This window comes from Triturus cristatus, chromosome 4_2, assembly GCF_964204655.1.
Source record: "Triturus cristatus chromosome 4_2, aTriCri1.1, whole genome shotgun sequence".
Classification (NCBI taxonomy): Eukaryota; Metazoa; Chordata; class Amphibia; order Caudata; family Salamandridae; genus Triturus; species Triturus cristatus.
In genome coordinates this window covers 509,139,789-509,283,967 of record NC_140586.1, presented here as the reverse complement: position 1 = coordinate 509,283,967, position 144,179 = coordinate 509,139,789, and the positions used below count along the sequence as shown (strand labels likewise).

Below are 144,179 nucleotides of genomic sequence, written 5' to 3'. Positions count from 1 at the left end.
GCGGGAGCTAGGAATACAGGAGGTAATAGAAATGATACATAGCATACCCCAGACCACCCAGCCGGCAGACGGTAATAACCTTTATTTCCACATACAAAGTACGTATTATGGGAGGCTAAAAAGGTACTATTGTTCAACCCATCGATATTCAGAACAGTAATACAATCACTAACACCAACAGGGATAAAACCCACACTCTGGACACACAGGTCCGCTTGAGCTTGTGCTACTTGAATCACAAATTTGTCCTTTCCCACAGTGTCTCTTGTGTTCGTGAAGATGTAGGGAATGGATTCATTGTCTGGTCGGTATTCTTCCCACTCCCAAATTGTCCCATTCGCTTGTGGATACCCATTTTTGTCTTGATGGCATTCTTTATTGAGTCTGAAGAGCAATCGTCCCACTGTCGGTTTCCGCGTAGCAAAAAGCAAAGTATACCATGCTCTACAAGAGCCATTATGAGAGAAAGGAAGTGGTATAAATGGCGTTCCTCCTTTCTTCTGATGAGCTGGCATCATCCCACATATCCAACAGTTCGTAGCATTCGTAGCAACGTGGGTATGATGCAGCATCTGGATGAAAGTGTTGTTCAAGTAAGACTGTCGATGCTTCAACTCTTGATACGGTAATGTATAAAAGTAGTGCTCCTCAGGCACCGGAGTTGTTAACACAAGAATCTTCCGAGCGGGTGTTACATCCTCCACGAACCATGTGGTTATCCCAACAATGGCTACTGTCAACATGAACCCTAATGCACAAAGGATTTTCTTTTTCTCCATGTCAAGGTAAAAATAAAATCCAATATCTTCCTGAAACTAAAAGTCTGTCAGAACTCTTCCCCTTGGGCAGCGGTTGATTTCTTCACCAGCGGGCCAAGACGGGTGTCGCTACACTAATGCAGGGCTGATTCCCCCCCCCTTGCCTCATCGGCTCTCCGTTTCACTAACCCAAGGGCCGTTCTGACAGTATGTCCCGGTACTGAAAAAACTCACTTCCTTGGTCGAAGATGATATCGCCTTCCTCCAGGAGTCGCGTGGTCCGGAAAGAGCTCCTCAGTGGCGTTTGGCTCCGCAGCACGGCCTGTCTCTGCAGCCAAGATTTCTCGTTGATCGGTCAGCACGGCAGGTTCCACCAATCCGGACGGCACCTTCCTACAGTGCAGGGAATGGATCCAATTCTTTCTGTTGGAGACTCGCACAGCCGTCCTCGTTGCGAGGAGGACCTGCTCAGGACCCACCCATCTCGGTTCCAAGCTGTTTGTTCTGTCAAATATTTTCACCATCACGTGGTCACCAGGTCGGAGACCATGTCCTTCACCGGTAGACCGATCAGGGAGAGCCTCTCGGACCTGTTGATGAATAGAAACCAAGTTATCCGTTAACTGTGCCAGATAATCGTTCATCATTACACAAGGTACATCATACACAGCCTTAGGTTTTGGTGGACCCCAAATATTCATTGGGCGTCCGAAGACAATTTCATACGGTGTAAGGCCAGTTCGAGAGTGCGGTACCGATCTAATTGACAATAACGCCAGTGGCAGAGCGTCTGGCCAAGTCAAGGACGTCGAAGCTTGAATCTTAGCGATCTTGAGCTTCAGTGTACCATTATACTTCTCGACTAGTCCTGCAGACTGAGGGTGGAATACCGCGTGAAACTTCTGGGTGATGCCCAGGCCCTTCAAGACATACTTTATAACATCCGCTACAAAGTGAGGCCCATTATCACTCCACAGAAGTCTGCAGACGCCATATCGAGGGAAGAACTCTTTCAGCAGCAGCTTCGCAGTAGTCATTGCAGTATTGTCTTTCGTAGGGTACGCTTCAACCCATTTGCTGAAAGCGCAGACCACTACTAGAACATACTTCAGATTGTTACAGCGCTCAAGCTGGATGTAATCCATCTGCAAAACCTCGAAAGGTGCAGTAGGTGTCACAAATCCTCCTGCCGGAGTTCGAGTACCCTTTCCTGGGTTATACCTCAGGCAGATCATACAGGTCTGCACCACCCTCTTCGCTGTGCTAGCAATCTCTGGATGCTCCCAGACTTGGGTAAGCAATTTCACAATTGCGGAAGCTCCAACATGTGCTAGCCCATGTGCCATCTGAACCATAGGCTGTACAAAAGCCGTGGGTAATTTCCATCTATCCATCTGCTTATTTCTCCAGCAGCCCTCGTCATCCAGTTCTCCCTCACTAGCCCATTGTTCCCGCTCTTTGTCAGAAGCGGTCCTTTGCATTTCTCGCACTTCCTCCTTCGCATCATGCCATCTTTCCACCTGTGACTTTACTACATACACGGCAGTAGCACCGGGCTGCATCGCAGTCTCCCGTGCTACTCGATCTGCCAACGCATTCCCTTCTCCAACTTTATCAACTACTTTCCTATGGGCGCTACACTTAACGATGGCAATTTTCTTTGGGTATGTCAATGCGGTTAAAAGATTATGAACTAACTCTCCATGCATTATCTGTACTCCATGTGACGTCAAAAACCCTCTCTCCTTCCAGAGTAGGCCGAAGTCATGCGCTACTCCGAAGGCATAGCGGCTATCTGTATAAACATTCACACATAGTCCTGTACTGAGCTCACATGCTCGTGTTAATGCTATCAGTTCCGCTGCTTGAGCTGATTTCTGTGGTATGCGTGCTGTCTCCACTATCGTTTGCAATGTGGTAATCGCATACGCTGCTGAAGTCGTACCATCTGGTAGCTTCAGACATGATCCGTCCACCCACAGTTCTCCATCTACATCTGGAAAGGGCGTATCCTGGAGATCAATACGACCCTTTGTTTGTTCATCAGTCACGAGAATACAATCATGCGCTTTCCGCGCCTCAGGCTGGGTTTTGGGGTATGGCAACAATGTTGCCGGGTTTAACGTTACGCACCTTTTTAACGTAATATGAGGAGCCAAAAGCGTCAACTCATATCCCGTTAAACGGGCGCTGGTCAAATGCTGCGTCTTCGTTTGATTGAGCAGGGCATCGACAGCATGGGGGACTAATACCAACAACTTATGAGATAACACAATTCCCTCACTTTGGCGTATTGACACAGCTGTCGCCGCAACCGAGCGAAAACACCCCGGTAATGCTCGGGCGACAGGATCAAGTACAGCCGAAAAATATGCACAAGGGCGCTGCTTATCGCCGTGCATCTGCACTAAAACTGACAATGCACATCCATCTTTCTCATGCACATACAACGAAAAGGGTTTTGCATAATCAGGGGTCCCTAACACTGGTGCTGAACAAAGGGCCTGTCGTAGTTGCTGAAAAGCAGTATCACACTCATCTGACCAAGGGATTGGGATAGGCGTGTCCTTTGTCAAGAGGGCTAATAATGGCTTAGCTATGTGCGAAAACCCCAATATCCACTGTCTACAAAAAGAAACAAGACCCAGAAATGCACGCACATCCTTCTGTGTGGACGGTCTCGGTGTATCCAGAATTACTTGGATACGATCCGGTGTGAGTGCACGTCCCTCCTTAGACAAAAGGTGACCCAAATAAGTCACCTTTGGTCTACAGAATTGCAATTTCTTCCTAGATACCTTATGATTGTGGGATGCTAAAAAGGAAAGTAAGGATAACGTACTTTTTTCACACAACTCCAGGGTGTCAGCCGCCAGCAAGATGTCATCGACATATTGAATGAGGGCGACACCCTCGAGCAGAGCAAAGGAATCCAATTGTCGTTTCAAAGCCTGACTGTAAATGCTAGGGCTTTCTGTGTAGCCCTGGGGGATCCTACAAAAACGATAAGATCTATTATTTAATGTAAACCCAAAAAGATATCGGCTATCAGGGTGAATGGGAATGGAAAAGAAGGCATTCTTCAAATCGATCACGGAGAACATAGTCGCCGTAGGTGGTACCAAAGTAAGCAACGTCGTGATATCGGAAACCACTGGGTACTGAGGTATCACGATCTTGTTCACTTCTCTCAAATCAATTATAAACCGATAAACTCTGGCATCCGTATCCTTTTTCAGTATGGGAAGAATCGGACTGTTACAAATATTGTAGGGGACTTCCTCCACTACCCCTACCGCCATCAAATCCTGCACTATCTGTATGAGAGCCTCCTCACCTTCCTGGGAAATACGGTATTGAGGAAGGCGTGGTAACACCGCCCCCTCCTGGACGCTAATGTGGACCGGTGGAATCACCATTTGTCCCACATCAGTATCCGAAGTTGCCCACAAAGCACGAGGGAGGGTAGCTAACAGCGCATCCTCTGACATCGTACACATCCGTTCTGATCGGGGGTAATTGTCATTCAATATTACCCGTACACCAGCAGGGGAGCAGCGGATCGTAGCCCTAAAATGCTTTAACATATCTATGCCCATAATGTTGTCCGGTGTGTACGGGGCAAGCAGAAACGGACAGGGTGCAGAAAAAGAGTCAACTTTAAACATGAGGGGCTGCGAAAGAGGGCTTCGGGAGAGTGTACCGTCAAACCCTACCGATGTGACCATTAAGCCGGATGGGGGAGCCCCCGGAACCAATTGCTTAGACAGTGCACTACGTGTCGCTCCTGTATCCACTAGGAACTGATCAGTAGAGCCCAAAACCTCAGCCGATACATAAGGACCCTTCTGATCGACCGGCACCTCAACTGATTCTAACCCCCATCCAACGCATCCCTATGCATGCTGAGAGTCATGGTACCCCGACCGGTCAATCCCCGACACTTGATACTGATGCTGACGATCGAAAACATTTGATCTGTCTCGGTGCTGCCCAGCAGAGTCAAAACGAGCCTGTTCGTTAGAATTCCCTCGAAAGTTCGAGAAACCCCCTCTACCTCGCGGGCCACCATGGGTATGCCCCTGACGCGATGCATGCAACACCGGGCAGTCCCTAGCCCAATGACCCGATTGCTTACAATACGCACATTGGTTCTTATTTAAATCAGATCGGCCCGAGGGAGGACCATAAGATCCTCCCCTACCTCTATTACTACCCCGCCGGGGCGGGCCATAGACTTGTGCCAACATCACCTTTGTTTTCAAATCTTTCGATTTCTTTTCCTCCTGGCCCTTTGCTTCTTGCTCCTGACGCTCATAATACTGGGCGATAGTCAGGAGGGCTGTCGGTGTAGCGGAAGACCAAGAACTTTCACTCGCTTTTAAACGGGCCGCAACTGCCGGCAGCAGATTAGCCACATATTTATCCGCAAAAAGGTGGCGGCCCGTATCGTCAGTAAGCGACTGGCCACTAAAATCATGAAACGTCTCCTCAAAGCGCGTAAAGAAGTCCGCAACTGACTCGTCAGCTTTCTGTTTACATGCAGCTAACATATTCCAGTCAATCTTTTTAGGGGGGATAATTGTCTTCAACTTAGCCACAATAGCAGCAGGGAGATCTAAAATACTCTGGGGCGGTTTCTGCGCGGGCTTCCGTTCCCTATCCTCATCCTCAAGGTCAGACCACCGGGCCTTAAAGGCAACTGTATCATCTACCTTTCGGACAGATCGCCACATATCCGGTGGTAGAATAAGGCCAAAGAACAGGTCTATATCTGCTAAAGTCATAACGCAAGAATTCAAGGCCCCCTCGACTTCTTCGTAGAAGGCCGCTGGATTCTTGCGGGGGTCAGGCAGCGCATTCTTTAATGCCATGACATCAGCTCTATGCCACGGAGTATAAACCCAATTATACACAAAATATCCCTTAGCATCGGCGGAGGTAATGTCCGAGCTAGTCCCCGCTCCTTTAGGAGGAACATACAAAGGCGCCGCCTCGCGCATTGGCTTAGCATGCACTAGATCGCTCTTATCTGATTGAGAGGTGGATGAGTGGCCTTCTGTAGTACACGAATCCGACTGCGTCTCCTCCCCTGCTCGTTGGCGCGCTTTTTCTTTATGGGCCAGCACCGCGTCCCGCAAGGCGAATAGCCGCCGAGCCGTATCAGGAGCCTTAGAGGGAGAAAAAACACCATCATGCAATGCTTTAGCATCCGATGTCACTTCTTCAGGCTCAAAGACACTAGAATATTTCCGAAAAGCAGCAATCACTTCCTCAGCGAAATGACTCAAAAAATACAATCTCTCTCTATCCTGCCACGACCCCCAAGTATGGAACAATTCATCCACGGACACCTTGCCTTTAAGTGCACGGAAAGAAATTTGTCGAAGCTCAGCCATATGTTCAGCCGATAACATGGACCGCGTATCTACCTTACCCGTACCCGGGACAGAATCTTGTGGCCTCGGAGCAGATGCGCCAACATAAGGGGGCGGAGAGCGATCTAGTAAATAAAAATCATCATCAAGATTATTAAGGACAGGATAAAGTGGCTGCCGAACAGCATATTGACCCGAGACTTGCAGCCTACGCTCTTTCTCTTGTCTCTCCGTTTGTTCTTTGTCCTCCCGACGCCTCGCTTCCTGTGCTCGCACATGATCATTCTTCCGTTGTTCTTTATCAAACAGCGCTTTCTCACGCTTCTCTCGCTCACGCACCTCCTTCACCCACAACCGCACACACTCAAACATATCCTGACGAGCACGCCGCTTGCACATACACTGTTCCACATACTCAATCTTACGTATATCAAACGATCCATACAAAGGCCATCGTAACTCAGGATCTTTTTTAGTATATTTCCTCCATACTGTGCTGTGCATTATGGAAGAAAGACCATGCTTCACATACATATCCCTATTAGGAGTCCCCTCTGGGGGAGCTGGAGCAGATTCCTCGAGGTTCAACCGGTTTCCAAAACAGCAACACCACTTACGGAGTGCGCTAAAAGCAGGCATGCTCAGGAATAATGCAAAATATGCAATATTATAGAGAAAATGGCACTTAATCGTTGCGCCGTTCAAAGTTACACAGCTCCGGAGAAATCTCTCCACATTACCTGCCTATATGTGTTGCAACGCATATATTTTCACAAAGACAAATACAAAATATGACTAGTCATCACAAATCAAACTCAAATAGCCGGACCAGGCTTCAAAAACTCGGAGCAAGTACCGTACACCGGTTCTTACCAATCAAGAGTCCAGATTCCAACTGCCAAGCTCCACAATCGCCCAAACGGCTTTCACGGCAGGACCCACAGAAGAGGTCTCAGTCGAGGACCGGCGCCACCCAGACGGTCAGCTCGGAAGGGAAGGAAGAAAAACCTCGGGATGCCAGGGCTAAGACGCCGCTGGCAGTGATCACGTCCCCGGCCAAGTTCCTCACCTTCGTCGCGACCAGTCCTTCGAGCATCCGAGTCGCCGATGAGCCCCACGTGACGGGCGCCAATTGATGAATACAGGCCCCAGCTAGGCCCGCAGGACACAAGGGTTCGCTCTCCTGTAATGGAATCTATAAGGAAGTTGGCACGGAAACTGCAAAGTACAAAGACAGCATTTATTAACCCTTAAGGGTGGTCCTACAATCCACACAACACTCTTCAGTATTGCATAGAGTAGCACAAAGAACTTGCGTACACGGTCCCCTTTTATACACAATAGAGGGGCTCATAAGTGGGTGGATACAACATGAGGCCGAAGAACATTACCATTTTGGTCATTTTCGATACTGAATCAATATGTGGGCGGAGCTAACACACTCCTTGAGCCCGCGAAAACATGGTCAAGCAGGGCTAACTGATAACAGATGTGGTCAAGCCTGGGCATGTGCCAGATGGACAAAAGGAGCTATTTATAGACTGTTACTAGGCAGATTACAGGAGCAACTAACACAGAGGTTGGACTCTTCTCGTGGGGAACACGTGGAAGCATGACAGTACAAAATGGAGTCCGAACTTCGGTCAACATAACGGAGAAAACATGATCTAGAGAAGGGAATTAATGTCTTTAGTAAATGCTTAATCACGTCGTTGTTTCAATTTACAACACTTTGGCCAGAAAGAAGCAAGAAAAAAGAGCAGATAATAAACCATCCCTGCATAAATGCATCGGTGCAGTGCAGCTGACCATAGTTATATTCTAACTTCCCTTCAATGTAAGCAGAAATTCTTTTGCCTGTACTTCGGATGTAAAGAATTTAGCGGCACCATTAACGACCACCTTAAGCTTTGCTGGGTTTAATAAAAACACTTGAGCCCCTTTCTCTTGAAAGCATGGAATTAATTGGCAGAGCTGCCATCTCTTCTCTACTGTTCCTTGACAGTAATCATGTCTTACAAAGAATTCGCACCCTTTTCCCTTCCGTTTCCTATCTGCCCATGCAAGATCATATAGGGCTTCTCGAACCAAGAAATTATTGAGGCAGATCAAAATGGCTCGTGGTTTTTCTACTGCTTGGCTGTTCTTCTTTTGCTGATTGAAAGGGAAACGGTGGGTTCTCTGGAGCTCGATTTTCCAATCCCATTGTTTCAAATCCGGGAATGCTTCGTTGAACAATTCCACGACGAACTGATAAGTGTCTTTACCTTTCTTGCCTTCCGGAATACTCAATATTTGTAAGTTATTTCTTCTTGCCCGGTTCTCTAAATCCATCAGTTTCCAAGTTGTGTCTGCCCTTTGTGCTTCCAGAGACTGAGTGCGAGCCTTTTGTACTACTAGTTCATCCTCTACTACAGAAATTCTCGTTTCTGCTTCTCCCATTCTTGTACATTCTGAACATGTCTTGGCCACCCTTCGAATTGCGTTCTGCACTTTTCGATAGTCTCCCTGGATACGTGCACTCTTGGCCCGAGTTTCCTCCCTATGAGCTAAAATACTTTGATAAATAGTGGCAAGAGTTACTTCTTCAGACGTGTTTTGATTTTGAGTTTGGGTTTGGTTTAGATCTCCTACTACTGCCATTCTGCTTTTGCTCAGATTCGGAGTGAAGGAGTAGTCCCAGACCATTGACCCACCTTGGTCAGAGATTTTATCCTGGGCATAAGAGTCAAATTTTTTCTTTTGAACTGTTCCCCCCATTTGGTAGGTATGCTCCCCCTCCTCAAAATCCGCTAAGATCACTTTCATCTTCCCCCCATCCCCCCAGGACTCTCATCCCCTGAGGAAATAGATGGATCAGACATTGAAAAAAAAAATCCCCGGAATCTCCATCTATTCTGGCACAAGAAGCACCCATCTCTAAACCCCGTTGGTCAGGAGTAGGCTGGATGTGATGCTGTATAACCTTTGTGTTTGAATTTAATTCTAATGTTCCGGGCAAGTCATTCTGTGCGGTATTAACACAAACTACATTACCCATATGGCATTGTTCCTGAAGCCCCATGGCCTCACTGACTCCACCGGACTCCCCCTCGACAAAAGTCACAGAAGCATCATAATTAACATCAGAGCAAGCAGGCATTATACCATCAACCGGTAAACATTGTATCAGACAATTGCCATCCTTACTAGAATCTACCGCTGCAGATACGATACTTTGTATTTCCATCTCCGGAGCTTTATGCCTCTCGCTCGTTATGACCAATGTTGTGGGTGCAGTAGTTTTTTCCAGGGAATTGGCCAGCAGTTTATCCTCTTTACCATCCTCGTTATTCTTAGATTTCTGGCGCTGAGCTTTAAACATGGAGGAGACTGTTTGCCTGGCGCGAGCAGGTAGTTCCCCTCTGCTCGCTGTATCTACAGTTCCGCCGTTTCCCAGCCGGGTATCGGCTTTACAAGGCGGTACTCTAGATTTTTCCAGGCCCCCTGTTAATTTCGCAGGGCTGCCTGCGGCGGCCTGCGGCCCGTGAGTTTTAGCTCCTTTCCCGCTTGCTTTCGGTGCCAGTGGAGTAACCTGACGGAGCCGGGAGACCTGCACGACTGCCCGGAACACAAAATTTCGCGGAACCAGACGAGAAGGTGCCAGTAGCTCTACGTGCCACAACAGCCAGCGCCAAATCATGCCCGCAAAGTCCGTAGGATGCCAGGTATTTGTTTCTTTCACCACCTCATATCACAACAGAACATTGGATGAGAAGAGAGTGCTACTCGGGGAGAGTGCTGGAGCTTGCTCAACCAGCCGACTTGTCGACCGCCATCTTGCCTCCACAGTCTATATGTTTCCTAAGAGTAGGTTGGGGTTTGCCCCTATTCTACTCCATGGGAGAGTAGGGAGCCTATAGGCACCAGAGAACTTAGGCCCCATTTTTCAAAAGGATGGGGGCAGTCCACCTTGTTAGCAACATACCCTCCACTCCTGAGAATGTTTCTGTGGACAGATAGGAGGTGTGCCTAATTAGGGTTCTGACCATAATCTGTGTTCTGGGGGGGGGGGGGACAACCCCCACTAGACAAGAGATTTTTCATTTGGGCACAAGAGTGGTGTGAAATACTGCACTGACAATGGGCATTTTTCCTCTGAATGGTCTTTCTTCATCCGTGAGGGCAGAGATAGAGTTTTCCCCAATTTGCATCATGGGGCACAAAGACCATTGAATGCCAGGCATAGTTTTTAATGGACTAATGGGGTGGCCTCTTGCCCATGCTGACCTCTAAAGCCACAATAGCCTTTCTCATCCTCTGGGGACTAAAGCATCCCCATCCCTATTACTAGGAAGTGGACATTTCAATTCTTGTGGGTATCGTTTTATATGTAGGCAAGCAGAGTGGGGGTGGATCCCAGTTTTGTCATCTTGCCATAAGGAATGCTTGCACTAATTTGGGTCAGATCGGTGTTGGCCCCTGGATGTTTAGCTTTCAGAAATGTCTGCGTTTGTTAGGTTTTCCTGGGTGGCAGTGGAGTCAGGGCCCCAAGCCTCAGTTACCCACAAGGTCAAATCAGGTAATTTTTCCCAAAAATATTTTATGTCTCCATTTTGTGTTTTGAAGTGTCACAAGCTCTTGGTCCAGCCACACAAGTGGGCTACCATTTTTATCCGGAGAAATATGAGTAAGTTGCGTGGTAGGAATGTTGTGGATCCCCACAGCTTCCTGAACTTTCTCTCATACAAATGGGAGGAACATGGATGATTTTAGACAAAAATGTAGGTCATGGGATCCACATGAGTCACACTATCATGGACTTCTGTAGCAGTTTTGTTTTCAGAAAGGTCTAGGTTTAATAGGTTTCCCAGGATGACGATAGAGCTAGGACACATATTCACCAGCTACTCGCATTGTGTAAAAATGTGATGTCTCCAGGAAGCCTTTGGCAGTGTTTTGTGCAGAGACATTTTAAATCATGGGTAAAGTAAGCAATTAGGCCCCCAACCTTCAAGGAGCCCCCTGGTAAGTGAGGAGGACAGTTGAAATGTCTGCCATAATAACATTATTCTTAAAAAAAAGCTTTGTTTTCTAATTTAAAAGCCAAGCTTGCTTAACAGAAATTGGGGGCAAGATTTACAAAGGGTCTATGTGAGGCAAAGTCAAGCAAAGCAGTGCAAATGCGTGCAAGGGTACTAACGTTCCATTGCAAAATACTTTATGTGCTGGAAAATGACTTTTTCTCAAGGAAAAACCAAAGGAAATGATGGACGGAGTGTTGAACATTGCAAGCACTCACCCCCAGTCAACTGATCTGGGTTTAATCCATCACCGTTCTTTAGCCCACTCAGCCACCCCAGTTCAGACATGGCCATATGCAAATCAGTCTGACCCTGTGCCTCATGGGAACTGCCAAGCCATGTCTTCCCTGGACCGGAAACAAGCTTCCTAGGACCGGTTTCTGGCATTTCAGCCGTCTTCAGCCAGGTTTGCCTGAATCCAGTGGCAGAGTGAGCAAGGGACTCACGTCTGAGCATACCCTGCCAACTTATGGCGAACAAAGCAAAAACCAAAGGAAATGATGGACGGAGTGTTGAACATTGCAAGCACTCACCCCCAGTCAACTGATCTGGGTTTAATCCATCACCGTTCTTTAGCCCACTCAGCCACCCCAGTTCAGACATGGCCATATGCAAATCAGTCAGACCCTGTGCCTCATGGGAACTGCCAAGCCATGTCTTCCCTGGGCCGGAAACAAGCTTCCTAGGACCGGTTTCTGGCATTTCAGCCGTCTTCAGCCAGGTTTGCCTGAATCCAGTGGCAGAGTGAGCAAGGGACTCACGTCTGAGCATACCCTGCCAACTTATGGCGAACAAAGCAAAAACCAAAGGAAATGATGGACGGAGTGTTGAACATTGCAAGCACTCACCCCCAGTCAACTGATCTGGGTTTAATCCATCACCGTTCTTTAGTCCACTCAGCCACCCCAGTTCAGACATGGCCATATGCAAATCAGTCTGACCCTGTGCCTCATGGGAACTGCCAAGCCATGTCTTCCCTGGACCGGAAACAAGCTTCCTAGGACCGGTTTCTGGCATTTCAGCCGTCTTCAGCCAGGTTTGCCTGAATCCAGTGGCAGAGTGAGCAAGGGACTCACGTCTGAGCATACCCTGCCAACTTATGGCGAACAAAGCAAAAACCAAAGGAAATGATGGACGGAGTGATGAACATTGCAAGCACTCACCCCCAGTCAACTGATCTGGGTTTAATCCATCACCGTTCTTTAGCCCACTCAGCCACCCCAGTTCAGACATGGCCATATGCAAATCAGTCTGACCCTGTGCCTCATGGGAACTGCCAAGCCATGTCTTCCCTGGACCGGAAACAAGCTTCCTAGGACCGGTTTCTGGCATTTCAGCCGTCTTCAGCCAGGTTTGCCTGAATCCAGTGGCAGAGTGAGCAAGGGACTCACGTCTGAGCATACCCTGCCAACTTATGGCGAACAAAGCAAAAACCAAAGGAAATGATGGACGGAGTGTTGAACATTGCAAGCACTCACCCCCAGTCAACTGATGTGGGTTTAATCCATCACCGTTCTTTAGCCCACTCAGCCACCCCAGTTCAGACATGGCCATATGCAAATCAGTCTGACCCTGTGCCTCATGGGAACTGCCAAGCCATGTCTTCCCTGGACCGGAAACAAGCTTCCTAGGACCGGTTTCTGGTATTTCAGCCGTCTTCAGCCAGGTTTGCCTGAATCCAGTGGCAGAGTGAGCAAGGGACTCACGTCTGAGCATACCCTGCCAACTTATGGCGAACAAAGCAAAAACCAAAGGAAATGGTTTTTCTCAAGGAGGCAATACTTGGGTGTAATTTAGACAAATTATCTACAAACTGCGATAAAAATTGCAAAACACACATAGCGCGTTTTTCAGTATCGCCCTCTATCGCTGAATTACCTCGCCGTGTTAGCGGCGTATTAGCAACGCTTTGCTAACAGGCAAAGTACAATCCAGCAATAGACTGCGATAACCCTCATTAGCATGTGAAATCCAGCGATGATTTCACAGCGCTAATAAAAAGTTTGGTAATAGGGGAGTGTGTACTTAACCCTACAATCCACCTCCCATAGGCAATAATGCTAAGTCAGGTTTTAATCATGCATTAGGTTCATGCGATAATGGGGGCTTAGCGTGCCTTTTCTCATCACTACGCCGGTCCGTGCAGTGTTGATAATACACTGAAGCTGTGTTTGCGACGTTTTTCAATGAAGTTATTGTAAGGAACGGCTACTTTGCATCTCATTAGCGATGTATATCGATAAGATGCGTAGCGTTAGAAAATCGGCTGCTAACATGCGCTGATGCATGTTAGCGCTGCCTTGTTAATAGGGCGATAAGAATATCGCCGCTTTAGCAGCAAAAAGTGGCTAAAGCGGCATACTGCCCTTGATAACATGCCCCATCCGTTTTAAGGACACGGGCATGCGCTTTGTTTCAGCACGGCGCCCGCTTTCAAGCTAGAAAAACATGAGGCATGTTTTATTTAAAAACATCACCGAGCAGGGGCTCCCGGCCGCAGACCTCAGAAACAGACAATACTTTAGCTGCACTTTATTTTGAACTTTTGGTTAGCACGGCATGGCTCAACCACCTCCATTTTATAGCAATCCAACTGAAATGCGAGTAATGGGCTCGCAGCAATTTTGCACAGTGATATTTCGACACCTGGTGGGATTGCTTTATGGGAGAATGTCAGAGTCTATTCCTAAAGCATGCTTTGGGTACCCATGCGTCAAGCGTTGTCAACACCTCAAGCGCTGCCCTTTGCTTTGCTAATACGTCGTGAAAACTTGTGAACGCCTGTAAACTACAGATGACTTGTGCCTCCTTATTCCATCTGCCTGTCTGCCATTTTTTGTTGTTTTCAGTTTACTTCTGAAGTGCCTTGAGACTGTTCAACACAATAACCGACAGCAACATAATGCTCCCTCCCACGCATATCCGCCTAGCCCTCTGCTGACCCCAGTGCCTTGACCCACGGGCCCTGTGCAAAAGTGAATTTTTTAGCTGGCCTAGGGCCATATTATCAAGCAGCAGTGATAATTATCGCTGCCCGCTCTTAGCGCGCATTTTCCTATCACGGCTATCGCTGGAATTTATCGCCATGTTAGCGCTGTATTAACAACGTTCAGCGCCATGGCGATAAATATTCCAGCAATAGCGGAGATATCGTCGTTTTCCATGGAACAACACTGGTTTTCCAGCGATATTCCATGGAAAACGGCGATATCCTTGATGATAGGGCCTGTGGTCTTAGCCACACAATCCACCCCTCATGTTAGGCATGCCTCAGTCTGGAATTTAACAAACGTTAAATTCCAGCGTTAAGGTCCAGTTAGCGCGAAAAACATCAGCGCTAAACCGGACGGGGCTTTGTTGTAAATACAGTGCAAAACCGTAAGCGATGTTCTATAATGTATTTGTAAGGGGCATGCCTACCTTGCATCTCATTAGAGATGCAAGGCGAGGCGATAGGAAACCGGGCGCTAAGGCAAGGAAACACGCGCTAGCCTGTCCTTGTTAATAAAGCGATAACATTATCGCTGCTTTCCGCCCGAAAACGGACGCTAAAGCGGCAAAAATGTTATCGCCTGCCCTTGATAATATGGCCCCTAGTTTTTATCGTGCCCAATTACAGATGTGAAACCTTCCTAAATTACCATTATAAATAAACATTGCTTTCGGCCTTACGCAGTGACAGAAACCGACTTAGGGCAAATCACACTTGGTGAAAGTGCACAGTTGTGCAGAGTGTTGTGTTCCCACGTAGGATTTTTCAAAGCATATCTGTTTTTTTTCCCACTGTGCAGGTGTGCCCTCATAGCAGTTATGTCCACAATTATTAGATGAAAACAGATTTATTTCACCGTTCTGTCGGCGCTGCATGTATTAAAAAAACCTTATCCCAATATGGTAAACTAAGGGAAAGATCGAGAAACAAACTAACCTCTACCTTCTTTGTGAAACAAACAGCTCAGCTGACATGTCTACTGAGACTGATACCTCCTCCCATAACACTGTTTGTATCCAGTTCTTTCTAAAACTCAGGTAGCGTTTTCTTCTTTGTTATTTCTCTGTGTACGGGGTTAAAACTGCTTTGATGTGTGTGTGCTCTGAAAACGGAGCTTATTCTTGTACCTGAAGAGACGATGGTGGCTCTGCTTTAGTAAACAGGAAGTTGTGCACAAGCACCAGGAAGGAGGGACCGGCGTACGCCATGCACATCATGGGCCAACTTTGGGCCTTATTTATGAGGCCTTGCGACAGTTTTGCACTTTTCGTGACGCATCGGTGGCGTAAAACATGCCTCCTGTTGTGCCCTATTTACAAAGTGACGCATCTAAGCAGATGCGTTACTTTGCAAACCCCTGCGCTACATTATAGCTGCATCAGGTATAATGTATGCAGGGTGGGCGTTCCCATGTAAGTAAGCCTCGTAGAAGTGACGAAGTGAAATCCACAAGATTTCACTGCGCCACTTCTCGGTTCCAAATGCGTCAATATCTTACGCCTGCCTCACAGCAGGCATAAGACTGACGCAGGCCCCTACACATGGGGCTTGCCCCATGTGAAAGGACACATTGCTGGAGTTGCATCACTTTTGTGACACACTCCAGCAATGCGTCACTTTTGCGCCTACAGATACGTCAGAAATACTGACGTATCTGTAACTCCTTGCGACATGATGCGTCATGCAGTAAATATGACGCATCCATTATGTCGCAAGGAGGCCGCACTTAGAAGTGACGCATCGCTGCTTTCATGCAGCGATGCGTCACTTCTCATAAATGATGCCCCTTAACTTTACTGCTTCAGGTCAGGGCCGGCGCTAGGCATGGGCAGCGTGGGCAGCTGCCCAGGGCCCCACGCCTGCTTGCAGCCATGGGGCCTTGCACCTTTAAAGACATCAGAAGTTCCGAGGCCCAGGGGGGCCCCCTGAGAGTTTATATTTTTCTTTTTTTATGTTAATCTCCCCTGCTAGCCCATCTCTGTGGGCCTAATGGCTGCATGTTGATGACAGCAATCAGACAGGTAATTTGAGTGCCCTTGCCTGTGAAGTGGCCCTGCCCCTGTATGAATAAAAGACAGAATATCCTGCAGGGGCACAGCAAAGGAGAGAGTGGCTATGGAGGCGCATCTCAATGGAAACTGCTCACCAAGGACAAGTGGAAAGGGAGCAGAGAGGCGAATAAAAGGGGCAAGACAAACGGAATACAGTGGGTGGGGAGCAGATATGTGTGTGCGAGGCATTGAGACAAGAGGTGCACACAGAGGAGCAGAATCCGCATGCAAAAGTGGATGGAGCAAAGTTTAAAGTCTGCTGGATCACTCAAGTCTTAGACCTGGTAGTAAATTAAAACGGACATTGAAAAGGGGGCCTATATTCATGTTCTTAACCTTGCCTGCAAAAACATTGATCTAGTGTCTGCACAATGAATGAAAGTTCTGAAAAACAGGTAATGAGACGGGCCCACTCTCCATTTTTGCCCTCACACTCAGAGGGCAAACTTCGCTACATTTAATGCAACTTCAGTGAGACTCGTTATATTTCTTTCACAGTCTCATCATGTCAGAGCTGGAGCATTTTCAATAATATATACAAGGAAGCTGTAGATGCTGCTTATTCATCTTATGCAACTAATAACCACTAACAAAGTCAATAGAACTGGCTTGTTCTAGGTGTAATTTTACTTGTTGTAATATTTATCTGGAGGCAATGACAGGTTTTTCAACGCACTTAAAGCCCTGCTCTCAGGTCAGTATGTAGGCCGTTTTTTTGGCTAGTTGTTGACCTGCTTTATGGTCAAGTGAGCCGGATTTTACTGTTGATTTTTATGATAATAAATAAAACATTGCCTGCAGCAAACTCAAATCAGCGCAGTCCTTCCATACCTTACAAAAAACGTATACAGAAAACTGTGCTAGTTTGCAAACATGGGACACTTTTCTAGCTAACTCCCTAATGGGGGCCCCTTTTATTTTGGTACAGAGGCCTATTTTCTGTCCCAGTCTGATGCTGCATGTTGGGCAGGGCCACTGGAATTATGCAATTGTGCGGTGGCGGCGATTTCTGCATAATTATGCATTTGACACATTTGCCACATAATCCATCAGCTGCTGAATAATCTACAGATTTTAACAACAAAATTGCTTTCTATCTCAAACAGTTAATAAGTTACTAAAAATGCAGCGACACGCCTTGCCGCATGTGGGAAGGCCCTTTGATAAGCTGGAATAGTCAACTTTCTGTTTCCCACTACTAAATTTGGGTTTTAAATTTTACTAATGGGGTGCAACCAGTGCCCAAACAGTGTTACCAAGTTTAAAAATGGCAAAAAAATGAAGTAATACTATTTCAAAATGTGCCGGGTTATGCCGCATAATTTGCCTTTTCTTGCCACATAATTTACTCACCCTATCATATAATTTAACCCTCTCCTGCCACATAATTCCAGTGGTCCTGCTGTTAGGGTAATACATGGCAGTAATTTTGTTCCTGTTTATATTTCTCATGCTTTACTGAATCTTTCATTCCCGAAGAGTGCTACCTATTTCCAGCATGTGTGTTTGTGTATTTTATTTCACATCATATTACTCTTGGATGATGCACCCTTTGTGTACTGAGTCGCCTCCAGGTGTTTATAACAGGCTACAGTTCAGCACTTTGGAGTTGAGGCTGCAGGCAGCACAACTTTCACACTGTGCCTGTCTGTGGGTCAAAAAGGTGTTCAGATTACATGACAATTCAGAATATGTCTCTCTGCAGAGCACAAAGAGCAATGGTCCTGTATTGCAGTTGTGATTCTATGCAAGTGTGTGTGAAGGAGCTACTTATTAGTCAAAACAACAAGGTGAAAGTAAAATCATTTATTGTAGTTACTCATTTAGCTTAGACTGCTAACAACCATTGACAAAACCAAGTCGCGGCCGGCATGAGTCGGCCACAGTTGCGTTTTGTCAATGGTTGCTAGCTGTTAACTGTGGGGGGTTATTTTAATTTAAAGGAAAAAAAAACTTTCTTAGCTGGCCCGATCCGATCCCGCGTCGTATCTGCTTAGGGGCCTCACATGTTCCTATTCTGCCCGGATTCCCGCTTCAGGTGCGGTATTATCAACTGGTCTGTGTCCATTTTATTTCACTTTTAGTCTGCAATTTTTGCATCCTTTTGGGTTTAACATCTCTTTTCAGCCTATAGATTGAGGGGTAGCTATCCACAGAATCGCAGTGTTTGTCAAGTCCACTTTAAAAATGCTGCCTGAACCCCCTTTCCACCTTCTATCTCAGTGTCAGTATTGCTGCTACTATTCTTTCTTTCTTCCTGCTGGTGCTGCTTTTTATATTTTTCCTTCTTTCCGCTCACCCTCCCATTGTCTGTGTTAATTCTTCACCTCACCTCTCACTCTGCGATTGTTTCTGTTACCCCCAACCATAAATAAAACAAGCATTTGCAATGCATTAGGTCTTGCATTTGCAAGATATTGTGATATTTGCATTGTAAATGACAATGCCTTTAATTATGTGTTTAAAAAACTTGTAATAATAAAAGGCATTGTCATTTACAATACCAATAGGTCAAACTTTTGAAACTGCAAGACCTATTGAATTGCAAATGCTTGTTAACTAATATTGCCATGTGCTGCTTTCTTTCCCTGCACTGCATTGCAGTACAAAATAATAAATCTGACTCTTGGTATTCATGCCTGGACTGCCCAGCTTTAGACTCACACTCTCAGAGGGTAATGGGCAATTCAATTGAAAAATAATATTTGTATGTCATTCTTTCTCCTTCACCTCACATTTTCCTCTCTCTTAATCTCTCTCTCTCTCTCTATTGCTACTTCTCTATGTCCTTTCATCCTGTCTCTCTATCAACCTCACCTTTGTCTACCTCACCTCTCACTCATAATAAACAAAAAATGAACTTCGTCTTTTTACCTCTGCCCTCTCTTTATGTCTCTCTGTGCCTACACTTATGTATCTCACTGTCTATATGTCTATCTGTGCCTACACCACTCGGTCTCAATTCTCTCTCTACCTACATTCTTCCTCACTACCTCAACACTATGTACATCTGTGCTCTCTCTCACTGCCTCACCTCTCAAATTACCTCAGCATTAGGTCACTACCATACCTCTCCATCTCCCTTTTCTCTCATTATACCCCTGCTTACTTTTCTTCACCTCTCTGTTGGAATTGGCCTATTCTGCATTATTATCCCTAAAGATTTTGCCTACATTCTCCTGTTTTCTAATCTCATTGTTTTTGGCTTTTAGGCTTCTGCACACCTTGCCACTGTTAACCAGTACTAAAGTGCTTGTGGTGTATCCTTTAAATATTGTGAAATTTGCTTACACCTAATTGCCATATTTAATTTACTTGTAAGAGCCTAGTAAAGTGGTGATACATGTGCCCAGGGCATGTTAATTAAATGCTACCAGTAGGTCAGCAGCACTCATTGTGCCATACACTCAAGTAGCCTTTTTAAGCCTGTCTGAGGCCTCCCATTGCAGCCTGCATGTGCAGTTTAAAGTGCAATTTCAGCCTAGCAAATTAGCCCTTTTGCCAGGCCTAAAGCTTTCTTTTTTTTACTCTTTTTGATACATATAACTCACCCCTAAGGTAGGCCCTACACATCACAGAGGGTAGGGTGCAGTGTTTTTAAAAGGTTGGACATGTACTTTTAACGTCTACATCTCCTGGTGGTAAAAACTCCGGAATAGTTTTTCACCACTACAAGGCCTACCTCTCCCATGGGATAACATTGGGTTACCTTATTACATTTAATAAGTGATAACTTTAAATTGAGAGCAGATGGGTATAGCATGGTTGGGGTCTGAAGAATTGTAATTTAAAACCCTCTTCAATGGTAAAGTCAGACTTTAAGTCAAAATTAAAATGGCACTTTTAGGAGGTTAGCATTTTCTTGTTGTAACTATTTAATGCATGCATCCTGTATCCTGGGTTACATGACTAGGTGTAGCTGGCATATGGTCTTTCTGTATTGCCATCAGACAGTGGGATAAAAGGTAATAGGTGTTTGCAGGAAGAGCCATCTCTGGCTTAATGAGTGGGAGGGGCTGTCACCTATCACACTTGAACATCACAAAGGCTCTGCCTGAGCAAACAAACAAATGGTTTGACATTAGCCTGTTGCGACACCAGACAAACTGAGACCAGGGCAGGGAGAAGGGAAATTCCAAACACCTCCGAGGGTGGAAACCTCCAGGACATTCTCCTACTTAAAAATGAGCACCAGGTATAAACACTGGACCCTCAGACCCAACACTTCAGTACACCTCTTGACCTGTGGAAGACTTAAAAGGTCTACTGTGGTACTCTGCAACAAGGACTGCTACTCTGTTGCCCTGCTGCATGTGACACATCCCCGACCAGGATCTGGCATTGCAGCCTGCAGCATCTTCAGAACCACTGCTGCGATATGCATATTTGAAGCAGGGCTTTGCATCGCAATCCACTATTCGATTGAATCCTCGACAATGATAGAGGACGTCACATTACAGCACCAGAGCTTCCTTGGAAGCGCAGCTGCTCAGCACATCCCCAACGCGGGATCTCACAGTGCTCTGCAATGAGGATTTAAGGTACCTTGGTCAGTGGGCCTAACTTTGTCCCTGTATCTGACCCGTGCTACATCATGGTCAGCCTCAACTCGTGACTTTGTCCTAGTCCAGTGCAACCAGAAAACCACAGTTGACGCTATGTGCTTGTAGGCACTATTTTCACTTAAATCGTTAACATTCCATATCTTCTGTTATACTGATTGGATTTTGTTGTTTTGTTCACAAATACTTTATTACATTTTACCCTATTTTTCTAAATTGGTGTGAGATTTTTCTTGTGTTTTGTTTTCACTTTATTTCTGTTTGAAGTGCTGCATAAATACTTTATACAATGTCTCTAAGTTAAGCCTAACTGTTTTTGTGCCAAGCTACAAGAGGGTTAAGCACAGGTTAATTTGGGGTGGCTTGTGTTTTATCCTGACAGAGATTGTTGTTGCTGCATGAGTAGGGTTTCACCTTCCTTCAACCGGTAACCCAATTTCCAACACTCTTTAAATATCTTACTTCTTTTTGGCAACTTTTATTTCTCTACATCTATCCAGTTGTCTTTATCACCAACTTCTCTCTCTCTCTCAGTCTCTCCTCTCCCACAAAAACTCATATTTCCCACTGGATACTCTTCTCCATTGCACCTCACCCCCTCCATTTCAACTATGTCTCTCAACATCTTTCATAACTGACCTCCACCTCACCATGTTTTCCTTTCACAACTCTCTACCTCTGTATAAAAATCACCTAGTTTTCTATATTTCATGTACATCTCTCAACTTTCTCTTTTGACCCTACACCACAATTCTCTTTCTACTCTTAACCCCTCTCTCTTCCTTTCTCTCTTCCCCACTACTCTCTTTACCTGACCTGTTTTTCTGTCCATCTTCTCATTTTCATCTCTCCCTGTCTATTTTACATCTCTGTTTTACATCAAGTCCTTCTATCTAAGCTACCATTTGTTGGACTTACCTCTGTCTGATTCACCTTATTTTTACATTATCTCCCTCTCTACCTCACCCTTTGGAGTATTGTATGTCACGGGTTCCTTTCCCTATCTGTAGCTCTCTCCTACTCTAAAAAATGTATCTATTTTCTATCTCTTTTACTCTAACCACATCTTTAACATTCTACCTCTCTTTAAATTTCCTTCTGCTACCCCATCTTTCTGTAGTTACACGCTCCTACTTCACATATCTTTCTACATCAGTTCTGTTTCTACCCCTTCTCCCTGTTCCTAACTATTGTAGCTATACTGTTCTCTTTATGTTTCTGTTTAGGTCCCGCAGTCTGCCCCATCCCATTACTCTTACTCAGCAGGGCCATAGGCAACTTTTTAGCCAGCGAAGTTCACACATATGAAGAGGAGAAGAAGGTCAAGGCAGTGGAAAAGAAAAATAGAAAAACGTTATTTGACTTTATCCAATGGAATGGTGATAATTGTCTTTGCAGTGCTTCGATTTTCATTGTTGTAGGAAAAAGACCAGTAGTGACAGGGATCTATTTGTGAGCACAAATATCTAGCAACAATAGCTACAATTTCAAGTGCTTTTTACATATGTCTTATTTTAATATTAGACACTAATCCACAAAAAATCTATCAAGTCCTCCTCAGCATGTTTTTCCTACAATGGGAATAGCAAACTGATTAGACAATGAATTCGACATAAAATGTAGTTGTTGCAAGCAAAGAATTTGATCCAAATTGAAAAAGAAATGTGGTTTATCAATGCTTGCTGAAGCTTCCTTTTGTTTCTATTTGGCTGGCAGACACCAAGCAGCTTGACTTTTTGGCTGTTTTTGTGCTCCCCCTTTTCTGAAGGTTTAAGAAATAATGTTGGCCATCACAAGGGCTTGAGTGAGCAGCAAAGAGGAGCTATAGTCAAAGTTGTTCCAAACAGAGGCCCTAAATATATGTCAAACACAAGGAGATGATGGACGGAGCCCTGACACTTTTGAGACACAGCCCCAGTCACAGATCTGGGTTGAATCCATCATCGTTCTTTAGCTCACTTTGCCACCCCAGTTCACACACAGCTATATACAAATCAGTCTTGACCCTGTGCCTCATGGGAACAGTTCAGCCCAAAATGCCAAGCCATGTCTTTCCACGGACCATAAATGAGCATCCTGGAACCGGTTTCGGGCTAACAGCCCTCATCAGCCAGGCTAGCTTGAATTCAGTGGCAAAGTGAGCAAGGGACCCACGTCTTGGCATACCATGCCAACTTAGGGCAAACAGAGCAAACACAAGGAGATGATGGACGGGCCACTGAAACTTTTCAGACACTCACCCCAGTCACAGATCTGGATTCAATCCATCATCGTTCTTTAGCTCACTTTGCCACCCCAGTTCAGACACAGCTATATGCAAATCAGTCTGGACCCTGTGCCACATGGGAACATTCCAGCTCGAACTGCCAAACCATGTCGTCCCTTGGACCTCAAACAAGCATCCTGGGACTGGTTTCTGGGTAACACACTTCATCTTGCGCTCCACGATAGACTTCATCTTTACCTCTCAATCAGTGAAGCTCAAGCAAAACTCAATGGTGACAGTGCATTTCTATGACCACAGAGCTATCCCCTTCCAAGGGGAACTGGCGGGCAAGTTCCTGACAGGTCCAGGCACTTGGAAACTGAATAGCTCTGTGCTGGAGAAAGAGGTGGTGGCGGAGGAGCTGAGGGAGACATACACCGAGTGGCAAGCCATGAAAGACACCTTCCAGTCCACAGGGGAATGGGTCAAAGGCAGGATCCAGGATTTCTTCAAGAATGTGGGCAGGCAGGTTGCAAGGGGGAGAAAGAGGTAGTTAAGTAGACTACATCAAGAGCTGCAAGAACTGCACAACCTCCAACTCCGGTAACGGGACATCATGAGCCCTCTGGAGGAAGTCAAGAAAGAGCTGAGCGAGCACTTTCATGACGAATCCAGGAGGATCATTTTCCGTTCCAAGGTGGAGAACTTGGAGAAGGGGGAGAAATGCAACTCCTTCTTCTTTAAGAAAAGCCACTCTGCGCACACTACTCTGGTTCAACTGCGCAATAAGGAGGGAACACTCTGTGACACAATGGAGGACATTAGAAAGGTTGTGACAGACTTCTATGGGGACCTCTACTCGGAGAAGAGGTCAGAGGGAGATCAAGCAAAAACGTTTCTGTCTGGTATCCCAAGAACTGTTTGCCCAACTGTGAGAGAAGCCCTTAATGCCCCCCTCACTTTGGAGAGCTGCACCTTACAGTTAAATCCTTAAAGTCAGGAAAGACACCAGGTAGTGACGGTCTCCCAGTCGAATTATATGCCTCACTGTCAGACCTAGTGGGACCAGATCTCCTGCAGGTGTATGAGGAGATGGAGAGGAAGGGAATCATTCCCAACACTCTAAGGGAAGGAATGATTGCACTCTTGTATAAAGATAAGGGGGAGAGATGTGACCTAAAGAACTGGTACCCCATCTCTCTCCTGAATGTAGACTACAAGATCCTGGCAAAGACACTAGTAAATAGACTGAAGGGTGCCATGGGAGAGTTAGTTCACCCAGACGAAACCTGCAGGGTCCCAGGGCGCAGGGTTGCAGGTAGCCTGGCACTGATAAGGGACACGATCCAGTACATCACGGACCGCAAGATCCGGACTGACCTGGTCTGTCTAGTTCAGGAGAAGGCATTCAACCGCGTCTCCCATGAGTTCCTGGAGAGAGTACTGCACGGTTTTGGGCTGGGGGAGCGCTTCTGTGGTTAGGTTAAAGTAATGTATAAAGACATCTTCAGTTCAGTCATTGTAAATGGTTGTAAAACAGACCCATTTCCTATCAGGTCTGGGGTAAGAGAAGGCTGCCCGCTCTCGCCACCTCTGTTTGCTTTAGTTATAGAGCTAGTCGCTGAGTACATCAGGAAGAACCCAAACATCAGAGGGATCCCGACACCTGGCGACGCGAAGAAGGAGGTCAAGTGTTCACTGTACATGGACGACGTCGCCCTCTTCTGTGCAGATGGGAAATCAGTCCAATCCCTGCTGGAGGCGTGCACAGACTTTGGCAAGGGTTCAGGGGCGAAAATCAACATGGACAAGTCACAGGCAAAACTCTTCGGGCAATAGGACCTCTGTAACAAATCTCTCCCCTTCCCCATCAAGACAGGACTGATGAAGATCTTCGGCGTCTGGTTTGGAGGACCAGGGGCAGCTGCAAAGAGCTGGAATGAAAGCCTGACTAAGGTGAAGCAAAAACTGGGCCTCTGGAGCCTGGGAAACCTGAGCATTGAAGGGAAGGCTCTGGTGCTCAGGAACGACACACTGCTCATGCTCCAGTATGTGACACAGGCCTGGCCACTCCTGGCCAATGTACCACGGGCCATCAACAGGATAGTGTTCCATTTTGTCTGGCACTCAAAGAAGGACAGGGTGAAAAGGTCAGTCATACACAAGGAGCACCGCAAAGGGGGGAAGGCAGTCCCAGACATCTCAACGATGCTCAGGGCCTTCTTTGTGTGTGGCTGCGTCCGAATAACCCTGTCAAATGTGAACAAGGACTACTCTGCCTACAAGGTGTTCTGCTTTTTTCTCCTCCCGGTGTGGAGATGGCTGGTATGGGATAAGTGGGAGAACGCTGTGACATTCAACTGGGTCCTCCCATGGTACTGCAGGGAGGTAGAAACGTTGGTGGAGGAATTTGGGCTGAACTGTGTTACTCCTAGCCTTTGGAAGCCCAAGACAATCCACAAACTGATCAGGACCAGGGACACCACTGAATCAGTGAGTGACCTGCCACCAGCAACGGCAAAGCAAGTGTGGGGAAATGTATCTTCCCCAACTCTGACCAACAGACACTAGGACATTGCATGGATGACCGTGAAGGGGGCCCTGCCAGTGAGGTCATTCACGCACAGCAGAGGCCTGTGCCCACACAGAAAATACCCAAGGGGATGCCCTGCAGAGGAATCTGCACACCATCTTTTCTGGGCCTGCCCTGTTGCCCAAAGACTACGGGCTGCCTTACGACAAGAACTGGTAGCCCTCATCCCCTACAAGAACATTACGGACCAGTCCATGCTGTATGGATTGTTTACAGGGACACACAAAGAGGAAGCTATCCAGGGGTGCTGGAGACTCCTCTGTTGTATGAAGGACATCCTGCTGTACACCAGGACCCGCCTGGTGACCAATGGAGAGATGGTAAACAGAGAAGGGTGCCGCAGGATGGTGCTCAGCCTGCTAAGAGACTATGAAGCCATGGACAAGAAGGAAAGTGAGGAAGAGGAAGAACTGTAACAAACCCTCCTTCCCCACTGTACTCTTTAAAGTGACGGCTGCATTAAAACCGTAAATGCTATTTGCAAATATTTCTGAATCCCAAACTGATGGAATGTAAATGTTAAAATGCATTGATTCAAAAGTTGTGGACTGTCCTCCCTAAGGGGTGAGGTACCACTTCCTTCCAGATGTCCCCAAATGCGGGATACTCGACTGCATAATTTCTGGTAGTGGGGGACTGTGTTCGCGCTTTCCCCTGATCTCTGGTTTCAAGAAAGACAAAAAGGAAAAAAATAAAAAGGGGACTGTCCCACGATGCTTGTTTCCTGTTCAGGGAAGACCTGGCTTGGCAGTTCGGGCTGGACTGTTCCCATGAGGCACAGCGCCAAGACTGATTTGCATATAGCTGGGTCTGAACTGAGGTGGTGAAGTGAGCTAAAGAATGATGATGGATTCAACCCAGATCTGTGACTGGGGTTGAGTGTCTGAAAAGTTTCAGCGCTCCGTCCATCATCTCCTTGTGTTTGCTTTCTTCGCCCTAAGCTGGCAGGGTATGCCCATAAGGGGGTCCCTTGCTCACTTTGCCACTTGATTCAAGCTAGCCTGGCTGATGAAGAGTGTTACCCAGAAATAGTTCCCAGGATGCTTGCTTCCGGTCCAGGGAAGACCTGGCTTGGCAGTTCGGGCTTGACTGTTCCCATGAGGCACAGGGCCAAGACTGATTTGCATTTAGCTGGGTCTGAACTGAGGTGGCGAAGTGAGCTACAGAATGATGATGGATTCAAACCAGATCTGTGACCGGGGGTGAGTGTCTGAAAAGATTCAGCGCTCTGTCCATCATCTCCTTGTGCTTGCTTTGTTCGCCCTAAGTTGGCAGGGTATGCCCAGAAGTGTGTCCCTTGCTCACTTTGCCACTGGAATCAAGCTAGTCTGGCTGATGAAGGATGTTACCCAGAAACCGGTCCCAGGATGTTTGTTTCCGTTTCAGGGAAGACCTTGCTTGGCAGTTTGGGCTGGACTGTTCACATGAGCCACAGGGCCAATACTGATTTGCATATAGCTGTGTCTGAACTGAGGTGGCTAAGTGAGCTAAAGAATGATGATGGTTTCAACCCACATCTGTGACTGGGGGTGAGTGTCTGAAAAGTTTCAGCGGTCCGTCCATCATCTCCTTTTGTTTGCTTTGTTTGCCCTAAGTCGGCAGGGTATGCCCAGACGTGGGTCCCTTGCTCACTTTGCCACTGGATTCAAGCTAGCCTGGCTGATGAAGAGTGTTACCCAGAAACCGGTCCCAGGATGCTTGGTTCCGGTCCAGGGAAGACCTGACTTGGCAGTTCAGGTTTGACTGTTCCCATGAGGCACAGGGCTAAGACTGATGTGCATATAGCTGGGTCTGAACTGAGATGGCGAAGTGAGCTAAACAATGATGATGGATTCAAACCAGAGCTGTGACCGGTGATGAGTGTCTGAAAAGTTTCAGCGCTCCGTCCATAATCTCCTTGTGTTTGCTCTGTTCGCCCTATGTTGGCAGGGTATGCCCAGAAGTGTGTCCCTTGCTCACTTTGCCACTGGATTCAAGCTAGCCTGTCCGATGAACGGTGTTACCCAGAAACTGGTCCAAGGATGCTTGTTTCCTGTTCAGGGAAGATCGGGCTTGGCAGTTCGGGCTGGATTGTTCCCATGAGGCACAGTGCCAAGACTGATTTGCATATAGCTGGGTCTGAACTGAGGTGGCAAAGTGAGCTAAAGAATGATGATGGATTCCATCCAGATCTGTGACTGTGGGTGAGTGTCTGAAAAGTTTCAGTGCTCCGTCCATCATCTCCTTGTGTTTGCTTTGTTCGCCCTAAGTTGGCAGGGTGTGCCCATATTTGGGTCCCTTGCTCACTTTGCCACTGGATTCAAGCTAGCCTGTCTGATGAACGGTGTTACCCGGAAACTGGTCCTAGGATGCTTGTTTTCGGTTCATTGAAGACCTGACTTGGCAGTTTGGGCTGGACTGTTCCCATGAGGCACAGGGCCAATACTGATTTGCAAATAGCTGGGTCTGAACTTAGGTGGCTATGGAGCTAAAGAATGATGATTCAACCCAGATCTGTGACTGCGGGTGAGTGTCTGAAAAGTTTCAGCGGTCCGTCCATCATCTCCTTGTGTTTGCTTTGTTCGCCGTAAGTTGTCAGGGTATGCCCAGACGTGTCTCCCTTCCTCACTTTTCCACTGGATTCAAGCTAGCCTGGCTGATGAAGGATATTACCCAGAACTCCCAGGATGCTTGTTTCCGTTTCACGGAAGACCTGGCTTGGCACTGGCAGTTCGGGCTGGAGTGTTCCCATGAGACACAGGGCCAAGACTGATTTGCATATAGCTGGGTCTGAACTGAGGTGGCGAAGTGAGCTAAAGAATGATGATGGATTCAACCCAGAACTGTGACTGGGGGTGAGTGTCTGAAAAGTTTCAGGGCTCCGTCCATCATCTCCTTCCATTTGCTTTGTTCGCCCTAAGTTGGCAGGGTATGCCCAGGCATGGGTCTCTTGCTCACTTTGCCACTGGATTCAAGCTAAACTGCCTGATGAAGGGTGTTACCCAAAAATCGGTCCCAGGATGCTTGTTTCCGGCTCAGGGAAGACCTGGCTTGGCAGTTCAGGCTTTACTGTTCCCATGAGGCACAGGGTCAAGACTGATTTGGATATGGCTGGGTCTAAACTGAGGTGGCGAAGTGAGCTAAAGAATGATGATGGATTCATTCCAGATCTGTGACTGGGGGTGAGTGTCTGAAAAGTTTCAGCGCTCCGTCCATCATCTCCTTGTGTTTGCTTTGTTCGCCCTAAGTTGGCAGGGTGTGCCCAGATGTGGGTCCCTTGCTCACTTTGCCCCTGTATTCAAGCTAGCCTGGCTGAGGAAGGGTGTTACCCAGAAACCTGTCCTAGGATGCTTGTTTCATGTTCAGGGAAGACCTGGCATGGCAGTTCCGGTTGAATTGTTCCCATGAGGCACAGCGCCAAGACTGATTTGCATATAGCTGGGTCTGAACTGAGGTGGCAAAGTGAGCTAAAGAATGATGATGGATTCAACCCATGTCTGTGACTGGGGTTGAGTGTCTGAAAAGTTTCAGCGCTCCGTCCATCATCTCCTTGTGTTTGCTTTCTTCGCCCTAAGTTGGCAGGGTATGCCTAGACGTGGGTCCCTTGCTCACTTTGCCACTGGATTCAAGCCAGCCTGGCTTATGAAGGGTATTACCCAGAAACCAGTCCCAGGATGCTTGTTTCCTGTTCAGGCTGGCAGTTTGGGCTGGATTGTTCCCATGAGGCACAGCACCAAGACTGATTTGCATATAGCTGGGTCTGAACTGAGGTGGCGAAGTGAGCTAAAGAATGATGATGGATTCAACCCAGATATGTGACCGGGTGTGAGTGTCTGAAAAGTTTCAGTGGTCCGTCCATCATCTCCTTGTGTTTGCTTTGTTCGCCCTAAGTTGGCAGGGTATGCCCAGAAGGGGGTCCCTTGCTCACTTTGCCACTGGATTCAAGCTAGCCTGGCTGATGAAGGGTGTTACCCTGTAACTGGTCCCAGGATGCTTTTTTCCAGTTCAGGGAAGACCTGGTTTTGCAGTTCGGGCTGCACTGTTCCCATGAGGCACAGGGCCAAGGCTGATTTGCATATGGCTGGTTCTGAACTGAGGTGGCGTAGTGATGTAAAGAATGATGATGAGTTCAATCCAGATCTGTGACTGGGGGTGAGTCTCTGAAAAGTTTCAGCGCTCCCTCCATCATCTCCTTGTGTTTGGATTGTTCTCCCTAAGTTTGTAGGGTATGCCCAGGTGTGGGTCCCTTGCTCACTTTGCCACTGGATTCAAGCTAGCCTGACTAATGAAGGGTGTTTCCCAGAAACAGGTCCCAGGATGCTTGTATCCGGTTCGGGGAAGACCTGGCTTGGCAGTTCGGGCTGGACTGTTCCCATGAGGTACAGGGCAACACTGATTTGCATATAGCTGGGTCTGAACTGAGGTGGCGAATAAGGTAAAGAATGATGATGGATTCAACCCAGATCTCTGACTGGGGGTGAGTGTCTGAGAGGTTTCAGTGCTCCGTCTATCATCTCCTTGTGTTTGCTTTGTTCGCCCTAATTTGGCAGGGTATGCCCAGACGTGGGTCCCTTGCTCACTTTTCCACTGGATTCAAGCTAGCCTGGCTGATGAAGGATATTACCCAGAAGTGGTCCCAGGATGCTTGTTTCCGTTTCACGGAAGACCTGGCTTGGCACTGGCAGTTCGGGCTGGAGTGTTCCCATGAGACACAGGGCCAAGACTGATTTGCATATAGCTGGGTCTGAACTGAGGTGGCGAAGTGAGCTAAAGAATGATGATGGATTCAACCCAGAACTGTGACTGGTGGTGAGTGTCTGAAAAGTTTCAGGGCTCCGTCCATCATCTCCTTCCATTTGCTTTGTTCGCCCTAAGTTGGCAGGGTATGCCCAGGCATGGGTCTCTTGCTCACTTTGCCACTGGATTCAAGCTAAACTGCCTGATGAAGGGTGTTACCCAGAAATCGGTCCCAGGATGCTTTTTTCCGGCTCAGGGAAGACCTGGCTTGGCAGTTCAGGCTTTACTGCTCCCATGAGGCACAGGGTCAAGAGTGATTTGGATATGGCTGTGTCTAAACTGAGGTGGCGGAGTGAGCTAAAGAATGATGATGGATTCATTCCAGATCTGTGACTGGGGGTGAGTGTCTGAAAAGTTTCAGCGCTCCGTCCATCATCTCCTTGTGTTTGCTTTGTTCGTCCTAAGTTGGCAGGGTATGCCCAGACGTGGGTCCCTTGCTCACTTTGCCACTGGATTCAAGCTAGCCTGACTAATGAAGGATGTTTCCCAGAAACAGGTCCCAGGATGCTTGTATCCGGTTCGGGGAAGACCTGGCTTGGCAGTTCGGGCTGGACTGTTCCCATGAGGCACAGGGCAAGACTGATTTGCATATAGCTGGGTCTGAACTGAGGTGGCGAATAAGGTAAAGAATGATGATGGATTCAACCCAGATCTCTGACTGGGGGTGAGTGTCTGAGAGGTTTCAGTGCTCCGTCTATCATCTCCTTGTGTTTGCTTTGTTCGCCCTAATTTGGCAGGGTATGCCCAGACGTGGGTCCCTTGCTCATTTTGACACTGGATTCAAGGTAGCTTGGCTGATGAAGGGTGTTACCAAGAACCGGTCTCAGGATGCTTGTTTCTGGTTCAGGGAAGACCTGTCTTGGCAAGTCGGGCTGGAGTGTTCCCATGAGGCACAGGGCCAAGACTGATTTGCATATAGCTCTGTCTGAACTGAGATGGCGAAGTAAGCTAAAGAATGATGATGGATTCAACCCAGATCTGTGACTGGGGGTGAGTGTCTGAAAAGTTTCAGCGGTCCGTCCATCATCTCCTTGTGTTTGCTTTGTTTGCCCGAAGTTGGCAGGGTATGCCCAGAAGGTGCCCCTTGCTCACTTTGCCACTGGATTCAAGCTAGCCTGGCTGATGATGGGTGTTACCCGGTAACTGGTCCCAGGACGCTTTTTTCCAGTTCAGGGAAGACATGGTTTTGCAGTTCAGGCTGGACTGTTCCCATGAGGCACAGGGCCAAGGCTGATTTGCATATGGCTGGTTCTGAACTGAGGTGGCATAGTGAGCTAAAGAATGATGATGGATTCCATCCAGAACTGTGACAGGGGGTGAGTGTCTGAAATTTTTCAGCGCTCCCTCCATCATCTCCTTGTGTTTGGATTGTTCACCCTAAGTTGGCAGGGTATGCCCAGATGTGGGTCCCTTACTCACTTTGCCACTGAATTCAAGCGAGCCTGGCTGATGAAGGGTGTTTCCCAGAAACCGGTCCCATGATGCTGGTTTCCGGTCCAGGGAAGAACTGGCTTGGGAGTTCAGGCTGGACTGTTCACAAAAGGCACAGGGCCAATACTGATTTGCATTTAGCTGGGTTTGAACTGAGGTGGCGAAGTGAGTTAAAGAATGATGATTCATTCAACCCAGATCTGTGACAGGGGGTGAGTGTCTGAAAAGATTTAGCGCTCCGTTCATCATCTCCTTATGTTTGCCTATATATATGTCACCAGGGGCCCCAAAAATATTCAAGATGTCACTAGTTTTGTGCCAAGACTGCTGAGCCCAGCTACACAAGTGGGGTACAGTTTTTATCAGGAGACATGTGGAAACACAGAACAGTTTAATCTTTCGTTTTAAGCCATAGTGCAAGAAAGAAGACATTGCACAAAATCGTCTTTGAATCACATGAAGTTGTGGGAAACTTCGTATTCAGAGGTGTACAAATACCCACTGTCCCTAAACTCATTATGTTGAGTTCCTTTAAAAAACTACATAGGTTTCCTTCATATCCATTTTTCATTCATTCTGTAGACATTGAAAAATCATTATAGGCAGCAGCTCTGTTGTCGGCTCTGGATATTATGTGTTTTTCAGAACCTACAAACCCTATATATCCCTGAAACCAGAAGGGTATATTGAACGCAACAGTAAATTGGTTTTGTAATTCATCCATGCTAGGAAAAAAAATATACAGGAAAACATTGTCACCAATGGCTATTTTTTCGCACTATTTTCATTATACTTCTCCTAAAAAAGATTAAGGGGCATATGTACAAGCCCCTATCGCTACAGGAACGCCACATTTTGTGTCGTTTCCGTTGCGATAGGGGCTTTGCCTTATTTACCAGGCAGCGTTAAGACACTTAACGTGGCTTAACGCTCCCTTGTATATAGGGCCCCCTTTCACGGTATGCTTAGCGCGAAATGGGTGGGCAGTGAGTGTTGCGGTGGGTGTTCCACCACAACATCCATTAATTTTGATGCTGCCCCCTATTTACAAGTGCAGCGTAAATAGGAGGCAGAACCAAAATTGAGACCAGGGAAAACCTGGTCTTAACTTGGCGAAATGATTAGAAATGCTTTATTTCTCCTCGTCTTTGCTTTTTCTATGTGTGCTGCCTTGTGCAGCACACATGAAAAAAGAAAAATGTCTTGGATTGTTTAGGTTCAGGAAGGTAACCTTTCCTGCACATAAACAATCCTTTAACTTCCCTGTGTGCTGAAATAAGCAGTACACATAGAAGTAACACAATTGGCATTTCAAGATTGTTTATGTGCAGGAAGGGGGACCTTCCTGTACATAAACAATCTTCCCCTGCATGCAGACACCCTTGCACTATGGTGCAGGGGTGCCTGCATTGGCGCTACACTGCAAAGTGTAGCGCCAGCGCAGAGGGAAACACAAGGCTGCACCATATCCTTGTAAATATGGTGCAGCCTTGTGTTTCTGAAGTGGAGGAGTGAGGCGTCAGGCCATGACAGCTAATGCCTCACTCCGTCACTTCTTTATAAATATCACCCTAATTTATTTGGGAAAACCTTGAGGGATGTACACAAAAGACCCCTTGATGATTTCAGTTTGTCTACTTTACATAAATGTATAGTTTTTCAGGATCACTCATGGGTTACACACCTGTTTCCACTACAAACTGCAAGTAGGTTGAAATTAAAAATATTGTAGGAATGGACTATATATTTTTTATTTATTTATTTGTAATGCGCATGAATCATCCCCCAAGGGATATCTCGGCGCAGTGGGATAAAAAAATGCAGGGTAAAGAGCCTACCAGATTAAAATAATTCAGTTTTCAATAGTTTTCTAAAATTGTAGTGAGCGGTGCATTCTAGGAGGCATAGGGGAAGTTTGTTCCAAAGATGGGGAGCCAAGAAAGAGAAAGCACGGCCACTTGAGCCTGCTTTCTTTATGCGTGTTACCATAAGAAGAGACTTATTGGCAGATCTCAAAGATCTTGTAGGACGAAAAGGAATACTTTCGTCCTTCAAGTAGCTAGGTCCCTTACCATTAAGTGATTTATGCACAAGGCTGCAGATCTTGAAGGTAATCCACTTCCGCAATGGCAACCAGTGTAGTGCATGTAATGGAGGAACAGAGGCTGATCTTAGCTGGAAGGTTGTGAATTAGACGCACTGCAGTATTATGAGCTACCTGGAGCTTGTCCAGGAGGGATTCGTTGACCGCAGCCAGAAGAATATTTCCATAGTCCAGGCGACTGATCACCAGTGCCTGGACTAGGGTCTTACGTACTTCCACTGGGAGCATTGGAAAGACTCTACGTAATAGCCTCATTACGAGAAAATAGGACCCAGTAGTGGAAGTCACTTGATCTTTCACAGTTAGCTTCTGATCAAGATTTATGCCCAAATTCTGCACAGAAGATTTTGGAGTGGGTGGTGGTCCTAATTCCGGCGGTCACCACTCAGGAAAACATAATAGTTGAGCAGCCCAAATAGCATGATTTCAGTTTTGCCACCATTTAGTTGGAGAGAGTTAGCAGCCATCCACGCTGTAATAGCTTTCATGCCATCAGTGAAAAATGAAAAAAGCTGTGGTAAACAACGTTTCTGATACAATTCTGTTTGTTCCTGAAACCTGGAAAGATGGTAATCCTAACACCACAAACCTTTGTTTGATTCTATGTTTAGGAAAAAGCATACAGTTTCTTTCAGAGCATTGTTTCCAAATTTTTCTTTGCAACCCACAATTTAGTTATATTTTGGCTTTTTTGTTAGTGGCCTGCAGGGGAATCCTCAATCCTTTAGAATCTCTTGATTGCTGGAAAATAAACACACAAATTTGGCACGGATACCTTAAGTGCGAAATAGTTTAAGAAAGCATGAGCAGAAAGTGCCAAAAATATCAAAGAAAGTGTTCAGCGGAGGGGGCGTGGCTTGCGCCCGTAGAAGATGGCGGACATTCCTTAGATCTCCCTGGTTGCGGGGGAGAACGACTGTCCTAGCGCGGTGTTGACCGCCTACACGGACCTCTGACTACGCGCCTCGCTCGGCGGAAGAGGAGCTGCACTCAATGAAGTGCTTTTAGACGGCGGAACCGTCATGTAAGAGCCGCTATCTTTATTTGTTTAACTGAGCGGTTCCGTCACAGTAACGGCCGCCATTTCATGTTCGTGCGCTGACAGGAATTTTACCGCGCATTGTCCTCACAGAGCTCTCCATGCATCGCGGACATTCTCCTTAATTGCCTGGAACATCCGCTCGCTGCCATAATGAAATGCTTCCTCTCTTGTCGTTTTTCACACAATAAGCATTGATTTTCCCGTGAAGCTTGTTTTGTTTGCACAAGCCCTCAGAAATATGATTTTTTGATCGTTTTTTCTTTGTTCAGCAAGTCTATGCTGCCATCTAGTGTCCAACTGCCTCAAACATGTCAAGAACAATAATTTCATAACCAGGAATGGAATGGTTTCTGTGGATTGTTTCACTTTGTTCCTTTTGTGGGAGAAAATGTCTTTTATATCCAATTGCACCTAATCCTTAAAAAGTAATACTATTCTGATGCAGCCAACCTCACAGACTTTTTGTAAGCTTCAGTCTGCCTCCCAATCTTAAAAGATTCGCAGTTTATTCCGTGGAATGTCGCAGATGGGGAGAAGATGTAATATCAAGATTTCAGATAATTTCAACAGAAGGTGTGAGTAGACTGAAGGAATTTTTTCTTGATGTATGGTGCGCACTTCTTGTCTTTTAATGACACCTAAAGGAATGTTACTGTGAATGTGGTTGGAACTTGCAGAAGATGACATATGTGCCTGTTACCTGTGTTACTATATCATTCCGAGTTTGAGGGGACGTGGTCAATACCCGATGAGAGAGGCTGCGTCAGAGTAAGCTCCCGGAAACGGCACGAATACTTGCGTTCATAGGCTTTTTGATTTGTGATTGACTACAGGCTCGTTTCACGGACATATCGTACATCCTCAGAAACTTTGTTTGCCGTTCCCCGGGACAGTAACCGTCGATTTCTGCACGAATCTTCATGGGGAAACTCCGGATTTAAAGTTGGCTACTCCTTCTCAACTACCTGTGGACTCGGATTCAGATTCTCCTCCTCGAGACATGGTGGACGCCGCATCACCAAAAACAGATCCAATACGGGGAGCCATTCCAAAAGCGCGCACTAAAGAAAAGCTGTCATCCTCTCTAGCTTCCTCTAAACGCTTGAAGAAGGACCCACCATCCCCAGGGAGTAACTCCTCATCAGCTTCCATGGATCTAATTTTGGAAGAGCTTCGTGCGTTCAAACCCTTTATGGAGTCTACCACAAAGAACATGCAGGCCATGCAGGAAAAATTGTCATCTTTGGAGTCGCGTGTTCAGACCTTGGAATCCTACACAGTCTCTTTGCAATCTTCTTGTTCCCACATTCCGTCAATGGAGAAGGAGACACTTCTACTTAAACGCCAGGCGAAGGATTTGGAAAACAGGAATCGTAGGAATAATCTACGCCTCTATGGTGTTCCAGAACTTACAGAAGGGTCAAACCCCACCGTCTTCTTCCAATCCTTTCTGGCCAAGATCTTAGATGCTCCAACTTTAACCTCCGTCAATATTCAAAGAGCTCATCGCCTTGGCCCGAGGACCGCTAGTAAACCCAGAGGTGTCATCATGCTATTCCTACAATTCACTGACCTCTTACAGGTCCTCTCAGCCGCCAAGCTCAAGAAGCAAATTATGTGAGAAGGACATCGCCTCTATCTATCACAAGATGTCTCCAAGGCTACTGCAGATCGTAGGAAGACATTTTTGGACATGCGGCCTCAGTTGCGGGCCCTAAATGCCAGATATGGACTACTACATCCATGTCTCTTCAAGGTTACCTATAAGGACAGAACAACCACGTATGAAGATCCTGCGGCCTTACAGGCGTTTCTCCAACGACATGGCCCAGACGTTATGGATGTATCCAGACCTGGTTGACAAGTCCTGCTCCTCCTTATTGGATTTCGATGGGTTAATCATCTCTTGTCTCTCCGCTAGAGTCCATGTTGTTAAGCCATGACTGTCTCTTCTTCCGGCAGCTGTTTTACTCTCATGTGTCCCCTCTGTGGTGTTGTGAAGTGTAGTATAACTCAATTGTAGTTAGTATTTTCTTATTTCCCTGTGACACGTCTTTTCCTTTCATTGCATATCTCTTTTGTTTCTACAGACATTTCCTTCCTCCTCCCTGATGTGCCATGGTTTTTTTATACAGTGCGTTTTTGGAGCCATGGTATTTGAGGTCTGTCTGTATGCTCTGGATGTTGTCGTCGCTGTCTCCCGGCGCCATCGCCCCATCCTCGTTTTTGAGTTTTTCGTTCCGTAAGTATGTTTCTCAGTCGTTCGTCTCGAACGTGTACTGTCTTTTTGTTGGTTTTTGTCTCTGTCCTTCTTTCTACAACTGATTTCTTACGTTTTTTTCTTTCCTCTCTTTTTTCGCTTTCCCTCTCTTCTCTCTACCCCTCCTTGTTCCTTCCTCTTCTTGTACTCAGTATCATTCTCATAATGGTTCTTTCTTTTCTTTCCTTTCCTTTTTTCCCTCTTCGCTTTTTCTCCTTCTGCCCTCTCCCCTTCATCACTTCATTTAAATTTTCTCAGGTTTTTCAAATTATTTTTTTTGCAATAACAAGCATGATGCTGTCAGTTGTCTCTCTTTGCTGTTCCATTCCGTGTTACATCATGGAACGTTAAGGGTTTAAACAATCCCATTAAAAGGCAAAGGGTTTTATCACATTTAGCGAGACTTAAATCTGATGTTGCCCTCCTTCAGGAGTCACATCTCTCTGAATTGGAGGCTTTGAAACTTAAGCGTTGTTGGGTGGGTCATGTTTTTTGCTCCCCTACAGTTTCCAAGAAAAATGGTGTTGTGATTTTATTACATAAAAAGTTAAATGTTTCTTCAATCTCTCATGAATGCGATATTGATGGTAGATGGGTTATTGTTACACTGCTTATAGATAATATTTCTCTCACTCTTTTTAATGTGTACGCCCCAACTGGAATTGATAAATCATTTTGGCCCTCTATTTCAACTAAGTTGTCCTCCCTCTCTGGAGATTATATACTTCTCGGGGGAGACTGTAATCAAGTTGTTGATCCCTTCCTTTACCGCCACTCCAATGTTAAATTTGTCCCCTCTAGGATGCACTCTCAATTTGTAACACCTTTCAAAATAATGCCTTGGTAGATATTTGGAGACTGTGTAATCCTGATCTTAGAGAATATAGTTTTTACTCCCCTCCACATCAATCGCAGTCCCGCATTGACCATATTTTCCTTAGTAAATCCTTATCCCAACACGCTATTCGCTCAGATATCGGTTCTATCCTAATCTCGGACCATGCCCCAATTCATGTGGACCTTGACCTACTTCCTTTTTCCCCTCACTCTGGCATATGGCGTTTTAATAATACTTTGCTCACGGAACCTACTTTTTGTTCTGAATTCACTGCCTTCGCCACTGAATTTTTTCTTCTCAATCACACCCCTGATTCCTCTTTTGATACTGTTTGGGATTCTTTTAACCCCTTCAGTGCCACGCCCTTTCCCCCTCCTGTGCCGGGTGTTTCATTAGTGGGTGGGGTTCATGACAAGATAGTCTCGTCATGGGCACAGCGCGACCGTGCTCCATGACGAGACTATCTCGTCATGGGCACAGAAGAGGTTAAAGCAGCCTCTAGGGGTTTTATTATTAATTTTGTAGCCAGACGAAAGAAACTTCGAGAAACCAAGTCCAAGCACATTTTAGCCAATATTAAGGTTTTGGAGCTTGACTATCATGCTTCTAAATCTGAGACCTCTCTTAAAAAACGTATTGATGCGAAAATCTCCTTCAATAGGTTTACAACTGATGCTGCCTCTAACCTTTTGTTAAAATGTAATTCCAGATATTATGGAGGTAAAAACAAAATGGGGAAACTTTTGGCCAATTACTTAAAGATAAGGAAAGAGCGTTCAAAGATTGAGTCCATTAAGACTTCCGCTGGAGACTCTTGCTTTAAGGATAAAGATATTCTTTCTGAGTTTGTTAAATTCTATGACAATCTTTACACCCCTGAACTCATCCCCGAAACTACGGATCTTCTTTCATATTTTCATTCACTTCCCCACCTTCCAGCCTCTCATGTAGATTTCACTGACCAAGAACGGGACATTACGCTTTCTGAAGTCTCTCATGCCTTTTCTAAATTACGACACAGTAAATCTCCAGGTCCTGATGGGTTCACTATTGAATTTTACAGCCAGTTCGCCTCTCTACTTCTCCCTAAACCATTACTCTTATTCCAATCCTTCCTTGCAGCGGGTTCTTCCAGCGGTACCTTTCAACAGGCTTTAATCTGTCTAATTCCCAAGGAAGAAAAGGACCACTCGTTATGCAAAAACTACAGACCAATTTCCCTGGTCAATACGGATTACAAGATTTTGGCAAAACTTTTGGCACTACGCATGGATCCCCTTTTACCCAATCTCATTGGTCCTGAACAATCAGGTTTTGTCAAGGGCCGCCTCTCGTCTGACAATTCCCGTGTTTTTCTTAATATTCTTAGCAAGGCTTCCTCTTTGTCACATACCTTCGCGGCTATTTCTTTAGACGCGGAGAAAGCCTTTGACAGGATTGGTTGGGACTTTATGTTTCAGGCCTTGCGCTGGGTCGGCTTTTCCTCCAAATTCATCTCTATCATTTCTTTACTCTATTCTAATCCCCAGGCTTCCATCTTTGTTAACGGAATGACCTCGGATTACTTCTCATTACACAGGGGAGTACGACAAGGCTGTCCTCTATCCCCCTTACTTTTTGTTCTAGCCCTGGAACCCTTTCTTACCAGAATTCGTATGGACAACAGTATTTCTGGTTTTAAATTCGGTTCACGTCAGGTTAAACTGTCGGTCTATGCTGACGATATTCTTTTCTACTGCTCTGATCCTATTTCCTCTATTCCCTCTTTTCTCCAGCAGGTGTGTTCCTTCTCCGCGGTTTCTGGCTATCGTCTCAATGCTGATAAATGCGAGATTCTACCTCTACACCCTATTTGTCAAAAGCATCTCTTTTCCCAAACGGGCTTCTCATGGCAGCCATCTAAGATCAAATACCTGGGTGTTTGGTTCGGCCATCTCTTGTCTGATACACTTAAATTTAACTTTGATTATATCTTCAAGAAAATGGACACGGCTATCCAACGTTGGAACCCGCTCTTTCTGTCCTGGTGGGGTCGGCTCAATTCTATAAAAATTATGTTATCGCCTCTTCTTCTATATACCTCTTCCATGCTTCCAGTACATATTCCATTTTCCTTCTTTAGACGGATTGATTCCTTGTTGCTGAAATTCTTATGGAATGGTAAACGCTCTCGGATAGCTTTGGCTTCATTGCGTAAGGATAAGGCCCAGTCTGGTGTGCGTTTTCCGGATTTCAGAGAGTATCATCGAGCTTTTTCATTGAAGCACTCGATCCGTTGGTTCTCTTCTGACCTTCCGTACTATCCGCCCGTCTGGTTAAGTATGGAATCTTCTTTTCTTTCCCCTTTTACTTTTCGCGAGTACTTATCCTTCACGTCTCCCTTGGTTCGCTTTCGTTCACCTGTTATTTCTCATTCTCGCACTCTTCTTTTCCCTTATATATCATCATCTTATCCGTCTCTCCTTTACCTTCACGAACAACCGATATGGCACAACTCTCTCTTCAAAATACACAATCGCACTATTTTTTAGAAGACATGGTACTCTAAAGGACTGTGTTGGATCTCCCAACTCATTTCCCAAGACACTCCTCTCTCTTTTCAAGATCTTAAATCCTCTTTTTCACTGCCCTCCTCTGCTCGATCACAATACAATGCCCTTCTTCCAGTCCTGATCTTATATCTTGGCTCCTTGGCTCCATCTAACGCTATTCCTTTGGACCGCAAAGCTACCTCTTCATTATTGGAAATATCTCCATCAGCCTCTGCCATCTATAACTCTTTTCGATACTCCACTGAAAGACTAAAATCTAAAATTGAGATTGCATGGGAATTGGATCTTGCTCAGGATTGGTCATTACCTTTTTGGGACAAAATATGGGCTAAGCTTCATAAAACCTCTAGAGCTGCTAATACTACCCAAACCTTATATTTTATTTATACCAGAACTTTATGTACTCCACACACTTTGTCCCATTTTTCACCTGACACATCCTCTATCTGTTGGTCCTGTCCCTGTCCCGATGCAGATCTCAAACACATGTTGTTTGAATGCCCTTCTATCTCTACGTTTTGGTGCCCAGTCTGGACGCAAATACAAAAGATATTCCAATTTCAGATTCCCTTCTCCCCTTTGCAAGTTTTTCTAGGTTCCCTGTCACCAAGCCTTCCACAATCGCCTCCCCATTATCTATTACTTGACCTTTTAATTGCTGTGGCTTTTCATACCATTACTTCTAATTGGAAACAGGCTGCAAATGTCTCCTACCACTCTTGGTGGAATGTAGTTTGCTTCCATCATCGCCTAGATACTAATTACGTATCTCCCATTTCCCTAGCAGTTAAACGCGACTTGATTTGGTCCCCTTTGGTATCCTATCTCTCCTCCTCTGCTCCAACACACGCTTCACCAAACCCTGACACAGTTGAGGTGCGTAAGCCACCATGATTTGATTTTCTTACTACATTATTGCCTTTTGTTATGATATCACGTTCTATTGTATTATATGATATTTTTTCATTCTTATACATAGGTTTGTTTGTATTCTTCATGCTTGTCATATTTGCTTTTATTGAGAGCTTCTATTGTATTGCTCATTATGTGTATTGCTTACCATGATGATTATATCCCTTCCCTCCCACCCCCTTTTTCTTTTTCCTTCAATACATTCAAACTTAAAAAAAAAAAAAAAGAAAGTGTTCAGCACTGGGGGTGGAAAAGCCTTAGTGGCTGATGGGTTATATTGGTACTTGCACTGCTCGCTTGATGTGAAAGGTCCAAAACACTCTTTGGGGCTGGGAGAGGACATGGGAAGAGAGCAATATGTTGAGAACATTGAATGTTGTCGCATAAAACTGTTGATGATAAACTTGGTATAGAAATAATTTTTTTGTATAAACACGAGTTTTCTGCATTGTAAAACACTCTTCAAATTTTGAAGAAATCGGTACAGACAGGTCATTTTTAATGATCAAGCCTATATTTCCACAGCACAAACCAACTTTTTTAATACCAGCTTTTTAAAATGAAGATCTGCGTTTGTGGTTCTATTCTGTGCTCTCCATCCCAGGACTAGTGTTATAATTTGGAAGATGATTTTCCTGAAAATACACTTAACATTTGAAGGCCATTGGTATGGAATTAATTACAGTTTCTTGTTTTTTATAAAGCCCTTAGATTGGTTAAAGCAACTCCCAGAAGGAACAAGGGAGGACTATTATGCTCTAAGAAACAAAACTATATATTGGTTAAAACAAAACAGACCCCTCCCAGCACACATAAATGGAGAAATTTTAATGGTAAGACGCACGTCTTGGGTGGGATCAAGACCAAAAGACAGGAAGGGGGATGTCATAATCATAAATTTTAGGGATCACAGAGGAGTCAGATATGTTGGTGACTGGTACGAAGCTAGAGGGGGGGACGGCATTCTTACCCATTATGTTAATTATTTTTATCCACAAGAATTGATTTCCCAATTAAAACCGTTTCCTGTAAAAGACCATCTTGTAGGTTGGAAGGAACTCAATTATCAACCTTCTCTTCCTCATCCTTGCAACTATATCCCCAATCCACCTCTTTTTAGGGGACCACAGAACAATGCCCATTATTATTATCAAAGGCCCATTGCACCACCCCACAAAGCGAACCTCTATCCTTATCAGGACTATAGCGTGCCTACTTCTAATCACTTCCTCCCACTTTACGATCTGGAAAGTGTAGACTGACTCATTGAAGTTGAGTCCCCGCTCCAAAAATCCTTTTCTCCAGCACCCATCACGCCCAAAGAGGTAGCTAAATTGAGCGTTGATACAGAAAGGCAAGAATTTGAAAATAGTAATTATTTACAATTGCCTACTTTGCCTTTCATTGGAGGAGCAGATACTACCGTTCACGGCAATAGTTCCCGCAGCGGATCTTTAGATTCGGGAAATCGTTCCCTGGGAGTCCGGGAGATCTTACCCGCAGAAGAAATAGTCAGTGTTAATAAAATCTGCGATCCTAGAAAGGACTCTCTAACACTACAAATTATGTCCTGGAACATAGCGGGTTTACGCACGAAAATAATGGATGGAAGTGCAATGGACTTTCTGCAGGACTATCATGTCATAGCCTTGCAGGAGACATGGACCACTAATGAAATGCATATGACAGGTTATAAAACATACTTCTCTCCAGCAGTTGCAGGCTCATATGGTAGGGCTAAGGGTGGCCTAACGATATATATAAAAAACACTATACCAGGATTAGAAGTCAAGGAACTTAGCCTACAGCCTAACTACCAGATCCTGAGGTTATTGTTTCCAAAGAAAAAAACGATCTTCCTGGTCAATACCTATGACAATCTGCCCGATACTGAGAGAATAAATACCTTTGGGGTCCTTCGGAACAAACTTTCCTCTCTCCAAAAGAAAACACAAGGGTTAGAGGCCCCAATCATTGTTTGGGGAGGTGATTTTAACCATCATCCTTGTGCCGTGGAAAATAGCAAGATCTGTGGCATAGTGGACGAAACAGAAACCTATACCACCCATTTCAGTCATTCTAGGGCAGGGGATTTCTTAAATGAGCTTCTGTCAGAACTAGGATTAGTGATACTAAATAAAACGGATATTAGCACTGGACAATTACAGCCAACCTATATGGGCAGGGGATGGGAGTCAACCATTGATTATATATTGGTTTCAGCCGCCCTTGTGAGTAAGGCGCAGGAATTTAGATTAGTCGTTAACACGCTAAGCGATCACATTGCCCTGGTTTTTGATCTAGTGATGGATTTGGGAAATTTAACCCCTCATCTGCTGATGACTGCACTTGCACAGAATAATTTAACCCTAACAAAAATCAATGGCTACGCCATAGGTTGGGGCAAGATAGAGCCAGCAGACTTGACAAAAAAGGTGGTACTTGCGGAATTCCCCGCTGTAATGAAGTGCCTAGAGGAGGAGATAGGCGAGGAGGAAGTTCTGAAAAACTTCAGTAAAATCTTGGTGAAAGTAAACGATTGTCTAAAACATAAGAAGAAAGGGAGCAAGGGGGGGAAGAAAGGATGGTTTAATCGAGACTGTACCTTGGCTCATAAAGCCTTAAAAAAATCCCTGATGAATTCCGTTAGAGACAAAGAGGAGATTCGCTCCCTAAGAAGGTCATATAGATTAGCCTGTAAAACAAGAAAACAGGAAATAAAAAAAGCACTTTGGGATCAATTATATGAGTCCGCCAGGAATAAAAATAGTGTGGAGTTTTGGAAGGTAGTGAAGACACCCTTTCTGGTAGATGTAAATGATCAGCCAACAATAGAAGTAACAATAGAAGGCCCAGCATGGGTCAATCATTTCTCCAAAGTCTTCGGTAAATTACCAGGAGCTGAACTACCAGCGGAGACTAATCAGAATTCACAAGGTAATCTATTCCCTATACCTATAAATTTTGGAATTACTGAAGTCACAAATGCCGTTAAAATGAGTAAATGCGGAAAAGCTCCGGGCCCGGATGGCGTCCCAGTCGATTTTTTTAAATTTAACTTAGACTTGTGGGCTCCAATTTTAAAGAGGGTCTTTGATGCGGCCATGAAGTGTGGACTAATGGAAACCTGGACCCATTCGATCATGGTCCCTATTTTCAAGAAGGGAAACAGGGAGGAGGTGACTTGTTATCGCCCAATTTCATTACTGGACTCGCTTGGAAAAGTACTGGGGAGAGTCCTTCTCCAACGTTTACAGGAATGGGCTGATGACCAAAAAATACTATCCGATATCCAATATGGCTTCAGGGAGGGTTTTGGAACCACGGAACAGGCTTTGAACCTAGCCCTCATAATGGGAAAATACGTGTCGGCAAAGCAAGGAAGGCTCTATATGGTCTATGTTGACCTATCTGCAGCCTTCGACTGCGTTTCCCACTCAAAACTCTGGGCAGTCCTCACGGACATGGGTATCGACCCAACACTTGTAGACCTCCTTCGTGCATTGTATTCTGATGCTTCCTCTAGGGTTCGTTTTGGAACACGGGGAGAATTATCAGAATCATTTAAGGTGGAGCGGGGTGTTAGACATGGTTGTGTCCTGGCCCCCTTCTTGTTCTCCCTCTACACTAACGGTCTTGAGGTAGAGATGCTGAGGGGTTGCCAGGACCTCCCTCGAGTGAAAAATCGTCTAGTCCCCGCACTCCTCTACGCGGACGATGCAGTGATTTTGGCACGCACTCCGCGGGAATTGCAAGAAGCACTGGGCAGATATGCTAGGTTTATGGGCAGCTTGGATCTAAAAATAAACATAAAAAAAACTTATGTAATGAGGGCAGGCAAGAGACAGTTAGGGGGGAGGATCATATCCCTTGATAAAGAGAGGCTAGAACAGACTTCCCAATACTCATACCTTGGGATAATGATAGACGATAAACTCAATTGGAAAGCGGCTATTGATGCTCGCAAACATCAACTATTGCGAGCAATAATCGCTCTCATAAAATTTTCTCAAAAGCTGGGAAGGAGACCACCAGTAGAGCTCCTTTGTATCTACAAAGCAAAGTGTCAATCCACCGCACTTTATGGAGCAGGGTTGTGGGGGCACAAAAACACAACCTCACTACAGACAGCAGAAAATAAGTTTATGAGATTTGTCCTGATGGCATCCAAGCGTGCCTCCACCTATGCCTGCCACGCTGAGCTTGGAATGCCTCATATTGAGGATTTGGCAAAAATCCAACCCTAATGTTGTGGCGACGTATTTGGACAGCAACAAAAAATTAACTTACGAAAGAGATAGTGACAGATTGTATGTCTCTGGAACATGTGAAAAAAATAGAATGGTTGCTATACGTAAAAAACCTCCTTACAGATCTGGGTTTAGATAAATATTATATAAACCCCGAATCAATTGCCGAGATCTCAAAGAAAGATCTCAAAACAAAGGCTTTGTCTCACATGGAAGAACTCCGGTTGAGTAGGGAGATAAACAAACCATCTGTCCAACATTCCTTGGCAGTGATGACTACCTTGGATATGGAACCATACTTGACTTACGTCGAGCCTCAATTTGAGCGGTTCCTTCTAGTACGCTTTAGATTAAACTCTTTCCATAGGCTGGTGGCCTTTCCCAGAAGAAACAATTGGGATGACTCGTTAATGTTGTGCCCTTGTGATGAAGTACCACAACAATCAACACTGCACACAGTCCTCTTCTGTAAGTACTACACTCCACATCGTAAATTATGGCTAATACCCTTGCTGAGAGCCCTTGGTTTCAATAGATGCCGCCCTGCTATGCTCCATTTGCAATTTTTGAATAATGCTCTAGTTTCAAAAACTGTCAGCACCTTCTTAAAGTGCATTTTTAAACACAGAGCAAACCTCGGATGAATTCAACTTGGAGGTGTATAGATTGGTGTATCACTATGCTGCTATGTATCTGATATAGTTTGTATCTAGGAAATTGTTTTTACTGTATTTGTAAGTTTTATCTATGTGTATTTACTTTTATGGTTATTAATGATTATAACCGAATAAAGATTTACTTACCTTATTTATAAATAATAAACATGCAGGGCAATGTACCATCTTCAAAAACCAGTAAGTTTCACAAAATGACGCCTGAAGAAAAAATTGCCCCAAAAATAATACATACTCACTTCTGAGGTTATCCTTGCCACAGCTTTATTAATTAGATCTTGTTAGAAACTGGGTTTCTGGTTGAGTGGGTTGGAAGCTGTGGACAATAGAGATTGTGGGTATAGCCGAGCGATGTGTCATTGTCGATTCTGCAGTCAATGTGATGCGTCTATTTTCTCCATGCAATAGCGTTGTTGCATTAGTTCCAAAGTCCATGCGCCGGTTCTGAGGTGCGACGGTTCTGAAGGCGAAGGGACAGAGTTCTTCATGCAGTAGAAGTGGTGCGTCAATCTTCTCCATGCAGTAGCAGCGATGAGCTGGTTCCAAATGCAATGCGCCGATCCTGTTCCCGCAATAGCGTTGATTCTACTCTCACAGCAGAGGATGTGTTGGTTCCGCTGAAGCAAGCACCTTAAGCTCACTTCCAATGGTCTAGGTGCAGGAGCTGGATGGTTGGAAGTCTTTTATGTCCCTGAGACTTCAGGTCAGGAGGCCAGTAAGCTAACCCTTGGAGTCACTCTGGGTTCAAGTGATGTAAGTTCAGTCTTTATCACCCAGGCAAGAGAGAGCAGCAGGACAACACAGCAAGGTAGCAGTTCATTCAGAGGAGCAATGCAGCAGAGTGGCAGTCTTTCAGCACAGCAACTCTTCCCTGGCAGAGTGGTTAGAGGTCCAGAAGTGTACTTAAGTGGTGGTGTCAGAGGTCCAGTCTTATACCCAGTTGTGTCAGTGAAGTAGGGAAGACTTCGAAGAAGGGTCTTTGAAGTGCACACAGGTCCTCCAGTCAATGGCCTGGCTCTAGACTCACTCAGGAAGGTATACAGGCTTTAGTGTGGGACCAGGCCACACCTATTCAGATGTAAGGCAATATACAAAGTCGATCTGTCACTCAACCCAGACACTGATCAGAGGCAGGCAGCAGACACCAAATGCCTAAGAGCAAAAAAATGCCAATCTTTCAAAAAGTGTAATTTTCAAATCAGAAGCAATAATTCCGAACTTGCCATTAAAGAGAATTTATATTACCATTCCATAGGTACTAAACATGACAAGTCTACCTCAACTCAATTAGGAATTACAGCTTATTAAATGTTATCAGAAATCCCCAATGTTATCCTATGACGGGGTAGGCCTCATAGTATTGAAAAGCAAGTTTGGGAATATTTCACTGCCAGCACATGTAAAACATAAAAGCACATGTCCTACCTTTTATATACATAGCACCCTTCCCTCTGGGCTACTTAGGGCTTACCTTAGAGTGCCTTATATTGAATATAAAAGGGTGTTCATGGCTTTGCAAGGGGTTTTAAAAGCCAAGTCGACATGGCAGTGAAACACGACATTCAGGCTGCAATGGCAGGTCTGGGACAAGTTTTAATGGGCTACTAGATGGTTGGCATAAGCAGTGTTGCATGCCCACTGGTAGTATTTAATTTACAGGTGCTGGGTATGTGGTATAACACTCTACAAGGGACTTGCAAGTTAATCAAATATGCCCATTAAGTACATATCAATCAAGCCATGTTTAGGAGAGTGAGCACAAGCACTTTAGTACTGGTTAGCAGTGGTAAAGTGCACAGAGTCCTAAGGCCAACAAAAACTTATTCAGCAAAATTGGAGGCAAGCAGGTAAAATGTTTGAAGGAAGATCTCCCTAAGGCTGACAGGTATAACAGATCTGGTCTTGGCTTTAGTTCCATTAATTGTGGACTTGTTGAATACCTTTTTACTTCAGGAACTAATATTTTCTTAGGCAAGAATGGATCACAGTGCTCACTTTGTAAGGTCAGCTACTCCCCATTGTTTAAAAATTCTGGGCAATTTTCATTCTGATGCTTGGATGGATGGACTGAGACTGCCTTTCCTGCCATCCAAACTAGATCCTGACAGTCCACAAGCCAGGATGACTCTATTGCTCTTTCTGCTGGGTTTGTGTACTTCCTTTATCACCCTGGACCATGCCTTCATAGTTGGTATAGGCGGTTGTGGTATCAGAGGGAGCTGGAGCTGGTTTGAAACCGTTAAATCTGCAGTGCGACAGCCAGGATTGATGCATTTGGAAGAGATTTCTAACTAGTTACCAGGACATTCCTTAGAGCTCTCATCTCTCTCTGTTTTGATTCAACATATTTGTGTATCCACTTAAGAGTTAATATATTGATGAGACATTTTATGCTGATGATCTTGGATTACCCACATGTTGTCATGCTCTACAATTGATATTTGACTCTAGAGGTTTTTGTAAAGCACGATTCTAACTAGTGGCTGACCTAGGGCAGGAACTCTGAGGTATGATATATGATCTTTCACAATGAAGTAGGATGTCAGTGGGTAGTGAATCCATTTCTAATGTTAATGGGGGCTTTTTCCAGATCTGGAGAATGGATGACAGATCCTGCATCAGTTCACCGATGGATACAGGCTAATTGTAAGAAATGCAATGCCTCCAAACCCCAGTTTTGTTTTGCACCTCATCCATTACACAGCTGCAATTAAGAAGATGTTTCTGAGTAGAGTACTACATTTCAAGGAATAAATATGTCTACTAAGTGTAAAATAAAAAGCGTGTGTGTCTCCTTGGACGGACCTGTGTGCCTGTACCAGTAGATAGATTAACACCATATGCTGCCATTCCTATTGCCGTTGAATAGGACTACAATGGATTGGCTCTATTTAACATAAGGCAACTTAGAAACCATTGCATGGGTAAAACTGATCTCAGGTAGAATACTGTAATAGACCGCATGCAGAAATGTGCAAGCCAACGTGAATAAGACATTCAGAATTGTCACTAGAACACGGAGAACCCCTTCAGTGTGACTAAGCTGTGAAAAGCACTTACTGTGTGTACCTTGCCAAATGATGACGATTATGGAAATCAGTGATGCTACTAAAAATATCAAATCCCAGAACACCTCCTGGAGCTTGAAATCAGCTCCCGTCACCCAGTTTAACAACAAATATAGGAAGCTTATTTTATACCATATTTGCTTCTTATGTAATAAAATAGGAAAACACTGACTTGGCCTCAAATAATTCTCAACTTTCTAATTTGAAAAGTGGATACAATATATTTTCTGAATTTTGTATTATGTAACCACAATAACTACAGTGCTGAGCAAAACTTAAGTTTGAATCTAATGCAGTTTGTTTAATTCCCTATTACACACTTTGAAATTGTAACGCATCTTTATTTGCCCTTCTTCATTGCATCAATATATATTTTCTGCACTAAGGTTCACAGAGTAGCACTCGTGAGTTTCCTTCTCTTGCTGCATGCTTGTAGCACTTGATTTTACCAATCTGGGTTTTAGCGCCATGGATGTAATAAATGAATAGGAACACAACTGAATGATTGCTCAACGTATTGTGAGTTATCATTTGCTCCAACAATATTCATCCCTTTGATTGAGATTTACTGGAGGGCTTTGAGTTACGGATGTAGTTTATCGGTTTGTAATTTCCTTGAAATGTTCTACTTATTGCACTAAACTCTCATTGTGATTTGCAAATATAGTTAATGATAAGCCACATATTTGCTTAAAACATGCATGTAGGCCTACTAAGAGAGCTAAGAAAAGATAGTAAAGCAAAGATGTAGAAAGTGTGAGAAGCAGAGGCGACAACAGAAGGTGATACTGAAAAACGGCAGGAACAAGAATGGAGAATGATAGAAATACTGAAAGATATGTATGAAGGAGATGGGAACAAATGCTGGAGCAGGTAGTGCAACATTTTGTATACCCCCCATTCTGCATGTTTATATTAATCCGAATAATGAATTAATTGTAATATTAATAATTTGTTTGAAGTGATAACTCACCAACTATATTAACAAGAGAATTACACGTGGGAATAGCACTTTACATGGCTTTATTAATTGTGAATTAACTTGTGTACGTATATTAATAGTAGAAAATTAGAATATTATATGTTATATGTTGCTTTAAGTGATGTATTTGTGATTTGTGCTTTATTCAGTGAGTATAAACCGCTCTGAGTGTTGCTTCTGCTAGATAAATACACACACATATGGGTATTAGTAAGGGGATAACATTTTATTAGTCATTTTCATCTTTTAATTACGTTTTTGTGTTTCTTTTGCTTAAGTTGACCATTTCGGCGTCTACAAGATGGCTGAACGAGACGTTAAACGTGACTGCCCTGACAACACGAGGTTCTTGGTGAAGTGCGCATGGGTCACCGCCTGCAACAGTGGCCTGGACCTGACCCCGGGAGAACATGTACCCTCCAAGGTCGTTCCGGGAACCCATCCAAGACTAAAAGACAATGCCCAATTTAAAAGCCGGAACAAGCAAGTTTGATGACTTCATCATTCAACACCATGAGAACTGTTCATCGCAAGTCAAAATTGACCAATAAGAACTCTCTAAACCCCGATCTTGATACATTTTTGTTATTATTTTCATTATAAAAGTAGGTAGGGAATTAGTGTAGTATCGGGACGCTCTCGCTCTTCTTTGACGAACTCGATTTCCTGACGTCATGCTGAGGAAGAGGACGGTGACACTGCTGGACAGCTGTCATCCTGAATCTATGAGAGACTGACTTGCGGACTAAACTTTGCTGAATAAATTCTCTTTGACTGACTGACTTAGACGACGACTTTAGCCAGAATAGGTAAATATGATGCTCTGAAATGCTAATGATGATTTCTAACATTTCTTTAAATATTTCTTAGATAAAGAATAATCGATTAAATGACAAATGTGTTGTGTCGATTATTTGAAGAAGAAGATTAAGAGAAAAGTAATAGAGCAAAGGTAGACGAGTTAATCATCAATTACCAATTCAACTAAATGATCTATCTCCGTATGGGAGGGATATCTTAGGTTTAAATGTCAATGTGTCTAGGGCAAAGTAAAAGTATTTCTCTCATGTCAGCGTTGAGAAACATATTTTCCCCCAGAAAACAGGTCAACCGAGAGTAAGTATATTGGTGTTATGGGCCCCACCAATGAATGTATGTGAGTGAATTGGATGCCGAGGTAGTTGGTCTGTGCTAAAGGGGAAATTTGACGTTCTGCGCTGCATCAATTTTCTGGTAGCAAGACGATGGTTTTTATTGTTTTGGTTTGGTGATTATTGCTTGTAAATAGCTTATTGATTATTGGTTATTGATATTGGTTTATGTACTAACCCTCTATGGTGAGTCGTGTTGAGTTTTATGTTGTTTGCACGGCTTCTGGGATGTAGGAAGTCGGAAGTTTGTAACGGTTCCGTAGTAGAGCAGAGGTAAGCGTTGCTCTCGGGAAAGACGGAATTGTTGTTATCCTGTAGGTACACAGGAGAAAACGTGTGACGATTGAAGTTGCACGACGCATTGTCTGGGTTCGATTCGGTGACATCGCCGTGTGTTGCCATTAGAGGCATTTTCTATGTGAGAGAAGTGTGTATGATAGCGATGGTTACCTGTGAAATTCTGGTCTTAGGTACTAGGGATCCAACTGGCATTCCGAAAACGCTTATCACTGGAAAGGTAATAGGTACTCTCTGAGCTTGTTAGAAGGACAAAGGAGAGGTAAGCGATGCTTTGTTAACGCGTGTTATAATTCTGTAGTAGAACAGACTGTTTGCTGTTCTCGGGAAAGACAGGATTATGTGTGAATGTATTACATTTTCTAGTGTGAAAGTGCGAGAACGAGGTAGCATTCAGGTTAATTGTGAAACTCTGGGTTTATTTCTCAGGAGCATTGGGTCTCCAACTATGTGTCTTAAATACTAGAGAAACAGTTAGCTAATGCTTGTTAGAAGGGTGAAGTAGAGGGATGTGCTACTTTATCAACTGAAGTAACGATTCCGTAGTAGGGCAGAGGTAAGCGCTGCTTTCGGGAAAGACGGAATTCTCGCGAGAAAGGTCTATTGCTATTCTTTGGTTAGCGAAGCGGACAATGGAGACGTTTTTATGTTGTTACTAACAGAATTGTAAAAATTGAAACAAGAACTTACTGAGCAGATTTGTAAAGGAGGGGTAGACAGGAGCAGGAGCTGCCGCAGTGGCTGCTGACATCAGAACAACTGCGCTGGGATTGGACAGTCGGTCAGAAATGTAAAACGCTTCAGATTGGTGCGTTAGTGTGCGCCGCGCTAGGAGTGGAGAAATACAGAGTGACGTAGATGCTCCGGATTGGTGCGTTAGTATGAGTCGCGCTGGGATTTGAGGATTGTGACAGTGACGTAGATGCTCCGGATTGATGCGTTAGTGTGAGCCGCGCTGCGATTGGACAGAATAGCGGTACAGTTGTAGGGAGAAACTAGTGAGATATGAAAAGAAAGGAAAATGTATTACGATCCACCAGAAAAGGAGAAAAACTCATGGTTTGGTAAAATTAAGAAGTGGTTTAAGAAGGACAAATCGATCAAAACTAGGGAAAGACAGTTACTTCCACCACCGAAAACCCCTGCTTCCTTAATGATTGCGAAATATGGATATCACACTTGTATTTGGTTAGACAACTGGGTTAAGTATACGAAGGAGGACGGAGTGTTAGCTTTTCCAGAACATGGTTCATTTAATTTGGCTGTTTTGAGAAATTTGAGAGAGAAAATGATGAATTTAGAACCAAGACCTAGACCGACTCAATTTGAGGCTTTGACGGAATGGGAAGACGAGATGCATGACCGAGAAAGACAAAGAAATGGTAGAGGATATAGGTACTTGTTTGGCAGATCATACGGACATGAGACGCATGATGATTGAATGAGAAGGTGGCGGAATGCGAGTATGACTGAGGGCTTGTTTCCCGTAAGAACTGCAGGAGAGAATGAAGGACGAAAGTGTGTAGAAAAAAGGCATAATATGGAAACGAAAGGGTATGGAGGGAATGAGTCCGAGGATGATGTTCCTGATGATATGTTCTATAAGAATCCACCACCATACAGACCAGAACCAGAAATATTAACTCCAAGTGCCCCAATGAAAGAAACAGTATGAATCATAAAATCGGAACCAGAGTTCCAAGATTTGGGAAGAAATAATCCTATTAGAGAGGTAGAAAAGAAGTTTGGAGGAAAATTAGATGGCGAAAGTTCAGCAGAATTAGCCAAAACAACCCTAGAACTAACGGAGAAAATAAGAGAATTGACTAAGAATCTGGAAGCGGAAACTGTACCAGTAACGATAGGTCCTGTAATGCCTATTGTTGACAAGCAAAAAGACAGTGAACATTGTTTGACAGTCCCTTATAAAAGTAATAAATTGGTTGAACAACCAAGAGTGAGTCAGAGTGAGAATCCATGGAGACAGACTATGAGTATGATTGAACCGAATTTTTCAAATAACCCGTTTGTAGTTCAAAACTGTGCAGAAAAACATATGACAATGATAGAGACCATGTCAGAAACACAAAAAGATTTTGGACAAGGAAATGTAGAGAAGTCAGTGGGGTCATCTACAGAGGAGTTGAGTGAATGGTTGAGAAGCTTGCAAAAGAAAGACAAGGAATCTCAGTCAATAGATATAGCTAAATTACGAATGGTACTGGAAGAATTAATAGTAGGAACTATCCCGACAGATAAGTTAAAAACGTACCAAGATGAGGAATTGTTCTTTCTGTGCAAGAGCGTAACATGGAGAGCGAAAAATCTTCATGAAAGATTAGGAGAAGTGGCAAATGAAGTGGGCATTGATATTGAAAAGGTAAAAGCCTTACAGAAACCCTATCGAGTAGATTTCACTGAAAAAGACATTGAAAACATGAATACCACAGGACGAATAGGTCAGATTAAGGATATAATTATTTTGTTGAGAAAATGGGGAGATGTGGACAAATGGAAAAGCAGAGGGTATCGTAAGCGAGACGAAGTTTCAGACGAAACGTTTTCAGCCTATCCTATGAGAGAAAAAGAGAAGGTTGTGACAGAATACCCTATGAGAGAGATTCCAGGAGGAGGATATGTGCATGTCCCATGGACTAGACAGGACATTTTGTCATTTACGAATTACTTCCCTCGACTGCGTGAAATGCCCGTCGAGTGGTATAGACAGATAGACAGATTTGTGAAATTATCCAAAGTATTGTGGATTGATTTGAATAGCCTGTTTGACATAATTGTACCAGCAGATCTATGGACAGAATGTAAAATAGTATAGATTGTCCAACACAGGAATACCCAAGGGATCCTAAGACAGGAGCTCCAGACCCTGAGGTAATGAAGAAATACGAACAGGTTATGGCATTTTGGAAAAACAAGCTACCCCCTAAGGAGACAGATTGGGTGAAAATTGACAGAACACATCAAGAAAGCAAAGAATCAGTACATGCCTATTATGAGAGGTTAATTTTAGCCTTTAAACAATTCAGTGGAGATGAGAATTTGAGTGACAAGGATTTGAGTCATTTCGTATACAGGTTTGTATATGGTCTTCGTCCAGAAATTAGTGAAATGATAACACAGCATACGTTAGATTGGCAAAACAAGAAAATAGACGAAGTATTGAGACATGCTAAATATTTTAGTGATGAAATTGAAGCAAAACAGCGAAAACTAAAAGAGAAGGCAATGTGGGCACAGGTAAAAGTAGCACAGAGACAGGAAGCACAATTAGTGGAACAAGCTGGGTCAAAACCAAGAGTTAATCCTGGGAAAAATAAAGGGAATATTGAGGAAGCTAAGAAGAAGTTTCCATGTCATAACTGCAGTAGGATAGGGCATTGGAAATCCGAGTGTAAATTTCCACCAAGTACTAACGATGAAAATCCATCATTGAATCCACAGGTGCAGAATGAGGTGAGTGGTCAACAGCAATGACAACAGCAGGGTGTAACACAACAGAATCAGGTGCCAAAACCACCCTTTCCACAGAACAAAAATTGTCAGAAGTATAGTAAAGAGAATGGATTCTACAACGAAGAACAGGTAAATAAGTTGCAACGCACTAGCGCTGCTTCGCAGTATTGGCTGCAACGCGATGAAAGCGATTCAGAATAGGGTTATTGACGGTGCCGAAGGGAGGAAGAAGAGTGCGTACTTGGCGCAACTCTAGAAGTAGACCAGACAGGCCCATTTGTAGATAGAAAAGTTAATAATGAAAATATTACTTTCCTAGTTGATACTGGTGCTACTCGATCAACTGCTATATCAGCTGAAGTTAAGAATATTCCTCTCTCGGATGAAGCGATCCAAGTAGTTGGGGTCTCCAACAGACAGATTGAAACTTACCTTACAGAACCAGTGAAAGTCAGTATAGGGACATTTTCTGATATGCACAAATTCGTAGTGTGTGACACTAGTCCTGTGAACTTGTTAGGTAGGGATTTATTGTGCAAGATGAATTGCAATATATTTTGTACTCCAGATGGAATAGCCTTTGAAACACCAGATGATGATGTGTTGTATAAAATGACTTTAGCAAACAGAGAGAAAGAGGTTACAGGAACATATGCTGTATTTAACCCTGACGAACTACCAAAAGAATTGAAACAATCATTAAAAGCAGTAGTTTGGGACTTCACAGGAGAAGATGTAGGATTGATGAGGAATATAGATCCAGTAAAGATAACTGTAAAAGAAGTAAGTTATCCAAATGTCCCACAATATAAATTGACTCCTGAAATAATCGAAGGAGTTACTCCTGTGATTGAGAAAATGATAAGGCAAGGAATTCTGAGAGAAATAATGAGTAGCCCATGTATTTCACTGATAATGAGACTGAAAAAGCCTAGTGGGAAGTTCAGAATAGTGCAAGATCTGAGAAAGATAAACAAAATTGTTGTACCATGTTGTCCCATTGTACCGAATCCATCTGTGATTTTGTATCAGATTCCTCATGATGCAGAATGGTACACAGTGATTGATTTGTGCCATGCATTCTTTTCCATCCCATTGCACCATGACAGTCAGCAAATTTTTGCATTTCGGTTCGGCGAGCGTATTTTTGCGTGGTGCCGAATTCCACAGGGGTATACAGAAAGCCCCTCAATATTTAATCAGCCATTGAAAAAGTCTTTGGAGAGTCTGGAAATGCCTGAAAATTCAGTACTAGTCCAGTATATCGATGACCTACTTGTGGCATCGAAAACTCGTGAAGCTTGTGAGGTAGACACGGTAGCTTTGTTAAATCATTTGGCAGATGGAGGGCTAAAAGTGTCACCATCAAAATTACAATTTTGTAAAAGAGAAGTTCAATATTAGGGACACAGCATTGAGAAAGCACACAGGAAAAAGCCGTAGATAGAATCAGGATCATAAAAAGACTGAGTTCACCAATGACCCAAAGAGAAGTGAGAATGTTTCTGGGAATGGTTGGATATTGTCGTCAATGGATAGGAAATTTCTCACTGATTGCAAAACCTTTGGTATGACTGACAAGAAGTGATGTGAGAGATCCAATTGATTTGAACAAAGAGGAGTTGGCAGCATTCAAGAAATTGAGAGAAGGATTGTGTGAAGCGCCTGCATTAGGGATGTCTGACTATGACAAGGAGTTTGAGTTGTATTGCAGTGAGAAAAATGGATGTGCACTCTCTGTTCTAGTACAGAAGCATGGAAAACTGAGGAAACCAATTGCATATTTTTCATCCATGTTGGACCCAGTAGCTGTAGCCCTTCCTGGGTGTCTGAAAGCAGTAGCTACTACATGTTGAAGTTTGGAACAGAGTGAAAGAATTGTGATGGGGTATCCTGTGAAAGTGTTTGTGCCTCATGATGTGGCGATTCTTTTAACAAGGAGTCGTACTCAATATATGACGCACAGCCGATTGACTAAGTATGAAAAGGTCATTTTGGGCGCAACAAATGTGAGTCTTGTGAGATGCGTGAATGTGAATCCTTCAACATTATTGCCAGATGTAGAGCATATGGAAGTAAGAGATGAAGCAGATCATGATTGTTTGGATGTACTTGAATTTTGTACAAAACCAAGGCCTGACATAAAAGATGACCCTTTACCAGCAAGTGATTATGTTATGTTTGTTGATGGATCTTGTTTGAGAACAGATGATGGAGTGCTAAGTGCAGCATATGCAGTATGTACAGTTGCAGCAGTGATGGAAGCATCCTATGTGGAAGGAGTAAGGTCGGCCTAAGTAGCTGAAATTATCGCCCTGACCAGAGCATGTAATATTGGGAAAAGTGTGAGAGTGACTGTGATAACTGATAGCCAGTATGGCTACGGGGTGGTCCATGATTTCAGCCAAATTTGCCTGCAAAGAGGTTTCCTGACCTCAAGTGGGACTCCCATTAAGAATGCTGAAGTGGTTGGAAGGTTGCTTGAGGCAATACAACTGCCCAGGCAATTGCCTGTGGTAAAATGTGCTGCTCATAGTCGCAGTGGTGTTTACATTACCACTGGAAATAAATTCGCCAAAGACATGGCACAGTATTGTGCACGAAATCAGAATTCAATCAATCGGGCAAAGGAAAAAGAATTGGTTTTGTGTTTCCCAATGTTTACTAACACTGTGGGAACATGGGATGAGGTAAGACAATTGCAGGAAGAAGCAGGAGAGGAAGAAGTAAAACAGTTGGTAAAAGCAGGATGTGCACCAAGAGAGAAAGATCATGTGTGGGTCTATCGAGATGGAAGATCAGTAATGCCTGATAGCATGATGTCTGCCATGGCATGGATGTATCATGGACAGGGACATATAGGGAGGGACGCCATGATTAGGTCTTTTAAACAAACTTGGTATAATGCCAAGTTCAGACTTGTGGCGGAGAGTATTTGTCAAAGATGTCTAATTTGTCAACAGCACATTCCAGGAAGAATGACAGTGGTGAGTCTAGGAACAATAGGTCGAGAGGGAGGACCTTTCACCAGAATGTAAGTAGATTTATTGAAATGCCTCCTTGTAACCGGTTGAGGTATGTTTTGGTAATGGTATGCCTATTCTCCAGGTGGGTAGAGGCGTTCCCAACAAGAAGAAATGATGGAATGACAGTGGCAAAATTATTGATGAGGGAATTTATACCTAGGTTTGGGTTCCCAGTAACAAACTGAATCAGACAGAGGAGGACATTTTCAGAATGAGATTATAAAACTGATTTGTGAAGCATTGAATGTACGACAAAAACTGCATTGTGCCTACCGACCAGAGGCTTCTGGTGTAGTAGAACAAATAAATGGTACCATCAAAAACAGGTTAGGGAAAATGAGTTTAGCCACAGGTATGAAATGGCCCGATGTCTTGCCTCTAGTACTCATGACTATTAGATCAATACCAGACAGAACTACTGGTTTGAGTCCTCATGAGATCCTCATGGGACGCGCAATGAGACAGGTATTTATACCAGTCAACAAGCTGATGACAATAACTGACGACATGGTATTGGAATACTGTAAAAGCCTGGCTGACGCAGTTCATTCTGTGTTTCATCAGGTTGGAGCGAATGCCACCAATCTTGAAAAGAAGCCAGCTCATGATCTAAGCCCAGGGGACTGGGTAAGGATAAAAGTACACAGAAGAAGAAACTGTTTGGTTCCCAGGTGGGGAAAACCAAGGCAAGTCATCTTGACTACAACAACAGCTGTGAAGTGTGCTGGATTGAAGAACTGGATCCATGCAAGTCATACTTTGAGAATTCCAAATCCAGTTGACTGTAAAGAAAAGGGGCATTTTGAGGAATCGGAATCCAGTACTGAGTCAGATGACGGAGAGCCAAAAGATAAAGAAGGAGAAAACTCTGAAAGGGGGGATACAGATCGAAGGTTTACTTTGGTCCCCAGAAGTAACTCCCTGAGGAAAAGATTACAGATTTCTGAATCCAGTTCAGACTCAGAGACAGAACAAAGAGCCCATTCATCCAAGAAAGAACAAAAGAAGAACAAAGAAAAGGACAGTGGAGAGACAATAAAAGAAATCTGTGAGAAGGAAGTACCAGATGAAAAATTTAGAGAAATCCCACCTGAAACAACACTTTTAGATGGACAGGTGCCAGATACAGAGAGAGAGGGAAAGAGTATTGCGGAAGACCCCCGAGGAGGTGTAGGGAACTCCAACATCCTGTTCGTAGCAGAGACAATTAGTCAGCAGAAAGATTGCGTGACGGAGATTTGAGGAGGGACAGAAGTAGGGAAAACAAAAGAGGTGGAAAAGGAACTCGTTGAAGGTAAAAAGCAAGTGGAAACAGAGTCTGAGGAAAGCGAAGATCAAATACCAGAAGGCCGAGTTCTGAGAAAGAGAGCTTGGAGAACTGAAAAGAATGGTAAGGGGTGTAAATTGAAAAGAGCGGCAAAAGACGAGGTGTGGCCAAACAAAATAAAGAGACTGAGCTATCGACTGACACGAGTAAATTCGCCAAGAGCAGAACAGGTGAATGAAGTAACGAGTCAGGAAAAATCGAAAGAAGAAGAACAGACAGTAGTCAAAGAAAACAAACAAACAAGAAAACCTAACCAGAAGTATAAATCACCGGAATGGACATATGTGGCCCTGACTAAAGTAAAGGAGGAGGCGGATAGCCAAGGAAATCCAGAGGTGATTGTACCGGAAGTGGTTGAGGAAGACGAAGAATCGGAAATCCTGAGAGTTATCTTATCTGATATTGGAGAAGAAGCGGATGTTCAGTACAACCTGTATGTTGAAAACGAAGGGAAGGTGAAAGATGATGAGATGCCAAACTGAATAAGACAAGGAAGTTACTGATGGAAAAATAATAAGATACTGAAAAAGAATAAAAACTGTTAGAACCACTTAGGTGCTTAGAAGCCTAGGGTTAGAAACTAGTTGGGAAGTAGAAGAGGCTAAGTCAAAAGACACGGCTCATTTTAGAAAGATGGCAAACATAGAAAGTAGTAAAAGTAGATGTACCTTTCTTAAAAGATGGTGCAAAATGTGTTGTTGTTGTACAGGATTATTAATGCTTATTTGGAGTGTTCTTGCTCTACTAATTTCATTTAAAGTGACTGTAGATACATTAGAAGGACATAATGATAATATAATTAATATAGGGAAAGTTCAAAAGGTAGTTCCAACTAGAATAGATAAAAACTATTTACATAAAGACAGGTCAATAACAGATTTTCCCAACAATGTGTTTTCAAAGTTGTTGTATGAATATGTAAAAACAATGGACGTAAGGGATTGCTATGTTTGTATGCAATTACCTGCATCTGTATCTGAAGGAGTGACTTATCATCACCTTCCTGTAACATATGGAAAAACATGTAGTGTAATAGCTAGTTTATTTTATCAAACAGGTAAATTAGAGTATTATTTCTCAGATGTAGATATTATATTTTCACAAGTACCAGCAATGAACAAACTAAATAAAGTAAAACCTGCAAAAGTATTAGGTGAATTTTTCTTAGAGAAATGAACTAACGTTAGAATATATATTCAGAAATAACTTGACTTGCAGTTTAAAGAAAGAGGAGAAGACATTTTTGGATATGGTTGAAGAAAGGAGATTGAAAATGCAAAGGAAGGTTTCAGAAGGGAAAGTGGAGAAAACGGTTTGGGGTGTAAAAACGGAGAAACATTTAAGAGGAGAATCGAGTCTAACTATGGCTTTAGATTGGCCTCAGAAAGGGAAATTGTGTATAAGAAGGAATCAGCCCGCGTATGACAATTATTTCCTAGGGAATAGTGAGTGCCATGATACATACCGGATCATGGGAGGATGGGGATTTAAAGGTGGAAGAGATCCAGTCTTTCCAGGACTGTATTTCATTTGTGGGAACAGGGCATATTATCGTTTGCCAGACCATTGGTATGGCACATGTTATGTTGGCCTGGTTTTTCCAAAGATTTTTCACATGGATAGAGGAGAAGATGGTGTACATAGTTTGGGTAGTTATTTAGCATGTAGTAAGAGAGAATCTTGGGCTGAAATTGTAGGTGACATTTTTGGAGCACTGATACCCGCAGTGGGAATATCTCTGAATACGAACAAAATTAGAAAACTTTCAACAGTAGTGGATCGCTTGTCTGCAAGCCCCGCTGGAGGATTCCTATTGGTAAATACTGAAATGGTTGCCATGCGTGCTATGGTAATGCAAAATCGACTTGCCCTTGATATTTTATTGGCAAAAGAGGGTGGAGTCTGTGGAATGCTGAAAGTTCAACATTGTTGTACTTACATTCCTGACGAAAGTAAAGATTTGAAAATTTATATTAAGAATATTACAGAATTGCATGACAAAATTGTACCACTGGAGGTTGAAGGTGTTTGGGAGAAGATTGGTAAGAAAATAACAGCTATTAAAGACTTTGTAGTAAAACTAGGTAGTACATTTATAGGTAAGATATTATTTCCATTAACTTGTGTGATTTCCGTAGTATTAATAATCAGACTAGGTTGTATTTGTTGTAGAAAGAATAAAAACCAGAAAAGAATAAAAAGAGAAAACCTAAGGAGAAGGGATAAGAAACAAGAAAGAGAATTTGAAGAAATAGAACGAGAAGAGTTAAAAGATAGCATGTATAAAACAGCAAAAAGAGAAGAAACAGGGGAAACTGAAATATGAATGAAACAAGAAATCAATTCGAAATTTCCGTAAAAAGAATACAAAATGTTATGTTAGTGTGGTGATATAATCACCAAAGGGGGGATTGCTGGAGCGGGTAGTGCAACATTTTGTATACCCCCCATTCTGCATGTTTATATTAATCCGAATAATGAATTAATTGTAATATTATTAATTTGTTTGAAGTGATAACTCACCAACTATATTAACAAGAGAATTACACGTGGGAATTGCACTTTGCATCGCTTTATCAATTGTGAATTAACTTGTGTACGCATATTAATAGTAGAAAATTAGAATATTATATGTTATATGTTGCTTTAAGTGATGTATTTGTGATTTGTGCTTTATTCAGTGAGTATAAACCGCTCTGAGTGTTGCTTCTGCTAGATAAATACACACACATATGGGTATTAGTAAGGGGATAACATTTTATTAGTCATTTCCATCTTTTAATTACGTTTTTGTGTTTCTTTTGCTTAAGTTGACCATTTCGGCCTATACAAGATGGCTGAACGAGACGTTAAACGTGCCTGCCCTTACAACACGAGGTTCTTGGTGAAGTGCGCATGCGTCACCGCCTGCAACAGTGGCCTGGACCTGACCCCGGGAGAACATGTACCCTCCAAGGTCGTTCCTTGAACCCATCCAAGACTAAAAGACAATGCTCAATTTAAAACCCAGAACAAGCAAGTTTGATGACTTCATCATTCAACACCCTGAGAACTGTTCATCACAAGTCAAAATTGACCAATAAGACCTCTCTAAACCTCGATCTTGATACATTTTTGTTATTATTTTCATTATAAAAGTAGGTAGGGAATTAGGGTAGTATAGGGACGCTCTCGCTCTTCTTTGACGAACTCGATTTCCTGACGTTATGCTGACGGAGAGGACGGTGACACTGCTGGACAGCTGTTATCCTGAATCTATGAGAGACTGAATTGCGGCCTAAACTTTGCTGAATAAATTCTCTTTGACTGACTGACTTAGAGGACGACTTTAGCCAGAATAGGTAAATATGATGCTCTGAAATGCTAATGATGATTTCTAACATTTCTTTCAATGTTTCTTAGATAAAGAATAATCGATTAATTTACAAATGTGTTGCGTCGATTATTTGAAGAAGAAGATTAAGAGAAAAGTAATAGAGCAAAGGTAGACGAGTTAATCATCAATTACCAATTCAACAAAATGATCTATCTCCGTATGGGAGGAATTTCTTAGGTTTAAATGTCAATGTGTCTAGGGCAAAGTAAAGGTATTTCTCTCATGTCAGCGTTGAGAAACGTATTTTCCCCCAGAAAACAGGTCAACCGAGAGTAAGTATATTGGTGTTATGGGCCCCACCAATGAATGTATGTGAGTGAATTGGATGCTGAGGTAGTTGGTCTGTGCTAAAGGGGAAATTTGACGTTCTGCGCTGCATCACAAGAACTATAGATAAAGGGAGCAGGTGAAGAAAAAGGAAGCTGACATTGGAAAAGGAGGCCTGTTGTGTCATCCGAATACTCTATTTTCTTTTCTCCTTTCACACTTAGTGGCCAGTGTAGACTGCGGATTACGGCCTTTACTCCATAAGGATGATGGAGTAAATTACTCCATTGTCCTGATGGAGTACCTGTCTTCCGAATCTAGAGATGTCTGCTGGCACAGCTTACATTGGCACCCTATCAATGTCATGTTGATGAAGCCATTTACAGATTTTAACCTGTTTTCTAATTTATAAAAACAAAATCTCTGTAGGAAATTTGGTTATTGGTTGAGGGATGGGGGACACTTCTGAGGCAACAACCACAATCCTTAACTCAGTGAAGCACATTTAGTTAATTAACCAGTGCTTAAATGAGTAAATTATGATAAATAAAAGGATACCTGAATGATAAAAATCCAATCAGTAGAACCGGAGATATGCAATTTCAAAGTTTTAGTTAACTATAGCTCCTCAAAGCACAAATTATCACTTTTGATCATCTGGTCACGCTAGACCACAGGAAAGTCCCACGTTTTTGCTGACTGGGATGGAGCACGGGCCAGAGAGAGGGACCAGGTTAGTCATGCTGAAAAAGTTACCTTCTCAAAGTCTGACGTGAAAAGTCCAGTTCCTGGTGGAGGAGGCCGCCAGGTGAGCGTCACAGATGGTCATGGCTGCAGTCATTTCAGTAGAGCCAAGATCTGGTTGGTCATTGCAGACAGTCGTAGCTGAAGCTCCGCATTGGTGGTCTGGGTGGGCTGTCATTGCTATAGTACGCAGTGCGGAACTTGCATTGCGGGTTGTCACTGGTGGTTGCTGTAGAGCGAATAATCGGGTTCACCGGAGCATTGTTTTGGAAGTTGTAGCAGACCTTAAGGTCTAGGCACAAATTGGCCCATTTTCAGATAAGGTTAGGCCAAAACTTCAAGATTTCACCTTTCTTTGCAGAGATGTGCACTCTGATGCAATTCAAGTTCCCAGGACTTGAAGAGGCACCTCTTGCGGATCAGGGACTCACTCTAGCAGATGCCAGTAGGTCACAGGCAGGTCCAGTTACAGGTCCAGGCAGGTCCAGTTGCAATGCGTCAGGTGGTCAGGCACAAGGTGAGAGGGGCAGGCCTGAAGCAGCAGGACAGTCTCATTGGGAACAAGGCAGGCCTCGAGCAGGAGAGCAGCCCTCTGGTAGCAGCAGGGCAGTCCTCTGAAAAACAAGACAGACCTCAAGAAGCATTGCAGTCTCCTGGGGAACAATGCAGTCTTTTTTTTGTAGTCCACAGGTTCAGGAGTGTGCTGAAGAAGTGGGTCAGGAGGTCCAATATTTATACCTGTTGCCAGCCTTTAAAGTGACTTTAACATCTTGGCTACTGCCAAATCTGGTTGTGAAAAGTTCTTCCCTTCCCCTTTCAAGGCTCCAAGTAGTGTATGGTGAAAAAAGACTGGTGTCAAGTCCTTGCATGTGTGCTGGAGGCAGCCCTTTGAATTTGAAGTAGGGCAGGGAACTGCTCCTCCCCACCGATCCTGGTATGATGGCCCATCCAACCAACATCTAGTCCCCCTTTGTATCACTCGCTGGGGGGAATACACAAAGGCCAACTGCCAAGCAATTCACAGTCATGTCACGCAGGATACAGGGTGCAAGCACCAAGTAGGTGGTACAAGAAAATACCAACTTTCTAAAAGTAGAATTTTCAGAATTGCGACTTAAAATCTGACTTTGTTATTAAAGACAGTTTAAAATTATAATTAATTAGGGTCCAAACTTGACATCCCTATGTATTCCCAATCACATGTTAACATTTATTACATGTAATAAGATAACCCAATGTTTTTAAATAGAATGCACCCTGCCTGGTGTGCTATATGGAGCCTATTTTAGGCCCGCCAAAAGGTTTCTTTTGACAGATTGAATTGGCAGTCCAATGCTGCCCTACATGCTGAATGATAGGCCTGTGACATGTTTTAAAGTGCTACTTAAGTGAGTGACACAATGAATGCTGCAGGCCCACTGATAGCATTTAATTTATAGGCCCTGGCTACAAGTAGTGCCGTGTAATAGGTAGACCCTCCAGGATTTCACGATTCCGCGATTTCGCGGTTTGCCGTGAAATCGTCACTTTTGTAAAAATGCCGCGATTTTTACAAAAGTGCCCGCGAAATCGGCACTTTTGTAAAAATTCCGCGATTTTTACGAAAGTGTCCACGAAATTGAAGGAATTCATCAATATAGGAGCATTCATACCCTTTAAACAATTTATTGTTTTTTCACCATACAATCATATCTTAACACAAGACTAGTCTGTCTTTTGGCACATTGGCTCAAGTGTGTTGCTTGTTGTGGTGTCACAGAAGGTGATGGACATCCCTAAAGGATATGGTGAGGGACTTACAAAATGTGTGCACTTCAAAAGCCGAATGTTAGTCTGTCTCCTCGGCCTTCCCCGTTTGCATATCCCTCCGTAAAGTATATGTTGTCGGCTACCATATCTGAAGTAGTCTCTTGCACATGGTTAGTAGCAGGTCTTGCACTGCCTCTTGTAAGCTCTGCCTCCCAATTTCTCTTAGATGCACTTCACACATACTTAATCTCCCATGAACACACACATTGTCACACATGCACCTACTGATTAACACACTTTTTAATATTCTCCATGAAGTACTCAAAAGAAAGAGAGAAGTGTGTGAATGCAATTGTATGACAGGTGCCAGACATACATATAAATAAACATTGTGCACAGTCACTTCCACCATTCACAGACACTTCCTTCAGGATAAGTCACCTCCCACTAAGCAACAACCAGAGCGACAGTCAACTGGCACACTTATTTAATCAGCAACCGCCAATCAGAATAGCCTAGGAGACTAATGGAAGGGGAAAGAATGGGGAATACAAATATTAATAGTCAAGGGAACTTAAAGAAAGGTGTATTGGGATGCATGAGAATGAGTTAGAAAAATAGTTAGACCAAAGAGAGTCAAGAAGATTTGGCAGCTTTACCAAAAAGAGGACTGAGAAAGACAGGACAGTTGGCAAAGTGATAAAGAGATAAAGGAATAGAGAGAGAGAGAAAACAAGTCACAGAGAGGTAAGGGCAGAAAAGAGGGACATTTATTCGAAAAAAAGAGAAGAAAACAAGCAAGGGAGAAACAGAGAAAGAAACCAAAGAGAGATAGAAATAGAATGGAGACATTATAGGTCAAGAGTGGCCACCACTGAGAAGATGCTACTGTTACTGTGTTTAACATTTGCACTTATAATTCTTTCCTCCATCAGGCCCACAGCACCGTTTCTATAACACTTCTGTAGATTTTACCATCATCACAGGTTTAGAGTGCTGTACATTGGAAAATGTACATACTGCATCATGAAATTAAAAAAGGCATCAAAGGTTAACAACAGAAAAAAGAGAGTTGTACTTTGCACTCTTACATGTGTAAAAAATCTTTGGTGACATTAACAGTAGAAAGACTTAACTGGTTTTCTTATCTAATAGTTTTTATACATATTATTTTCTCTGCAAAGTATATATTTTGTTCACATAACCTCATTAAAGGTCTTTTTTGCTCGTTCTTATGATTGTTTGAATTTCCGACTTGAGCGTGCTCCCTTCTAACTAACAAACACATCTTATGGTTCAAATATGAGGGGGGTGGGCGTACACAGCCTCACACTCTAGCACTCAACCCCGATGCATCATAATAAATGCAGTGCATGATAACACTTTCTTCGGTGTCAAGCTTTCGTTTTTCACCCTTGTTGGTGCAGCCAGTGCTGTGTATCTTTAGACACGTGTTTGAGGAGAATTGTCCTTCCTCAGTAGAGCAACACTTTTTTGGGGGTGCTGGAGATGCTGCCCAAAGTCTTCTCAGGTCTCAGTACCACTCGCTGGGCGCAGGTGCATCAACCAGAGCTCGTCAGCTCATTAGCTCAAGGGAGACTTTTTAAATAGGAGGGGTTGGGCACATCTTCTGGTTCCATCACAAAGGTCACACTGCAAGGGCCGTCAGGGGCCCTCTCACCACCCAAAAGGAGGCACTGACTGTCACTGCCCAGGGTCCTCTCACCACACAACAGGGCCCCTGGCCCCACCACAAAGGGGACACTGACTCTCACTGCCCGGGGGCCTCTCACCGCACTTCAGAGTGAAACCAGAAAATCTGGATAAAATCATGGCTTCCATGCTGAAATTGTGTGATCTTAGGCAAATATTTAATTTCACTAAGGTAGATTCTGGAATGCCATTTCCTATGGGATGCTACAAGGCCATCTTTGATGGGCTTCTCAGAAACTATACTAAAGCAAATGGAGGATTGCATTTCCAAGGGATAACAGCCTTCACCTGTGGGCTGCTTCCTATGTTCGATATCCCAGGTTGCCTATTTCAAAGCGGAATACTCTGCTAAAACAGTTTCCATTGATTTAAGGCTGACAATGAATGATTATGAGTAAAATAAAGTGCCGCAAAAATGCCGCTAAATTTCCATATTTGTGCCGCTAAATCTGCTAATCCATGCCGCTATATCCTGGGGGGTCTGAATAGGGACTTAAAAGTAAATTAAATATGCTATTCAGGTGTAAGCCAATTTCCCATGATTTATGGAGAGAGCACACACACTTTTGCACTGGTGTGTTGTGGGAAAGAGCACAGAGTCTTAAGGTAAAACAAACTAAATTCAGAGAACAGGAGGGGTGAAAGCAAAACATTTGGAGGAAGACCACACCAAGGATGTCAGGTCTAACAATCCCAAAGCAGGATTTTGTTTTTGAAAATAAGAAATAATGACTCCAGCAATATGGGAGTTGCCTTTGTGAAGGAGTACACTCTTCACCAGACTCTAAATCAGGGCCTAAACCAGAATGTTAAGAACTCCATCTAGCCCTGTTCATCTTGGACTTTTATTGTACTTTCACTGGCGCTATCATTGACAGTTTGAAAATAACATCTACTTTTTGCTCACTACTGCGTTGCCCCACCAGGGTTAGAGAGTTTGTGCTGCTGCTACTATGGACAGATAGAGCCAGACTGCAGTTCTTTATACAGTTTTCTAGCATGTTCCAGAACAGTTCGAAATGTAAATAAAACTATTATGTGACAGTGGCTACACCGGACATTGCCTGTTCTTTACAGAGCCATTGTAGAAATGCTGTCATTGCATGATACCCAGTCTTATTACTAGCGCTGTCAGGATTTCCTTCCCACCTGTGGAGTTGTGGGAATTCACAACGTAACATTTACATCCCCAAAAATTAAATCTACAATTGGAAATCTAAGATCCTGATGCTAATATGTTGTGGACAATACAAATATGGTGAACACTCACAAATGCTGTTTTCACATACACATAAAGTAGGTGTAAAGGTTCTATATATTTTGACATTACCCTGATCTCCCCTTTTTAAATAGGTTTTAGAACTAGGAATTATGTCACCAGTTTGTTTTCCGGGTTGAAGAAGGAATATTAAAAACATGTCATGATTTTACTAAGGCTGTATATGCGGATTGCTCATATTGTTCTAATCTAGGGCAGTCCGTAGGTGTAATGTAAGGCAATGCATCCATAAGGAGTAACATCATGGGCATCTTGAAACATTCCTGCCCCCACACAGCTTGCAGGGCGAGATGAATGTTTTGCCACTGGGCATTTATGTGTGAAATGAAATAGGTAAATTCTCTTGTACGGTTCCTTTGACTTTGATGAAAAGTTCATGAATACCACTCTTGCAGTTGAAGGAATTGAGGAATGGTGAGAAGAACTGATGATGAAGAGGAAGGACAAAGAGAAGAATAAAGAGATAATGGATTGGAGTACAGTAAAGAATGAATGGAGTACAGAAAAGATGGAATCAATGAAGAAAAGCACAGAGGAGATAATGATGGTCAGAGGCAAGAAAGCACAATGCACTACAATAATGATGGAGAGAAGTAAAGAAGAACATTTCTGAATTTCAGAATTTTCTTAGAGGGATCAATTGTCACACACTGCCATTCTGACAATCGTTGAAAGTGGGAGACATTTTAATTTTCCTTGAGTGACATCTACGTAAATCCTGTATTTTCTTAACATACACACAGGAATTTGGTGAAAAAGAGGAACATTCATCACTGTCTGCTATGCTTGTACTAAGTCCACACATCTCTCATTTTAGGACTTTTTCTGTGAATTGGGCCATCCATTTATGACACACGGGGGCATATTATCAAGATCGGCAATAAAATTATCGCCACTTTAGCGGCAGGAAACTGCTGCTAAAACGGTGATAATAGGCTTGATAATATGCCCTTGTGAATTCCAATAGAAGCCCATGTTCTGCTGTGAACATGGGCTTCAATGGGAATTCCATAGAGCATATTATCAAGCCCATTATCGACGCTTTAGCGGCAGTTTCCTGCCACTAAAGCGGCGATAATTTTAACGTCGTTCTTGATAATATGCCCCACAATTTCTAAAGAAGAACTCAGACTCAAGGTTTGGAAACCTAGAAGCTTACTATTATCTAGCTGATAGTGTCATGCAATTGTATGCTAGCTAAGTGGGTTTATGCTACTGCTTCTAAGTCTTCTCAAAAGCTGAAACCCATGGAAAAGACTAAGGGCACAGGAGAGAAAAATAGTATAATATTCAAGGACACCACATCGCTCTTGCTATGGATCTTCAGTAGTGTCAATCTTTACTGAGAAAGAGCTTTATAAAATGTAGCCATCTGTACATATCACCTTGCACAACTATTGTACGCGGTTTGTGTTTGAGCTTCTTAAAATTTAGGGTACCTAACACTTACACACTTACAGGAAATTTCTCATTTGTAAGTCTCATGAAGGTGATATTTTTTGTAATATGCTTAAAGTCTAGTAAGGAGGCAAACATCTGTGTGTTTTAGATCAATTTTAGAACATTCTTATCAAGTCTCCTGATTTTCAGTTAGGCATTACTTGGATTCAGATTACAGAATGATGGTCCTACGCAGCCAAGAAGAGACAAAAACAGATATTCTTTAATAAATGAATTAGCAGCAAAAGGAAAGTGTGCTTCACATTTGAATGTATGTATTTGAACATAGATTCAATTCTGGAAGGAAAAATGAACCATTTTAAAGCGTCCTGTTTGTATTCCATAATTCTGCAGACCTTCCTTTTGGTGCTCCAACAGGTCCTGTACCCCAAGCTCCAGTGCCACTGCAAAATATTTCAACATATCCTGATTCTTTGTAGAATAGGTCAAATTCTTTTCACACATTAATGACTTATGAACTGAAGTGAAGCAATGAATTATTTTTGAATGCATGGTTTATTTGGGAATAATATATTTACATGGAAGTTTACATTTTTTAGTTGGAATGGCACATCATGGGTTGATTTAAATTAAGAATCATTACAAATAGCACACTGGTGAAAAATTGATGCAGAAATCTCATCCTCTGAGTGGTTGTTCTGCGGAGTGCTTTGTAGTTCTCCACATCTGCATCATGTTGTGCCACTAAAATCTTCAATGCGTGCCCGCTTCAGACTACCAGCAGGGTTCAGAGTAGAATCTGTACAAAAAGAGTGAGTTTAGTCAACATGGAACAGCCAGGTTGATGTTGAGGCCCTTACAGTGTTTATCATAAGAGGCCTAAAGAAATACAGATACATTTGTTGTTAGTGGTGGCACATATATGAGTATATGTTGGTTTTTTAGCAGTCAACTCCCAAATTATTGGTAGAATGTGATAAAACATTACCAAGGGTGTCATTATCCATTATCTCATTATTTGGGGATTAACTAACACGTTCAATCCCACGCGGCGCTGATTCGACGCCTGTGCGGGCGATTAGCGCAAGTGGGTGGAGTCATGACGGAACCACGCCGTCATGAGCACAGCTCGCCCGTGACTCATGACGGCGTGGTTCCGTCATGAGCATGGCGGCTCCGCAAACCCCCCAAACCCCCCCAGCGCTGCGGCAGAATTCACGCCGCAGCGAAGGGGTTAAAACAATTTTAAGCTACTTCATAAGTAAACAGGTAAAAGTCAATAAAGGCCACATTTGCATGATTATATCTTCTAATAGCTCAATTTCTTTAGGAGTATGAATCAAAAAAGACCAGAATTTCAATTGCACTCCCACCCATCTGTCTAATCAATTGCAGGGTAGGTGAATCGCAAGCAGAACAATATGTAAGTGCCTAGGTCCATTGGCATTGTCCAGAGGACATATTTCCATTAATCCACCCTACATCATATCAGCCATACTTGGATAGTCCTCTTCGCTTGACCAATATATGGGACCTCATTTCAGCCAATCAACTTTAAAACCCTCTGCCTTGGGGAACATATCACCTCCCTAGGATCCCCTGAGCCTAACTAATAGAACGTCACTAAGAAGGGACTCAAACCCAAATAGGTAGACAATCATCTATGGTCACTTGCTTCTCTGAGCTGTGGCATCATTGGTTCTTTGTCTCATTGGGTGTGATCGATTTCTATATGGATGATACATGGGCACGGGGAAGGGCAGGCAAAGTGATGTAACAAAGTTCAGAGGGAAGACCCAAGGTGATACGAAATTATAGGGCCAGATATTTTATTTACTTTTTTTTAAAACAGGTTGCAGTTTGCAATCAGTAATTTTGAGTGCAGTATGTCATTTTCTGAATTTATCTTTGTATAATTAGTTTTAGTTGGAAAATTCAGACTGAGAGTGGGTCGCAATTCAACCTCATTAATATTTATAAGGTAGGTCACAAATTGCGACTCATTCCAATGAGGCCATCTCAAGGATGGTGGCCTGCCGGGGTCAGCATATCACAAAGTCTGTGATTGCCTTTCAATAAAGTATATATTTTTTTTAATATAGCTGTTTTCCCTAAAGAAAATGGGGATGCATTTAAAAAGATGAATTTAATTGTGTTTGATTTTTTAAATTCACAAACGGGTAGAGGTCCGAATGTGACCACTTTATTTTTGCGAATGGTTACCACACCAATGTGGGGGTTTGCTAAATTTCAATGCTTATAATCTGGTATTGGATGGGATGCCCTCAACACAGTCCTTCCAGATACTGAACTGGTATCAATTCGGAATCCCATGTCGCAAATGTTGAATCTGTAGCAATACAATGAATAGTTTTCAAATCTGAAATTTTTTAGAAACATATTTAGTGTCATATTATATCCCTTTAGGAAACAGAAGATGCTGGCAATTATATTTCGGTGTGTGTAAGTGTGTTTATGTGTGTGTATGTGTAGTAATTTTTGTTCATGGTGTGTGTGTGTGTATAGGCGTTTGCAACAACATCCTTTCTCTGGCGGCACAACCTTGCTCCTCCTTGAGAGTATTACTCAACATTTTAAGGAATATGCAAGCATTTAATCTACAAGATGCATTGTGATAATGTTAAAAAACTACCATTAAACAGATCATGATCACCATTTGACAATCTAGATACTATTTGGAAATGGAGACAAAATGAAATGTGGTAACATACCAAGGTAAAATATTCAATAGTGACTTGGAAGATACCAGGAAACTAAATGTGCTAAAACTACTTGAGAGAGATGTGTTATTGGATAGATGGGTCTCTCTGCCATTCTAAATGGTAGACTTTGTACAATAAAATGATGGCCACTCTGCTAGAGTTATTGTATTCCTCCAATGAACCAGTTTTGTCAACTCACCAGTTCTGAACCTTTTATTACTGCCGAATAGAACATGATTCGTCTGTAATCCAAGATTGAACAAAACTCTCCTCATCTTTAGCAACAAATCCATCAGGCATCTGATATTCCTGTTCCCGCTCATCATCATGATGGCCACAAACACCACACGTCTTGCCCTTCATCCACAAAGCTGGTCTAACCTTTATGATAAAGAAGGGAAGAGACCTCTGATATAAATATATGTAATCTTACCAATATGGCCAACCATGCAGTCACTGGAATGCACCATAATACCTGACATGTGACTCCATTGTAGTGAAGCTTCTCAATGCCAAAGTCAGGTGCGAGCAGGATCAGCCCATCAGTCTCCTTTTCAATCCTCAAATGCGGTTCTGGAATCAAAAGAAGTGTATTGCGGTTGAAGTGCTTGAGATAGATCCAAGAAGAGTTAGAGATTTATCTGTTAATGAATAGGCACTGTACATATAGTTTTAAATTGAAACATCTATTTAGAATGGAACGAGTCTGCTAAAATGCTTAAAATGCATGAAGGGTCCTTCTGTTCATGTGCTAGGCTTATGCAGCCTCCAGAGAAAGTTGTTCAAATAATTACAGGCCTGTCCTACGCCTAATCATTGCACTTTATTGACTAACAGTAAAGGCTTATCGATTCCTGGTTAGGTCTGACTCCATAATAAAGGGAACATGACATTTGTGCTTGTGTGTCAGAATAATGACTACAAAAAAATGTACACGTGCAAATATTGTGGCCAAAATATTGCCACCCAGAATGTTGTGTAAGCAGGTATTTAATGGGAAGAGTAGAGTTCCTTTTCTTAACTTTATGTCTCTGTATCTCTGGAATATATATATATGTATTGTCGTGGTACTACCTGTGGAGTTAACTATAGTAAATCTATGCATCTGTATGCCTATTTACCTTTAATATATTCTGTTAGTTTGTATTATAGTCACTGTATTTTTGCATGTCACTATTCAAAACGTAATATTCTGATACCATAACCACTTTTGTATTTGAATCACAATTCAGCAAACCTAACACGTTGCAAGGAAACATGATTTCCATGTCATCAAGTCAGAAGGTGGTATCCATGTATCCTTGAGGAAATTCAAATACAGATTTTAGGATCAAGCTCTGTGCTGTAGATCAACTAGATTAACCACAAAAAGTCAGTGTTTAATGTCTTTAAAATGTGAGAATTTTTAAGTGATCAACACAATTAAAGAATTTTTACTGTTTCTAGAAAAGAGTGAAATAAATGCTGTTCATTTGTGTTACAAATCATTTACTTAACTGCCAAGTAAACATTGTTACTTTGGGAAACCTGAGTGTTGTGTGCAATATGTTCGATTTTTGAAAGCACAAAGTGCAATGAACATTTTGAAATTAGCTTTCCACCCTGGAAATATACATTACATTAAAGTCACTTTTCGGCATAGGAGAGCAAAAGGAACACTCCCATTTTTAATGTAAGTAGTAAGGGGTATACCTAGGGGCATTTTCAAATGTGAAAAATATTCCTCCCAGAGAAAAATGTTACAAATGCAAACACGTATTATGGGTGGTGAAAACTCAAACGGGTACAGTTTTGGGAGTAGGGGGGGTCTTGGAATAGTACAACTGCATGGATTACCTGGATTCTGCCTGATAATGGTTAGGCAACCCCCAAAAGGTCCAAGGAATATTGGAATGTACATACTGTACTCATTGTAGGACCAACAACCAATGTAATCTGCACCACTAATATTACACTTTGTATGTGTTTTACAGAACTAGATTGCCATTTTGTGACACGTTTATACCATTTGAGTTCATAGACAAAGTTGGTGGCAAGCAAGGGAAGAGAGCAGCGTCAAATGAAAGGACAGGGAGAGCAGGGAGAGAGCAGGGGAGAGCAGGGGAAGGGGCCAGAAAAGAATCTGAATGCATTTACACATAGAAGGGGAATAGAAAGCTATAGGATTCTTCAATAATCTTAACTGAGCATTATTGCATGATGCTGATAGTGATGATACCGCTGCAACAACTGCTAGCTTCATCTCATAATGGAATCAAACGAGTCATACCAACTTCTCAGCTGTAACTGAATAACTGGGTAGATCCCTGACAGTTAAATGGGTCCTTATTTCAGATGTGATTGAATTGATTGTTTGATTATTGATGCATCCAATACATTCTGTCACCTACCAGAATGTGATTCATATGGCAGACTGTTCACTTCAATGCCATTTATCGTCAGCTTAATGGAGTCAGCAGATGGGTACATGTCAATATCGCTGAAGAAGAAGAACAGATTATGCATTTTTCAGGATTTCCCTGACATATACTTCAGACAAATCAAGAAATCCCTTAGGCCAGGTGCACGTTCACAAGAAATAATCTTGCACCATCTGATTCGACTCCCTAGAGACTTACATCTCATTTTTCACCCAGAGAGTGGACTTTACTCACTACCCACACAACATTCTTGTTCTCTGGCAAGGGGTGGGCATCAGACTGGGTCTGCATGATGGATCACCTTCCATCTTACAGCCTGTTTTGTATTGTTGTATCATTGCTATTAATTTAACATCCGTTGCATTTTAGGATCTGACTGGTCTTGGTCAGTAAGCAAGTGTCAGTGTTTTACTATGCTTTTATTTACTGCAGAAGTCTAGGCTGCTTGACACATATGCCAGATCCCCCTTTTCATGAATATTTTGTCACACTGTCAGTGTTTAAATGGCCAAATTCAGAATGGGGGCGCCTCTATTTCAAGATGGTGAACTTCAGGAGGCATACCAATCAGTTCATAGCTCACTGACAACATTACTGCCAAAATAGTCATTTCTCACTAATTGAGACATACATTTAGTGAAGTGAGCAGCTACTCTTAGAGTCGAAACTTGAAAACAAATCATTGCAAACAGACCAACATAAACATCCTGCAGGTAAAATGTAATATAGAGTTTGCTGCCCACTGAACCGAGACCCTTGACACTCTGTTCCACAAAACAAATGTTACTGGATATGAACGTTGTACAAAGTAGCTTTAGTAATCAATAAAAATTGTCTTTTAAATGGCAAACGGACATAGCAATATAAAACGTGAACATGCTCCCAGTAGAGACAAGCTGATCACATGTTGTCTGGTGTTGCATCACCTCTGCAGTAATAACCCAATACAGAGCACTCAGGTTACAGAAAGCTCAGATGAGCGCCAAAGGGCATATTTTGAATGAATGTACACAAATAATCTAATACAATCAATGCATGTACCCACACATGTGATACAATATGCGTAAGAACATGTCTATAAATTGTCATTAGGTAAACCTTCTGTCATTTCCTCCCTCACCCCATAAGACCAACATTTTATTCAATTCTGGTTATTGTTCCCTGAGGAAAAACGGACTTCCTATACTATTAGGATCCCTTGCTGTGAATACAGCAATATTAACTGCTATTGCCAAGTCCTTTAATGAGACTAGTTTTAGAAAACAGAATTCAGCTGAGTCTCAATGTCTGCTTTTCGCAAAGTGGATAATAAAGGCATTTGATAACCATGCCCCTTTGACTTCTAAATGAGTTTCTGCTCCATAGTACTCTCATGATTCAGCACAGGCCAAAGTCAAATCCCACTGGCTGCACACAAATGGAAGGGATCATTCAATGGTCATGCTAAAGAAGTGTTTAGAAAAGGACTGGCTACATCAGAAATATTTTTTTTTAGCATTTTGTTTTCTGTGTAATTAGTGACTCTTCCAATAAACAGAAATACACCTTTGAGGAGCCCTCTGACACTTCTAAAATAATCTCTTGCCTGATTCCAGCACAAGCCTCTGCAAGCAACTTAACTCAAATTTGTGGAAAAAACATTGCCAACTTTGGCCAAGATATTGACAAAGTTTGTTTTCTGCCTCCCCAACCTAGAATTCAGTTCTGATAACTTTTCTTCTTTAGGCCAGATAACTAGGCAATACCTACTGTTTATAAGATACTGATGTTTGAATAGTTCAAACACAATAATCTATGTAAACTTTTATATATCATACAACTTGTTGGCAACCATAAAGTCAATCACCTCTGTAATCTGTTTATTCATAATTATCATTAGACGATCGTGTCACAGAACAAAACAAACAAGGAACACATTTCTACTGGTTTGGAGAGATTAACATCTAAGGGTAACACCACGGATACACACTTTTGAACATTCAGCTTGTAAGACTGAAATACTCACTAGCTGCCAAGTTTGACATTGATGGCCTTTTGTTCAGAAGACTCTTTGACTTTCTTCACCATCACCAGGAAGTTCAGATCAGGACTGCAGTCTTGGGCCAGGACATGGTAGCAGCTTCTGGGCATCGAGTAGTTAAAAGCGACATCATTGAAAGTAGTGATTGTGTCTTTGGAAATCGTGCAGAGACCTAAGAAATATTTAATAAAAGCTCAAATAATTATATTTCGACACCTTACAGTGAGAATAACAGAAACTCTAAAAACAGGACATTGATTAATGATAATGCAATGAGTACTGGAAGTGACAGGACACGTTTTAAAAGCTGATGTTGCTGCATAGATCCCTTTCTCAGACTTAGCTCTTCAACGACATCCTATTTGCTGATCAGGAAATGATCAGGAAATGCTAGGATTGGAAATGACAAACTGAGCCTATGTAGTATTCCTACCTCTGACCTCATGATGCCTGAGATCAAGGTTACCAAAGGGAAAGTGAAGTGTAGCGGTTGTTACTACTAACTGGCATCCATGTTTAAATATTTGGTCCTACCATCAACACCAAGTCCCTCACTATACAAACCTGATTTTATTGGTTGTATCATGGAACAGGGCATGTGTTCACCACGCATGCCTTTACAAAGCGTACACTACCACGCATGACCCACTGCCACACAACCCATTACCAAGCATGTCATTACATATACATTCTTAAGCACATATTAAAAGTGCCACTACCACACATACAGTAACCATGCATACCATTAGTGCGTATACTTTTACCTCAAAATTGCGGTACTGCTTTACTGTGTTGTGCCTTTATGGAGTCACATCAGCTCTCTAGGTTGCATTCATATGTCATGGCTTTGGACCAAAGGATGATGTGCTCACGAGAAGTGTCACTGGAAATGAGTGACATTAGCTAATTTGTATGTGGGAGTCTATTAGGCTGGCAAACAGACACAGTGTCCCAGCTGGGAAGGGTGAATCTTAAACGTGCAATAGCTCTTGCAGTCCAATCTGTTGCTCCATTGTGCACTCCCTTCCACAAAATGTAAATTACTCAAGGGTAAAACCAAGCAGTAAAAGAGATTTTACACATCAGCAGTGCACTCAAGTTAGGGTGCTTTTAAAAACACTGGCTTCGACGGTCCTTCATTTCAGATTATTAGCACTCACTTCCTGTTCGCGTGCTGACGCTTCTCCCTGAACACCCACGTAACTGAGGTAGCACATTGCTCCGCATGCTTGCGCTGCTCTACGTTAATTCTTGTTGGGGGAGGCAAGCATTCCAACACGCCTCGGTCTGCCTCCATGCGCATTCGTTATTTCCTACCTCCTACTCATACCCTCGCAGCTTTGTGAGTGAAGATAACAGTGGTGCTGAGGCATCGTATCTCCTCAAGTGCAATTCGGACGGCTAATGAATGAAAAATCTACCCGTCAGCCAGTAAGTGTGTGGGTGTGTGTGGGGGTCTGTATTTCAGTGCAGTACTATGGATTTACCTTTACCATACACATGTCTAAACCTTTACCATGCATTTGCCTTTATCATTCATGCTGTAAGAACAGAATGTGTGTAAAGGCATGCGTGGTAAAGGCACATTCCTGGTAAATGCGCATTCATGGTAAAGGCATGTGTGGTAAAGGCACATTCATGGTAAAGGCATGCATGGTAAAGGCACATTCATGGTAAAGGCACATTCATGGTAAAGGCATTCGTAGTATAGACACATTCATGGTAAAGGCATGCGTGGTATAGGCACATTCATGGTAAAGGCCTGAGTGCTAAAGGCATACGCATGGTAATGACTTTGTAGTAATGGCCGTTTTGTAATTGCTGTTTCCCGATTTTATTTATGTCATTTCAGGTAAATGAGTGCACATTTTCTCCTTCCTGGATACTCATTTATGTTGCCATTGCAAAGTCATGGTTGCATGGATTAGAACATGCCTCGTTAAAATCCTGTATTTACTGCTAATTTCAAAGCTCATGCCTAGACCATTGTATGAGATTATAATATTAGAGTGCCTGATATTTGAGCGTTTCAATGTTTAAAAACCAATATTTTTAAATAATGACATTAAAATAATCAGACAGAGCACCACATTTTATAGGGACTTGTGCTTAGTGATTTTATATTCTATGAACTAATAATTGTTATTAGGAATAAATGTATATAATCTACATTTTGCAATTTTATGTTATAAGGATTTTTACTTAAATGTGTGGCATGTTCTGGCATGGATCAATTCCAGATATACATTCGAGAGCAAAGGAATATATAGATATAATATTCCCAGGTGTTTACCTCTAAGGTTGTCCAGCAGGTACTTAGGGGCTTCAGTAAAAATATTCCAGCTGGGGGACTGAAGGGTTGAGATCTGTGTAGGGTGGGCAGCAGGGATCGCAACTGGAAGCTGAATGGATCTGTAATAAAGTGTGAGCTGCAGAGTAAACAGAAAAAGTCATTACATGAGGCTGGCTCCACCATTTACATAGATTGACAAGAGTTACTGTCAGTAACTGTAATATTTACCCTTGGAACCTGCATAACTGCATCAATGGATCTTGGAGAGCTTAGAGAGAGGACGACTGTTGCTTTCTTAGAGGGATTTTTCTGCATCTTTTCAGAGAACCCAGCGACAAGTGCAGCTCCTGGGACAAACTGTGCAGCCCTGCATAATTGAAGAAACAGTAATATCTGATGCTGCTTTACTCCTTTAGGTGAAACAAGAAATTATGTGTTTCCGTACTACAGTGCTCAGAGTTCTAGGGGAATTTTAACTAGCTTATCATGCTTTTTAATGTGTGAGTTTTGCTTGGTTTATAAAAAAAAACGAGTTGAACTAATTGTAGGGAGTCATTTATGGTAGCTTGAGAGTTTGCGGTCTGTGTATCTTTCAGTCAATCATTCAAGTGCATGTTCTGTACTATTATAGCCTTTGGCAATCACTTCTCCAGCCCTTCGGCACAGCTCACGTCTCCAGTGCCATCACTGGTGAGTTAGATCATTCCAGGGATTCCTTTGGAGTGTAGAGTGTGGCCTGCCAGCCCACCAGGTCAGCAGACGCTCTGGCCTCCACACTCCTAGCAGGGGACACCCCAGCAGATGCAGCAATCATAATCCACCAGGCACGGATTTCTGTGCTGTCAGTGAAGGTGCTGCTGTGGAGGGTTTGTTAAAGGCACTGAACATCTGATGAGTGAGCATCATGTTTGATATGCTTGATAGATGATTAGGTATGTTTTGTGATAAAAAATAAAATAGGCTAAGATGGTGCATGGATTAAAGGCCTTTTAATTTAGGGATATATATGCATGTTGAAAGAATTGAATTCATGTTTTTATACGTTAGAAAACATGCCTTCTTTTGAATATTGGTATATTAAGGGATTGGTTTGGCAGCTGAATGAGATACATGCACCAAGTAAATGAGTGTAAAAAGACCTCTTCTCTTAACGGTTTACCTCGATCTATTCATAAGCCAGGTCGCCGAAAAACTACTCAAGAGAAAAAGGTCTAAATAAGCTTGAAGATGACCTTCAGGTAAAGCTGCATTGCTAGTACAGGTTAGTGGAGACTAACATCAAGCATCAAATGTCTAGGCATGCTGGTTATTTGTGTCATATGTTGGGTACGTTTTGAACTTTGGGGCTGAATATCATGTAAGATGTCTATTCTGCAGCATTGTAACATAAAACATTTTGAATACCCAGTTTTATTTTCTGTACTCCTAAGACCTATCATCCTGCTTAACACTACTTAAACTACAGGTTGGATTGAGACCTTCTATAGTGCTAATGTGTAAGTCACTTGGGGAAATAACATGTTGGTGTCTACCTCAGAATTTAGCATTTCTTGCTTTTCCTGAATATATACAATTAGTAAATTCTTACGTAATGTAGAAATATTACCATTTTCCAGCCGATTTCAGTTTTGATGGAATTTTTGGCCACTCCACCTTCAGCCTCAGGCCCGGTTGACTGCCAAAGTGACCAGTTTGAGCCTTTGCAGCAATTTTGTAGTCCATGCAATTCTGACCCCATTTCAGGTAGGCCTATTCATAATGTAAGAAATTACATATATTAAATTTGATGTATTATATACAGAGGAGATGTTAATTTCCCTGTGTCGTCTGCTCCCCCGGCCTCACCTGTGCTTGATGAGAGTTGACAACAATTGCATTTGCACAAGCGCGCCATCTACTGGAGGCGGCGATTTCTACTGCATAGGCCTGGATCTGGGGCTTGGAGGTGTGGTAGTCGGCGTACACGATCACCTGGTATCCTTGTTTCTTGTTGTCATTTCTCACAGCTTGAGCAGTAACAGCCAGCACTGGGGGCTTGTTGTCTCCCATAAATGCAGGCTAGAGGCATGTGACAAAAGTGGAGATAACTATTAAAATGGAGACCTGAAAACTCTGCACCAGTTCTATTGTCAGGCGGGATGCACAGGCACTTCCTAAAGTGGATGTTTGTTCAGACAACACCTTAGCTCAGTGGTTCCCAAACTTTTTCGAACCATGGCTCCCTTGACCCACTGGCCTTTGCCCGTGGCTCAGCACTGTTACTTTTTTTTGGAGTTTGGGGGAATGTAAGCCCAGCCAGGGAAGTACTTGCATTTTTCTCCCTGAAAATAATTGGGATGAAGCTGATAAAGGTTTCATAATCATATATGCACGGTGTTTCGTATTACTAAGGCGGTGCCTCTAATAAAATATTCCTAGTTACACTTCTTTGCCCATGCGTTTTTTAGAGTACCCTTTCAAACTTGATACCACTTACAGTGCTAGATAGCACCCCTATGCATGTAGGCCCCATTGCCAAAGTGTTTCTGTGCTTGAAGAATATTTGCATGCCCTTCCATTTCTACTCATGTCATACGTGCCAACACACCTGTTCTCAGGAGGGTGACTCGCGATTTTTTTTAAACATACTGCTTTATTTTTGCTGTCTCCTCCCTAATATTGCCTCCAAATCAAGGCAAGTAAAATAAATTCCTCTTTTTTTTTTTTTTTAAACGTCCCTCTTTCTTGCTTCCAAATGTTGGCATTATGCCATGTGTGGTGTTTTACTTGCCTGTGCTCAAGGAGAGAGCAGGCCTGTCTGGAAATGTGTGTACCGGAAGTACTTATGGTTCAAGTGCAAATGGCAATACTTAACAATACTTAGTGTGTTTAATAGACAGGACAACTTTACTTTCCTGATAACTTGCATTGGTGTAAAATGCATTTGGAACAAAACAAAACTATTAACGAGTCTAACAAAATAAATCCGGCATTTTCCACTTACTTTGGAAGTGTTGGAACGTGGGGATTCAGTGAAATATAGAAGCAATCTCCCTCGACATGCCATCAATTAAGTACTACATTTACAACTTTAGGCATGTCACTTACAAATCATCGACATCATGCGTTTAAGTCTAATTAGTTTAACTGAAGCCAACAGACCCTTCAACATTAAATGCATTAAAGTCCTTGGTGCGCGGCTCCCCTGGCTATGTTTGACGGCTCCCCAGGGAGCCACGGTGCACAGTTTGGGAACCACTGCCTTAGCTCTATTAAACATGGGGCACCCTGCTCAGAGGAAAACCTTGCAATATAATAAGAAAAAAGGGGCGTATGCAAACATTTTTGTTTTCCATAGATGGGAATTGCAATAAATTGCTCGGCCAGCTTGTGTATAACGCAATTGCTTGTACTTATGCTGTATAGCAGAGCCCCGAGAACTCATAATGCCTCGACTACCACAGTCCATCATAGGAAACATATTCCGTGCGTTCCAAATTGCAATTGCACAGTCTTTAGAAATTTCCCCACCATCTGTGGGACTCTGAAAAGTCCTCTCTTCTAAGCCTCTGCCTCTAGTGATTGCAAGCTTTCTCGACCTAGAGACAATCAAGAAGCATGAAGCCTGATGCACTTGTTATTGAATAACTCATAAACTATAGTCTCTTGTAGGGGACACTGATGTTTCATCTAGTTTATTCTATTTTTTTAAAGAGAACAGTTGCACCTTCTCTGCTTTGTTGAATAAAACACATCCTAGCCTGTTTATCATTGAAAATGATCTACCTTAACGTTTCATAGGATACAATTTGCATCAGATTTACCTTTCGATATCAGTGGATGCTTTTCATAGAAACAAACATCCCTTCTCTAGTTTATTTTATGCAGCATAAGGACTTCTTCTCCTGTGTTGCAGAGGGAATTATTGCTTTGATTTCTCTAATTTTTCATATTGAACATGAAGATGTCTTCTACTTCAGTGCAGAAAGACTCCTCCCTGAGTTTGTTGTAGACAACACTGCATTGTCAAGATGGTTTACAGTAAAAATAAAACGTGATAAGTGCCTTACTTGAATGTATCACTTGAAATGAACTGGGCCTTGTAATAATCAAATATTTTCTTCTCAACATGCGACACCAGCCAGAGCGGAAGCTAAGAGAGGCACCCTAAGTGCAATGGGTAAACTCAGTCATAAGTTCCCAAACAACTGTGTTATTGGATTGATGTCACACATAGCTTGTAACATGTCTTGGGGTGCTTGTCCCCATCTGTATGGGACCTGGCATTGTTGCTCAAAGTGACCTATATCTACTGGAGCAGGACCCCAGTGTGATTTGCATATGACTGGTCTCTGTCTAGACGGGCAAAGCTGGCTAAACTATGGACTGGACTGCAGCTAGAGTAATAACCAGTGGCTGAAATTAATTCAAGCATACCACTCATGATTTTTTTGTTTGTCGCTTATGAAGCATTTATGCATGCTTTGGAATATGTACAGAACATGAATGCATTATCTGGATTAAGAAAAACATAGTAACGTGTTATCTAGGGCTATGGGCAGATAGCTAATCCAGTGTCTCTTTGACCTACAGAAGACTCCCACATCTTGTCGACTGTGCATAGAACACTTATACTGCAACATCAGGACTGCACAAAGGCCACCAGTAATGAATCGTCATATGTGAACAGAGCAATTACAATGCATTATCTTCATTCATTATGAACGGTATGGGGTTCTGTGGTTTGGTATTGAGAAAGATCAAATCTATCAATTTATTTGCTATTCATAACACTAATTCCTAGCTCTAATTATATATATATATGTCCTTGTTTTACAGAGGCAGGAGCAAGACAGACCATAACAATGCATGGCAGTGAAATGGCAATTACAAATCAGGGATCCATTACCGACAAGTGTCCAGCAATAATGTCCTTTCAGAATAATGAGGGAATGCATTTTGTAAATCACTTAAAATCTGAAAATGGTAACACCTTAGTTAAATGGAGGCTGGCAGTTTATAGATTCATAGACATGCAAAGTAAACAGCAGGGTGTGTAATAGGTAAGATGTACCAGACAGCAGATGCTGATCAGAAGCAAGTCCAAGTATGATACTTTTCAAAGCAAAACGGAAATAACATAAGATCATATGTACTTCGCTGACAGACAACGTTAACCAATCAACAGATCGGTTTTCATGTAACACAATCCAGTTTCACCAAAGTAGGAAGCAATCCAACTTCAAAGCACATTTTTGTAGAACCTTTTTGAGCTTATAGTTAAAAAGAATTGAGAGTATGCACTTTTCAGTGATAGAGTGGTACAGAATTCCCTAATTTGATGGTCCCAGCAGATAAATCCAGTTTCAAAGTGGTGTGTTGTAGATATTTTTAATCATAAAACTTGTTTGCTTCTAGCAATGTGGGCATTGCCTTGAAACACAGCATGTTTGTAATAGTTTGTGAATTTGCAGAATCTGAAAAGGAGCACTCCCAAGTTTTCCCACATAGGGGGATAATGTAATATGGATCTATTTTAGTGCAGCACCTACCCTCTGAGATCTTCTGGCATTGGAGGCACTGCTACTGCTGCTGCTTGAAGAACTGGAGCTGGACTGGGAAGAAGCTCTGTGTCCTGAGGCTCTCTTCTTAGGATTCTGGATTATTACAAAGTAGTTTATGAAAATGCACAATTTAAATGCAGTTTACATAAATGATAGTTACGGCAATAACTTAAAAAAAATCAACTTCAAAATATATGTGCAGGCCTGACTCATCCTTTGAGATCTCAGGACCAACTAAACGCTCACAATTGAGCTTGATGGTCATGTATTTCTGTGTTTCCATCAAACATTATTTTACTAATCTTTCTGTCCACCTGCTAAAGATATCTTGGATTGAGGTATGGCAGAAATGGATGTGTTTGAAGGTCTTCCTTCCACATAATAGCAGCAGCTAAAGCATGAATATTGCTATTGTATGAACTGAGCTAAGCAAAGTAAAGGAAAGACAAGTGCCTTCCATAATAAAATATACTTTAATTTCTATCTACAAAGTTATCGCTGAACTCCCAAACTATATGAAAACACTGTGACCTGTAAAAGGTACTTAATAATATAATGAGTGTGTCTTGATTTTGTGACCGGTGCCACTTAGTGCTCAACGTAGAGAAATGGCTTAGTTTCCCACATGAAAACCCCACATTCTGTTTTTTTATGACATATGCAACGTGGTGCTAACATTGGGGAAATCTTATTGCTCCTTACACATAATTCAAGTTAATCAACATAAAGTATCACAAATATTAACTTTGAATTATTTTGAATACCACTTACAGAGCTTCTGTATGCTGGGGTGAAACGTAGGTCATAAATGTCAGGGTTCGTCTGCAGGAGAAACAATGAGAACAGATATGTTTGGTGGTCCTTTCTTTAAACATGCAATTGATGCTGCACAAACAAGTGATTATCACGCCTGACGCATAATATTCAACATCAGCTGCATCATTTACAAGACTGTCAATACCAACATCCTTCCATACATTTGCAACCAAGAACAGAACCTCCAACAAAACACAAACAACATGCAGGAGATCAGTCTCCAGGCTGCAAATGTGGAACACCAATAAGAAAAAGAAGGGATGGCACACCGACACCTAATTTGCGTCAAAAAGTTTGGATCAACACCCCAAATCAAATCCAGCAGTCAGATCACTGTTCCAGTTCTGGAAGGAGCTGAAGAACCATCTCTTCAAGAAGAGCTCCATCACTTCACTGCCCCACCACCATTTAATATAAGGTGCCCCCACTTCATCAGTCCCCCATCTCTTATGCTTTCCATTCATCCTACTATTAGCTTTCTAAACCTATTCACTTTGTCGCCATCACCACCCTCCCCATCCCAAAAAGTTGTATTTCTTCTCACCTACATACATTGTCTCCTGTACAGCGCTTCATTGCATTGTAGTTAGATTCACACTATTTAAAACACGTTCAAATTTCAATTTTATTTAAAATTTAAATACCATTAATATTCCACATTTCCCAAATGTAATTCACATAAAATTAAATGCATTTAATTAATTTTAGAAATTCAACTTTACTGCTAGCTTCATCCCAATTTGTGCACATTAATCTTTTCATCCTCCTGGTAGAATGCCATGATCTTCTGTATTAGAGGTGATTTAGGAATCGAGCATAATGAGTGACAGGTTTTGTTCATTCATTTCAACTTCACAACTTTGGTTGAAGCAGTTTTTATTTCTTCTAAAATGCTTAAAGGGGTTTTCTTTATCCTGATGTCATGTATATTGTTACATCCACTTTTCCAGAATAAATACTATTTGGCTTGCCAAATATATTATGAGTAACAAGCTTTCATAAATTCTTTTGCCATCATAGTTTATTTCAAAGTGCAGATGGGTTAAATCAATCATTCAGTCAGGGGGTTTGTATATTGCGAGCTACTCACCCGGAACGGGTCTCAAGGCGCTGAGCGGGGTGGGGGGCGGGTGTTCTGCATCTCCTGCAGGTTCACTGAGTTCCATCTTGAGGTCTTTTAGGAACTTGGGGAGCGAAGCAGTCTGTCAGAGGTGGAGAGGTAGTGAGTTCCATGCCTTGGCAGCAAGGAGGGAGAAGGAGTGCCCTCCTGTTCTGCTTTTCTTGATCCGAGGTAAAGTTGCGAGGCAGAGAGAGCGCAGGGGAGAATGGAACACAAGCCAGTGCTTCAGGTTGGTGGGTCCGGCGTTGTGGAGGGCCTTGTGTGTGTGGGTGAGAAGCTTGAAAGTGATTCTCTTCTCGATGGGAAGCCAATGTAGGGTCCGTAGGTGTTGGCTGATGTGACAGTGACGTGGTAGGTTGAGGACAAGTCTGGCGGTGGCGTTCTGGACGTTCTGGAGTTTCCGGTGAGGTTCTTGTTGATAAAGGTGTAGAGTGCGTTGCTGTAGTCCAGTCTGCTACTCATGAGGGCGTGAGTGACCGTTTTCCTGTGTTTGGGGAGAATCCACTTGAAGGTCTTGCAGAGCAGGCGAAGGGTGTGGTAGCAGGTAGAGGTGATGGCGTTGACCTGACGGTCCATTTGAAGTTCGGAGTCCAGGATGATCCAGAGGTTGCGTGCGTGGGAGCGGAGGGATCCCTGAGGGCAGGGGGCCACCAGGTGTCATTCCGGGCGTTGGGGTGTGGGCCCATGATGAGTATGTCTGTTTTGTCCGTGTTGAGTTGAAGGCAGCTGCTCTTCATCCAATAGGCAATGGCTTCCATTCCATCTTGAAAGCTGCATTTGGTGATGTTGGTTTAGTTAGATAGGGAGAGGATGAATTGGGTGTCGCCTGCGTATGATGTGATGTTGAGTCCGTGTGCTCTGACGATGGCTGTGAGCGGTGCCATGTAGATGTTGAACAGGGTCGGGCTGAAGGTGGATCCTTGTGGGACAATTTTGGAGGGATGGATGAAAAGGAAAGCTGAAATGTATGTTAAATAACAAGTGTTCGCTATACCTGTTCTGCTACATATTTTAAATTGGCCAAGTTATGTGATTCTGCACTGTATTTACACACCTGTTGCAATGAATAATAATATGTGGTATTGAGCTGTTTTACATATACTCTAACATGGGTCCCTGTCTACAAAAGTAATGATGTGTTGTAATCATGTTCACAAAATACAGTGATTTGTTTGTTGGTTAGTACTGCTAAGGTGTATCTGTACAACATGTGGTTTGTAACTGACATTACTATTTCAGGATTCAATACCCTCCTCAAGCCATTCTAGAGTATCAGTAATGTAATCAGCTGGAATCACAGCTGAAGTGCATGCAGACTGTTTGAAAGCAGGATGGAAAGGAGGTAAAATCAAGCACATATGTCACCCTGAAGATGAACACACAGATAGATCTAATGGACATGTAGAAGAGCCGGGAAAAAGAAATAGGCAGCGCTAATGAGAGTTTGTGGTAGAAGCCATTGATGAACCCAAGCAAAGTCTCACTGAGGTTGGGTTTTTGAATAATGCAATTGAAGATTCTCCACTGAACATACTACATGATGGTTCAGGTAAAAATATAAATGCGGGTCTACCATTGCTCATCGCTTAAGAGGATGTTGGTCAAGGGGCACCTTCATGCACATCTCTAATTCACAAGTGTTGCATGCTTAGGAATCAAAATGAATCAATTGTATGAAGAATGATGTGATATGGTCTAACCAGATAAGTGAACTAGATTTACTCTAGATATACTACAGTATGACTACATGAGTTTGGTGAGGGTTCAGCCTTTAACATGGGTGACCTTGCCCAAGCCCAAGGGAGTCAATTTTCCTAGGGGCACATGGAGCTATGTGCCTTAAGGTTATATCAACAGCAGCGCCTTTCTCATCTTGCTCCAGCCTTGTTCTTGTCCCTGTCTGTTGGTTTCTTTCTGATTTGCTAGTTTCAAGTAGTTTTAGCCCTTCATTATCATAAAGCGGGTGATGTTTTTAACACTCTTTTCACCCCTTCCTTGCCCTCCCTTCTCCCTTTGAACCCTGCTGGCAAACATCAACAAACCCATCATTTGCATGAGGCAGCTAAGCCATTGGTGATTTAGGTGAGCAGGTGGAGGTCGGGGATTTTTGATTTCAGGGCCAGTCCCTGATCATCCACGTATTGACCAGTGAACACAAAAGGGACCCCCGCTGCCTCATTTGAGTCACCTCATGCACTACTGTGTAATTACACCAAGCCCCCATTGCCCAACACAGATTTATCCCCAGGGCCACCATACTCCCGTACTAACAACTAATAATAGGTTTCAGCCCTTAACCAAACTTGACTGCTTAGATTGACATATAAGGGGTCCCACAGAACACAAAAAGAATTCAGTCAAATAATTAACAAGACATCCACAGAGGACCAGATCCCCTGGAGCTAATACCTCACTTAACATACAAATTACCCATCACAAGGCTATGTTTATTCAGAACATGATCCAAACCCATGGTACAGAAGAGCGAGTTGAGACCCTACATTACAGGTGTTTACAAATCTCAAAGACCAATTAAAAATCATTTCCTGAAACGTTGCAGGGCCAAAGCCCGAACTGTTGTATTCCAACTGGGCTAATCTAATAGATGAATTTTTACAGTAGGGTACACCAACTTTAGCATTCAAGCCAGACCCTCACCAGCAGGCCGACCTTCCGGATGTCTACTCATTTGGGTTAGGACAAGCCTGGCCTGCAAAGTCATTAGACTAAATATCGAGTTAGCTGATATACTAGGCATTGACCTCATATCTCTAAAAGGGGAGTTTTCCATAAGACTAATCAATATATATAATTGTTTAAAAAACAAAATCAGTAATCTAACACAGTAGCTCTTTTGACCAATCTTTTAGACGACTCAGATACAGGGACATTTTTAATTGCAGCTGGAGACTTTAACGTTACATATGAGCCTGTGGCCTATGTCCAGGACCTCGTGCAAGAGGAAGAACTGGCAAGGGGTATTAAAAAACTGAAGGCACCCCCGCTTAAGAGATGTACAAAGGTGGGGCAGCAAGTTCTAGCTTTTACCCTAACCCAGGGAGTGTGTGCCTGCAACAGGCAGATGCTATCTGATTTAGGAGCTACCTTTACATTTAAGAGGGTTAACACTCCAAGCGGGCTTGATTATATAATGGTTGATGTAGACAAAGTACATTATATGGCATAATGCAATGGTTCTGGGATTAGTCAACATTCCTTTTTTGCAAAATGGTTCTGTCAGAATAGCCTCTCCTATAGTCACTTCAAATGATAATAGACGGATCAAATAGAGCCACATAGTCTCAGATGAGAACTACCTAGCTAACATTTATACTGAGGTAGCATCTGCCCTCATTAACAAGAGCAACTTGGGATGTGATGACTTAACTATCATGCCTACTTTCACCAATCTCCTTAAGGCAATCAACAGCCACTTCTCTAGACAGACAGCAAGCATGACCCCCAGACGTAGGGATATTCCCTGGTTCGACGGGAACTGAAAACAGGCGAAGACTGCCTTAATTGAAGAGACTACAAAAAGGCACAGATAGAGGCTAAGAGAAGTTGGGAGGAAGAAAAATGGCACACTTTGGCCGAAGCATCAAGAAAGAAAAATAGTAAATCATTTTTGCATTTATTGACCAAAGGAGCAATGCACACAGTAATTTTTGTATTCGTTCACATGTTTAGGAGGAGCACTTTACACAGCAGTATGCCATTGATGGCAGGTAGTGCGAGATCCCAAAGGATTATCCAAGTGTGATACTAGAGAAAGTAGTAAAAGAAGCAGTCTCCTTTACTCTAGAAGAAACGGTAACTGCAATCAGCAGCCTGGGTAAGGGTAAAGCTCCAGGGGTAGACAAGACACTGGGGGATCTTTACTGTTTAGAATCCACTACACGGGGTCCTGTACTTCACATAACATTTAACACAATAGCGCAAGGAGGGGATATCCCAAGTACTTGGAAGGGTACCAAAATATTCAAGATTTCTAAAAAAGGGGATAAAAGAGACCCCTCCAATCAGCCTCATAGATACGGCTCAGAAAGATTTTAGTAAATTGATCCTGATGCACCTAAACACTTGGGGGCAGATTTACAAGCCCCTTGCGCCCCTTTTAACATGGGGAAATTAACGTAAAAGTGGCGCAAAGGGCTTTTAAATATTCCCCTTGGATTGAGGCAAACAATAAACTGTCTCACCTACAAGCTGGCTTCCTGGAATCCACTAGCACCTTAGATCATTTACTCCATTTCTTACTGCTCACCTGGAAGGAAGTCATCATCAGAAAGTGTAATCTCTATGTCGTGTTCTTAGATCTTAAGTAGGCATTTGACTCCATAAATTGCACCAAATTATGGGTCGCCTTGCATGATCTTGGTCTGCCAAATGGGCTGCTACAACTTATAGTGTGTATGCACCAGGAAAAATATGCCCTTATTCGATGGAACCAAGGGGGCGAACTCATTGGGAAGATAGGAGTGCACAAAGGAGTTCAACAAGGATGCGTCTTAGCCCCAACTCTATTTACTTTATACAAGAATGGGCTAATTAAAGCTCTGCAAAATTCTGAGGGTGATCCTCCTAAGCTTGCAGGAAGACAAATTCCATCACTCCTGTTCACAGATAAGAGGCTACTGATTGCAAAAACACCTATGGGCGTGCAAAATATATTGAACAGGTTTGCAACAGACTGCACTGACTTTGGTCTAGAGATAAATTGCTTAAAGACCAAATTAATGGCTTTTAACCCCCACCGTTGCTTTAAAGGGAAGATCAGGTTGGGCTCAAATATGCTTGAACAAGTCAAGGTGTTCGACTACCTAGGTGTCACACTGAATAGCAACTCGAGCTGTACTGACCAAATCTAAAAGAGCACCATTACACTACATTATGTTAACTCAGCAGTGGCCCAAAAACGTAATCAATCTGCTTATCGCCCTATTTCTCCAGCCCTAGAAATACATTGTGCTAGAGGTCTGGGGCAGCACTCTATGGTGCAGAACTGTGGGGCCTGGACCAGATGAAGAAGTTAGAGCTGGCAGACAATACATTTGTAACGTCATTACTAAAACTGCCAAATAGTACCCCACTCCCACTGGTTCAGTTAGACCTTGGCCTAAGAAGTTTAAAATGCATAGCAGAATTGAAACGCCTAGTGTTTTGGGTCAGAATATGGACCAGCAAAATCCAAATCCCAGTCAAAGAAGCTGTAAAGGTGGTACTAAACCTCGATAGAGCAGTAGGACAGGAGAAGTGGTTTAGAGCGGGAAGGTACTGGTTAATGAGATTGGGGCTGTAGGCTATGTGGAAAGACCCCAAATCCCTGAGGAAATACGCAGTACCTCTATTAAAAGTGAAGTTCTGGGCTTACATTCAGTTCTCATGTCATGTAGCTGAAGCACAGGCCACCCTAACAGGAAGGTTTTTAGAGTTTAAATGCACATTTTTAGTTGGGGCAATCATGGATGAAATTAAACCCCCACAGGCACGTGCACCTTACTTACACTTCAGGTATGGAACTTTACGCCTGAATTACACTAGAGGCAGATGGACTCAGGCTACTGTAACTCCGATGTGCCCTGCATGTACCCTTAGTCCTTAATCACTAGGCCATTATTTGTTTTTTGTCCCTGCTATGCACGGATTAGGAAAAAGTGACTTCCATGTCAGCTTTTATCGCGTAGGTGACCTGTAGATGCTCTGCGAATATTTTGATTTGATTTTACAAAATGGTTAGTATTCACCATATTGCGGTACTTCCTTTATACCTGGTGTATTAGGTCTAAGTTGTTAAGCACAAGGTAAAGCAGAGGACAACACACGCTAGGCATAATTTGCAAATAACATTATGACTCTTTAAACACTTGTTTTTAATGTCAATGTTCATATGCTCCTAATCACCTTTTCTTATTTTAAAATGTGTATAACTTTTATGCTATAACCATTTATGTGCTATTGTATAATGTATTTTAATAAGGAAGATTGTAGTCTATAGAGTTTGTGAATGATCTCTATTTCATCGAATAAAGGAATATTTCATTCACAACCATCAGCAAAGGCACCAAATGTCTCATCCACCCACAGCCAGGGTGCTAGCTTATTAAAGGCGGGCCCTCGTTGGGTGTTTATGTCAGGTTTCCCACAGGGACTGCGCATGCAGTCAGCTCAGCTGCAGATAAGTAGACTCATCTTTGAAGATTACTACATTAACTTCATTAAATACCTTGTCATAATTATATAATTCATATCACAATGAAATCAGTGCATTACCCGTTTCCGGTGGGACTCGTTGCTACTGCTGCTGCTGCTGCTGCTGCTTGCACTGCTAATGCTCCATTGATTCCTGCGATTATGTTGATGCTGTTGTTGGCTTCCAGGGTGAGAAGTTTGATGGTGCCTGAGACTTTTTCTCCTGCTGTTGCTGCTACTGCTGCTGCTGCTGCTACTACTACTGCTGCTGCTACTGCTGCTGCTGCTGCTGCTGTTTGGCCTCTTTTTGTTTCTGCTCTTACTGCTGCTGCTGCTGCTACTGCTACTGCTGCTGCTGCTGCTACTACTACTGCTTCGACCTTTGTTCTTTCTAGCATTTCTGCTGTCTTGTTGCTGGCTGCTGCTTGAGAGGCTGCTAGATGATGAGGATGATGAGGAGGAAGAGGAAGACGAAGAAGAAGAACTAGATGAACTAGATAAACTCTTCTTCTTTCCAGCCGTTGCAACCTCAGCAACATTTGGAGCATGCTCCTTAGAATCTTTGTCTTTCCTCTGATGTTTCTTGTTTTTTCTAAGCAAGCTTCCATTTGTAACCTGCAATCAGAATAATAATATAAATGCAAGGTCTTGTATTTGCTCTGGAAAATAGCATCAGTGATTATCCAACAACACTCTCTTGCACAGTTACATAATGCCAGTAGGTGTTTGGTGTGATCAAAGTAATTTTGCACAATGCACCATGGACCGCCATCTCAAATGATGTTCTTATGATTATTAAACAAGCAGTATAACAGAGATGCACACGGTAGGTAAAGTCAAACTTAAAACAGAAAATTACATAAGCATATTTGCCAATATTTGCAAAACATTCCTCAAAGGAATAATGGTGAACTTTATTAGAAAACCATTTAATCTCTATTATATTACTACGGACACTTTCTTGAGTGGGCTAGTATGGTGTGTTGTCAGTTACCATATATTTTTCACCAATTCCCAGAATCTTCCTCAACTTCATTTGAACCACGGAGTCTTCAAGCTCTTCACCTTCGTTCTCTTCCACAGTTACCATGGTGATTATTTTTGAGGCCGCTTTTGGTCCTGCCTGGACCTCTAGCATCAGTTTCTCAATAGCTGCATCTGTATGAGCTACAACCAATCAGTGGAATTAAATTATTGCATACAATCTGTAATATATCTTCAATTATCAATTATGTTCAACATTGTGTACCTGAACACAAACAAGAATTGCTCAAATGTTGTAATAGGTGTACCTGGTTTTATGACAAGTTTGGCTTCATTCTCTCCAATTAATTTGTACAGAGGTGAATTTCTGATAAAAGCAGCATTTTGTGACTTGTACTCGAGGCAGACTTGGAAGCCAAAGGTTTTAGCCTTTACGCAAGACTGATATGAATTAGTACTTCTGGCAGCAGAGCGGTGATCTCTATCTTCTGCGGAGTAGGCGTACCTCTTGGACAAAAGTTCAGACGATACTTCCTGTTTTAAACATGGAAAAACGATTATTCATAAATGTGTTTTTCGTATTTGTACATGTAGTGCGTATTGTGATTGTCTTTTTAGGTCTGTTCTTTGTGTGACTATGTAGGAAATAATGATTAATTAGTGTATCTCTCTGTCTGTTTTCCTGTGCATCTAGCTAGATGGTGGTTATTGTGACAGTCTGACTTTGTGATTGTCCGGTTATCTGCTGCTCTCTGTCTTGCACAGGTAGTATATAAGAACTCCTTTAGATGTAAACCATATTTGGTGAAAATGAAGTCGAAAGGAATGCAATACCTTTTTCCTATATCATTTTCATATTATTCTTTGCTTTTAATTTCTTTTTGATTTCCAATCCATTCATTGAATCAGGTGCTGTTTCGAATTTTAGCTATATATGTTTCTAAATAATTTCCACATCTGGTCACCAATTATTCTGCTTTGTCCTGATCTGAAACCTAAGTATTTGACTATAAGTGAGCATTAAGTTTGAAACCTTGCTCATTTGTAATTTGATTGCATAAAACATTTGAACTTTAAACAGAATTAAAATAATTTTATTTCAATATACCTGTTTATTCCCTTTTCAAATAGAATCAGTGAAGTAGGAAAAGACCATATTACCATCATGCTGGCAGCTTCCGCTGACGACTTTCCTGTTGTCTCAAAATGTTTCTTAAGAATGTTTGGCACAGCTCCTTGTGTCAATAATGGGGTCTTCTTGGCTGCATCCTGGTCTTCTACATTCCTTGTAACAGCAAACACCTGAGCTCTGGTGACACAAAGAAGAAATACTGTGAATCTGTCCAATGGACTTGGGCTGCATCAGAAGGTTCTGAGGTGAGCTTTACATTCTGTATTTAGGGGCATATTTATGGGGTTTTGGCATAGGGCATCCTTTCTACGCTGCCCTATGTTAAAGTGAAATGTCTAATGCAGTGCATTTCTGTCTTTTACCCCTGCGGTGATGGCATTTCTGCAGACTAGCGCCAATGCAGGCATTCTTGCACCATGGTGCAGGAGAGCCTGTGTTGTCTGCAGAATTGTTTTTGTGCAGGAAGTGACACCCTCCTGCACAAAAACAACTTTGGGAGCCTTGTTACTCTTTCAATGTGTGCTGCCAAATGCAATAAGCAAGGAGAAATAAAATTAGTTCCCCTTGTTATGCCTCACCTCAGAAGGCATATGGTCTTGTGGTATACTGGGTTTACATGGTTTTGTAAATATGGGGAACAATCAAAATCCATGGGTGTTGCGTGGGAATTCATAGATGGGCATTCAAAGTCAAGCAAAGTGGTGCTGTGTGGCCTCCTAGATGTGATTTCAAAGTTTGCACTGAAAGAGTGCCACAAAAAGTGATGCTCAGACAGTGCAAGGGGGCTCATAAATTTGCCCCTTAGTCATTAGACAATGTGCTGCATTTTTAGGTTTCAGGCATGGGGCAAGGTATGCCTAAAAAGGAGTTTTCATATGGCAGCATATCTTTTGTTTTGTTACCTTTTTCACAGATGCCACAGATGCCCATGTACAGTTGAAACATTGAATGCAAATATTTACATGTGCATTTGGCATTCCCTGGAAGATTGGTCCAGTATTGGAGCCACAGAGTTGACCTTTAAAGAATTGACCCTTGTAAAGGATTACAATTATTTCTCTGCAGCTCATATATTACATCTCCTCAGAGTGGTCTGCTGTAGCTCTTGCTTCAGATCACAAAACTGAGCATATTAAATGTATTAACAATTGCACTGGTAGACAATGAACACATACTTATTTACACTTTAACTAGTTGACCATCCATGAAGGGTTATATTTGAAGACTTCGCTGTTTAAGTTCCTTCTAACTTAAGGCTGCACATCTGATTGGGGCTTAAAACATTCAGAACAACTATGCGGTAACCCCAGGAAGTGAGGTACCAGAACATCCTTGTCAGTATATCCTCAGATATGAACATTCTGTCCGATATAATATATTCCTACAAATATATTGCCTCGTTGGAGGTGATAATAAAAAGCCTGCAGTAAAAGAACAACATGCTTGTAAACAATGTGCAGTGCTCAATAATTATGTCAGACCATGTAGGCTCAAGTTCAGCCTTAAAAGTATACTCCAAGCTGCCTTTATGAAACAGATACATTTTTAACAGAGGAAGGTTAAAAAAATTAGAAGCGGGGCAACAAAGCAATTTTACCCTAAAAGGTGATTTTTGGAAATGTGAGATTATACTAGGGACAGTTTTATCTTGGTGTAAAGAAGTGACAGGCTACAAAATCACAGATTCAATTGAACAGTGTCATTCCTTCTTGCAATTTATCCCTCAAGGTTGCTGTATTTAACTTTATCTGAGTCTTGTCTGGTAGCTATTTAAGCTTTAAGTGAATTGGTGATGGGTGCACACATTTTATGCCTCCAATCATAGCTCCTCCATCTGTTTCATGGATTGCTAATAAAACTCTTATGGCTTTTCAACACACTCACAGGGAAGGGAATTACCACATACCATCTTATATCTACTGGTTGGTTTGTGTATAGTTGAATCTACCTTTTATTTATGTATAAAGTAGCTTTTTAATTATTGTCAAAGGCACAAGTAGCATATATTACATGAACACCTCATCAATTAAACACAGTACGAGTTAGGATGGATTTGAGTCCAGATTGGATAGGACTATATAAGAAGGAGGGTAAAGATAGGGAAAATTATCCATGGCCTGCTCTAGGGCAGTGTTCTGAAAGGTAGCAGACAATATATATAATTAATGACTCAAGTAATATGAAGTTATCAAGGTCTAACCTAACTGTGTAATTTTAGTTTCAGCTTTAGAGCTGCTAAACAAAAGCCAAACTGGCCCATTTTTCGAGGTGTGGGTCTGGAAAAAGCAAGATGGATGACCCTTTCTATAAAAACCAAAGCTGAAGTATGGGTGTACTATGCTTATTGTGACACTGTATACTTTTTTCTCCATTTCAATACATGCATATACATTCTTTTTCTGTAGCAAAGAACATTTTAGTCTTGACATACACACACATAGGCATAATGATAAAAGGGGAAGTTTGGTGGATAAAAACACAACATAGACTATGGAATGTTTGTTGGAGCATTTGTTTTGGGAGGATAAGGGTAATGGGTTACTATCCCTCCGATAAGTTTCTGCGTGAAACTCACAGTTTGCTGTGCTGTTACCTGGAAGGAGGATTCGCTGCTGCAGAAGGGAGGACCCAGTCAACACCTCGCGGAACCCGCTTCGCGGGTCCCGCATCGCCAAGGTCGCCCAGCCGAGTGTTGTTACCTGCAGGGTGTGTGCGCGAGTGACAGGGCTGCGAGCGCTGGGAACCGGGACTCACTCTCCCAGGAGCCCCGGCGATCCCGAGGCCAAGTCACCTGGCCCGCTCTCCCTGACCGCCCGCCCTGCAAATCAGCTGAAAAGGAGCCCGCCCAAGCGGAAAACCGGGAAGTTCTACAGTTTGCTGTGCTGTTACCTGGAAGGAGGATTCGCTGCTGCAGAAGGGAGGACCCAGTCAACACCTCGCGGAACCCGCTTCGCGGGTCCCGCATCGCCAAGGTCGCCCAGCCGAGTGTTGTTACCTGCAGGGTGTGTGCGCGAGTGACAGGGCTGCGAGCGCTGGGAACCGGGACTCACTCTCCCTGGAGCCCCGGCGATCCCGAGGCCAAGTCACCTGGCCCGCTCTCCCTGACCGCCCCGCCCCTCATGTTCCTCCTAACCAACGCCTATAAGAAGTGACGTGCCTCGCTGCGCGGGAGCGCGCGGGAGTGCCCGGGGTTAAGCCCGGGCAAAGGGCGGGCCCTCTGTGGCCCTCTGTGGCCCTCAGAGGCACGAGAAGGCGAGGCGAGGCCACCCCCCTAAGGTTCGCCGTCTGGGATTAGTAAGGTACAGAACTCTATTAACCCTCATTACCCCCAGGTCTTCTGCCATCTGCCTGTGGATCCTGACACATACCTTGGTCAATTGGCTCGGTCGATTGTAAGAGGTAGGCATTATGGTAAGGAAAAAGCCCGCATCTGCTGCGACGGAGCCCCTCAACACAATGCTCTCATATGTGGTTCAAAAAGTCAATAAGATCAACAATGAGAGGAGGCAATCGCTAGGCTTGAGCCAATCGCCAGTTCTTCCGTTAGAAAGCCCGCCCGCAAGGGCATCTGCTCCAGAGTTACTGACCACACCGCCAGATCCTCCCCAGTCGAATAGCCTAGTTCATATCCCACAAGACTTGGCCAGCGATGCAGAAGATCTTCATGTTTTGGTTAACTCGTCGGCCAATAACGGCAATACCTCAGAGTATAATCACCAGTCATTTTCCATCGAGGAAGTACCGTCACCGGGGCAGCTCGTTCCACGGCCAGTGAGAACCTGTAGAAAATCTCACTCAAAGAGAGGGGGAAACAACAAGGCAGGAGAAAGGCAGCTACACCACCCCCAAGACGTGAAGGGCAACAAATTGACTTTGATGCCGATGCAGAATCCAGACGTATTGTTGATGATGAACTCTTTAATCGGATCCAAGATATGATTGATATAAAAATTAGGACAATCATCAAGCCCTTGATTGGTAAACTGGATAAATTAACTTCGGAGGTTAAGAAGGCGGGGGGTGCACAAAGTAATCTGGTGGTAGAGGTGGCCAATCTATCTGCTCTTGTCACAAAATTGGCATCGGGAGCCGTAGAGGCTCTACCAAATGAGAGTGTCCCACAGCCTACACTGCCAGAGGGGCCCTTAGCAGTAGCTTCAACTCTATTAACGGCTCCCAGTCAGGTCCTAGCAGGCGGAGCCGCGCCGACATCATCATCAGGGGACATAATTGGGACAATACATGAGGATATATCAGCCCAATTTATTTTGGAAGCCTCCCCAGTTGTGCTAGTACTAGCAAATGTCCCAGTCTTAGCACAAAACAAAATAGAATCGAAACAGGACTTGAAGGATAAAGCTCTTCATTGGCTTACTACAAACATGATCATGGCCCCCCAAGGGATGGATAGTTTAGCAAGGGATATTGTTATGACCAGGAGGGTACCTTGGATTGGGTCCAATCCCAAAAAATTTAAGGGGGACTGTGTGATTATAAACTTTGCCAACACAGAAGTCCTCCCAAAAATTTTGAATAACATCTTCCCACCCCAAAGGCGAAGCGGCTCTATAGTCCCGCTCACCCTAAAATTCTTCTATAGTGAGGCTCAGCTCCCTACCTTTTCTAACCCTACTAGAGTTAGGAGAGCGAATAACGCCCCAAACTGGGAAGGCGGTTTTAGACATAGATTTCCCAACGAGCGCCCTGGGCCTATATTGAACTTTGAGCACGGAAGATCTAACCACGCGCATGAGTCAAATTTGTGACCTCCCATGCCACCAGACCCTGCCGTCAATGGTTGGGGCCCGGGTTGGATGGGCCAAGATCCCATTGGGCGAATCAATAGGTTCGTACCATGGGCGAGAAACGATTACTTTCCGATACGCCCAAATACCCCTTTACCTATGTGGAACATTGCAGCTATGGGTCAAGGTCAGCCAGCTACCCCTTTTGATTGGGGGGGCGGATTGGGGAATAGGTATGCTCCCTTAGCGGATCTAAACAACTGCGATTGACTTAAACCTTGCAATGTCCGAGCAAGTGAGTCCATAACTAGACCCGAAATAAACCTTAGCCAGTGTTACACCAATGACGGTCTCCGCCTGCTTACATTTTATGAAACACTTGAGAGTTATGTCCCGTTGGACAACCCTGGGCTATCATACCAGGGGGAGGGTTGCATAGCGCCAACCCTGAACATCGTTCCAACACAGAACGCACCTGAGGTAGCTCAGAACAAGGCGGTCAGATCCTTAAGCTTAGCTGAGGGGTGTTTGTTGGGGGAAAAAGAGCTGAGGTTACCTACCAACGCCTGTAAAATTATAACATGGAACATAGCTGGCTCATCTGCAAAACGACAGGACAAAGCATGTGTGAGCTTTATTTCTAAGCAACATATAATTGCCCTGCAAGAAACGTGGGACATATCGGCTAATTTCTGGTGGGATGGATTCACCTGCTTCTCTATCCCTGCAGTCCCTAGCCGCATGGGCAGAGCTAAAGGAGGTTTGGCCATTATGTTTTCTCTAGATCTGAAGGGCACCTATAGGCAGATAAATACAGATTCCGTAAACATCCTAATGGTTGAAAGGACGACTAGTAACAATTGCAGGACGATATATATTAATTTTTACAACTCTAGGAACAGCGAACACAGTGGGAGTAATGTCGCTAACCTAGATAATATCTTAAATAAAGTGTCTCAGAATATCTATTTAGTTTATGAGTTTATCCTATTAGGAGATTTTAATATTCATCTATGTAATCTGGGTTGTATGGGAAGAGGTGACAATGTAACTGAGGGGGGCGAGGAGGTCCCTCGGGGCCCCCACTTTGAACACTCTACAGAGGGGCTTGAGTTAGAAGAATTATTAGCAAACCATGACCTTTATGAACCCGATAAGGGCGTTAGGGCGCCAACCTACATTGGCAGTCACCATGGCTCAGTGATAGACTACATCTTTGTTTCACAAGGTATCTTAAACCGGTCTATGGTCTATTGTACAGTCATAATACCCTACAGTGACCACAACCCTGTACTACTTGAAGTGGCCTGGGGTGGCCAGATGGGAGCACTGCCAAAAGCACTTAAACCAGCACACCCCCTGAAACCCTGCGACCAAGACAGACGACTGAAATGGGCCAAAGTGATCCCGGATAATTTCTATGAAATAAATTTTCCAAAAATAAAGGACAAAGTGGCCATCTGTCAAAAATCGGGGGCGCAAGGTAAAGAAATTATAGAGGCTTTTGAGGAAATTTGTGGCCAGGTGGCTAAGGATCTTTTAGTCAAGCCAAAAAAAGGATTTTCTGGAATAAAACGTTGGTTTGATTCTGCTTGTTCAAAAGCGCACAGAGCATTGTTGACAGCGTTAAAAACCTCTCCCAGGGCTGGGGAGGATATTGTTAGATTAAGGAAACGCTACAAGGTTGCCATTAAGAACCGCAAAGAATCCCTTAAACGCGAAGCATGGGAAAATCTCCTCTCAGCTGCAGTACTGAAGGACAGTAAAAGATTCTGGGAGATCATTAGACAACCGTTATTTTCTGAAGACAATAATGCTCTTATGGACTGTGTGATCACCGACGACAAATGGCTAAACCACTTCAAAAATGTATATGAGGGTGGGTCCAAAGGAACTGCAGATGTTTCAGTACCTGCTATAGTGGCAGACCCGTTGGTCTTCAACCCCGAAGAAGTAGAAAAAGCCCTGATGGCCACAACAAGACATAAAGCTCCCGGCCCTGACGGTGTTCCCGCTGATTTTTTCATGTACTCTCCCAAATTGTGGTCGGCGGTATTGTCGAAAGTGTTTAACGCAGCCAACAACCATGTACCCAGTTCTTGGGCCACATCCACCATAGTCCCTATCTATAAAAATAAAGGCCAGCGAGATGATCCCGCCTCCTATAGGCCCATATCTCTTTTGGACTCAACGGTAAAAATATTAGGCAGAGTTCTTCTAGCCAGACTTAATGACAACGTTGAGAGCCGTGGAGGGTTGTCTGAACTACAATATGGTTTCAGAGAAAAAAAGGGGACGATCGAACAATGTATAAACTTACATCTATTAATTTCTAAATATACAGTGGCAAAGGAGGGCTCCATGTTCCTTGCATTTATGGACCTCTCCTCTGCCTTTGATCTGGTGAATAGGTCGAAATTGTGGCAGTTATTGTTGGAGATGGGCATTGATGAGTCTTTGGTTGTGTTTATGGCTAAACTGCACCAGGAGCTTTTTGCAGCTGTCCGAGTCACAAATGACGGCAGACGTACCCCCCTGTTTAAATCCCTTAAGGGGGTGCGGCAAGGCTGTATTCTAGCCCCTGTATTATTCACCATCTACATCAACAGGCTGGGCAGTCACCTGCATGGACAGGCAGCCGACGTTCCGCATGCAGGAGATGTCAAAATTCCAGCGCTCCTGTATGCGGACGATGCAGTGCTGATAGCCCGCACTGGGGTAGGCCTACAGCATCTCCTGGACGCTTTTGGTAGCTTCATGGAGACGCTGGACCTTAAGGTCAATGCCTCTAAATCACACACGATGGTCATGGGGCGTGAATGCAACAAAAAAAGACACAAAACATTTTTTTGCAGGGGAGTGCCTGTCACCAACGTGTCCACATTTCCATATTTGGGGGTAATATTTGACCAGAAAGGAACTTGGGGCCCTCAGATAAGAGCAAAAAGATTGGCGGTAATAAGATCCTCCTCAGCGGTTTTGGGCTTTGCTGGGAAGCTAGGGGCTAGGCCCATGCAAGCCCTTCTGAAAATCTACAAGAGCAAACCAGTGGCCATAGCGGCCTATGGTTCCCAACTGTGGGGTTACGTAAACCTGGATCCAATTCAGAGAGCAGAAAATAGATTCATTAGATCCTTGCTCTCAGTCCCGCAATCCACCCCAACGTATTCCATCCATAAGGAGGTGGGTCTGCCCTATCTGTCTGATACCCTGAGCCTTGCTCCGCTAACTTTGTGGCTGAAATTGTGGACAAATGATGACCTACCTCTGAACCACAAGATTTTGCACGATGTCTTATCCTTGGATAAATACACCAGTATCCCTTGGTTGGCATATGTAGCTAAAACCCTTGCAGATCTGGGTCGCCCAGATCTTTTTTCATCTCCGGAAAATATTAGGAGACAGGACATAGTAACCATCAAAGAGTTATTTAGGGATAGGCAGGAAGCACGGAGGGAGGATCTCGAAGTGTTGAAACCCGCAGTAAGGGCACATAACCTCCTGGTTTGTACACCCTCACTCGCCCCCTACTTGAACTTTGTCACATTCCCATATCACAGGTTTTTATTATCAAAGTTCCGATTTAATTTGATACATTTTTAACTAGGTTCATTTAAGACCTGGCAGAAGCCTGAGCAGGCCCCACCGTGCTGCTGCGACAATTTTTCGGTGCAGGATACTCTGCACTTTGTTATGTTTTGTAGTATATACCATGAGCAGAGAAAGAAATATTTGTTGCCTATTTTGAAAAAAGCTGGTTTTGTCCAAGTAAGACCAGCCTTGCTCTTTCTACAACTACTACCTAACATACATGTTACTTTTTGTATGGCAAACTTTCTGGTAGCCGCAATGCGGGCGAAACCTGTTAGCCATAGCTTACTTTAAAACTTCTCTTGTTGTTTGAGCATGTTTATGTGATAGATTTGTATAGAAATATTTTATCCATGTCTAAAATTTTTTTGTTCTTTGTATGACTTGTAATAAGTCGAATAAAGATATTCTGACTGACTGACTGACTGAGTGATATATGTAGAATACCATGTAGGGGCGAAAAGAACTGACCAGAACTAGTGTTAGAGATATGAATAACCCAACACTTCTTTAGGTCAGGAGATGACACCCATATATATTTGGACTACGCGAACATGTTAAATGGAAATAGAGTGTGAGGCTGTCTATGAATAGAGAGAATGGCTGCATGCTTCTTAGGATTGATTCCACATTTTCAGCTGAGCACACACACTTACTACTGAGGTTTCCATGCATTTACATCGTTAAAACCAAGACTTCCTGACTATGCCCTCATAGAATGAAATTGTAGGTGAGTGGTGCATATTTTCTCATTTATTGTTAAAACAAAGGGAATATTTTATGAAGCACAGCAACCGGTTAGGCCATTCAGTAACAAAGATGTCTTTTGCTATATGTCAGTGCTTTTGCCTTGTTAAAATAGAATGCTCCAGAACCTTGATAATTACCAGATCAAAGAAACATTAAGATCCACTTTGTCAATTTCTCAGGCAAACAATTTTTAAGATTAAAAGAATATTTAATGATAAAGGAAACAACACATGAGCATTTGCAACAAATCCATGTCATGGAATACCTGGTTATTAACAGTTCATTCTCCTGCTGGCATGGCGTTGTCTCAACCTTGATATTTTTCTCTTTCATGTCAATCTTGGCTGTGAATTTCATTGGGGTATTTGCACGAACCTTGGCATGAAACTCGATTCCAGCCTGGATGAGGTGGGTGTTGATACCCATAGTCGCCACTGTGTGCTTGGACACACTGAAATAAAAATCATACTATTTGTGGTCATGAACTCACTATCGAGCCCAAAAATATATTGTGGACCAGCAGCTGGTCATAGTAGGACTGCATGCATACAATAGGAAATTCTCATCTTCCACGTATGTGAGGAGTATGAGTATTTGTTAACACAATTTCGTCACACTTGATTTGTAGAGGAAAGCCACCAGAGTCAGGTAATATGAATTGATTTTAGTTTAGAGTACACATGCATGTTAACCCTGATATAAGATAACATAATCTGCCATAGTAGATAGAGAAAGGAAAAGGTAAGCCCATATTTAGAAATAATATGTTGTCTACACATTCTTGGATCATTAGCCTGGCAGTAATAGAACAACAACATTGTTCTTTCAAGATCCTTCAAGTTAAAGGCACTTGGAGGAGAAGAGAAATCTAGACTAGGGGTCTAATTTTGAGTTTGTCTGATGGGTTACTCCTTCAAAACATAACAGATATCCCATCCCGCTTATCACAAATGTGTAGTATTAACCACATTTGAATTAAGGTGGATGGGTTACCTGTGACATTTGTAGCCCAGTAAACCATTTGCCAAACTCTAAGTCAGACTTAGTGTACAATTGTGGATGACCGAACCAAAGTCTGTCTGCCTATCTGTCCTCTGATTGTCATGAGTAAAAGGTATCCTTTGTAAAGTAACTTTAGCATACCTGACACAATCAACTTGGGCAGCTACCACCAAAATATGTAGTGGGAAATTCAGAAGTCTGAACACCATGTGACAAACAGATGACTTTTTATATATTGATGCTTTCCAAAAATGTAAGGTTTACTAATGTGTGTGTGTGTTTTTCTGCACATATTTCAGGCAGTAAATCGCTCCTAATCCCCATTCGTTGCAACTCTTCCATCTGCCTTAACATATCAACTATCATCCTTCTTTTGATGATCAATTGTATTTGGTTTATAGTACAAACACAACCAATAGGATAAACAAATAGGTAAGGGGCAAGATGCCCCCAAGCCATGTACAGCATTCCTATTACAAGCATCAGTACTAGGAATCAGGAAGCATTTGTAGGTCCAATTAAGAAAATTCCCACCACTTACTCCAGATTTGGATGTGTTTTTGTGGATAGCCTCTTACTCCATCGATGGGGGCCTCTTGTTGGACGTACCAGTCCACTAATTTGCGCCACATGGCCAGGGTAGGTGGATGTGGGCGGTTCCATACTCGGGCTATATCTCATTTTGTAACCGTGGTGGCTATGCATGTCATCTTTCTGTCTCCTCTGGTGCCAGCCAAGTGGTCCAGAACTCCCAGTAAAGCACTCTTCAGTGTAAGTGTATTTTGATATTCTAAGATTCTGGATAGGTTTTCGCCCACCACGTGCCAATAATGAGCAATAGGGGGACAGAGTCAAGTCCTGTGATGAAAGTCTGAGTCAGTTTAGTTCTTTGGGGCAGACCGAAGTCAGTGTCTGACCCACCAACCTGCTAGCCATAGGTATTGAGCCACGAGGTATGTGGTGTCAAGGTAGTTCATTTTGATCATCTGGAGCCGTGGGGGTATTCAGGACTTGGGCCAATTGAGATCTATGAGAGGGGCCACAAACCATCACAGGAAGCCCAGGTGGTCAGGCATTGAGTATCAAGGTTCTGTATATTTGGGAAACCCCCTTCCTTCTAGGAGTCCCCCATCAGGAGCTCGGCCTCTAGTGGGCTGTGCACGGGTAGGTCCACAAACTCCATTGCGTACACTGCAGGTGTATGTCAGAGCTAGAGGTCTTTCAGAAACTAGGTTTTTAAGAGGTGGAACTGTGTATGTAATTCCTGAAAGGAGTTTGGACCCACTCTTCCTCATACATCCCTTAATTATCACACAGTCCATAAAGGTGGTAGTCATTAGCGGGAACAACACACGGAGGACAACATTTGGCCTCTGTTTCCACGATAATAATATCCATTGAGAAGGGAATGAGAACTGTCTTCAGGTCATGGAGGGCAGCTGAGGCCTGTTGGGGTGGCAAGTAAATGCTGGTTGTATTGTTTCTCTTCCAGGAGACCTTCTATCCCCACAAAGCGCCATAGGTTGTCATTAATGCAATTGATCACTCTCATAGGAAAAGATATATGGAGACGGATAGCCACCTTCTGGAGTCCCTTGCGGAACCAAAGGAAAGGATAGGCAGAGTCCATTATATGTGTCTCTTGTAACATTAGGATTGAGGGTTGGATTTGGTGGCATGGTTAAGCACTGCAAATAGTTTTATGCGGTCCAGGAGACTGTTCAGATTTCAAGACATGAAGAAGAACGTCCTTTTATCTGAGATGCAGATTTAAATGGGTTGGAGTCCCTGCGTGAGGTGTTTCCATTCTGGTGAGCAATTTGCTGAAAAAATACTGAAGTTTACAAGCTATTTGTGTTGTGTATCAGGGACTAGGGAAAAAGGGCGGGTTAAAACAACAAACTAACAGCCGATCACCCTAATATCACCTCCTCCAACAACACCCCCCTGCACCTCCTCCCCAGAAGTATTTGTCGCCTCATACATCTCCTTAAAACAACTCATAAACAAACGCAGACCGAAGATAACAGGCTTTAGACTTAAACCCCCTCCATCCCGGGATCACACAGTCATTCTTCCATCCACACCTTATAGGTCCAGGACAAACCATAGTAGTCAGAAGGTCTCTGCTCAAAGGGTCTGTATCCAGACTCTCTTCTTGAATTGAGGCTCCAGGACAAAGGTCACCCCATTGATGAGGATTATCTCCGTTGGTTGGTCTCTAAGTTTCTGGTATCATTGGGTGTGGGTGGGCTGTGGAAGGGTGTACAACGTCTACCCTCTATTGGTACTGGCCCGGTACCTAGATGATCATTGTGGTGCAGTCGTTGCTGGACAAGAGGGGTTGCACAGGGAACGACCCAAATAAGCCCCAGTATCCAGTAGTTCAGACCTCTCCATCACCCTCTACTGTGCCGCCTAGGGGGTCTCAAAGAAAGAGGATCTCTTTTGAAAGAGGACTTAAATTTGTGCTGGGAATATCAGCATAAAGTAGAGGCTCATTGTCTAAAGTTTTTGATTGACTTCCTCGATGGATCATATGCCTCCCTATATAGTTCTCTATTCATACAATTAGAGGTCTTGGGGGCCCCCCAGTGGAGGTCATTGTGCTAGGGAGCAGTGAACCCTTCCAATTATGAACAACTTGGACAGGTGATCTGAGAGCATAAAGGACACAAGCCAGGATTCCAGGAAGGAAATCAGTGTTCTTAGTGTCCGTCTCTTCCGGGAAATCCACAAAGAATAATTTATTCCGGTGCAACCTGTTTTCTGTGCGACCTGTTTTCTGCTGTCCTCTGCTCGAGTTTCAAGGGCAATGACAGTGGACAGCAGCCTGGAGCTGTCATTTTCAAGGTTGCCATGTCATCCTCAAGGCTCAAGAAGACCCTGCTCTAGGTTTCGGTAACCTTGGATGCCACATTCTGAAGATCTTGACGCAGGATCGCAACATTAACTTTTACCACTCCAATTTTGGATTCCACTGCTTTCTGGAAGGACCGGATGGCTTGCAGGATGGTTGATAGACCTCCAGGTTCCGCAGGAAGCTGTGTTAGTGAGACATTCTTGTGGGGTCCGGTCACACCAGAGAAACGAACCATGTATTCATCCATTTTAGATTGAACCCCTATGCGATTGTCTTTCCCCCATGATGCAGTTCCCACCTGACACTGTTCTTGGAGGCAAGGGCATGGGTTGGGTAACAAGAGGATTCCACAGGCCTCTGTGGTCAGGCCGATGGCACCTTCTGACCTGTGGTATGTCAAGGACTTACCCTGTGTCCCCCAAGGCCCAGGCAAGGGTGACCAGCTCAGGGGCTATCTCATGAGTCTCCCACCAGAGATCTGTAGTTCTGCAGCATCTGTGTTGCCCAAGTTTCCCTGCAGAGGGCATGATGTAAGATGTCATGTCACTGGCCTGCTTACCCCCCCAGGAGGTCCTTGAGGAGGGGAGGTCAGCACAAGGAGCCAGAAGACTACTGTTGCATGCTCTCTATTGGGGGAGGGAAGACCCTACCTCTCAGGACTTGTGTTTCCCTACGGCAGCCGCTTTTCAAGGCCCATGATAGGCCTTTTCTGCTCCCCACCCCTCACAGAAGTCCCTCGCCTCACTAGGTACAGGGGGAAATAAGGGCCCATTGAGAATGCATCCCAGGCCATGGCATTTGGGTCATGTGTGGTCTGGCTCAGGAATCTCAGGTGTGGCGGGGGCCAAAGGGTGGCAGTTGATGCAGCTTGTTGGTGATCTACCGTCAGCACACTTGCCCCCAGTGGTTCTTTGAGGAGGGTAGGCAGCACAAGCAGGCAATAGCTGACTGAATGAGTCTTCCGCTGTGGGAGGGATCGTGCCATCCTCTTATTAAATGTTTCCCAGGCTGGAGTGGGCCGTGAACTATTGGGTGCCTCCTGCAGAGTTCCAAGCCCACCTCTGTTAGGGGACGCAAGTCTGTGGAATAGTGCAGATGAGGCCTTGGCCAATGACCCACCTTGTGACCACAGTCATGCTTTGGTACAGGCAAACTCTGCAGGGTCGGCAGCATCCCCACATACCCGGATGTGTTCTCTCTCAGCACTGTCTCCCCTTGGAGCTGCAGCTGTTCTGATGTCAGTCCTGCTTTGAGGAATGTAGAGGCCATACCTCAGGCCTGGCCCCTGACCAGCGTCTCAGTTGTCCCTTTGCTACATTGGGATGGTCGGCCTCTCCCTGGGCCTCCGCTTATTGGGAGTCACCAGTGTGGCTGAGAATGGAGGCAGATTTTGGAGGAGGTCATGGAGCACACTGAAAGTGCAACTGCCAACTTGGCCCTCTCAGCCACACCCCCCACCTTGCAACCTTTTTATGCCACACCCACCCTAGGGTTGTTGCATCTTATCACTAGTTTCTACTATGATGTGTATGGGATAATGTGTACTTAACTGTACATTACAGACATATTGTGAGTCATCGTGAGGGTTTGTGGCCATATAAAGGGCATGGTAGTTTCGTTTCTACGTTTGCAAAATAGGAAAGTGATGACTGTGTGCACTGCTAATGCTCCACCAGGACAAACTGAAAGCATCCAATTCATCAGCCTCCTTCTATATGTATGTGGAAGGTACAATTCTAAAACCCAATTAGCAAATAGAGCTAAATAAAAAGGTCCCAATGACAGACAACATTAATACTAAGCTCATATGCTGGCTACAACCTTAATAAACTGCTATAGATAAGGCTAGATTGCTGTTTAAAATACTATTTTGGACATATGAACTTCTTTTCCCATCAACTAGAAAAGAAAAAGTTTGATTCAAAATAACTATATAAGTTATGTGCAACTTATATAAAATTCTTGTAAATGGGATGCGAGGGCTCAGTTGCACTGCAAATATTAGTTGGAGATTATTAAACAACATCTGTGATGCACTTACTCTACAAAAATAGTACTCAAAGGGCCAGTTGTATGACCAAGAAATTTGGGCATTGCAAAATGTGACTCATTTGCGAGTCACAATTTGCCAGACGCAATTTCCGATTGGATTTCACACTGTTTGCGATTCCTAATCGGGTTGCAAATTGCGAGCTCATTAATATTAATGAGCCTCTCGTAATTTGCGAGCCCATTGGGAATTACAGCCCTCCCAGGGATGGTGGCCTGCTGGGCTCAGCAGACCACCATGTCTGGGACTGCTTTTTAATAAAGCAGCTTTTTTTAAAAATGCAGCCAGTTTTCCTTAAAGGAAAACGGGATGCATTTAAAAAAGAAAAATTAAACTTTTCAGTTTCATTTTTTTAAGCACAGGCAGTGGTCTCTGGGACAGGTTAGTTTCAGATGATCAGAATGTTCCTGTCTGTTCCAGGAGGCAGTCTGGTCTTTAAGCCTTGTAACATGTAGAGTTTCATGTATATACATAGACCTTCAAACTAATTTGATGGACTAATTTGAGTCATTGAATCAATTCTATCTTTGCAAGTTATCATCATATTTGCGAACAGCCAGAGAACGTCTAAACTTAGTATGTTAACAGTGCTGCTTGGAAGTAAATGTTGTGCTCTACATTGCCAGTTTGTTGTCTTACTTATAGCTCATACTTAAGTTTGTTCTATCCTAGTAACTCAGTGAAAGAAACTTTCATCATTGGAATAAATAGACCTCTCTTCAACATAAAGAGGAATATCTCTGCTTTGTCGTCATTAAGCTGGTTATGCTTCAACCTCAGTGGTGACTACACTCACTGATCCAATAATCAAAGTCTTATTAAACTGTAGTCATACATGAACCGGCCTAGACATTGGCACCTGTTCTGCTCAAGGAACACACAGATTGATACTCATTTTTAACTTCTGCTAAAGTCCATCATTTTGTTTCTCAAATTGAAATGCTTCTAAAACATTTTCCTATATTTCACCTGTATTCTTTTTCTAAAGTATAATTAGTAGGGACTGTATACTAAATTTAACCTTTTCAAAGCAGAGATTACAACTACATATCCATTATTCTTTTAATTTCCCTGCTTTTACAATCACTGTTTTTGTATATTCCTTATTCCTCTAGAGTACGTTTTCAACCTGACTCATAGAATCCAAGGCTAGGATACTTTTAAGAAGCTTTTTTGCTTGCGCCGATGGCATCCACTTAACGTATTTTTGTTGGAGATTTGGTACAGCATGCATCAAATGCCTGTGCTTACTCACTCATCATCCTGTTCCAATTTCAATCCCAGAGTTGTGAAGACTATTTTTCAGGTAGTTGGTTAATTAAAGTAATCCCACCTAATTATTATATTCCCTTTTCTCTGCTTGTCCTTTTCAACATACTGAGACATTTTAAATAATCCTTAAGCTATCATCAATATCATTGGTATTAATAGTATAAGACAAATATTGCAAATCTCTTCATATATCCACAGTTTATAGAAACCAGAGGAAAGTGGGATACAGGATATCATGTTTCTAGGTTCAGAAGTTGTTTCGACTTCACTAAGCCTGTGTAAGGCTTTTTGTAAGAACCTGTGAGTTTGTAAAGCGATTTGAAAGTGCTTTTGTGAAGGTATGGCATATACAGACGCACATAGACAATGTATAATAATTACAGCGTATGGGTCATAACCTTGAACACATCCCTGTCTTTCTTGTAACCCAGAAAAGGTAGGGCTTGTTTTTTCTGTGCTCAGGACTTGTAAGTTCTCATACAAAAAAGTCCTTTCAGAATTCCCTCTTGTTTAATAAACATAATTCACAGCTGAACACTTTTTGTGTTTAAAGTGGAAAACAGCTAGGGCTTAACCACACACTTTCTAAGAGACACACACTCTATTAAGTCTGGTAGCAACCAAAGCTTCACTAATTAAACATTGCATCTCCTGCTTTTTACTGAATACAAACATTAAACAATAAACTACAAGTACGTTAGTAAACTCACACTGGAAAAAAAGGGCTGCAGTGCAGCACTGCCCCTGTCCCCCCACACCTGACCTTCTGCCAGAACAAGGGGAAGCATGCAATGCTCCCCACACCAAGTAACACTCCCATCAACTGTCCACTCCTTGCTCTATCTCTGACCTGCACCAGCCTCCTAGCACTCATTTCCAACTTGGTTACAGCAGGTTGAAAATGTGTGTGTTAAATCCCAAACAATTCTGCCATGAGCTCTAGGAATCCACAGTTATTCCCCAATTTCATTGGATTTAACTGATAGATGACATAGCTAGGTGCAAATATACTGACCAGAATCATTAATTTCAGCCACCTGGCATCTCAGCACCTGGTTACACCTGGCTAGTGTTTGGGGCTTAACTGTTATATCTGACTTTTTAGGATTAAATAAATATCATTAGGATTATGGGAATTTTTTCAACTGTAGGTAAGATTTTTCAGTCACCCTGGATATTAACAATGATCATTTTTGTCATTTAGATTTCTGCCTGTCTTCATTGGATAAATTAATGTATATTTATTTTACCTTGGAGCTACATCAGCGTGAACTTGTATATTAGACTCAAGAAGCTGAGCAAGGCTGAAATCTGAGGATGGAGAGGGAGTCACCTTCACATCAGCTGCAAAAGTAAAGAATAGTATTGAAACAGACAGATAAAAACATTCAAAATAGGCACACACCTCTGTGCAGCACTAGCTCAATATTAGACTGTTGTTCTCATCATAATTTCTTGATATAAGTATTAAATAAATGAATATTAGAAACTTACTGTTAAGAGCAGCATTCACTACAGCAGCAGAATAGATGCTCAATTCCATGGGCAGACCAACACAAGTGGGAACAATCTGTCGAACCTCAGCTGCCAACACCGGTTGGGAATATTGCCCTGCAACACCATTAAGAAGTTTGTTGATAACAATCTTCACCATACTGTGTCTTGCTGCTGGTTCATTGAGAGCCTGTGGTAAGTGAAAAAAAAAACATAGGATCATTGAATAAGAGGTACTGCTGCTGTAGAGAGCTGTGAGAATGCAGAATAGAGCTGTGGTTACCTTAATGGCAGTCTGAATAAATTCCTTGTCGATGTCAAGGAAGGCCATCTCCTGACCAAAGAGCTTTATGTAAGCTGAAATTAATGGGGCATCTGCAGGCAGAGCCTTAAATCCCAGCAGCTGTGAAAACAGAGAACACAAGTAGTAAGAAATACAAAACAGTTTTATAAAATCAAAATGCTTTGTAAACTAACTTGACTAAGTAATTAGTGTTTGATGCAATGCTCTTGAATGCAGATACCATTCGGGGTGGCACTGACTAAACCTCAGCCAGTAAACCTTTGCCCAGGGCATGGGCCAAATAGAAATGTGTCCAGCACTGACTCCATATGCCCCTTATTTTAACTTAAATTCTAGCCAGTAACAGTAGTGCACAGAATCAGTGTACACCTGGGCTTCCAGAGACGTGTTGAAAACTGAGAGGAAGTGACACTCCCAGCTGCTTCTCTCATGATGTTTGCTTGAGGATTCTCTGTCTTGGCAGTGACAAGAGAAATATGTCATCTCCCTCAGAGAGAGTACTACAGATGCTCAGACCACCCATCCAACAAATGTTGATTGAGATCATCTACCCATGGAGAGGTTGTGTCTCTGGATGCCCCTACATCAGAGAGGGTTCTTAGGATACTAATTGAAGTCCCTCACATGACCTAATGCAATTGTTCTATATGTCTGTCACCGCAGTAGTCACACATTAAATGAATGGGTTGCAAGAGCACCTATAGTTGAACTATCTAACCACTTGTGCCAGAGAACCCTTTAGTCAGCTATGTAATGGGAAACTATGGACACCATTTAGAGTTTGGAAGAATGATCATCCTGCTGTGATTCTGCAATGGTCCTGTGCCACAAAAATGTAAGTTTCTCCACCTTAGTTAGGGTTGGTACAACTATTATGTTTCAGACAGCAGAGCGTCAAGCAGGCTCTGGCATGGGAAACTCCTGACATGATCACCCACCTTCCACACCCTGTGAATGAGGCCAACAGCAGTATAGACCAAACGTATAGGTCACCTGGCCTATACACTTGGTCTATACCTCTGTTGGCCTCATAAATAGGATGGCCTTTTAATGCATATTTTTCCTGCCTGGGACTGACATATGCAGGGAACTCAATATCTCCCATTCTCAGAGTACAAACAGTTTCCATTTCAAGGCCATTGATTTGCTACAGCCCGACTTTAGGAACTTGTTTCACAGGTAATGATTACAGGCCACTAATGCATGGTCGTTGGTTGGAAGTTAAGCTTTTCCAAAGGGGCTCATGATGTGTTAGCAGTAGCTCTTTCATCAATACACTACTCATCAACAAGGCAGAAATCTCAATGATGGTTGGTGCTCTGCTATAAAGGTAGACACAAGGACCTTATATGTCAAGTGAGATTAAAATTAGCTTCATTTTGTGTAACTGTCTTAAACTCAGATGGGTCACGGTAATTGCACCTAAATGCTTTGTTCATTTTGTAACAAAAAATTGAGTGACCTAGTCTATTTAATACCTTAACACATGCTAGCCAGGCCAAATGATGTTTCAGGCACAGTGAAAGACATTTTCCAAAAGGCTTGTTATCATTAGACAGATTAATTCCAATAGCTCTTCTTCATGACTCTAGCAGCAACATTTACTATCCTAATTCTGTGTTTATACATCTTTGTACCTTATCAGACAATGAATAACTATTACTTAAAAGAAGAGATGCATGTCTATGAAAGACTGATTTGATACACATTGTTAGGCACAATTTAGTTTTGTTTGAAATTTTTAAATGAAAATTTAGTGTTACCCATCATAATGCTACAAAGGCTTGCATTTTTGTAAAATCTTCTGGTTCATGGAAGATGCAGCAAATCCAGACAACAGTCACACCACTGCAGCCAGCAGTATCACACTTGGTGGTGGATTTACATCTGACAGGAATCAGTGGGTTTCACATAGCTGTGTACCGCTAAATCAGAACCAAAATTATTTGGACAATTGTAGGAGAAATATATTGTCAAACAGTACTCTTGTGTGATTCAATGACTACCTGAAATGGTTAATGTTAGCAATAGTGCACATACTGTAAACTTGTGAGAGACGTTCGGTTGGAATGTGTCCGATGTTTGACAGGCATTGACTGACTGAAGTAGAAATGGGTGTGCCCTGGTATTTATGGAAATCCTGCCATTAAATCTATTGTGTAAATAATAAGTTCAACAAATGTGAATGAATACCTTACCGTTTTTACAATTTGCTGAATTTTCTTGCGCATTGGGTATTCAGCAAATGGAGTATTCTGTTTCCGGAGAGTTTGTTCCAGACCTTCAGCCCGGACAGCAATCTAGTAACAAATATTAAAATGTAAGTTTCTGTAGAGAGCGGTGATGTATCAGTTAGAAACATGTTGATCGCTGATTTGGTATATTATGAACTGCAATAATTATTCCCTTACAGCAGCATGACAGTTGGCTTTTGGTTTGCAAGATTTCTCCCATCTCCTGATACACACTTTACTATATCTGCCTTTGTTTATTTCATTTATTTTTATTAATAAGGTTTTATATAGCGCAAACAAGATCCAAGAGGGTATCAGAGCACCTAAAATGTAGTCAGGGAAAGGAAACAAGTAGATCAAAATTAAACAGCAAATTCAAGAACAAAACTAAGTGTCCCAAAGTCAAGGAGCGGATATTAATTCCCGGAAGGACAATGAAAATATGAAAACAAACAGGAGCATTGGTAGGAAGTTGCAAACATGAGTGAAGAGAATGCTCCATAATGTGGTCCAGAGGTAGAGTTTGTGAATTGTAGTTCAGAAAAGTATTCATCAGCAAGGCTTTAACTTCTTTTTTGAAAGCCACAGGTGAGGGATTCAGCCTCGTTTCGGGGGGGTGGCAGGCAGTTCCATATTCTCGGGCAATGCCTGAGAAGGCACAGTTGTAGGTTTTCTCTTTATGAAATTACTGTAGTTTCAACAATAAAATGCTAGTGCTTCTAGAGGACCGACAGCCACCAGAAAAATCCAGTTTTTATACAATGTACAGTGGGGTGTTGAAGTGTAGTGCTTTGTGGGCTACTCAGGCAATTTGTAGCTAAATCCTAGCCTCATATGGGCGTCAGTTTAGAGATTTCGAATCTGGTGAGATGTGGTTGTTTCTTTTGGATCATGTGATGAGCCTTGCTGCAGAGTTAAGTCCATCTTGTATCTCAATAGACCTCAAAGGGTTGCACTTCCATAGTCCAGCCTGGAGATTACTAGGACTTGAACAGCAGACTTGAAATCATCATGGGGGAGAAAGGGTTTACTTGCTCGTAAGATGCTCATTCGGAATTCGCTCCTCTGGTGGCGATGTTGATGTGCTCCTGCATGTTCAGGTTCTTATCTAGTGTTATTCCTAGTGAGCTTCCATTATCTATGATGTGTGGCACAGTGTTAAAAGCAGTAAGTTGTTTCAAATATTCTTCAATAATGGGATATTGCTTTAGTGGGGCGATTAGGAGGAATTCTGTTTTGAGAGTGGTTAGAAGAGGTGTGTTGAGGGGCCTGATATCCTCAGGAAAGAGATTGTCGGGTCAATTTGGGTATCATCGCCATACATGTGATAGTGGATGATAGATAATTTTAAGATTTTAATTAAAGGCTCCATGAACAGGTTGAAGAGAGTGGGTGAGAGCGCGGAGCCCTGTGGAACCCTTAGTGTGACCGGTGTAGACATGGACAGGGACTGATTGACCTTAATTTTTTGTATCCTTTTGTGGTGAGATGATGTGAACCAGTTTAAAACAGACCTAGATAGACCCATCCTGCGTTCTAGGAGGCTGTCATGTTTGACAATATCAAAAGTTGATGAGAGGTCGAGGAGGATTAGAAGGCAAGATTAAATCTGATCCAGTATTTTTAACGTCATCAACTATGTGCGTCATGGTTGTTTCAGTGCTGTGACCCCGAGGGAAGCCAGATTGGAATTGGTCTATCTGATGAAATTGTTGTATGTGGTTGCAAAGTTGGACATAGACACTTTTATCGAGGAGCTTCGCCAGTCAGAAGGTTGGTTATTGAGAGGAAGTTGTTGAGGTCCTCGTGGTCAGCCATAGGTTTTTTGAAAATAGGAGTTAGGTGCCCCGTCTTTAGGTAATCAGGGATCTTGCCTAGAAGTAGGAAGGCATTGAAAATCTTGGTACAATGTGGAAGTATAGAATTCTTAATCGCAATCAAGAAACTTGCAGGTAAAGGGTCAGAGTAGTGGTTTGAAGGTTTCATTCCTTTGTTTAAATGACAATTCATCCATTCTTTTTTTTACTGGTCTAGAAGTGGGGTCGTTTACCACGGCAAAATAGCAGTCTTTACCTCAAGAATATCAGCCTCTGCACCGATGATGTACCCTCGGGTTTTGGCAAGGAGGAACACTGGGAACATTGTGTTTGCGCTGTTCATGATAAAGACATCTGCAGTTGCTCCAGCCATAAGTGCATCTATAGCAAAATAATAAATATATGTTCTTTAAAAAAATGGAATAGACGGTTCATCTTCCAGCTGCTTTATTGTTGGACTCCCATAAGGGCATGACAACTTAAGACACTGTACAAGATTCTAAGTTTCTAGGACATGTGCACTTAATAATAACTTTTTGCGCCATCAGGGTAAAATGCGTTGAACTTGAAATATATAAAAGATTCAGAGAAAATGTTCTCAGATTATATATGCACAGAAAGCCCATATTTCACTTCTACATGCCACCTAAAGATGCTGATCATCCATGTTGGTTTATGAGAAATGTGTTATGGGCCAAGTGAGGCACACATCACATTTGCAATTCATATAAATGTCAATAGAGGCACCTTCCATGAGGAATAACATTTGCAAATACACGTTCACAACAAGCTCTATTTCATGGGTACATTCTGAGTGGCATCTCATTCTGATCCAATAGCAGTCAATGTTTACCACCTTAGCACTGTGTGGAAATAGGTAAAACCATAAATGATCAGTTGTCACTGTCAAGGCATTTCATATCCCACCAAATTTCAGTTTGAATAGCTGTGTCACCATCAAACATGTGGTGTGCACTCACTAGATCAAGGAGTCTGAAAACACTAATTTGACTTTCCATTCTAAAGCTAAGAGTTCTTTTTCTTTCAATTTGGGTACCTCCACAACTCCACATCAGAGATTCTTGGCGTACTCCTGGTATCAACAGCACACTGTCCTCCTCCTGTCCATGTGGAGGGTAGGTATTTAAAAATGAATTAGTATTTTGTTGCCCTGTGTTTGTGTTACAGCACTAATATTTGGTACTGAAGGCAATTATGATAGTGAGTTAGGGTTAGAAGAATTTCAAAATATCTTCTGTCTGTAAAAATGTGGGGGACTTTTGATAATTTGGAGGAAAATGATTACGATAATTGTGATGTACTTGCATTCATCTCATATGAACACTATTACTTAATTGTAGTCATACTTCTATAGAACTTCAAAGGTCAACTATATATGTTTTTGTATTACGCATTTGTATGGCCTACATCATGACTGGTAGGATTTGGGAAAGTTGTAGACAGACAGTCAAAACAATTGGAAAAGTGGTCAAGCATCTGGTAAGCATTTTATGTACTTACGTTGGAATGAACCGATATGTAAAGCTTTGCTGTAACGATAGCTCATTCTGTCGAGCATAGGGTTCAACAACTTTACAGCAACACTGGAAGCAGCAGCTCTAAAGGAAATGATGTTAACTGTCATCATTGATGTCTTGTTACAGATGAGTTGGCATATATGATCACATTTTTATCCATAACATAACCTTCCACTTTGATGCTTACACTTGATGGAGCGATGGAACACGGTTTCTGGACAAGGCCTTCATCTGTGAATATACAAAACTTGCGAGTTGTAGGTTCACTTTGCTCTCCTTTGATGCAATGTTGGCGATGGTTGTCACTAAGGCGAGACCAGGCTTAGTTTCAAACAGAACAACAGAGGCCATCATCCGGACTTCAGTGCGAGCTCGACGGTCCATGAAGATCTGCAGAAGAATTTCCTGAACCTACAGAGAGAAACATAATATATCTATTGAAATATCTAGCGTGAAAACACAACACCAGTATTCAGTGATGCATATTTACCTTTGTATAAAATGCATATATTTGTACTGATAAATAGCTTGATACCCAGAAGACGCTGTGGGGTGTGTAGTTACTAAAGAGGTGCCTTCCTGTCCAGTTATTTCTTCATCTGTGTAAGATGATATCTGATGATATCTGGATGGCTGACATTCAACAATCAATACTTGTCCAACTTTTAAACCATCTACATTCAGTGCAACAACTACAACAGAATCACCAGGTGCTATGAATATTCAAATACTATTATAAAGATTTAGATGACATACTCAATGTACCTCATAAGAAGCAACAACATGTAATTTAAAGGTTTATTTTCAAAATGTGCAAGTGATAAGACGTGGCAGAGTATCAGTGAAGTAGACACACTCTATACGAGATGTGTACACGAGAACAGCACTTTTACCATTCTCAAGGAGTGAACCTGTAGATTTGTTAATGTGCCTGAGCCTGTAAAGCTCTGGCCATGACAATCAATATATCAACTTGAAAGAATTACCATAAAACACAGATTGTTCCCTCTAAATTCATATTTGGTCTTTGTTACAAAACTCATCTTAAGTAAAGCAGACCTTTGTGGGAAAAGGTCAGAAATCCTGCGTGCAAAACTGCCAGGTTAATAGTGTGAGGCATCCTAATATAAGGATGAGAATTTTCTAAACTTTAGAGACTTCATATACATAGAATTAGGAAGATTTTGTGGGCAAAAAATGTATGCAAATTGGAATGCTTGATAGCAAATGGCTTTACTTATCTGAGACATAACCACATTTAAGCATCAGAGGCCTTTTTCTTATATTATATTTTGAATTAATGATGAAATATTGATCTAAGGGAAACATTGCGAAATCTGGTGTTACCTTAGTAGATGAACCAAAGCGGTTTAATCATTTCTGGTGGTATGAGTAAAAATGTATAATAAAGAAATAAAAAAACTATATTTGGAATGCAGTTACCTATTGCGTGTCTCCGTAATGGTGAAAAAAGCCTATTACAAAATAAGCTGCTGCCTATCAAATTTTGACAGAAATAAGACACACTCTAGTGTCCTACTGGATCTCCATTAAATTACACTTAGAAGGCACCTGATTCTTACAAGAGACTTCTACAGCCCTCAAATTTTGTTTGTGATATTGTATATCTGCAAACATCACTGAACAAAATATTGTCCACTTCTTAGAAAGTCTTCCTGCATCCATGACAGAGAGAACAACTGATTTTGTAACCACCAATCCAGTGAAGCATGTGAGTACATTAAATTACATCAATGATGAATAAATGTATACTTTCTTTGTTCAACTCATATTAGGTTTAACATACGTGGTCTATTCTCTTTTTGTGTTGCTTAAAAGAAGGCGGACCTAATGTAAAATTACTGCCAAAGTGCCTGAACAATGAACATTTTTTCTGTAGACTCTTTACACTCATACTGAGAAGTGTGGTATACCTATAGAATTCCACTACATTGGTACTACACAGACCTTCCATGGAAGGCCAAATTTAATCTTATTGCTTGGAACATACAATAGATCAATGAATGCTTCCTTAGCTAACTAGCGATGGTTTGTGGTAAATCTGAGATATCTTCAAGCCACTCTCTAACTGGGATATATACTGACATCAGAATGTGATTTAGGAAATGTTTACAAAAACGTGTACGAATTAAAGTCGCACATACACACACTGAAAGCTAAATTGTCCTTTAATGACCAAAAAGACAATAAATCAGTGCAGAAAGCAACACATAAATTACAATATTAATTGTATTTAGTATAAAGATGAAATTTCTGATTTCTTCTAGGGTTTTTTATGGTGCTCGTATGTAGGCAAACCAACCAACTGAAATGGATATTTAATCAAATATTGTGCTCAGGGTGAACTATACAATTATTCTTTTGATTCCGGAATGCATCTTAGTATGATGGTTGTTTTGATGAATCTCGCTCCTTCTTTCTTACCCTTCTTGGATCCTCCTTCACAATGTTCCTCAAAGCCATCACTGCATCAGTCTGGATCCTGACAGGCAGCTGATAAGCGCTGGAGGAGAATCCTGGCAGGAACTTCTGGATCCTCTTGATACTGGCCGGCTGTCCTGCATTTCCAAGAGCCTTCAGAGCCAGTGCCATGTCCTCTTCATGGGCATTGTTGGCTGCTTCAGCTGCCAAGTCATGTAGAGGCTGCAAAAGAAACACATCTAATGCTCATCATTTTGCTGTCCTTTCACTCTCAGGCTCTCTCTCCCATTCTTTATTTTTACCTTCTTTTTATGGATTAAATTAAATTACCCAGAATTCTGTCACCCTGTCTAATGACCTCTGTGTCTCCCTTTCTTCTTCTTCCCATAATCCAAATGAGAGGTGCTTTGTGTTTCTGTAGTTCTTACTTCTCTAGTGCCATAGCAATGAATAACTGGGTTTCAAATCCAGTTTCCAAGCTAAGGGCTCTCAACCAAGCCACAAACAACAGCTACATCTCCATTCAGTGAACATATTGTTAATATTGCTTTACATAAAGTACACATATCCATTAGTATGTTTGATTTCTAACCCTACGAAAGAGGAAAAAATATTCTGATACAGAGACACCCATGTTCTATATGAGCAATGGTCTATTGGACATGCTCAATGCACGCAGAAGAGTTCTTTCCTTTGGGTGAATTCGAGTACTAGTGTTTGCAAATGACTGGCACTTATAAGACAATGAGGACATAACATGCTTATTTATGGATTTTTTGTGGACACTTTATACTGGTACCTACATGGTGGTAGGACATACAATGGTCACAGGTACTGTTTTATCATATTAATGCACATACTTTAATGCATAGATTGACTAAAGCACACTGATTGTGTTTATAAAATAAATATGTAAAAGTTTCCTTCTCAATACAGAAAAGTTACTCACAGATAGAGCTTCCTCGGGACAGGAAGAATGTGCACCACAGTACTTGTTCACCATGGACCCGTATGCCAGGATCGCTGCCTTGTACACAACAGGGGATTTCTGATGTTCTGCCTCTTTGACTAAATCCTGCATGGTTAGGGAGAGATGTTAACCACTGGAAGTTTCTAGACTGTGTTGTTTTTATACACCAATCATAGTATGGACATTTCACTACATTTGTCCAATTATGGAGAATATGGTTAAAACGTAAAAGATGGCTAACACATTACAGGAAATGCATCATTGAGGTATATCATACAGGTCAGCACTCTACAGAACAACAATTCATCAAGTGATTTTACAAGAGAGGACTTTAAATGTTCCAATGGGCTATTTGTTGAACTTCATACACTGGTGGCACAGAGGCTAGACAGCTAAGGATATATTAGTGAGCCAACATGTTATGGGTGTGTAATAGCAACGACTGGGTGATTTTAAAAGTCAATGGTGGCATGAAGGTATGGCCTAAGCAGTTACAACATGATCAAAATTTGAATTTGACTGGTTGGTAATAGTATTGAATACATCAAATGCTTCATAAAAGCTTCAAAGTACACAATTAAACACAAACAATCTTTGTAGAGTGAATAATTTCGAATATTTATTCGAAGTGTGACATTTTCCCAAATTGCATCAGACACCAATATGATGGATAGAATGCTATAAAAAATCTCAGCCACTGCAAATCGCTTGGGGGTTGCATTTCAGTCCATTGTTTTCCATCCACTATGCCAATCTAGCAGAGGCCAATCAAATGAAAATGAACCCTGATCCTGTTCCAATGGGAACAGTTCAGTCCAAACTGCCAGACAGTCTCTGATGACACAAGCAACCCCAGACAAGTTGAAGTGCCATAGCGGTGGGTTGCTTGTGTTCTCATTCAGAGGGGACCTGTCTTGAATTTGAAGCTCGACTATTCTTACTGGAACAGGACCAATCTAGACATGCATAAGGCTGGTCTCTATCTGAAGTGGCATAGTAGGTAAAACATAATGGATTGGAATGCAACCCAATCGCTTATCAGTTGCTATGGCTTTTTAAAAGCGTTCCACCCCACACCTTTATTTTTTCCTCCATACATTGTCTTAAGTACTTCAGGAATATCCAGTTTTGGTCCCATGCTCATTGTGCCATGGGATTGAAGTTATACCTCATTGACAAGGCCTAAATAGGCCAAACTTGTCTGGGATAGCATGTGTTCTTATTCCGACCATGCCTCGGAGAATGTGCATTGTTGTTCCTATTCGAGTACGACCTGGGCTGATTTGGACATCTTAAGTTGCATACTGGGATGAAAATCATAGACTGGAATGCAGCCCAAATGATTGCTAGTGGTGGTGACTTTTTGCAATCACTCCACCCATTGCCTACAATAGCTGAACCTTAGCTGCAATGAATTGATAACAAAATTAAATGGCATTTTAACACTGAACACTCCATGGCCCCGCAGTATGTTCTGCTGGTATGCCTGTAAGAAACTGCAAATCTTTGATCAGGAAAACAAACATCACCTGGTTTCTTCACAAACTATCAAAGTTTAGCAGAACATAGGAGGAGGGAAGTCATATCAACCACAGATGGATGGGTAAGCAGAATCTAAATTGTCATTGCAATGGCAAAGATATCTGTAAGTGTGAGTGACTCAAAACGTGACTTTAAAATTAACTGTGATCGAGTCTTCTTGGAGAACTATGCCTCCCTACTATTGTTCCTGTTATTTTGATGTAAATAGGATCAAAGACAGGGTACCAATCAGAAAAGTGCTGCGGTTTGTTTGTACATCAGAAGAGGCACCGTTTCTGTAACACTCATTGGATGGTATTCTATATGTGGAATAATGGCCGACCAAGGCTCCAGTTGGAGGAGGCCTTAAGTGGAGACATTTGGTTGTTTTATCATGCATTTGACTTCTCTTCTAAGTCATATTACACTGTCTGCCATAAGTGCACAATGTCCACTAACATGAGAGAACAAACTGAAAACACTTAATTAGACTTACTTGAGCCACTTGCAAGGTCTGGTGATCTGCTTTGGTGAACTGGACAACCAGAGTGACAGCCTGGGCTGCCTCCCTGGGGCTCAGCTCCTGGTTGTGGATCTTCTGCTTAATAACCTTCAGTGCATCAATGGTTCCGACCGCTGGGATGGCATTCAGCAGCCAGCGCCTGCATGTAGAATACAAATCCCAGGAGTTAGGCGGATACAATTCCAGTATTACAAGCCATCAGTTGACATAATAACAGCAAATCACCTGTACTGAGGTCTGTCTGCAAACTGCTTCCATATGGCTTGGATATTTTCATAGTTTGCTGCTCGAAGAATCTGGGTAAGCTGTAGGAATTTGGCAGGAGCATCAGCATGTACCTGTTGTTGGTTATTCTGCACTAAATGCTGGAGGGTTTCTGCAACCTGTACCAAAAAATAAAAAGGTGGAATTTATTTACAAAAAAAACTAATGGAAAGTATCATGACACATACTGTGCCATATCTTTCAAGAATCTAGAGCAAAGAAGTGGATTTGCAAATTTAAAGTGTTTTAAATTGCTAAAGATAGTTCTCACAGTACCTCTGTAAGGACATTCATCCCTGTTTGATTAGTTGCTGCGTAATTTCGGGTTTCCTATAATTATCTAGAGATGGAGCACCAGAGGGGCAGCATGCATCAGAGGGACAAACAACAAATGTTATTTATTATATGAAACAGAGATACAAAAACAGAAGATGCTAAATCTTCAGTTCCATAATTGAATAATCTTTTGTTTTTTTCCGAATTGTCCCAGAAAAATATTTTGAATTCTGAAAGTGATTAATTCCAGATATTGTTCTATTTTCTTCAACACAATATCACCATGGTGTGGGAAATTCCTTGGGGAACTATCCTCCAGCTTTAGCACATCATCTTTATATTTGTGGAATAACATCATCATCCAATTCTTAATCAGACCCTGGTGATCAAAACTGTCTTAATGTCTCAAATGCGCAGTGTCTATTACTTCTCTGCCTCTCCCAATGGTATTACTTTATATTTGTGGGCTCTTAGATGGTATGAGTACAATGTCTAATTTATAGAGGCAAATCATTCAGTGTAGGACCTGTAAAATGCTTTAGATTGATGCTAAATGGCTGAGCTTAAAGATATTTCTATCTCAATTATAATCTATGATCATATTGGCCAACGTGTACCACAGTACAGCACTCTGACTGGTTGGTGATTAAAAAAATGTCTAAAATATAAATAAGTGAGAGTGTTTTCTCAAGCATATATCAGAATTGTTTCTCAAACGTAGGCACAGCCATTGCCATAGAAGGCCTGTGCATAAAGGGAACAATAGTTTGCTTGACTAAATGCTAATGGAGCCTCAGTGCAGTGCCATTGATTAATCACTAGCAATAAATCAAGAATTAAGGTCTTTGTGTGTGGAGTGAAAAGACTGAGGATTAGCTTTAGGGTTGGAATGGTTAGAATGGTTGTACATTTGACAAAGGAGAGGCATGGGAACATATGTTGGATGTTGATGCATCCAGAGTGAGTCAGCCTGGTGTCATCTATGTTTTTCCTCATCCAAGGAATTGTTTAAATCGTTAAACCAGTGTGGCTTGGCCTCTTCCTGTATAGGAGCAGTACCTATGTATCATCAATTCATGAGTACGAACTGCCAACTCTGAATTCAATAATCAGTAGAAGCAATGTAGGTAGTCATTGAAGAAGTCCTATAGGTCTTACATGGTGCTGAGGGTCAGACCTGGTCTTTAGGGTTAGATATGATGCTTTAAGAGATACAGGGGATTACATACGTGTGTGTTATTACAGATTTCCCAGGCATTTGAAACTTTATTTCCTAGATGTCCCTTTCAAATTAAAAGGGACATCTAGGAAATAATTTCTCAATATGCCTTAAAGCCGAAGCAGAAATCAGTAAACAAAGAACATTCTAGAATACTTATTGTTGATGATTTTTAATGAAGCGCAACTGGGTGAAAATAAATGTTCCTTTGTAAGGCATGGTTTCCATAGTAAACCTCTATTGTTTAAACCAGAGTCCAAATCTGGTAACTCACTGCTATGACATAGCAAAAGTTGATAAGAAAACCCGTTATCCACCATTACTACATTCTAAAGGATTTTCAGACAAGGCTGACAGGGCTGTCTTAAAGCATACCAGCACAGTGCTGCTTGCTTGCTTTGGCTGAAAGCAGACAGCACAGCTGCAGGAGGGGAAACGTAGGTGGTGATGGGGTTGGGAGTTAGTTAAGGATGGCCGGTAAGGTAATATTTCACATTTGGGTCTGGGATTGGAGGCCATGCACCACTATTACTCCTCTCCCCCTTGGGTAGCAGTGATAAGCAGGGGCAGAGTTACAAAGATGTTTTTCTCAGAATCGCTGAGTGAAAAACATTCCTGTCACACAGTTACCCATCTATATGTCTAAATGCATTGTATGTTTCCATTGGAGGCATCTATTGTGAATACCAGATTCTAAATCTAATTAATCACAGCTATGATGTAGCAACAGTGAGAAACAAAGGTTGATTCTCACATCCTAAAGTAAGTCCACACTGATCTGACAAGGATCTCTGCAAGCCTGTTAGTGCAGCACTTGGTCTAGCACAGCTTTGAGAGGATGGGGAGTGGAAGTACACAGAGTGTGTAGGGAGTTGGTAGCAGGTGGCCAGATATTCCTTTTTTACATTTGGACATTTGGGAGAGGCCATGTTATGTATGGCTCCCAAATTACTCCTCTGCCCCATCGTAGTTGTTGAAAGCAAGGGCAAATGATTTTGGACACCATACATAACATACCATATAAACATAATATAAAAGTATACATGGGTATAAAGTGAATAACAGAGATCTTTTTCACATCAGTGTTCTGAGTGACATCATACACAATTTGTCCTTTTCTTTTGTAGTTACTTAATGCCACTCAGAACTCCTCAGTGAGAAACATTCCAGTTGTACTATGTTACCCAAATATAATTATATGAATATACTCTTTGGATGGCCCTGTAAGAGGTGTATATCAACTGTGATGAAACCAGGGGCCAAATGTACAAAGCATTTTTCTGGACACAAACGTCTCGATTCGCAAAATTGGGCCATTTGTGACCGGAAAAATGCTTTTTCCAAATGCGCAAAATGTGATTCTGTATCTTATTATTGAATTACATTTTGCATTTGTGATTCGATATTTGGAAGGAACGTCCCTTCCAAATACTAAATCAATTTCGTATGTATTACTGTTTTGCAATAAAATTCTGGACGCAAAACAGTAATACTTTCCTGCCAGTTTAAAACTGGTGGTAACCCATTTGCAAATAAGAAGGGGTCCCCAAGGGACCCCTTCCCTGTTGAGAATGTGAATAAAAATATGTTTTAAGAGCAGTCAGTGGTCCTTTGGTCCACTGCCCACACTTAAAAAATGAAACTTCAAGGACTAATTTTTTTCTTTTGAAACACAAACCATTTTCCTTTAAGGTAAACAGACTACATTTTTAAAAAAAATTACTTAATTGAAAAGCAGTCACAAGCATGGAGGTCTGCCGGCCATCATCCCTGTGATGGCAGTGACTCCAAACGGGTCATAAACTGCGACTTAACTCCTTAATATTTATGAGGTAGGTCGATTTGCAACTCATAAGCAATCCCTAAATGAAACTCTATGAGTTTCATAAATTAGGATTTCCTAATTGCGATTCAGAGAGAATTTGAATTTCACGTGCACACTGATATATTGAGATTTACATACTTGGGTTTCAGGACTCCTTGTCTTCACTAACTGAATAGGCATTTGCAAAATTTCAGAAGCGAACTGGTACTGAAGACCACCGCGGTTCTGTAGTTCAGTCTGAGGAGCATTCACTCGATTGCTTTTCGTTTCCACAAAAGTGAGCACTTGCCTGAAAGAAAGACGAATAGAAAATGTATTAGCTCCCCATTTGCCTTGTCAAGCACCTTAGCTTGCAAACAATCAGGTAAGCAGGGGTCCTGAAGTGCCACCTGCTTGGAGTGTGCCGTTCAAGACATTATATATGCACATATTTGGACATCGGAATACAGACTGAAAATAAAAGGTTTTTGTACAGATCTGATGAGGGCAGATGTTCAACTCCTCCTACTTCCTAATGGACCTTTTTAGAGAAGTAGATGCTCATTGTCTTCTTCACGGAAAAGTAAAATTTTCTCTGGCCCCACTCAGACGTTGCATCAGCCCTGATTCCCTCACAGTTATGACAAGTAACATATATAGATGCAAGGCCAGCGCTTTAGCCTAAGATTCAAACATGGCTCTGTTTGACTTAATTCCATTGCAATGTTGGTGAGCTGAGAATCTGGATTCTATTTTCCGCATCATCTTTCACTTTCTTTGCACAGCTCCATGTTGTGAAAGATATCTTCGTCATGAACCCTCTCAGTCTTTCCTACTTCATTTTAACCTATCTAAAGGAGAAGATCTGGTGACACAGAGAGATGCTGAAAATCAATTTAGAGATACTACATTAAACAGTTATATATTAACATAACTGTGTCAATGATTTACAGTGACACACCGTGGCAGAAAGTTAAAGGACAACACTTTACAAGCAAAAATCTAGTAAGTGTTCTGCTGGAGAATGGTTATAAATCTGCTAATGCCTTTTTGTAGAACCTACCATGGACATTAATTCATCAGGTGTAGCAGAAGGGACATCCTGAATACTTTTGACCACCACTGTCATCACATACATTGACTGTTTGTCTCACATTGAACCCCTCAACAGACTTATGTTTGCTGCCAAGTGCCGAAGAAAAAGTCAGTGAGTGGTAGCTATGAAAGGTAAATAGGGCTCACAGAGCCTTGTTTACTTTCTTTTGGTTTTAATTCCAGCATAATCTAAGAGCCTGAGATAGCAAGGACAGTGCTAGGGGTGGTATGCAATAGGTAGATGCTGCAAACATTGGCTACCTTAAACTGATGTCCATGGATACCAGCTCCATGAATAAAAAAAGATGAATCAGAATTCATATTTTGGGGGAAATCTTGTTATACTCTCAACAGTTGTCCAATATAAAAAGCAAACACAAGCTTTTGTATTTCTCGCAGTAAAATCAACTCACATAACTAAAAAAAAAAGGCTCTCCTCTCAGCATTTAAATTCATTTGAATTGCTTGCTTTCTGAAATTATTCAATACCAAAGTGATTATTAATTCTGTAAATCAAAAACTCACCATTGTGGCACTCAAACCACTGAGGCAGGTGTTGGCAAACACTTTTCAAATGTTCCTCTATTCTTGACACGTGTAATTTTACAAATGTTCTCTAGAAAGCATTAGCTTCATCGAAACACACATTTAGATCTCAGACATATTCTAACAAGACTTAGAGCAAACATCCTTTGCCTTCCAAGATTCAACCTCCAATAGTACAAAGAACCATGCACTGTAGAAAAGTGTGTGCCTTTCCCTTACTAATAAATGTGTGTAACTCAGTCATGACCAGTGGACTCAATACCCCGTGAAAGGGTTATTCTTTGCTCACAGCTGTTTGTCAACATATGTGTGGATTCATGGAGCTTTAAGGGTGCGTATTTTGTCCTTATGATGTACAGGCTCATTACTGAGAGAACAGACAGGCAGTTTAGCTGTTTCTAAAAGGCCGTTCTGACTTTCTGAGCTCAAGTTCAAAGTGGCTTGGTGTCCATAGCTTGCCTACTGGAAAGACAATGGTCAAACCCCATTCTCATCTTAGTATGCCTTGGAACATATAAGATGTTTTTGGTGATGATCATCTGGATGGTACTCTATGATATATCCAGTCTAGCTAAGTAGTAGCATTTAGGAGCCAAGCCAATTTCATTGATCTGGTATGGCTATTGGCAAGAAGCAAACAAAGTTGACTTGTGTCCCTAATTAGCTACTGCCACAATCTGGATATATCTTAGGCATCCTAAAGCAAGTGTGAACACATGCTCTTTCTATAATCAAGTCAGAAGGCCATGAAGGTGGAGATGTGAGTTCTCCTTTCACTGGCAGACAGACAATTGTTTTTATGGGGACAAAACCGGTACTAAGAAATGGAAATTGAGGGTAGCTGACTCTATAAAAGGAAGAATCTAACTATTGATAATGTGCAAGCTTTTAAACATTTATGTTTCTTGGTCCATGTTGTTGCTGGTCTAGCTGTGAATCACCTTAATATGTACTTTATTTTAAGCATATTGAATAAAAAATAAATTGATTTTGAATTGGAATAGCTAAATTCCTTATTAACACTGCTGTGATCTTTTGGGCACATGATGTGTAATTTTGTGATGATCCTGCGCAAGACAACACACAGAGAGATTGATGAATATAAGAAAGGCACCCACCTGGCTTCCATTACAGCTGCACCATAGAGTTCATAGAAGGGGGAGAACTGATACACCTGTCGTGCAGTCACTTCAGTGATTAGAGCGCCACCATCTCTGGGCTTCATCTTGTAAGTAAATGTTGCAGCCCTTCTTAGATTCTTTACCATCTATAAAAGTATAGAAGCACATAAAATGATCATGGAGAGTTACGATATTGAAAAGTCAAATTTTAGTCTAGATATGTGAAATGAATGTACCTTTTGCCAAGAATCGCTTTTCTCCATGTAAGCCATGCCAATGTTCTTTTCCACTTTATCCTGACAGTTGTTCAGGTCTATGGATTTCACAACGATGATTCTATCTGTTCTCTTGTCTTCTTGGATCACATACCTTGTGTGGCAGACACCGGTGACACCAGACTGTGGAAATTAGCAGAGACAATCAAAAGTGGCAGGCGGTGGTCTGGGTCCTTATATGAACATATTCAGAGAAAGTAAGATTTGCCAGTTATCAAAGGTTTCTGCTGTAAGTAACCCGATCACTTGATTCAACCTACTGATCTGCAGGCCATGACAGCAATGGGTGATCTCTTGATTTGCTGCAAGCTGAATGTTCTATGAAAACCATCTAGAATTAATGTTACTGACTCTTAAAGGAGGACACCATACCTCTTTCAGATGTGTGGGTGATACAAACAAGTGTCATTACTTCCCTCTCATTCTATCGAGTCTGTATCAGTTACCCTCAACTGTCTTGATTATAGTAAAATAGGGTTAGCATCTCCATCATGAATGTTGCTTAAACTTTGGAGTCTAAGTAGGTCCAGGTCCACCTCAGTCGTGCACTTTGGAAATTAGAAACACATATTTTTTGAAAGCGCAAAACTCAAAGAGTACCTTGCTACCTTTCTCTTCGTATGCAGGAAAAAAGTTTCTCTGCAAGTTTTCTGCTTTAAATTATTATTATTAAGTGCATTAGTCTGATTGACTCCATAAAAGTAAACAAAGACTACAATTCTTAGAACTAACTAGATTGGCAAAACACAGATTATGTTCTGCCAATGTGAAACAAGATGGAACCAATACATTAAGACAGTCTTTGCAGACGTGTCTTTATCACTCTGGAGATAAATTGTGAGGACTTCCTCTCAACACTGTTTCAGATGGTCTAAATATTTCCTAGAATGTTGATCGACAGTTTTATACTTTATAGATATCATCATCACACAACACCATCTATGAACCTAGTTGGAAACAATGAGAAAGCATCCAAGGTGTTGTTAACCAGGCTCCCATCTAACATCAAATGATGTCATGGAAATTATAGGAGGTGTAGATCCTGGACATTGTAAGTGAAGGTGAACTTTTACCAGACAAATTTCTTAAGTTTTGGAAAGAAATACGATTTTCTTAAACTAACCATTCCAGAATGTTTCTCGGCAGTTCAAAGCAGGCCAAACTATAGAATCTCACAACAGGGAGCCTTTACCCCACTTCACAGGTGGCTTTATACATTTGTTCATGCCACTTAAATATATATTTAAGAAACTATTTTCACATGGTGTCACTAATGGTTCTCAATATTACTTACAACTGTTTTAAAATAATAGACACTAACCTCCTGCAAGTCATAGACATTTTGTGTTTTCTTGATGGTGACCTGCAGCATGTTCACGATTCCTCTGTAAATGTTAAGTATAGTTTCAGAAACACCATCAGGGGCGTACATGTTTCCTACACGTCCATTACTGTACTCAAACTTCACAGGTCTGCTCAGCTGAATAGCAATACTTTGTGTCAGCTTTGAACAGCGAGTGAATGGATCCTTGGGCCAGATGCCATTGTATTCTTTGATTTCTGGAGATGTGATCTGGAAAATAAATTAGTTATATTTAGGGTCTTTGAAAGGTATTGCTATGTATCATGAAGACAATACCATTAGAAACTAAGATGCTGAGTGCATCCTGTAGAATATTGAGTTTCTTGACTTACACATAATGTGTGCACCTATGTATTACACTGTGTACCTATGTTTTACACAGTGCACTACTGTCTGTAATACTGATCACATACACATTCCCACCACATTCTGGATGCCTTTCCCACTCCAACTCAATTGAAAACAAAATACATGTTATCTTGTCAACATCCCACAAACCCCTCAGCATTACCCAACCCTTCAACTACTAAATATTGAAAAATAAAATACTGGTGTCCTGCCATATATCCACATCGCCCTCTCTTTATTGCCCCTCCCAACTACACCCAAATATAGCAAATGCACTGTCTGGTGTTCTGCAATCCTGTTCCACAACCCTTTGTTTCTTCCCCACCCTCACCTGAAGCTGTGCTTTAGGGTAGGCGCAGTGCCAGTAGTGGCTCTCTGAAAGCCACATCAGCACGTAATGGAATCCCCTACCCTCTGTGGGTCTCTGCAGACCTGTAGCTGACCACAAAGATGTTGGCTGGGGAGTGAAGAGCACGACCTGAGTTCCTCCACCTTCCTCAGGTTTATGGAGACCCAACAGAAGTGGGAGAAGGCCAGTGAGGAAGAAGAGCATTATATGCCATTCTGCTGCTTCGCACAATCTCTTGTGACCTGGGTAAGGTGAAGGAACACCAGGAAAACAAGCACAACTAATGGTGACATAGCAGAGAAACAACAACTTAATGAATGAATGAGTGAGATTTGTTTGTCGTACTCCGAAGAGTGTCCCAGTGCTAACAGGCATATTCCAGTTACTCAACCCCACAGCTGAGAACTTACCAGAATTTAAGTTTTTGGGGAAAGTGAGCTCAGAAGAGATCCAGCACAAGTCTCGAGGAAGCTCAATACAGGCCTTAGGAGCCAGGAAAGAAATGGCTTTGCCACCCCTTGAGATATGCTTGCCGCGACGGATAACCAAAAGTGAAGGAAAAGTGCAGCGCTCTGGAGGGAGTAAACTGACTGAATCTCTCTGCCAAATAACCTGGACTGGAAAGGACCTCTGCCCTTTGAACCATCGCTGTGAACTTACTATTGTGATATCAAAGCAGCAAATCATTATTGTCCGGTTGGACCCAATATATTTTTTTGTTGTTGATATTTATACTTGTGTTTGGCCATGGAGTCAGTAGGTCTTTTATCATTATGAAATGTACAGATGGAACACTACTGTCTTCTAATGAAGAAGATTAAAACTAATATTAAAAAATGCACTTGCTGTTAAATGAAGAGTAGTTCCACGTGCAACGTTGGCGAAGTCTAGCATATTAGTTTAACTTTTAAAGAAAATGCTATGATTGTAGGAGACCCTCCTCCCACTGCACCCCCTGTGCCACGTCATCACTGAGTGCTTCACACTGTGCTCATTCCTACCTTGAGGAGATAGGCCTTCTGTGCGAATCCACTGATCTCCACCTTGCAGTTCAGTTTTATTCCAGATCTGGCCAGGCCAGCCTCCGGTAATCCATTCAGGATAATGGCCTCGTACTGGAAGACGTAGGTCTTACTTTCACTGAAGATGGGTTCTGGAAGAAAACATAGAGCTGAGCACTGAGAGAAACATTTCACCTGGCATTGACTCAAGATAATGAGATGCAGTGAGGCAAATACAAGTAAAGACACCACTTATACCCAAAAAGGTACATACCATAGTTGGACTGCTCGCTGCCTGTGGGAGGAATACCAAACAGGAAAGGTGAGAAGCAGCTTAGAAAGAACCAGATTCATAAAAGGTTAACAGTATATTGAAGGTCAGTACATAAAATAAATGAGGCTTCTTGTCATTATCCTACTATTCACCCTACCCAGGCATCTGAAAGAAACATTTAGCCTTAGTAATTTGATAGCAAAATATATAGAGGATAAAATCAAAAGAAACATTTTCTATTCATCCCCACAAGTTTCCATTGAAAAGAGCAGAAGTGCAGCTTACCCACAAGAGCAACCAGAAGGGCTAGGATGATTCCCCTCATGGTGGCGGTGAATGGAGGTGAGTGGTTGTGCTGTTGCTTTTATAGCAGGAAAAGGGGAGTGTTTGGCCACTTACCAGCTTATTTTAGCTGATGGGACAGTTTTTTTATCATTCACGACAAACTTTGTTTTCACCTTTAATGATATCGATCTCCAGCCGGAAATAGAGATGCAGAAAGGCTTGACATAGCTAGTATTATCTTACATATTGTGTACACTAAAATAATTCAAATGTACTTTTGTAAAGATGTATCAAAAAGTGATTGATTGTCAGACAGTGATGAAAGAAATGAATATTTGGTTATGCTGATGAGATTCACTGGAGGTTTTTGGCAGGGATTACTGTACACCTATGAAAGGTTGTGGTGACCTTGCTCTGGTCATTCTGACTCGACCGACATATCTTATCTAAATGATAGTGAGTCTCAGCACTGAGCAAACTACATGATTACATCAGAGTAGACAGTTGTCCACAAGAATGTATTATGTTCCACTTTGACGGATGTGTGTGAATGCAGTGATGTACTGTGACACCTTCCTTGGTTTATATATAAAATTAATGTGTGGATTAATGCTGCATGCTCATGAATCTGTCACTTAGTGCAGCTGCCTCTTTTTACACGATAAGGCACAGACAGTGAGGTCACTGCTGTAAGGCAGACATGATATATAGAAAGCCCCCTATACCTGTCTATATATCTGCATCTAAGTCAGACTGTAGTCATAACATTGCCACTCCTCTGTAATAGAAAACAGCATCACTCTCAAATGAACGGATTGCTGTGCAGTTGTGCCAGGTAAACAGGAGTGTTGTTTCTAGTGGGCAATGCGGCTGGCTTGGATAGGAGGCCATTGCATTTTCTTCAGTATGAGGAACGTGGTCTAAGTTCTTCACACACGTGATGAGATGAGGAGTGGTAGTGTGTAACCTGCATCCAGGGGGGGCGGGCCAAGGTTTGAAATGTGGTCAGTACCAGGCTGGAATGGTTGAAGTTATGATGTTAGTTACGCAAAACAATGCCTGGGGTAGCAGATATGATATCACATACTTTTAATACCCAATGACATCACATGAGGTTAAGCCACATGACCTTTGATCCAGATGATGGTAAGTGCGTGTCATTAAAGTTCATAGAAGCAACCCATTTTACAGGGACATAGCCTATTTTTCCTATTTTATGTGCTTTCAACATCCATCCAGTTAGTGAAAAACTAAAAATATCAAGGAAACCTATGTATTTCTAAAATGGAAACAAGATATGGAGTTTAGAAGAAGTGGTTATTTGTACATCTCTGAATTTGTGGGTACCCACACTAGCATGTGAATTAGAGGGCATTTTTCAAACATTTGGAAGGTAGAAATGCATAGAAAGACAAATTGTAATAACACTTGTTCTACTGTTCTGTTTTTTCCTAAGTCTCCCGATAAAAATGGTAACTCACTTGTGTGGGTAGGCCTAGTGACAGTGACAGGAAATGACTGAAAATGCAACGTGCACACATCAAATGTTTCCAATGAAAACTGACCCTTTTTTTGCAATGTGTCTAGCTGTGAATTTTGGACCCTAGCTCATCCAGCAGCTAGGGAAATCTAGCAAACCTGTACATTTCTGAAAACTAGTCCACACACAACACCAGAAAAAGTGCTAGTCCACACACACAACCAGCCAAGCGCGAGTCCACTCGCACCGCCAGCCAAGCACCAGTTCACATTCACCACCAGTCAAGCGCCAGTCCACATTCACTGCCAGCCAAGCGCTAGTCCACACACATCACTAGCCATGTGCCAGTGTACACACACCACCAGCCAAATGCCAGTACATGCAGACTGTTGGTCAAACTCTACTTCACACACACACATACACACACACACACACACATAAACTGTTCTAGCAATTTACTATTGTCCTGTGTATGAGACTGAATGGGGTATGACTGATATGAATGTACATGCTATTTTAGTATGAGTGATGGTTGGGTGGCTTTATTTGTATATATGATGTTATGTAATCAGTCTTTGAAGTAAAGAATTATGTTATTTGTCACAATATTTGTTTCTTAAATCATTGTTATTCTGTTTTATAAGTGCTGAAATAAAAATTCACAAAATAATTTGTGATCCTAAGGATCTTGGCTCATTTAATCAATTTTCATAAACCATAGGATTTATGCTCTATTATATATTTGAGGGCGAGTAGAGTTTTACTTTTTGTCTTTGTTTTTACCGCAGGCTCTCTCTCTCCCTATTGTTCACAGGGGCCCTCTTGTTATCAATACATTTATATTGTCCTGTATTATAGTTTTTCAGAAAAAACATGAAGGCTGAAACTTGTAGGCCGACACCCTCGACGATAAAAGAAAAGAAAATAACATTGACAAAATGCCATGACTAACGTAAGATATTATTGGTTGACATGGCATTTCCATCCAGATTCTTGCTGTTTATAGCTCCAACTTAATTGCTTTGCAGTATTCATTGTTTTTCTCATTCCACAGCTGGATGAAAGGAGCTGGGAGTTTTCACCCCATTTCCAAATATTCCACAGACTTTAATTTTCTATTAATAGTTAAAAGCTGATGTAGGGACAGAATTGTTGAATTTCTAGTTAAGGTAAAAAATGTTTATGGTGTCCATTATATTCCTGCAACTTTACTGCAGGCTCAGTGTCAGGGTGTGCAAGGGGGCAACCAGCGTTCACAAGGCACAAGCCAGTGGTAACAGCAGCTACCACTGGCGACCCCTATATGACATCCATGGAAAGGTTTAACTTTTGTCAGGAGTGAGAGCTTGAACCACGCTGTTTTTGTTTTCACTCATTAGGTGTTTCAAGTAAATGTGGACTTCATTAACAGAGTGCAGCCCTTATGATATCTGCCCACTCTAAACTCTGCCACGCACATTTTGGTTCATATAATTTCAGTTATGCAGCAAATCTGGCTCATTGATTGCATATTAAGGCTAATCATTTGAGCAGAAAATGTTGTAACTGTGTTTCTCCTTTCTCTCCCTCCATGTTTCTGCGTTTCCTCTAATATTGTTAGGCCCTCTCATTGGCTCTGTATTATCGCAATTCCCAGCATTGTGGTATAAAAGGAGGAGAGGGGTTGTTTGCAAATAAAAAAATCACCAAAGAAGATCACTGAGGATTGGAGTCACGAACGTTTAATTAAAGGGATGATGTTTTGTGGCCTTTTTATAGCTTTTCTGCCCAACATTGTTGCCACAACATCAGGACCATAGGGTCAGATTTATGGTTTGGCGGACAGGGTCATTGCAACCGAATAACCTATTCACCAAACTCTCATTCTGCCTACCTAATTTAGAGACAGGCAGACACTATCCTTTCTGTTGAAGGAACCCCTTTTGGCTCTGTTGATGGGAAGCTTCCTCTGATGTCCTGATGGAGTAGGGACATTCAGAGGATGGACATTACACTAATCATCCTATTTAGGATAGACAATGTAATCTCCTTTTTTCCTGCCCATTACCACCAGGTAAAACCTGGCAGTGAATGACAGACAATAGTAATAATAACCCTTAGGCCCTGTGAGAAAGATCTCAGGGTGTGGGGGCCATTAGCTTTTTGTTGTTCAGAAAGAAATTCCCATTCAGTTTAATAGTTTGGAGGAACTGATGGCAACCACCGACAAAACATTTTGCACCTAGAAGGAAACTTCTGTGATGGCAGTTCCTCTCAAGGCACAATGATGACCACTGGAGTGGTGGTCTTTTCTAAACTGCATTGTATTTTCCCTCTAGCACAATGCAAATTAGGTTGCTGCACTGCGTTGCATGAAAAAATTGTAAATCCACTTTTAGGCTTAGGTGTGATTCATTTGAGTATACTCAGACTGTCTGGAGCACACATTATATGTTCCCACACACAGTAGCAATAAATGTATCAATCAATCAATCAATCAATCAATCAAATAATTTGTAGAGCACACTACATACCCGCAAGGGTTCCAAGGCGCGGAGAGGGGGGGTGCTGTTGCTACTGGTCGAACAGCCAGGTCTTGAGTTGTCTCCTGAAGGTTAGAAGGTCTTCGGTTTGTCGTAGGATGAGGGGGAGGGTGTTCCAGGTTGTGGTTGTGGCGGCGTGGTGGGAGAAGGATCTGCCGGTTCTAGAGATGTGTGGGATGGTGGCCAGGGAGAGGTCTGCGGAGTGGAGTTTCCTGTTGGGTACGTAGAAGGAGAGTCGACTGTTGAGGTAGGCTGGGTCGGTCTTGTGGAGTGCCTTGTGTGCGTGGATCAGGAGCTTGAAGGAGATTCTTTTGTCGACAGGGAGCCAGTGCAGGTTCCTGAGGTGGGGGGTGATGTGGTCGCGGCGCGGGACGTCAAGGGTGAGGCGTGCAGAGGCATTCTGGATTCTTTGCAGTCTGTTGATGAGCTTGGTCGGGGCGCCGTCGTAGAGGGCGTTTCCGTAGTCGAGTCTGCTGCTGACTAGGGCCTGGGTGACTGTTTTTCTTGTGTCTGTCGGGATCCATCTGTAGATCTTGCGGAGCATACAGAAGGTGTTGAAGCAGGTGGAGGAGACAGCGTTGACTTGTTTGGTCATGGTGAGTTTCGAATCGAGGATGACTCCCAGGTTGCGTGCGTGGTTGGTGGGTGCAGGGGGTGTCCCCAGTGACACCGGCCACCAGGAGTCGTCCCATGCTGTGAGGTTAGGCCCGAGGATGAGAATCTCCATCTTGTCTGTGTTCAGCTTAAGGTGGCTATCCTCCATCCATTCGGCGACTGCCTTCATTCCCTGGTGGAGGTTGGATTTGGCGGTGAGAGGGTCCTTGGTGAGGGAGAGGATCAGTTGCGTGTTGTCGGCGTAGGAGATTATGTTGAGGCCGTGATGTCGGGCGATGCCTGCGAGGGGCGCCATGTAGACGTTGAACAGCTTCGGGCTGAGGGTGGATCCCTGCAGGACACCGCAGATGATCTTGGAGGCTTCGGATCGGAACGGGGGGAGGCGGACTCTTGGGTTCTGCCGGAGAGGAAGGAGGAGGTCCAGTCCAGGGCCTTGTCTCAGATCCCTGCGTCGTGGAGTCATGTGCGTAGTGTGCCGTGGCAGACGGTGTCGAAGGCGGCGGAGAGGTCCAGAAGGGTGAGGGCCGCCGTCTCGCCGTTGTCCAGTAGGATCCTGATGTCGTCTTTGGCAGCGATGAGGGCGGTCTCGGTGCTGTGGTTGCTGCGGAATCCTGACTGGGAGGGGTCCAGGATGCTGTTGTCTTCGAGGTAGCAGGTGAGCTTGATGTTGACTATCTTCTCAATGACCTTCGCTGGGAACGGAAGCAGGGAGATGGGCCGGACGTTTTTGAGTTCGCTCGGGTCTGCCTTGGGTTTCTTCAGTAGGGCGTTGATTTCGGCCTGCTTCCAGCTCTCAGGGAAGGTCGCAGTCTCGAAGGAGAGGTTGATGATGTTGCGCAGGTGGGGTGCGATGGAGCTGCTGGCTTTGTTGAAGATGTGGTGTGGAAAGGGGTCAGACGGCGAGCCGGAGTGGATTGTGCCCATGGTGTCTTCGATGCTCACGTTGGCCCAGGTTGTCAGGGGGTCATGGTCGGTGGGGTGCGGTGGGTCTGGTGTGTTGGGGCCTGTTGGGGTCGTCCGGGGTTGAAGCTGTCGTGGATGCGGTGGAAGAAGGTGGCGAGGGAGTCGCACAGGGCTTGCGACGGCGGGATGTTGTTGGCGTTGGAGTTGGGGTTGGAGAGTTCTTTAATGACATTGAAGAGCTCCTTGCTGTTGTGTGCGTTGTTGTCGAGGTGGTCTTTGAAGGAGGTTCTGTTGGTGGTCCTGATGAGGTGGTGGTGGTTGCGGATGGCGTTTTTGTGGGCTGTGCGGCTGCCTGGTGACTTCTCGCTGTGCCATATGTTCTCCAGCTTCCGGCAGGTGCGCTTAGACGCTAGGAGTTCCGGGGTGAACCAATTGGCTCTCTTGCTGGTGTCTTTGAGGGTTTGTTTTTTCAGCGGGGCTAGGGTGTTGACGCAGCCATCCATCCATCATCTGAGGGTGCGTGAAACCATCGTCGGGGTTGGTGGGGTTGGTTGGTGGGTTGAGTGCGAGGTTTGTCTGTAGTTGTACTTTGGTGATTTTGCTCCAACAGCGATGGGGGATCTGTGGGGTGAAGTGATGTGTGACGGGTTTCTGAAAGGTGAAGTGGATGCAGTGGTGGTCAGTCCAGGTGGGTTCGGAGATGTGGCTGAAGGAGACGTGGGGGCTTGAGGAGAAGATGGCGTCGAGCATGTGTCCGGCAATGTGGGTCGGCATCATGATGAATTGTTCCAGTCCGAGGTTGGCGAGGTTGTCTATCAGGGTGGAGGAGTTGCTGTTGTTGTTGTTCTCCAGATGGAAGTTCAGGTCTCCGAGGAGGATGTAGTCGGTGGAGGACAGTGCGTGCGTGCTGACAAAGTCGGCAATGGCGTAGCAGAATTGTGGTCGGGGTCCGGGTGGTCTGTAGATGAGGTTTCCTCTTAGGGTGGTCTTGGGGTCCGTGTGAATCTGGAAGTGCATGTGTTTGGCAGTGCTGAGAGTGTCATCGGTGTTTGTTGACACCCTGATGGTCTTTTTGTGGACGATGGCGATTCCTCCTTTGACTCTGTTGGTGCGGGCGATCTTGTATCCGTCGGGGATGGCGATGTCTGGAGAGGAGGCTTCCTTCATCCAGGTCTCGGTCAGGAAGGCGACTTCTGGTGATGCGGTGTCGAGTAGGTCCCAGAGCTCGACGGCGTGTTTGCGTGCGGAGCGGGTGTTGATCAGGATGCAGTGGAGCTTGTTGTGTTCTGTCGTGGCGGGAGTCTCTGTGTCTTCGATGTAGGAGAAGCTGCAGTTCTGGCAGGCGATGGGGCCATGGGTGCGCTTCGGGGTGGCCCTGCAGCAGGTGGGGGTCCGTCCTGGGTTGAGAGCGATGAGGGTGCTGGCGTCGTATCGGAGGTGGTCTTCGTGGTTGGTGCGGGGGCCAGGGGATCTGGCACTGGGCGCGGTCCAGGCGCGGACGGGCTCAAACAGGCTTGCCTTAGGCGGGCCTTTGGTGCTCCAGCGGCGCGGCTGCGCAGCAGCTGCCATTTTAAGGGGAGGTGGGAGGGAGGAGCAGCTGGGAGGCGGGAGGTGGGTGGCAGGGGGCAGCGAATGGGCACGGGGGGCGGGGCCGCAGGGGCAGCAGCAGCGGGAACTGCAAGGAATGGGCATGGAGGAAAAAAGGCAAAGAAGGTTACACAAGAAAGGGGAAATAAAATACAATGGTCAGTGGGGCACAGAGGATTACGGAGGAGCAAGGGACAAAAGTAAGCTGGTATACAAGAAGGGAAAATATAATGGCCAGTGGGGCACTGAGGATCACAGGGCACAAAACACTAAGAGCGCTGGTGGAGCTGCAGCGGGGGGGGGGGAGCGACCTACCTGGCAAGGTCATGGGCAATGTATGTATAAAAGGCAAACATTCTCATCTTGTGATATGGACTACAAGATCCTAGTTTATTGTCAAGTTAGATATACAGTTTGTGCCTTTGTAAGATGAATAAAGAGAGTTCTAATGTGCTGCTGTAAACAGATGTGTAGATCTTGTCATGTGGTGCGCAAAATATATATTAGGGTCTTTTTAATAATGAGACAGGCAGTATTGCAAATACGGCCAGTTGATGATAATATTTTTGTCATAGGCAGATGCAGTGAGTGTGGAAACAGCAATCATGTTTCTTTCTTTTTTTTGTTGTCCTCATTTACAAATTAGAAATGTTTCTTTCCAATTGGAGAGGGGCTTGGCTACTCGGGGGATTCCAGCCATCTCTGAGATTCCCAAAGAGACAACCTCAAGTGAACCAGGCAAACGGAGGATTATTAACGACCTGAGAATGACTCCTCCATCCTGCCATGATCTTAATTATTTTATAATCATTGGACATTCAATAGATATTATCTAATGATTATTGTTAACCCACTCTTCCCAAGCCACCCAAATTACCGCTCATTTTTTTTGACAGACTGCTACTAGACTGTTTACTCAATATACAGACCTGACACAATCCAGCTATACTGGAGCTATAAGAAATACCCATTTCAAGCAGGTTTCCCTTCTTGCGAATAATATTAAGACAAATAACAGTTGTGCATGCTGTTTTATAAGTTTAAATTGTAACCCATCTCCTGGCACGACCCCAAAAATAGCCAAAGCAAGGCTTACACCGATCTCTTTTCCCAACATTTCTGAGATAGCCTTACCAACATCTTGCCAGAAGACCTGGATCTGAGGACACTGCCGGAACATATGTACATCTTCAGCATACCTCGTAGAACCCTTTGAACAAGCTTTTTGTTCCTTCACCTCCTAGTTTTGACAATCTTTTAGGGGTCCATTACGCTCTGTGGACCGTAAAATTATGAGTTCTTCTGTGAGGTGCAGCTATAACAACCGACCATAGAGTGAGTATCAATACATGTTAGAGGTATGTTACATCTATCGTCTGGAGGTCTCTCTTCCAGGACTCCTCAGGAGGTGCTGAAACCAAATCTTTCCCCATTACCACTAGGAAACTTCTTTGAATTGATGAAGGGGCCCCTGCAGTCTATTTTCCCATTCTTCGTTTCCTTCCCCGTTTTTAGCTAAGATGTGTGCGCAGCTCAATAATTGATAAAACTTAAACTTTGATAAACTTTGGTTTGTGATAGTATTTAAGGTCTCCCAGTAAACTATTTTGTTATCCTTCAGCAATTGCCCCCATTTATTTATTCCTGCTTCCATCAATGGGACAGCCAGTTTATCCTGTAGGCAATAAGGAGTCCCTGGGGAATTCCAAAGAGGTGCACTGATACTGTTATAGGGATCTTCAACATTCTTCTGATCTAGTACCAAAGCTCACTTGCCGCTCTTAATACCTTTAGTTGAACACTGAAAAAGTTTTAGTTGACCAAATTTAAAAAGAAAAAAATCACCACCAAAAGGTAAGTCTTTTGTCATTGGTTGAAAACAAGGAGAAAATAAGCTGAGTTACATAAGAGAGGTCTTATATTTTTTAGCTGGAAGGCCCAACAGTATAAACGAAAATCGGGCCCCGCAATGCTTCCTTCTAATTTAGATCTTCAAAGTTTCTTCCAAGTGATCCGCACTCCCTTGCAGGACCAAATTAAACTTGTAATTTGTCCTTGTAGAGTTTTTATAGCTTTTAGTTTAAATGATAACAGGATTGTATCAAAAATAAAAGTACATTTTGGTGAAACAGAAATTTTCACCAGATTAGAACGGCCTATCATTGAGAGTGGTAAACACCCCAAGACATTAACAAAGTTC

The 144,179-nt window shown here is 42.8% G+C and overlaps 1 protein-coding gene across 1 annotated transcript; it reads right to left on the bottom strand.

Annotated features, from left to right (window-relative positions):
* Positions 1-70,829: 70,829 nt before the first annotated feature.
* LOC146834632 (vitellogenin-A2-like) lies at positions 70,830-134,920 on the bottom strand. The gene is made up of 34 exons (XM_085602103.1): positions 134,873-134,920; positions 134,588-134,608; positions 134,314-134,465; positions 132,574-132,825; positions 131,214-131,375; positions 130,975-131,123; positions 128,375-128,525; positions 124,878-125,035; positions 124,626-124,791; positions 122,588-122,713; positions 121,642-121,860; positions 119,384-119,607; positions 119,180-119,277; positions 117,915-118,039; positions 115,806-115,907; positions 113,587-113,706; positions 113,304-113,493; positions 113,060-113,153; positions 104,888-105,073; positions 95,566-95,713; positions 94,713-94,938; positions 94,415-94,587; positions 93,502-94,035; positions 86,064-86,114; positions 85,281-85,385; positions 81,595-81,807; positions 81,356-81,498; positions 79,978-80,116; positions 79,750-79,885; positions 77,442-77,628; positions 75,407-75,495; positions 73,492-73,589; positions 73,216-73,397; positions 70,830-71,092 (listed from the first exon to the last, which is right to left on the bottom strand). The coding sequence occupies exons 1-33, from the start codon at positions 134,910-134,912 to the stop codon at positions 73,233-73,235; spliced, it is 5,142 nt and encodes a 1,713-aa protein (XP_085458229.1). The 5' UTR covers positions 134,913-134,920; the 3' UTR covers positions 70,830-71,092; positions 73,216-73,232.
* Positions 134,921-144,179: the final 9,259 nt, after the last annotated feature.

Bases quoted from the DNA above. Each gene is read 5' to 3' on its own strand.
- LOC146834632 (XM_085602103.1), bottom strand. From the start codon at position 134,912: ATGAGGGGAATCATCCTAGCCCTTCTGGTTGCTCTTGTGG. The intron at 124,792-124,877 runs GTGATTTGCTGT...TTCTACATGCAG, and splicing joins GCAGACAGACCTCAGTACAG to GCGCTGGCTGCTGAATGCCA. The intron at 86,115-93,501 runs GTAATGCACTGA...TTTCTCCTGCAG, and splicing joins ACGAGTCCCACCGGAAACGG to ACGAACCCTGACATTTATGA.